Source organism: Elaeis guineensis, chromosome 4, assembly GCF_000442705.2.
Source record: "Elaeis guineensis isolate ETL-2024a chromosome 4, EG11, whole genome shotgun sequence".
Classification (NCBI taxonomy): domain Eukaryota; kingdom Viridiplantae; phylum Streptophyta; class Magnoliopsida; order Arecales; family Arecaceae; genus Elaeis; species Elaeis guineensis.
This window is the reverse complement of record NC_025996.2, coordinates 92,153,147-92,276,226: the sequence shown is the minus strand read 5'-3', so window position 1 is coordinate 92,276,226 and position 123,080 is coordinate 92,153,147. Positions and strand designations below refer to the sequence as shown.

Genomic DNA, 123,080 nt, shown 5'->3' with positions numbered 1-123,080 from the left:
AATTTTTAAATGAAAAGGCCGATCTGCAGGCATTAAATACGCGTTGGAAAGTGGTTGGACAAAAATACCTCTCTCATATTATGATATTTAAGGTCATGTTATGGCATCCTGAACTATATTATTTCATAATTTTTTTAAAAAAATAAAAATATTTTTATTATATAAATTTTTTAAATAAAAATTTAATTTATAATTAAAAAATAATGATTATATAGGTCAATCAAAAAAAATAATACACTCCACGTTGGGTTTGATTTTTTACGCCACGTGCCATGCACAAAGAATTTCTCTTCTGCCCTCACCTTGGGAGCCCATGGCTGGCTCAATTTGTGAGCCCACATGGCAGCTTTGCGCCGACATGGAACCTACTTTTTGTGGCATTTAATGGTTGAGGAGTGGCTTCGTTTCCGAAGAAAATGTCCGGTTAAGAGCTGGAAAGTGGTAAGAGATGTGTATTTTATCCTACAGACACCTCCTCATATGCTTTATTCTCAGGACCGGACAACGGTAGTGCCCGTTGCACCGAAGAAGGATTCACCTTCCTTCGCATGAATCCACCATTGGATCATATCAGAGTCATTTCGAGATCTGTGCAGTAGATGAATGAAAGTGTTTGGATTGCTTTGGGAGATGTGCATAATACAATCTAATGGTCGATAGTACGAAAGAAGATCAATCATTCTTTTATGCGGAAGATATAATCCAAATCCCTCAAGACTCCTCTCCATTTTAATTGTCGGCATGGTACGGAATACTTGGGAGGCAAGACTTGAAAAGGCAATGAAATGCTTGGAACAAAGTTGGGGGAAGGGATTACTTATATCTACCGCCATGTAGCATTAGTTCAAGAGCTGCCTACCTAGTCGTCCTCGATCGCGTTAACTCTAGAATGGAATCCAAAGATGCAGACCTAGCTAGTAGTAAGTGACAAAACTCTCCCAAAGATTAAAAGCTTTTTTATCCTAGAATAAAAAGGTAGAATCAGTATAGGTGGATTTTGTGGTGCGTGACAACAATACGATGATGCTAGATGATCTGTTCAAGGTTCTAAACAAGCTGAGCCAGCCTGAACTCTCCACTGTTAGAGCAACATGGAAGGGGAATGAATCAGTTAAGACTTAGCTCAAGCTGAGTACTTAAATAAGCATTTCTTGGGGACAGGCCTGTGGCTGGTCCCAGCCCGAGTTAAAATGATCAAGTCTGCTAAAAATTTACTTGTAAGATGGAGGCACCTTCCAGACCTTAAATGAATCCAAAAAGCCAGAAACAGTTCCCTTGTTCCACATCCCTGGAGTGTGGAAGAAGGATTCCAAAACCAAAGGCACTCAGGAGAGAACAAAAGCAACCAAAAGAAAGAAAACGCAAACATATATAAAAGAATAAAGAACAATCACCCCCGGCCATCATCTCATTATCCATACCACGGAGCCACCTCATCTCATACAGCCTGTAACCACCTCATTAACTTTAACTTTTATACATCGCATCCAACTCTTTCTATATATAAAACCATTCCCACTCCAATTCTTTCACAACTCCCTCACCACCACCCTCGCCGCCACCATGCCCGGCCCTGAAACCGGCAGCAACCCGGCCCGGCTGTACCCGCGCTCCCGACCTCCCAATCTCCTGCGATGCATCGCCATCACCGCCATCGTCTTCCTCATTCTCGTCGGCCTCGCCATCCTCATCTTCTGGCTCGTCGTCCGACCATCCAAGCTCGAGTACTCGGTGGACGACGCCAGCGTCCATGGCTTCAACCTCACCGGCGCCAATGAGCTGAACGCAAGCTTCAACCTCACCCTACGTGCCGACAACCACAACCACCGGGTCGGGGTGTACTACGACACCTTCGACGTTGAGGTGTGGATCTCCGACCAGAGGGTGGCCTTCACCGAGGTGGCGCCGTTCTACCAGGGCCACCGGAACGTGACGACCATCGAGGTCGATCCTATGGCCAGGTCGGTGCCGCTGTTGACGTCGGTGGCGGATAATATTAAGCACGACCGGACGGCGGGGGTGGTGGAGATGGAGGTGAGGGTGAGAGCGAGAATTAGGTTCAAGGTGGGGCTGGCCAAGACGAGGCACTACGTGATGACCGTCGACTGCTCGCCGGTGGTGGTGCATTTCGCGCGGTCGACTCGGTTTGTGAGGACTTACTGTGATGTTGATATCTGAGTGCTTGCGGGGGTTTTGAGGGTCGTGCATGGCATGGAGTTTCAATTAATTGGTGGTGAGAGAAAGGGTTAATTATTGGGATTGATTGTTATTTGGGTAGAAAATTTCTTCTTTTTTTTATCTTTTTCTTTAATTTTGGATTGAACGATTAGTTTTTTTTATCGTGTTTGTTGCTTATATGTTTTATAACGTGTTTGTAATGATTGCATGTCTTTTTTTCTCTCAAATCTTTTGTACATCAATGATGTTGGCATGATTTACTAAGAGACCAAGGTGAAATTTTATTGATGGCTATAATGCGATCAATTAACCGTGTTAAGGTGTATGGTTCGTTAGAGGGAATTGTATGTTTAGTGGGCTTTGAATTATTGGCTCGAGAGACAAGGCATCTCGATAATTTCCATCTCCATTTCTTTAGCTTTGATGTGCTATTCATTTACCTACATCTTCATCTACTATTATTATATACTCATATATAAGTTTGGATTGTATTCTTTGTGCGAAATAATTATCTATTTTTTTTGTGATATCAACTATTGGATTGTGGTCTACATGTATAGATCTTAAAGCATACTAAACTCATTAATTTCTCTATCTACACTAATTTCAAAGCAACTATTGCATAATTCAATAGTAGATTTGTACAAAAAAAGCAGAATTTTTTTTTTTTTTTGGCACGAAAGATGTAACTCTTATCCCTCACACGTACAATGAGTAAATTCTAGTTTTGTATAGATTATCCCTGGATATGTAGTGACCATTTATTGCTATCCTCTTGTAAACTCTAACAACTTCGTGTGTACGCCTCCGATCACTGACAACATAACAATGGTCTTGTTCGGATACTATTTAAATGCAACCGAACGTAGGTTAGATTTGATGCCCAGAGATAGCTATAGTCCAAATCTGATGCCATTGTTAGCCTGGCACATGGCATGCAGGAAGACCAATTTCAAACAATTTAAATTCTAGGCGAATCAAGATTAGGAAGACTATTACTTTGTGTGATTCAGAGGATTCAGACAAGAAATATTCTTTATAGCTCTTTCTATGATGTTCGAGCCCAATCCCAATAGAATCATGCCTCCTCTATAGAAACAAGTCCAAAAAATCCAAGTAGGCATCCTCATTTTAGATTACAAGTACCTCTACTCTACTTCGCTGCCATGTATTTTAGAACCTTCTTCAACTCTCTTGTTCCATTAGAGTCCTATCTGACTTAGACATTGAAAGATCCCTCGCTCGATCAATCTTTGACTCTCTATTCTCTCTCTCTCTCTCCTTTTTTTTTTTTTTTTTTTAATATAAGTCAGAAGAATTACCATCATATCTTCATCCATATCAAGCCATTCTTCCATCATATCTTCATCCATATCAAGTCGGGTTTTGACAGCTACAACAGCCCTTTTGGTTCAAGAAATGGAAAATTAGAGTTTTACCAAAATACTAACTTTGCCTCTGGCAGTTAATCAAAAAGCAAAATAAAGCAAATGGTTTATTCTCATTCTAGGTATGCTCTGAGGTACACAAAGAGGCCGTGTGCTGGGGCCTCAGCGGCAGAATCTTAAAATACTTTTCCGTAGAAAAGAAAAGCTAAATATTCCCTGCTATCATTTGCTTGATGAGCTTTTCATTACGAATATGGTTCTGCATTTGAAAGAGGTGCTTTCCCTGCATTCCTCCTCGCGCCTAATCCATGGCTTGCTTCAGGTCTTTTCTTGTCCGACCTATCCCTATCGGAGGGCTCTTAGAGCTTGCAAGGCCAGCCCAATCAACCCCAAATGCGCCTGAAAAAAGTTTGTACATTAATTTCATGGGTCAGGCTGATACCAATTACGGGCTTAGATTGAGTATAGGCTATTGATATCAAAGTCTGGCTTGGACAAATAAGAAACCCACTCTAAAGTTGGATTGAGTTCCGGATAAATGTTTCAGATTGTGCCCAACTAAATCCATTTTTGAAACCTGCCCATCAGGTCCCAAGCTGGCTATGGCCTGAGGAAAGCCAGGCTTGCCCGTGGCTAGCAAATTCCAACTGCAGATCCGAAGCCTATAAAAACCGTACTTTCAAATTATTGGACATTTCACATTTCAAAAAAAATATATATATATATTGGACATTTCTTACCATAATATAATCTTCTTCCAACGCATGAGTTCCATAATTGGTAAGTCCGGTTTACGGCTCTAATTCTATTGCCTTAGTCTTCAGAATAATTTAAACCCGAGTCCTTTAGTCCCAGGTTAGCTGGGGTTTAAAGTCGGAGGCTCAGCGTCGGCTATAAACACCGCATCCAGGCTCCGGAAAATGATTAAATATTCTGCTTATGATGGTCGACACTATGAAAGTAACCTTTAATGTTTAATGGAGGTAGTAAGGCTTGGTTATGAAAATTTAATGTCCAATAACTAATAAATTTATTTTAGAATATTAGGAGTGGCAATGCTTAGCTTTAACTTTGATTTACCTTACTGTCAATGATTTAGATTTTTTATTTATTTAATAAACAAATCGGGTTTGAGTTGACAAATTTTTGATTTATTTTATACCCAACCCAATCTATACGGTCCGGTGTGATCCGATTGTGCGCCACCTCTACTTATGATGGCAGACAAATCAAGATGGTAAGGCTCCGTCTTGATTCATGGTATATCACAAAACAAGCCAAATTAGGAGGTAGGCAGTCAAATTAATCCCTTGCGAGTCACATCTAGGTGTCAGGCGAATAAACCTTGATTGCATGTTACACAAAGATAGCTGTAGGTCAATGGTTTCTTTTTTATCCATGATTCCAAATGATCCTATTTTGAAGGAGACCCATCAATATATAATTACACAAGCCCCGATTCATCCCGTTCATTCACAAAAGCGCTTTCATTAACATGAACATATTTATCTCCTAGTAAAAAAGCAACCAAAATGCTTTCAGTTGCACTTTGGTTTTATATAGGAGTTTCGCTATATATATTATATGAGGTAAGGATGATAACATTTTATTCTTACGCATTAAGACTTAATTCTTCCTTATTCTGGAATTATACCATACTTATTCCATTAACAATTAAAAAATTTATACCATACTTTTCATTTCGGTTTCCAAACTTTAAAGAACAAACGAGAAATCTCAGATGGTATCCGATATTGCATCGGGTGATATTTTCGAGATGTATTGATTCATTTTAAACGAGACTCCAAGGGTCGAAGTCAAGTGATTCATCTCTACATGTTCTTGCTACATTCTTGTTGCTAGGAGGGGGACCGAGGTAGTTGAGGAGGGATATGAGTTGAGCGTGGCAACTTTTAATCTTTTGTCTCTAGCCCGGGTGGCTGATTCCATAAACACCTCGTAGATCTGTCGGCCTTGGGATTCTTTTTAACAACCATAAAGAAAAAAGAACATGGAGATCCTGTGGGTTTGAAGAAATGGCATAGTTTCTCTTGGGAGGAAACAGTGTAGGTTCTTTAATTTGTCCACTTTAGTTTTCCCCACCACGAAGTTGCTTTTTGCCTCTAGGTTCCACACAACCACCAATTCAGGAGATGAGTGCCTTGTTATATACTGTTTCTTGGCTCTCCTCTAGTAGTGATTGAGTAAGATATGTTAGTGATATCATTTGATATGCTACCATCATTCATGACAATTTATTAGTTTTAAATTCATCAGTTCTTGGTCAAAGTGACGCAAATTATCGAGAGGGCTTTCACATGCCATAACCTGATGGCAGGAGCTGAACCAGGATGAACCATTAAATCAATTTTGTTTCTTTCCTTGCAAGCTCTTCAAGGACTGTTATCGGTCGAGAAGTCCGGGGACATGGGAATAACAGACAATAGGCCCATTTAGAACCATTCAGAATCAACTTTGTTACTACTTCCAAAATTAATTGAAAAGTAGCTTTACCCATTAGAGCCTCCCCTTCCATCCCTTGGGGTTTATAAACCAAGTGCACCGCACTCATTTGGTTGTTAAATTTCATTCTAAGAAACCAACGGTGCGTTTGGTTCATAATCGGAATCAAAATCAAAATAGATTAAAATGGAAATCAGAATAATCATATTCTTTGACATATCTAATTTATGATCGAAATTTGAATCAAAATGAGATTTAAATACTAGAGGAGAGTAGATATTAAATTATAGAGACTTGGGGTAATTTTATTTTTCTCTGGAATCATAATAGGAATAAGGCTCCTCAAAATCAAATAATTAGATGGAGAGTTACTCATTCCTATTCTCATTTTCATTTTGGAGTCCAACTCTCCACAACTAAATATGCCTCTGTAAATTACTCCATTGGACATCTCCACTTAAAGGCTTTAAATACAATTTTCATTGCAAAGCAGCTCAACTTCCAAAGATTTTTAAGGATGTAGGATTGCAAAATTGTATGTAATATGGTGGTTCTATCAACAAAGGATAAAAATCTCCATTGCCAACCCCCTGGTTTGTTATGAATCTTTTGAAACAAATAAAAATAGAGTAGGTGAGAGGAGAATTAAATAGGGGGACAACTAAATAAGGTCAAACTAAGTATCATCTATCGAGGATTTTTTTTTTTTTTTCCTATGAGATTCGGATGGGCCAACTCCAGAAATATTCCAGATTTGTGTTAATATAGCTTAGTCCAATATGATTTGGATGGTTATATTGTCCCAAGCTATGAATCCTTTGGGATTTTGAGCCCAACTATCCAAAGAGACCCTAAGATTTTTATTTTTTTTTTTAAGTTTAGTGGCTGCTTTGACTAAAGTTCTAGAATTGGTTAGGACGTGAGATGTATCAAAATTATCTTTAGAACTTTATATTATATCTTCTACCTTCATAAACCCATTTTTTAGAACAAAAATCATACGAAGTAGGCACTAGAGAAAAATTTATGGAGCAGGTTTCATAGCTTGTCATGTTTCTCTTAACATCGATCTTAAAAAGTAAATATAAAACTATCAATAAAGTCATCAATGCCATGATTTAAAAAAAAAAGATATTTTTTCACTTCTTCATTTTCATCATATGTTTTTACTGATACATACTGTTGGGTATAAAATATCCACAGCCGAAGTCCTCAGTGAAATCGACTACATGACAACTTCGCCCGGGCTCCGTCACCGAGAACTCCAACAGCTTCAGCCACAAGCAGACTCCGCCCGGACTCCTACGGGAGCCGGGCTCCGCCGCCGACATCGACTACAGGACAGCTCCACCCGGACTCCTACGGGAGCCGGGCTCCGTCCTCAGCATCAACCGCTGGTAGGCCTCGTCCGGACTCCTACGGGAGCCGGACCTCCCCTCTGACTTTAATTGCAGGGAGACTTCGCCCGGACTCTTATGGGAGCCGGGCTTCATCCTCGACGCCAACAACTTCAGCCGCAAGCAGACTCCGTCCGGACTCCTACGGGAGCCGGGCTCCGCCGCCGACATCGACTACAGGACAGCTCTGCCCGGACTCCTACGGGAGCCGAGCTCCGTCCTCAGCATCAACCGCTGGTAGGCCTCGTCCGGACTCCTACGGGAGCCGGACCTCCCCTCTGACTTTAATTGCAGGGAGACTTCGCCCGGACTCTTATGGGAGCCGGGCTTCATCCTCGACGCCAACAACTTCAGCCGCAAGCGGACTCCGCCCGGACTCCTACGAGAGCCGGGCTCCGCCGCCGACATCGACTACAGGACAGCTCCGCCCGAACTCCTACGGGAGCCGGGCTCAGTCCTCAGCATCAACCGCTGGTAGGCCTCGTCCGGACTCCTACGGGAGCCGGACCTCCCCTCTGACTTTAATTGCAGGGAGACTTCGCCCGGACTCTTATGGGAGCCAGGCTTCATCCTCGACGCCAACAACTTCAGCCGCAAGCAGACTCCGCCCAGACTCCTACGGGAGCCGGGCTCCGCCGCTGACATCGACTACAGGACAGCTCCACCCGGACTCCTACGGGAGCCGGGCTCCGTCCTCAGCGTCAACTGCTGGTAAGCCCCGTCCGGACTCCTACGGGAGCCGGACTTCGCCTTTAACCTTGACTGCAGGAAAACTTCGCCCGGACTCCTACGGGAGCCGAGCTTCGTCTTCGACTCCAACGGCTGCAAGGCAGACTACGATCGGACTCCTACGGGAGCCGGACGGACTCCTACGGGAGCCGGACTCCGTCGATAAATTCAGCAGCGAGCAGACTCCGCCCGGACTCCCACGAGAGCCGGGCTCCGTCCTCAACGTTAACTGCTGGTAAGCCTTGACCGAACTCCTACGGGAGCCGGACTCCGCCGATAACTTCAGCAGCGAGCAAACTCCGCCCGGATTCCCATGGGAGCCGGGCTCCGTCCTCAACGTTAACTGCTGGTAAGCCTTGACCGAACTCTGACGGAAGCCGGACTTTGCCTTTGACCTTGATTGCAGGAAGACTTCGCCCAAACTTCTGTGAGAGTCGGGCTCCATCCTCGATTCCAACGGCTGCAGACAGTCTTCGTCCGGACCTCTATGGTGGCCGGACTCTGACCACTGCCGAACTTCAGCCGACAGATCAGCACTCCCAGGCCACAATCGCGGCCACGATTCTGCTACATTTCCTACGGCGGATTCTGCGCAGCTCCACCACTCCCTGACAGGCCGCAATAACGACCGCAGCACTGCTCCACTCCCTATGACGGATCCCGCGCGGCTCCATTACTACCTGACCAGCCACGATAAACGACCACGATCCTGCTCCACCTCCTGCAACGGATACTGCGCGATTCTCCCATCCACTGGCAAGTCACGACGACAAACGCCGCCCCACTTCATGCGGCAGACTCCACGTGGCACGCCCCAGCGATAGCCACGGGTCCGTTCCACTACGCTTTGCAGCAAACTCCGTCTGACCCTGGGCAGTCCACTGCCAGACGGTTACAAACGTCGCCATCAATCCGTTGCTTCCTCTGCCTATAAAAGGGGGACCCAGATACGTTATTCGATAAGCTCATTTCTTATCTCAAAACTCTGCTAAATTCTCCGTTCGAGCACTCCATTCTTGTTGAGGCAGAGAACTGACTTGAGCATCGGAGGGTCTTGCCGGAGTAACCCCACCTCCGGTTTAGACTTCCTTTGCAGGTCCCGGCGGTGACCGCGACTTCCCCGACTCCAGCTTCTCCGACGCAAGCAAATTTTTGCATCAACAGGATTGGCACTAGAAGGAGGGCAAAAAAAAAAAGCAGTACCTCCTTTTTCAACCCCTTCCTTTAAGAAACAAGGGTTCGTCCTGACATGAGCAAAGTCGAAGGCCCGGTTCTTTTAGACCGGATGGGGGAGAAGCCTTACAGTGCCCTAACGCGCCCCCACAGCCAGGCTGGTAACGAGGGGAGAACCTCACACCGGCTCGAGCAAAATGGAAGGCCCGGACTCCTACGGGAGTCGGGTTCCGTTCACGATGCAAAGGAAGACTTCGCCCGGACTCCTACGGGAGCTGGGTTCCGCCTACAAGGAAGACTTCACCCGGACTCCTACGGGAGCCGGGTTCCGCCCGTGAGGAAGACTTCACCCGGACTCCTACGGGAGCCGGGTTCCGCCCGCAAGGAAGACTTCACCCGGACTCCTACGGGAGCCGGATTCCGCCTGCAACCCGGACTCCTACGGGAGCCGGATTCCGCCTGCAACCCGGACTCCTACGGGAGCCGGATTCCGCCTGCAAGGAAGACTTCACCCGAACTCCTACGGGAGCCGGGTTCCGCCCGCAAGGAAGACTTCACCCGGACTCCTACGGGAGCCGGATTCTGCCTGCAAGGAAGACTTCACCCGAACTCCTACGGGAGCTGGGTTCCGTCCGCAAGGAAGACTTCATCCGGACTCCTACGGGAGCGGGTTCCGCCGCGAGGAAGACTTCACCCGGACTCCTACGGGAGCTGGATTCCGCCTGCAAGGAAGACTTCACCCGAACTCCTACGGGAGCCGGGTTCCACCCGCGAGGAAGACTTCACCCGGACTCCTACGGGAGCCGGGTTCCGCCCGCAAGGAAGACTTCACCCGGACTCCTACGGGGGCCGGGTTCTGCCCGCAAGGAAGACTTCGCCCGGACTCCTACGGGAGTCGGATTTCGCCTACAAGGAAGACTTCAGCCGGACTCCTACGAGAGTCGAGCTCCATCCACGACTTCTGCAGCAAGGGTTAATGGTGGCGAAACCTGGCCGGCTAACAAGATCAGATGAAAGGAAAAAGCCCCCTCCCAACGATGTCAACATCAGGCAAGTCAGATGGCAAGAAAGGTTCGGCAGACAGCGATATTAGTGCAGCGCGCGGACGAGGTAACGTAAAACGCTCTTTTTATTCTATTTTCGATATACACACTACAAAGCCAGGAAGGCCAAGGAAAGGAGGGCAAAACGACAAAAAGAAAGTAACTACATGATAAGACAGAAAGGCAAAAAGAGCTCTAAGGAGGCCCTGCTCCCTCCGACCTAGAGTTATCTATTCCATCCCTCAACCAGAACTGCCTCAGATTCTCTATTTCTCCTTCTAGCTCTTCCCTCTTCCGTAGCGCGTCCTGGAGCGCCCGACGAAATTGCTGGCTCTCAGCCTCCGCTTCTTGACGCCTCTTCCTCAAAACTTCGGACTCCGCCTCCGCGTCTGCGACGGCCCGCCGCTCAAGTGCCAGTTGGATCTTCACTTGTTGCAGCTCGGCTGTCTTCTCCCCGAGGGAGACAGAAATCCCTTCAACAGTGCCTCTCAGGGCTTGGAGCTCTTCAGAATCTTGGGCGGAAGTAAGCTGCGCTCTGTTAGCCAGCTGCCTCTGGAGACGAACGACTTCGTCGGCCGCCGTCCGGAATCTCCCTTTATACTCTTCCACCTGCCGGCGCCAGCTGGCCCGCTGCACGTCGTGGCTCATCTCGACGTCTTGAAGCTGCTTCTGAAGGTCGGAGACCTTCTGCGACCACTTCTGTTCATCATCGACCCGGGCCAAGAGCCGGGATGAATTTCCTTCCAGCTGGCCGATCTTCCTCTTCGCAACTGACAGTTCCACCTTAAGGACGCTGATCCTGGCTTCTTGAGCCCAAATACGGTCGCTGGTGCTCTTCTTGCACTCATCGAGTTCCTTTGCGAAGTTCGCCTTCCTCCGGCTGTAATTCATGATCGCCTTCACATAGAGACTCCGAAAGTGGGCGGCCTCAGCGGCGGCTTCAGAATGGCCTTCTCTCGATTTGCGGAGTTCGCCTTCCGTCTTCTTCAACTTCTTCGTCAGGTGAAGGACCTCCTTTTTCAACGCTGGATTATCGATTTCAGCGGGACCCCCAGGGGCAAGGGGAGTGCTTCTGCAGGGCACTGCCATCGGAAGGCAAAAGCATCAGGGAATGACTCATTGCAAGGAGAAAAGCAGAAAGAAGGAGGAGGGGGAAGGAGAAGCCATCCACAACAAGAAATTCGACTTTATTGATTGAATAATTGTGAAGACAAACAGAAAGAAAATATTGCGACAAAATAAGGGCACAAGATCAGAGGTCTCAGACTTCAGGGGCGGGAGGTGGAGAACTCGGCGCGGGGGGTGCGACCGCAGTGGCGGCAGATGAGGGACCGGCCTCGTCTTCGGACTCCTCAAGGAAGCCGAGGTCGAGCTCGGGAAATTTGCTGGCCACCTTCTCTTGGCAGAGCTCGAACCCCTTGGTGAACGCCTCCTGGCCGAACTGGACATTCAGGTCCCTCATCTCCGCGGAGGCCTTGAATTCCTCCACCGCAAGGGCCCTGGCCTCCGAGACCAGGACCGGAGTTTGCTCGATCAAGTGGGCGACCTCGGCCTCCGCCTTCCTCGCCGACTCCTCCAAGATCTGCCTCTCCTCCTCCCGGGCTTGCTTCTCTCTTTCCAGGGCCTCCTGGAGGGCGGCTACTTCAGCCGACTTCGCTTGGAGGCGGGCAACCTCGGCTTGGCAGCGTTCCTCCGCCTGGAGGATGTCCCTCCTCATGCGGCTCACCGCCTCGATATAGGCGAAGAGCTGGTGCCCAATCTGCAAGGACGGATAGAGAATTACGACAGAGGCCGAGTGACCGTGTAAATAAAGATCCGTTTACCTCGAGGAAGGACCCCAAAGAGTCCCAAGCCCGCTGCTCAGGATCGACGCGGTCGATCCTCCCCACGACGTCGGACAGGATGCAGCCGTCAATCAACCGCCTGATCAAGTCCCTATCGTTGAAGGGATTCTCCGATCCCTCCTCGGAGTAGACGGACTCATCTACAGCAGCTCGGTGGCTACTCGTCCTGCGAGCCACCGATTTCCTCCTCCTCCCCGCGGCGGGCGCCTCCGTGGAGCGAACCCCCAGAGCGGGGGCCCCAGTCGGTGGGCTCCTCGAGGAGGCTCGGGGAGCCACTGGCTCGGCATCTGAGGGAATGTCGATGGCCGGGGCCGCCTGGACGGGCGCAGCCAAGCTCGTCTCCTCCACCCTGACCCTCTTCGCCGATCCGGAGGCCGTCGCGCCCTTTCTCTTCTGAGCTCTCATGCCCCTGGCGAGCATCCGCATTGCTTCGGCATCCATTCTTGAAAAAAAAAAAAAAGAAAGAGAAGAAAAAGGGGAAAAAGAAGCAACACCGATCAATCAAGAGTCAAAAAAAAAAAAAGAAAAAAAAAAGAAAGAAAAAGAAGAGAGGGGGAAGGAAAAAGAGGTAAAGAGAAGAAGAGGAGAAAGGCAAGAAAAGATAAGATGAATACTCGCTGGATCCTGGGGGCTCAGGCCGATGTTGAAAAGAAGCTGCTCCCTCAGAAGATTAGGAAGGGAAGGAGCGGGATAAGTTAGAAGCTTCTGGGCGGCCTGGAGGTCGTCCTCCCCCAGGCTGGGAGCCCGGCGGACAGAATCCCTCAGAGAGCCCCAAGGGGGCAGGCCCAGTTCCAGGGTTGGGCAGTGGACGAAGAGGTATTTTCCCTTCCAATTGTGGATCGAAGAAGGGGCGCCTTTCAGCAACCCCTTCTTACCGAACTGGGGGGAGAAGTACCATCAGTCTTTCGTCGAAGGATGGCGTTTGAAGGTATAAAAATACCTAAACAAGGAGAGAGACGGCTGAACCTCGACTACGTGGCAGAGGGAGAGAAATCCTATCAAAAATCTAAAGAAATTCGGGGCCACGGAAGCGAGGGAGATGTCCAAGAAGCGGAAGAGGGCAGCGACAAAGGAAGGAAGCGGAAGCCGGAGTCCGGCACGGAACGCTTCCTGATACAAACAAAAGCGACCGGGAGGGGGAGTGCTGGCCCGATCAGAGGGGCCAGGTAGCTCCAGGTCGTACTCTGGAGGAACTCCATACTGAACCCTTATCAGAAGGAGTTCCTCCGAAGTCGAGGAACATGGAATAACGCCCGGTGCGAAAATCGGGTGAAGCCCAGCCCCAGACGCGGGTTCGTCCACAGAGACAGGGACCTGGGGGTTTGAAGCAGAAGAACTCTCGGAACTGCTGGGAGCAGAAGAGCCAGAGGACATTTTGAGTAGTTTCGAAGGGGAGATCTAAAGGACCCTAAAAAGACGGACCGAAAGGGGAACGAGAGGCCGAAGACTAACTCAGAGGGATGCACAAAAGTAATGACGAGAAAAGAAGCCCCTGGGTGGTGAGAGGAAGGTTGGCACTAACCTATATTATTCTGAGGGACGAAAAACGGGAGGCGCCTACAGCTCGAGAAGACGCTCACTGAAGCAGGGCTCTCGAAGAGAAGACAGACACTAGTGAGAACTCAGGAACGGAGTAGGACGCCTAAAGGTGGGAGGACGGGTTTAAATAGATCCTGGGATCCGGCGCCATAATGATCGCGAATCCCCCAGGCCAGTCCGCATCCGACACGTGTCCCACTCCCCCTGACAGACGGCTAAAAGCGGCTGACGGTTGGCAGGATCATAATTGTACCGTACCTAGGCCAGTGTACCTATGAAAATTTCGAAGCGTCCCCTCATACCGCTCCAATTCGAAAAGACTCCGGCACGCGCACATTTAATGCCAAAATATCTGGAGGCGGCAGTGCGCAGGATTCGAAGGAACGGTTTCGGCTGTGCCCATCTCTCTCTCTGTACTTCCTTCGTTTGAAATTCAAACTCGGAAGTAGGGAGACTGGTGTTGGGTATAAAATACCCACAGCCGAAGTCTTCAGTGGAATCGACTACATGACAACTTCGCCCGGGCTCCTACGGGAGCCGGGCTCCGTCACCGAGAACTCCAACAGCTTCAGCCGCAAGCAGACTCCGCCCGGACTCCTACGAGAGCCGGGCTCCGCCGCCGACATCGACTACAGGACAGCTCCACCCGGACTCCTATGGGAGCCGGGCTCCGTCCTCAGCATCAACCGCTGGTAGGCCTCGTCCGGACTCCTACGGGAGCCGGACCTCCCCTCTGACTTTAATTGCAGGGAGACTTCGCCCGGACTCTTATGGGAGCCGGACTTCATCCTCGACGCCAACAACTTCAGCCGCAAGCAAACTCCGCCCGGACTCCTACGGGAGCCGGGCTCCGCCGCCGACATCGACTACAGGACAGCTCCGCCCGGACTCCTACGGGAGCCGGGCTCCGTCCTCAGCATCAACCGCTGGTAGGCCTCGTCCGGACTCCTACGGGAGCCGGACCTCCCCTCTGACTTTAATTGCAGGGAGACTTCGCCCGGACTCTTATGGGAGCCGGGCTTCATCCTCGACGCCAACAACTTCAGCCGTAAGCGGACTTCGCCCGGACTCCTACGGGAGCCGGGCTCCGCCGCCGACATCGACTACAGGACAGCTTCGCCCGGACTCCTACGGGAGCCGGGCTCCGTCCTCAGCATCAACCGCTGGTAGGCCTCGTCCGGACTCCTACGGGAGCCGGACCTCCCCTCTGACTTTAATTGCAGGGAGACTTCGCCCGGACTCTTATGGGAGCCGGGCTTCATCCTCGACGCCAACAACTTCAGCCGCAAGCAGACTCCGCCCAGACTCCTACGGGAGCCGGGCTCCGCCGCCGACATCGACTACAGGACAGCTCCACCCGGACTCCTACGGGAGCCGGGCTCCGTCCTCAGCGTCAACTGCTGGTAAGCCCCGTCCGGACTCCTACGGGAGCCGGACTTCGCCTTTAACCTTGACTGCAGGAAAACTTCGCCCGGACTCCTACGGGAGCCGAGCTTCGTCCTCGACTCCAACGGCTGCAAGGCAGACTGCGACCGGACTCCTACGGGAGCTGGACGGACTCCTACGGGAGCCGGACTCCGTCGATAACTTCAGCAGCGAGCAGACTCCGCCCGGACTCCCACGGGAGCCGGCTCTGTCCTCAACGTTAACTGCTGGTAAGCCTTGACCGAACTCCTACGGGAGTCGGACTCCGCCGATAACTTCAGCAGCGAGCAGACTCCGCCCGGACTCCCACGGGAGCCGGGCTCCGTCCTCAACGTTAACTGCTGGTAAGCCTTGACCGAACTCCGACGGGAGCCGAACTTCGCCTTTGACCTTGATTGCAGGAAGACTTCGCCCGAACTCCTGTGAGAGCCGGGCTCCGTCCTCGATTCCAACGGCTGCAGACAGTCTTCGTCCGGACCTCTACGGTGGCCGGACTCTGACCACTGCCGAACTTCAGCCGACAGATCAGCACTCCCAGGCCACAATCGCGGCCACGATTCTGCTACATTTTCTGCGGCGGATTCCGCGCAGCTCCACCACTCCCTGACAGGCCGCAGTAACGATCGCAGCACTGCTCCACTCCCTATGACGGATCCCGTGCGGCTCCATTACTAACTGACCAGCCACGATAAACGGCCACGATCCTGCTCCACCTCCTGCAACGGATACTGCGCGATTCTCCCATCCACTGGTAAGTCACGACGACAAACGCCGCCCCACTTCATGCGGTAGACTCCACGTGGCACGCCCCAGCGATAGCCACGAGTCCGTTCCACTACGCTTCGCAGCAAACTCCGCCTGACCCTGGGCAGTCCACTGCCAGACGGTTACAAACGTCGCCATCAATCCGTTGCTTCCTCCGTCTATAAAAGGGGGACCCAGATACGTTATTCGATAAGCTCATTTCTTATCTCAAAACTCTGCTAAATTCTCCGTTCGAGCACTCCATTCTTGTTGAGGCAGAGAACTGACTTGAGCGTCGGAGGGTCTTGCCGGAGCAACCCCACCTCCGGTTTAGACTTCCTTTGCAGGTCCCGGCGGCGACCGCGACTTCTCCGACTCCAGCTTCTCCGGCGCAAGCAGATTTTTGCATCAACACATACTATATCATCATATGATAAATACTAAATAAATTAATTATCAAGTTAGTTAATATACATCTTCAAATAAATTGATACATAGTTTCCAGAATATGAAGTTCACTAATATATAGTATACGATCAGATGATACAAACTTAGCAAATTAGTCATCTAGTAATTCAATACATATCTTCAAGCAAATTAATATATAATTTTTAGAATATTATATTTATTAGTATAAACTACATAGTCTGGTGATACACACTAATCAATTTTTTGATATATTGCAAGCTTTTTTAATATATATCCAGTAATGCTTTAATATATATCTCTAAATAAAAAAATATATTTTAGAATTATGTATCTATTTATCTGGAGGTATGTATTGGATCATTACTAGATATATATCAAAAAAACTTATAGTATATACTAGAAAGTCGATGAGTATATATTATTATACCAAATAGTATATATTGGTGAACATAATGTTCTAAAAATCATGTATCAATTTACTTGAAGGTGTATATCAAATTATTAGATGACTAATTTACTAATATGTATTATCTAATTATATACTGTGTATCGATAAATTTCATATTCTGAAAACTATATATCGATTTATTTAGATATGTGTATTGGATCACTACTAGATATACATCAAAGAACTTGCAGTATGCATTAGAAAATCAATTTGTGTAATTGTATGTATCACTATACCATGTAGTGTGTACTAATACAATATTTTAGAAACTATATATCAATTTATTTGAAAGTGTGTATTAGGTGGTTAGATAATTAATTTATTATGGACGTATTATCTGACCATATATTATATATTAGTGAACTTCATATTTTAAAAATCATGTATTGATTTATTTGAAAATGTGTATTGACTTGCTTAATGATCAATTTGTTTGATGCATATCACTTAGCCATATAGTATGTATTGATAAAAAGTATACTATCAAAATAAAGCAAGAGAATATCATGCTCTTCATTTTTAATTACGAGACTAACTACTCCGTTAGTAAAAATTTTTGACTTTTAAATTTTTTCTTTAATATTAATATTAGGAGAAACAGGCAAATGATGAAACTCACCTCATAATTTTTCCCTCTAATGCTTGTCTCACATGATTTTTGTTCAATTTTTGTCGTCTGAAAAGCTGAAATATTCCATATGTTGCCACTATTATTCACATCACAGGTCCCAAGAGCGCGTCTATCCAAGTGCAAAATGAATATGGGTCTACTTTTTAGAGAGAACCATGTTTGGTTTTGCATTTCTATCAAGGATCCTATGTTCTAAAACTTAGTTATGAGTTTTAGTATGTAAATTAAAAATTATCAACTACAACAAGATATCTCTTACCTTTACTTTTATCTTTTCTTTTCAAGAATACAATATGCCGATTTTTCATTATACTTTATATTTTTGTAATAATCCTTGAACGCTGCCTTCTATGCATTTCTTGATGAGAGCTATGCTGGTAAAAACTTTTTATGCTGTTGTTTTCCTCCTCTTTTTCGATGTATCATATGCCTTGCCTCTATCAGTACATGATATATTCATCATGGAATTCTATTCTTACCTAATTTAAGTGATGATTTACCTTTTCTAATTATAAATTGCTATCATTGCCCAACTCCAAGTCAAACTCCTTGCTCATGCTAGCCAATAGTCTCAATGATATTTTATCCTTCAGCAATCATTAACTAACTGTTGCACCCTTGTAATACCATACTTTTTTCTTTAACTCTATCTAAAGATATTATGATGCTATGATAGGAGTCATGAATTGTTGGAATAGCATGGATCTATGATGCCTTGTTATATAACAAAATAGAAAGCATGTTAAGATCCTATAAATAATTATAAATATAATACGGTTGTAGCGTTCATTAATTACAACAACTAAGGTAAAAATTCGTCTCCCCATATATAGTGGAGTACGTATTTTGTGAAGTGAAAATCCTGGAGCCCCTCTCTATCCTTGTGGACAAATAGCCCACATGATGGGAGCATAAAGTGCAAAAATGTTTAGAGTGCACTATGCTTGCTTCCTTTGAATTGGTATCATGAAACGTACCAGCTAATGAAGCAAACTGGTTTTGCCAGTCACCTGAGTGACTTTTTGACTTATTTTTCTGAGTTACGGAAAAGAAGTGGGAACTTAAACTATTTTGGACTTGACACGTACATAATCCCCTGTTTTGAGGTACAAATACAAATTTCTTACAATTGTACGACGTGGCTCCTATTGAGACAATTAGTGCATGAGTACGAAGCAGGAGAATAAGCATTCAACCATTTTTTTTAAAAAAAAAATTGGGTTTGGAAACTCTTGTTCATGTGTTGGGGACCGTGGTAACATGTCCAAACATGGAGAGGGAATTTTGGGACGAAAATTCTTGCCCTCTTCTGAATCTATGTACAATCTATGTACCGCATCTTGTCTTTTTTAGGCTTCTGCGAAGGTTTGACAGGCTACCAAAATGTGTTTATAATCCCAATGAGAACCATGACCATTGATCTTGCTGATGTGTTTAAGCCAGCCTCTCCAACAAGTGTGCTACCAATCAAAAAGATTTTTTTTTCTTATCAAGTGTGCTACTAATCAAAAAGAATTTTTTTCTTGATAGTAAAAGAAATCTATTAAATGCTCTAGAGCAAAAACATCCGAGCGTGTTCACCCGGACAGGATCTTGGAAGAAATTATTCAGACAAAAATAAGGAATATACCACTTTAAATCCTTCAATAATAAATCATACTCCATGTAAAAACTTTCCCCATATGTAGAGTCCTATATGAGCCATATTTTGCATGGTACTACAACTATCTTATAAATAAAAAAAAAAAAATGCAAAGCTATAATTTCTTGAAGAAGTAGTTGCATTCATCTTCTATCTTGCAAGTTCTAATTTATGCCAATCTCACACCCTTGATCATGTAGCACCCAAGGCAGAACAGGTTATCTTTGTTGATTACTATAAAAGAAATGCCCCATTTTAACTTCTTGAATTGTTCACAAATGTGCATGCACGATCCTTAATGACTTCTTGTGCCATGCCATTCTTTTTTCTAGGCATAATTATGCCTGAACTACGACATAGTATTGTCCGCTAGCTGTGAAAAAGTTGGTCACAAAAGGCCACTTCCAAAGGGAACCAAGGGTGAAAATATCAAACCTATAATGGTACCCGTGACCGATCTCAAGAAAGCAAGCTTTTGCTTTTGCCCTTTCCACCGTCTTCATTAGGCTAATCAGTGATTTGTTTTGTTTTAAACACCAAGTCTCCATTGGATTAGCAGTAGATTTAGATCAAACAAATTGGGATTAAAGAGTCGGTGCTCCATGTAGCGAAACACCGCCGATAACAGGAATCCCTTTTCCAATGCAAATCGGCTTCTAAGGGCCATTCTTCAAATTCCACCCGTTCGCTCTTTACAAGGGCAAAAAAAGCTGGTCCCACCTTGTCCGTGAATTAATTTTGGACAACTGTGCGTTTCAGATTGGCTGCTGGTTTTCTTTGGTACAACGGGTACTGCACGGATGCTCGTTCAGCATGGAAACAAATGCCTGCTCCCATGCGTCCGCGGCCCATCTAAAGCTGCCAGCTGGTTTGTTCGGTGAATACTACGATGCCCAGATGTATTACCATCTTTTATAAGTTCCACATCTTTTTTTTTTTTTTTTAATTAACCTTTTACTTTATTTCTATGCCATTAATCCTAGAGCTCAGGTTGCATCTACTTTATCAGCTTTGGAAGCTCATCACCTTTTCTTTCCATCTAATACAGATATTATATTTTAAAAATTATATTAAATATCATCCAAACATTCACACTACAAAAGAAGGTTTTTGGGACAGTTACAACATGTATCTTTGATCTTATTAGCTTATCTTTCTACTGTCAAAGCTGTAATGAAAATAAAATAGTAAAATTTACAAAGCTCATAATTATTAATGTGGTAACTCCATGATCAATTAATTAAGCGGCTTATCACTATTATATAAAACATTCCTACTATTTGAGGACTTCACAGTTTCATAGGTCCACAAGAAAATTTTGTTGAGATTTTGATATAATAGATCCAGTATCAGCCGGACAGCTAATTGAAATCTGTGATATTGCACAATAAAAAAAAGGCATATTTATTGATGGGATGAATGTGACGGATTGGCAATTGCCACGTGTCTGGAATCCGTGGAAGGGGGAATTTGGTAACGGCATCGGGGCCGCATGACGGTCAGTAGGTGCGTTAGCATAGTCTTCCTCCTCCCCCGCCTTTATATCGCCTGACTTTATAACTGAGAAAACGCCAAAACACCTTAAAAGGCCACCAAAAAGAAGTAAAATAATCTCTCTCTCTCTCTGCTCTAACCTCCCAACAAGGGAAGAGAGGATGGAATCTTTCGGTCTCGTGGATCTTTCTTTTAGCGGGGTGGCTCATTGATCCGCCCTCGTAGGAGCCGGAGAAGAACGCGAGAAGAGAGGAGAGGAAGGGGGGGGGGTGGGGGGTTGAAGATGTTCAAGTTGCACAGGCACAAGTCCGATCGATTGGGAGACAGGATCGAGTTCAAATTATCCAATTTCCAGGCATTCCAGGTGTTCTAATTGTTTGTGTATTTATTATCTTTTCTCCTTTTTTTTTTTTTTCGATTTGATTAGACGCTAAATCGTTAATTATGTGGATTATTTCGTCTTTTCTTGCCCTTTTGTTCTTCTTGGAACTGGGGCGGATTTATTAGAGTCAGTGGATGAATGAAGTAAATGAGTTTTGGTTTCTGGGATGCAGATTTGTGTGCCAAATTTGATCTTTTGGGTGCGGCATTAATTGCCCTTTGATCTCTCTCTTCGATATTTTTTTCCCTTTGTCAGCCACTGAAAATAGAATCTATTTTAAATAAGGGATCCTTTTGGTGAAAATGGAGGGATAGGTTTTATCTTTTCAAGAACATTCATTCTGCTGATATTCTTCTTTTGGCAATTAGAGTGATGAGTCCATTGTTTTAGGCAAGGTGGAATCTTGAATATTATCTTCTTGAAACGTGGGACTCTGCCTTTAAGCTCTCTTGACCTGAGGCAATTTGGAGAATTTGTCTATGTTATTGGCGTGGAGATTGGAGGATTTTTAAGGTTCATGCATCAATGTGGGCATGGAAGAAGCAGAATGCAGTGCAATAACGTTCTATCACAGACCCATATAACCCAACAATGTAGCATGCAACAATTTTTCTCAAATATATGCAAACAAGTGGATAATCAGTTAATGCAACTTTAGGAACCTCAGTTACATGGATGTACTTGTACGGTTGCACTGGTTTTGCTCACGTAGAATACTTGCCAGGTTTTCTCATGTGCCTCTCGCACCAAGAGCTAGATAGGAGAGAAGAGAAGAGTGCATAAGAGAGAAAAGGTAGAGGATTAGGAGTAGAGCTTATGGATGGTGGGGATTGCTTCCCTGTTATGTGAGGGTGTGAGGGAAGCGCCCCCTAGGCATTCTCCTGCTTATCTAAGGAGAGGTGTAGTCTTTCCCTTAGCATAAGCTAAGCTTACTAGCATGCTCTTCTTTGATAGGATTAGAACTTTTCCCCTTGAATTTAGGGCCAAGTAAAATTAGTGCAATTTCTTTACCATGCTCCAGGGCCTAATGTGTTGAGTCTAGGCCTACATACAATATCTAGTGTCTCCTCTAAGTGACAACATGGATTTCTGCCCTTTCAGGTATGCCAAAACACAATATAAGCTAACAGACGCCACATATGGGATGATTTATTTATTTTATGGAAGGGTTACTAGGTGTAAGATCAAGTAAGATTAATTAAGTGGACTTATAAGTCATGACATCTCTTGTGAACCAAACAGCTAAGTTTTTAGTGATATGGCGAAAAATGTCACGATAAACTACTCTAAAACAGAATCTCATGAGATACATGGCCCTACATGTGATGGTTCAACTATTTGTACTTTGCCTCTCTACCCTATCAGAAACTTGTACTAGTCTTCTGGATATAAAAAAAATTTGACATTATTTAACCCATATTTTCCAAAATAGGAGCATTTGGCTAATGAGGGTCGCTTGATGGATAAATCTTGGTGATTTAACCCATAATTAATACGCTTACTATATTAGGTTCTTATTTGATTAGACATTAAAAAGATAGATAATTTATATTTATTCTATGAAAATATGCTTTGCTGGAATATGAAAATGAATTCTGATTGAAAAGTTGATGATTGAGGGATGCCGGCATGGCATTTTTTTTCATTGTATTGAATGTTTTATTATAGAATAGTAGAGGGAAAGATGATAGATGACAATAAGTCTAATACAGCTAGAAGGGAGGATGTTATCTCATGGTTTGCTGTACTTGTAGGAAACTCTACAAAATAATAATGGCTGAAACTGAAAGTGTTGCATATTTAAAGTCTGGAAAATAACTTGCATGTGTGACAAAGAATAAATATAATATGATATGTAAAAATATCATAAATATATAAATATAAATAATATGATATAACCTAATGAGCTAGCTCTTGGTCCGAAAACAAGCGAGTTGAGCCCAGCTTGTTTAAACTCTAAGCTTGGAAAATCAGCTCAAGCTCATCTCATCTACCAAAAAAGCGAGCTATGCTTGAGCTGAAATTTGAGCCGAACATGAGCTGGCTTGTGAACAGCTTGCTCGTTTGCCAGCCCTAGGTGCTGGTGGCGATGAGATTTTTAAGATAGCAAGGGTAGACAAGAAAGCTGTTAAATGACGATTATGCATGGTACCAAATTGGATAAAATAGTCCTTTCATGATCTGCAATTTAAAAACATGGGTTATTAGCTCCAATTGTCTGCAATAAAATTCTTGCAGTATGATATAGCGAACTGATTTCATGGTATAAACTATAAAGTATTAAATGCCTTGACACAATCTCCAATAAGAATACTATCCCATTTTGAATTTAGCACATGAAAACTTCATCAAAATAAAAAAGAAGTCCTAAGTTGACCTTTTTAATAGTTATAGATATTCAATTTATATGCTCTTCTTATTATACCACATTACTTTTTCTGTTTCATGTCATATCTAAGGTTCATCCATGATCTAATTGTTCAGGTGTGTATGATCTTTTATAAAAGTTATCAATGACAATATCAATTGCTAACTATATTTAAATTGCAATACCAGAGCTACTCAGGAACATTAGCTTTTATCCTCTGAACTCAGTCGATCTTTAAGGTTGTCACATTCATTATTATCAGTGAAGATTTGAACTTATAACTAGGTTCTCGTGGCAGACATGTTTTCTATATATATACTTGATGCTGGTGTGTTTGTGTACTGTTCGAGATCTCTTATTTTTGCTGCAGGAGAATATTGTAAGTGTAGTGCATTGTCTTCATTGAAACATAGGAATCCTAGAATCACGTCATGAAACTCTTAGCTTAATCTGTCACGGAGTATACCTAAAATACTGATCATTGCTGCTTAGTATCATGAGCTTTTGTCCTCTGAACTCATTTGAACTTTGAACTTTGAACTTGCCTTCATGATTAACAGTGAAGATCTGAGACTAGATTAAATTCTCTTTAGTTTTTATGTCTTTTACATATACATTTGATGCTGGGTTTTTTAGCTTTCTACTGTTATGCATCTCTTTTCTTAGAAAGTACTGAAGGACAATGTTGTAGTAACACGCTTCATTGCATTGTTTTTATTGAAACATGTGAACATCAGTCTTTGAGCACATCATGGCAATAAATTGGCCTAGTGGAAGACATTAGCTCGATTTATCACCGGACACGTCTAAATTACTGGCTGCCCAAAAACGTTAACTTCTATTCTTCAAACTCACCAGATTTTAAAATTGCCATGTTCATGATTCTCAATTAAGATTTGGAATTGTATTTATGTTCTTCTAGCTTATAACTTTTAAAAACATATTTACTGCTTATGTGGTTATTTACTAGTGCACAATGCTCTTATCTTTGTGAATGCTGCAGGAGAATGTTGTGGTAACACTGCACTTGTCATTATTGAAACAAGAATCTAGAATCATTCTTTTAGAGCGGTTTTGCTAATAAAATTTCATTGATGAAAAACTTTGCAATTTGATTTTTTTTGTGTTATGAGCTACTTGTACTTCCATTCATTTAATTATCATATTTTAAATTCCTTATTTAGTTTTTGTTTATACAGGTTCCTAAAGGATGGGACAGGCTTTTTCTTTCTATTATCTCTCTGGGGACTGGAAAAACAATTGCCAAGTCCAGCAAAACAACAGTGCATGGGGGAACTTGTCAATGGACTGAGAGTATTTCAGAATCTATATTTGTTTCTCAAAATGGTGCATCAAAAGAACTTGAGGAATGCCAATTTAAAATTGTGGTTTCCATGGTCTGATTCTCATCCTTGACTACGAATCAAATACATATGCATATATATATATATATATATATATATATATATATATATATATATATATATATATATATACACACACATACATAAATACATATATGAATGTATATATGTGTGTTTATGTCCCTAAAAATGTGTGTGTATGTGCGTGTTTATCAAATAACCATTCAGAGCCAATTTTCATTGGCTGTACGTTGATGAAGTCACTGCTTTGTGTATGTGCGTGTTTATCAAATAACCATTCAGAGCCAATTTTCATTGGCTGTACGTTGATGAAGTCACTGCTTTGGTTGTTCTCTTGATGCAGGGATCAGCTAGAACTGGTTTTCTTGGAGAGGTTACCTTGAATCTAACAGATTATCTAAGTTCAAGAGATTCTGGGCCTCTTTCATTGCCATTGAAAAAGTGCAACTATGGCACACTTTTACAGGTGAATGTTATTCACTTCAGTCTGGTCCTCTGATTCGCATTCTGTACCTGCTCGTATGTATACTTCATTGCTGTGAGTCTATTTTGAGTTTTGACATCCCTATTCCAAAAAAGGATGCTCCTTTTTTTGTTGCAATTTCATTTAACTGATATATGTGTTTAAATTGAAAATTAATTATAAAAAAACTATTGCACATCCTGAATTATGACAAAGTTACCTTCTAATAATGGCCAAGGAGTTTGATGTGGTCTAGAAGTCAAACAAGTTGTACTAAGAAGTGGTTAAATTTCATTTTAAGTACAAAATCTCCTGAAGTTTGGAAGTAGAATGCAAATTTGTTATATAATGGAAAGTATTTATTTAAGATTGACATTTTTTTCTTAAATAATTTTAGATAGATGGTTGGTTTTGCATGCTTGATCTGCTATTCTACCGAGAAGATTTGGTGAGATGGATGAATACATGCTTGTTACATGAACTTGGGTTCATATGTTGGTTGTGGGTGTGGGTCCAAGTGTTGGAACATTATAATAAGAGATTTCTTCTTACGGGACCATGTCCAAATGTTATAGTAATGTCCATTGTTATGTTTGGGATATGGGTACTCTAGGTTAAAACAAAGTATCTGGATAACATATAATAAATGTATTCAGTGAAGTGGTGATTTTTGTTGGGAGCTACATATATATACGTGTACATCAGGGAGTGGTTATCACTAGCGATAGGAGCAAGCAATGGAATTGAGAGGAAACATGGATGGTTGCTATTTTTGATCTGATGAATGGACTCCCTCCTTCTCACATTAAACCTTGCATCAAATACAACCTAGCTCATTGTTGCCAATTTCATCATCATTGACAGATCCAAGGTTTGCTGAACCAATACTGGGCTTATACTAGCTAGTGACTAGTTCAATATGGTACCGATGCATATCATACCAAGCCGAGGTGTACTAGAAATGAAAGATCGGGTGAAGAGGAGGGAAGAGTGAGAAATCCTAATCCTAATCGTAGGAGGAGGAGAACTGAGAGAGAGAGAGAGAGAGAGAGATGGGTGTAGTGATCATTGATGACCAGAGAGGGGGAAAATCTAATCCTAACTCTAGAAGGAGAACCAGGGGACATAGACAAGATGGAAGGGAGAAAGAGGGATGGGGAGAGTGGGGAGAGGGAGAAGGAAAAGGAGGGAGAGAGAGAGAGATGGACATATTGAGGGTGAGGCATCAGTGTCAGCATCAATTGAGGACCCAAAAATGTATTGGATTGAGGGAGGCGGTGTCATTGTCGATCAAACAAGAGAAAGTCCGAACTGTCATTCGATGGAGAGAGCATCAGCATTGATCGATGTAGATTGTTGGAGATGAGAGATTGCTGGAAAGAGAGAGATCATAGAGAGAGAAAAGAATCAAGAGAGAGGGAGCACTAGAGAGAAGCCTCTTGAACCTCTCGATGGTTTAATATATATAAAAAAGAAAGAGAAAAAGGGGACTGCATTGACCAGCTGAACCATGCACATAACTAGTCAGTCTGGTTTGGTATTGCCTCATACCCCTCGGTTCAGCATGGCTTGGTGGTCCTTGGTTCACATCAACACTCTCAAATATAAGCAAATATAGCATATGAACATCTTCTATAACATACTTCTTACCACTTCCTAAGATCCCTTTGATGTTACATCTGGACAAGTGATAGTCTAGTATGTGATCTTCTAATATTCTTAAATTTAATAAATACTTAAAGCTGTTACAATTTTCGATAAATTTTTTCTGTTATATGTCCTAGTATCTTACTTTTTTCTATTGCCAATTCAGAAACTTGGATAAACATCCACCTCAAGCTAATATCTGTGTCCATACAACACTGTTTATTTCATCGCTCTATATATTCCTTTGATATGTGAAATCATCTTGATTGCTTTTCCTGGAAATGGTTTTGACTGATACTTTTTATGCATTTTTATCTGCAGCTCAGGATCCAATGTGCCACCCCAAAATCTAAATCCAGGTTTCGTACTTTTCGGTTGTGAATGGAGATTCTAGAGCCTGCATAACAACAATGATTCATATCATTGTCTGAATTGTGCAGGGATGGAAAATCTTGGAGAGAAGCATCACATCTTGAAGATCTAAATGCTAACGATGATGACATGGACAACAAATCAGATGGATCCGATAATATGTTTAATAGAAGTGTGGTATCTTCAACCAGCAATAATTTGGGCACTAATCCAGACGAACCTGGAAATAGGGTGTGATTCTCTTGCTCAAGATTATTATTGATGCTTGCTTGAAAAGAAAAAAAAAATAACCTGCATGCTTAGATTCATATGGTGAACTACATGATTGTGCAAACACTTATACATGGTTGCCTGATGTTAGATATACTGATTTTTTTTTTTCATGCACTGGTACTAATTTATGTATTTTCTAGATGCACTGCATGTGTGATGCACACGTATCAAGGGCTTCCTTTAGCGTATAATTGCATTTTTTAGCTGCCCATCTATTAATAATAATGTTTGATGTAGTTCTGAGTTTTCATAGTTGTTCCTTTTGGAGTATTCTTATACGATCAGATTACTTGGGCCAACATAAATCTGTTATTAGATCTTTGTTTGCTATCAGAGTGGAGAGCTACTATATCTGCGTGTTAGGTCCTGAATTTACTTCTAGGCATGTTGTGTGCATGTGTTGTCATAAACTTACATCCCCCTTTTCTCATATAGGTATGTCTTCCTTTATCTATCTACATTGGGTGGGTAGGACTATTCCATTTTCAACCAGGGAAAAAAAAAACTATGCAGCTGAGCAAATCCACTTAAAAAGTCCCATTTTCTGATCCATTTCTACTACTCCTCCTCTTCATCAAGTTGACATTTTTCACATCCTAACCTCCACAAGTAACAACAACAGCTACAGTGGTCAATACTAATGCCAAGCTTGTCTATATTTTTTTTTTTTCATTTTTTTCTTGTTTAGATCAATCTTCATTTTCTTCTCCTTCCTTTAATTTTTTAACATTTTTCCTCTACTTCTAACTCTTTTTCTTGTGACCATTTTTTCCCCTTTTCCCCCTAATTTTTCCTGTTTATTCTTCTTTGGTTGCGGCCTTGCGGCTTGCTGGCTACTGCTTCCTGCCCTTCTCCTCCTTTTTTCTAGGTATTGGTTTTGTTCTGTAACCTATTGGCTGCTATAATGGATGCAATGTGGTTGCTACTCTCTTTGTATGGCTTTTGATCTTTCAACTTCTAAGTATGAAAAATAGGTTCCATGATGCCCATGTCAGTAAAAAATAGCATATATATGATATATGTTCATGATCTGTTTGTGAATATGATCATGATATTTACAGTAAAACTTAGAAAGCTTTCCTCCCTGGGTATCCACCTAAGCACCTAGGCCGCCACCTAGCCTGTCTTGGGGGGGTGCCACCATTTGGCTTCATCTAGGCAGTTTGACAACCTTGCAAACATATCACCCATGGAACTCCCTGCCTTAACATCACTATCTCAACTCACCAATGGAGATAACAGTAAACAGAAAAAAAAATGCAGCAAGGAGTATAAACACCAATTCTAGAACAACTAAGACTGAGGACAAGCATGCTCTGGACAATTATTCACATTCTCGCAAAATAACAATCAAATAATGGCATGCTGATTTCTTCATGACAAGACAACAAGCACATAATTCACTGATTTCTAGCAGGCCAAGAGCATTTTACCACAATGTTTGTCCCAATATTGCATCTTGATACTACAATATGCCTCAATAAAAATCAACTCATACAATCATTGTCAGCTATCAACAGCCCTCTTCCATGGCATCATGTGATACATGTTGGGTTATGATCAATTGACAAGACACATGGGATCACACAGATCCCATGCATTATGAGGAAACCATTGAAGCACAATCAGGATCGAACTTGTTGCAACCAGCACAATCAAGATATATATCCAACAGCTATCCTTGAAATTGTGCAACCAGGAAACATCATGCCTTAACTGGGCTCTATAACATGTTATGGTATCAAAACAGCAAGTAAAAGAAGACATAAAAAGATGATGAGGGAGAAGAGAAGCGGGGAAAGGAGGAAAGAAGACAAAGAAGGCAGAGAGGAGGGATAAGAAGGAATGCTGCAGAGTACAAAATTCACCATGTGGTATCTATCTTTTATTGTAAAGGTATGCTAGTCACTAGTTAGGTCAAAGAAGAGATATATGGCCTTAACAAGTGATTGGTCAAATATTGCATAAGTTTGGGCCTTAATGGACTCCAATAAAGGACCAGTAACAACAAAATGAATAAAATAAAAGCAGCCCCATAATATAATAACAGCAGATTACTAAATAAAACTTTTTATTGATCAACATATATTGTTGGTAATTGGATGTTTTATTAATTTATACAAGTATAGCGTATTGGTATCTTGGTTTTCCTACTGAAAAAAGCTGTGCAATGTCTATACTTGTTGGAAAGAGGAGGGTATAGACAAGGTTTTAAATCTCTTGGGATGGGTTGTCCCGGTTTTTCCATGAAATGGGATGCGCTGCCGTCCCACTCCGTTCTGACACTTGGGATAGAGGATGTCCCAAGGTATCCCGACCGGGATGCTGGAATGGTAGCAGGACGCCCTGTCCCGACACATGGAATGGAACCCCGTCCCAGTGTCTCACGGGGACCTGAATCCTTGGGTATGGATGAGAAAACATGACTATAAGACTAACACATAACCCTCTGTTTTGCATGGCTATCTAAATGAACTAGCATCCCATTCCTAGCCAGTTCAGTTTGATCTGGATTTTCCAGCATGCTTTTCTTGTATAAGCACATTTGGGAACTTAAACCCTTTATGATTGGTGGAGCACATATTCCCCAATGAGCCTTAAGCCTTTGAATCCTGATTGTCTCAAGCATCTGACATCTTCAAATAAAATGGTGGGAAGTAAGGTCAACAAGGAGGTGAAATGGGGTAACGAAGGGGGGGGGGGGGGGGGGGGCGCTGTGTGGGGGGGTTGGGGGATGGAATGAGTTCTTAATAAAAAGCTAAAGATTTATTTCTCAAAGCTCAGGTTTGTGGAGGCATGCAAGCTGGTAGGGTCAGATTGGATTTTGGAATAATCAAGACCTGATGTATTTGAATTTGTTCAAACCTTTGAATCAATGCCTCATTCTCTTTTATGTGGTTTGGGTTGGATTTGGTTAAAAAAGAATTATTCTTGTGTTCTATCAGGTTTTTTGGTTAAATTGGACTGATGATACTTCAAAATAAGCATAGAGACATGTATAGGTTTCAGGACTCTATTATGTCACTAAACATATGATGTGACAACACATTTCATTTAAGATTAATAAGTGAGAAAATTTAAAGTTACCATTAACAACACAAGTAAATTAGACAACACAAAGGTTATGAATAACATAACTTTAGTCTCTTATACTTGAGGAGGGTTAGGATGGGTGGGAATATATGCTCCTAGGAATTTCATGTCGGTTCAGGTTCAGATCAGGTCCCATGTGACCTATTTACTATCCACATTTGAAGAGGGTCAAAATTTTTGATCCAAAACTCCACAGGATGATGGTTTCGATGTGATCAGGTCAATTTATGTCAGCTTCAGATATGTAGCGTATCTGTCTGCTTGCTGTAGGAATATATGTAAGCTTTGTACATTGTGGAATCTCAGGTCCGCTCTTGTAGATGGAGCTTGGATTTTAAATTTTCTAAGGGCATGTTTGCAGATTGGGCTGAAAATCATATAAGATTCATGGATTGAACTGTCCATTTAAGCATGGACCAATACCACCCAGCTCAAATCCTGCAGTTCAAAGGCTAGGATCTGGGTTGGGTTTAACATGCTCTATGAAAATGCAAGATAGATGGGCCAACAGGTCTGATTCCTACAGGATTTTCAGCCTAATTCTGTAGGAATGTCTAAACAGGCCCTAAATGATTTAATCACTCCTTCAGATGTGCTATTTTTTGGATAGACATCGGATGGTCTTGCTTGCTTTCCATGCATAGCATGTTATAGTAACTAAGCAGCCCCCTCTTGTTCAATGGGTTATGTCATTTAATTAAATGTGTAATTTATTCCTCTCAGCATGTGTTGCGTGCCTTATCTTGTTAACAGATGTTATCTGAATCCTGTGTGACTTTTTGTGTATATTGACAATGACTGGGAATATTTTTTGCATACTGAAAAGGATATGGATTTGTTTGCAGCCTGTCATTATGTTTTGATTTGGTCATGAGCTACTCTTTACTACAGGCATTGACATGTTTAGGCTTCTTTTTTTTTTTTCCTTGTGTTTATTGATGTTGCTTGTTTTCTTCAGGACAGAAGTTTCTCAGCATCAGGGTCCCATCGGAGTTCCGACTCGGGAGATAGTTGCATAGGAAAAGCAACTTTTTCTCCCAGAGACAGCTCAAATGGGGGAGTATACATGGGAAGACAAGATTCAACTGACTCTCATGTTAGTTCAACATATAGTGCAGGCCCTGGTGATGACATTTCTAAGTCAAATCAGTCATCCTTCAATTCTAGAGCCTCAGGATCCTCCTTTAATACAAACCAGTGGCAAGAGGCTGCAGCACAAACATCCACGAATGGTCTTTCTCCGTTATCAGTAAGACCCTCTGATTCTGCAAAAGATCTCCTTGAAGCTGCTGAAGAAACCATTGAGGAACTTCGTGACGAGGCTAAGATGTGGGAGAGACATTCTCGAAAGTTAAAGCTTGATATTGAGATATTAAAGAAGGAATGTTCTGACAAATCCAAACATCACGGAGAACTTGAAATGGAGCTTTCAGCTGCATACACAGAACGTGATTCCCTGAGACAAGAGGTTGAACATTTGAAATCATCATTAGATGAGTTAATGACAAAACAAACAAATACTGATACTAGCTCTGCCAAAATTGAAAGTATGATCCATGTGCAAAAGGAACTGGAAGATGAATTGAAGTTTCAGAAAGAATCCAATGCCAATCTAACACTGCAGCTCAAGAAAATGCAAGATTCAAATGTTGAGCTTGTCTCTATTCTTCAGGAATTGGAAGAGATCTCAGAAAAACAGAGATTGGAGATAGAAACCCTAACAGAACAAAATCATGTAAGTGAACTTGATGGGGATCTGATGAGTCCAGCAACGTCTGATACTGACACAGAATGGAGGAGAAGGCTATCTCTAAAAGAGGAAGAAATCATTAAGTTAGAAAAGAAGCTGTCTGATGTTCTGAATGCTCAACACGGTGAAATGGTTTCTACTGAAAGTCATTCTGACCTGATAAAGGAAATTGAAGTTTTAAAAGCTAAAGTGCAGGAGCTAGAGAAAGACTGTGCGGAACTTACAGATGAGAACCTAGAACTCATATTTAAGGTGAAGGACTTGAGCAAGGACATCAAAGAAGGGAAGGATTCTCCTGGTTCTAAGTCCCCTGAGTCTCAGGATCATAATTCACCTGACAATACTGAGTTACTTAAATCACATATACATCATCTGGAGGGGGAGCCCAAGAGGAAGGAAATGTCAACTGAAGGATATATGGTTGAGCCATCAGCAACCATGATCAATGACCTCAAGAAAAGTTGTGCTGATCTTGAGTTTGAACTACAACAATATAAGGATCAAGCATGTGATCTTGAGATAAAGCTTCAGAAAAGCCAAGCGGAAATAGAAGAAAAAAACTTAGAGTTAACCGAGCTCCAACAAAAACTTGAAAACTTCCAACATGCTGACTTGGGGAGTTTTGACGTAGTTACTGAAAGAAGAGAAACGGAATCATGGAGCACATCAGAAATGCCAAGATTATTTTCTGAAATGAATAATCAACTTCATATTGCTCTCTCTCATGTAAGGGACCTATGCTGTGATGGTAACTCTGTTGCAAATAGAGAGTATGATAGTGATTCTGATTTTAAGGTTCCTATCACCACAGATACAATTACTGTAAAGGAGCAGGCAGGGGTTTTGACAAATAAGTTACTTGAGTTGAATGCGCTATTAAGCGGCTGCAAGTCTGTGTTTCAACATGCAGACATAATGGTTGAGAAGGGTGGTGTTGATGGAACTGAAGTAAAAGAGCAGAAAAATAACAGTTTGTTAGAACAAGAAATTGAAAACCTGAAGGCAGAAATGCAATCCAGAAGCAAGAGCATTAGTGAAGAGTTAGAGGAAAGCAACTCTAAGATAGAGGAGTTCAAGGCTGGAATGTTGTTAAAAGAACAGGAAATTGATATTCTGAAACATTCCAAAAGGGAACTAGAAGATCTGATTTCTAATCTTCAAAAAGATAAAAGTCAATTAGAAGAAGATTTGGCAATTGCACATAGAGAAAACAGTATAACCTCTAAATCCTTGGAAGATGTGCATCATGATCTTTTGGAGCTTACTAGCACCATTGATTCTCATATGTCTGCTAATAAGATACTAGAAAGGAAGTCAATTGAACTTGAAAGTTGCAAAAATGAACTAGAGTTGAATATATCTGAGATGGAACAAGAGAACGTACAATTATCAGAACGTATATCTGGCCTAGAAGCTCAATTAAGACATTTAACAAATGAAAAGGAGTCAAAAAGACTTGAACTAGAAGATTCAAGGTCTCTTATAATGGATCTTAAGGATGAAATTGAAAAAAAGCAAGCTGAAATGGAAACACAAAAAGTGGAACTGAAACAAAAACTACAAGAATCACAAATACGGTTGTTAGATGCACAAGAGGAAGCAGAGGTTTTAAGGAGATCACATTCAAAATTACAATCTACAGTTGAGAGTCTTATTGAGGAGTGCAACTCTCTGCAGAAGTTAACTGAAGACTTAAGGAGACAAAAACTAGGGTTGCACGAACGCATTACCCATCTGGAGATTGAATTGGATGAATCACAAACAAAGAGTTCTGATTTTTGTAAAAGAGTTGAGTTCTTGGAGGTAAAACTTTCTTCCCTGCAAAAGGATATTGCTTCAAAAGAGACATCACTGCTGTCAGAACTTGAAAGTATTTTCCAAGAGCACAAGGAACATGCAGAGGGCTTAAGACAGGCACATATCATGTTAAATAAGATTCAATCAGAAAAGACAGTTGAAGTAGAGAATCTTGAGAGAGAGATTGCACACCTCACTGCACAGGCGTCCTCAACTCATGATGAACAAGAAAGAGCGGCATTAGATGCAGTACACGAAGTCTCCAGCCTGCGATCAAATAAAGCTAAACTGGAATGTAGTCTTCAGGAGGTCAACGAGAAGGTTAAGCTCTATGAGACGGAGCTACAAACACTGCGACAGGAGTCTAAAAATAAGGTGCAAGGGTTAGTTGATCTGCTTAATGCTTCGAAACAGAGTGAGGAAATGTTGATGACCGACATCAAGCATACGAAGAGACTAATGGAGGATGTCAAGTCTAGTGAAGAGAAATTCAAAAGAATGGCAAATGAACTGGAATTAAAGCTTAAAGCTTCTGACTATGAAAAACAACAAACAATGGAAGAGATTTCCAGATTAAAGGTTCAGCTGCAAAAAATATCTCATCTTCAGGATGAAATCTTGGTTTTTAAAAGTTCTCTGGATGAGGCAAAATTTGAAAAGGGAAAAGTTGAAGAGTTGCTGCAGTCAGTAACTGAAGAATGTGAAGAATTGAAAACAGAGAAAGTTTCATTAAAGGAGAAAGTGGCAAATATGCAGAAGGCCTTTTATGATGGCGAAGATGACAGACGCAGTAGAATTGCCTTAGAAGAAAAGCTTCTGAGACTGGAAAGTGATCTGACTGCTAAAGAAGCATCATATGCTTATGAAGCAGAGTTGAAGAATGAACTTAATCGGATCAGGAGAACAAACAGCGAGTATCAAAGAAAAATACAATCACTTGAGCAGGAAAAAGATGAGTTAATGAGGGAAGCTCAACTAATCGAGAGGGAAGTGATGACAAAAAGTGATCAATGTCGGGATGGCAGAATTTCAAGTGAGGTATGCCATCTGAATGCAGATCTGAAATTTCTTACTTTCATCCAAAAGTTCAATTTTTCTAAGAGCTTTTCTTATGTAATTTTCTGTTCCTAATTCTTCAAGTATAAATGAGCTTTTCATATGTATGCTGACCAAACAGTCTGACATTTATTACAGAGTGCGATAGAGAGGCATACTAGTGAACACCATGAAATGGAGAGGCAAGCACAAAATTCTCAAAATCGTGACAAGCATTTCCATGCTGGTGAAGAAAAGATATTGGTACAAGTTCTATTCCATTCTTTATGGATAAAAATGCACATTGTCAAAAGTATTTAGAGTGCAAATGCATCCATATTTTTATGTGTCATATGCTAGTTTTGAACAAATATTTTTCTCAGGATCTAATATTGACCAATGTAGAAATTCAGGAAAACCATATAGGCCTTATAGCTGAATGAAATCAAACTACTGTTGGATATTAGTATTTATAGTTGTAGATGTATTATGAATGTTCCTACCTGAGTTCCTTAACAACTTTATGGCATGCAACAAATTAGATTTGTATGTCTGTTTAAAAATATTTTGATCTTTGTTAAAGAAGTGGAAATTTAGGCAATTCATGGATCTATCTGGAAATATCTTCACTGATTTCTTTGATAGTTTTCTTTCTTGTTGATTTAGGAATATCACAACTTTGTAATTGTTTGTAGTTATCCAATAATTGTTAGCTCTTAGATGAAGTTAATGTTAATGAGAAAAATCATCATATCCAACAAGCGAGGGGACAACTATATGTCTATATTATGTTTTTTTTTGGTTAAAAAAAAAAAAGAGGAAAGAGAAAATCTCTACTGGTGTTTAAAACATCAACATGAACTAAATAATTAAGAACTAAAGCAAAGAATGTTTTTGTAAATTGCCCCTTATATTTATTTACATATAGAGACACCCCTTTTTATTTACAAATCAAGCTATTTCATGTATTTCTGCATGCAATATAAGGAGTCAACTATCTGCTAACAGAGAAGGAAAAGCTGTTATTATGGGTGTCTGGATGGAGTTTTATGACAAAAATACCTTCCATACATTAAAATTAGCTCAGTTCCCTTCTTCGCCCTTTCTCATCGTTGCAAAAGCCAGTGGACAAGATGAAGAAAATGAAGATGGGTTTGAGGGCATTGGTGGAGTAGGTAGTAGAAAGAACACGATGGAGTAGGTAGCAACAAGGATGCATTGGACACAGAGTGGAGGCCATTGAGGCCTACCTAGCTGATGGAGAGGGTGCTGCGGATGGGGAACCAGGTAAGGGAGAAATGGAGGGTGGCAATCAATATGAGTGGAGTAGAGAACATGCTTGCAAATGCAAGAAATGGCAGGGACAAAGTGGAGGAGGTGGGAAATGGATTTGAGGTAGCCAAGGTTGGTGAGGTGGGGTTTGTGGTGAGGGTGAGGGAAGGAGAGCGAGATATAGGAGAGGAAGTCAAACTTGGCATCGATGAGATGGAGAAGAGGAAAGCTAAAGGGGAGGGCTTGGAGGGAGTAAGGGAGTGGAGGAGGTGGTTGTAGAGGGTAAAATAGCAAGTGAGAGTTTGCTGAACACCATCATTGCTAACATCCTCCACCTCCACCTCGATGACCCCGCCACCCTTTACGAACCCTCCTTCCTCAACATACACCCCCACTCCACCCTCCACTTTTCCCGCTACTTCACCTCCTTCCTCTCCAACCAATCCCTACTTACAGCAACTCCCGCTTCTCCATCTCGTCTCAACCTTATCGTCCACTTAGCAGTCATTATCACCACTGCTAGCTACTCTTGACGCCCTTTTAACCTCCACCTCTCTGTCCTTCACCTCCTCTACACCCTCTACTTCTCTGATGCATCCTCATCGCCACTGATGCTCTTCAAATACACAGCTTGATCTTGTTAGCGATCCATAGCCATTTGAAAGTTGTCACCATGAAGGCCTTCAAGTGAGGGTTCTTGATGGAGGAGGCATCACTGCAATCAAAACAAAAAAGATGGTGCAGAAATTGCAACAAAGAGAGAGGAAATTAGGGAGGTTTTCAACCTCACAGTTAACCTGAGGGCTATCCTATCATTTGCCAACTATAGTTGCTTTAACCGTAGGCTACCCAATAGAAAAGTTTAAACTGAAAATTTAAACTGAAAAGTCAGAATTCCTGATTTAATATTTTGTGTTATCAAAGAAAATATTTTTCTTAAAACACTTTTGGGAGGATTTTGTAATAAGTGATGCTTTTTTTTTACCTTGAACTATTATTCATATCCAAATTTTCTTTCATGATAGATATTTAAGGCTTCTTTGCAGATGGATTTTAGTATTCATAAAATCCAACAATTTTAGAGTCTATGAGCATTCTAATTCCTTCCTACTTGCTTTCTCATCTCAATCAACTTGCCTCCTGTTGGAGTTACTCTTGGATATATTAAAACAATATCCAAACGGATATCCAAACAGCTTCCTATGGTATAATGAACATCACTGTGCCCTCATTCAAATTCATGATGAGTCCAAAATGACTTTCCAACCAATCATTACAATTTGTGTATCTTATTGTAAGCTAGACCAAGTGTCAAGTGATCTGGATATTTTTCACCATCATTTAAAATATACAATTTGCCTCTTCATTGAAAATGTTCATCTTGTGACAACTTGTTTTGATAATGTTGGATAATGCAAATCAGGATAAGGGGTGTGAATTCTTGAATTGGAAGGCCTACTAGGTAATTTATCATTAGTAATAACTAAGATATGCCTTGAATGTATGATAACCATCCCCCTCATTTAATATCAAAGCAACTATATTTTGTTTAAGTTGACGGCTAGGGATGACAAAAAGGATTAGCCATCTACTGAAAATCTATCTTAATCCTACTCTCATCTTGGCTTTGTTAACCATACGAAATAAATCAACATCAAAATACAAGGATCTGAAGCTCATGTATACAAGCCCAGACCAGTTGACTAACATAAGTGGGGCCTAGACCAGTCCGGGTTAGTATTGGGCAATATAAATTACGAAGCCTTTTAAACTTTTTTTTGTGATGTTTTCCACCATTTGAAAGTGGAAACAATTTGGAGGCACGCAAACTAATAACAAACAGATAGATTAGTAAATACGAACTCATGTACATGCAATATCTTAAGAAAATGGAAAAAGAAGACAGTTTCTTACATGATATTCATGTAAATTAGGAATTATTCCCTATTTGAGTTTAATAAAATAACTCAAAATTACAAATCTCTTAAGCATAAAGAGTTGTTTCTCAGCTTCAGTTCAAATTCCAAATTTTTATGCTTGGGCTTTTAAATGCTAAGATATTTCTCAAATCTTAAAGGCTGACAATTTTTTTTGTCTAAATTGTGTTAAAACTAAAATTTCAAATCTTAAAGGCTCACAACTTTTCTTGTCTAAATTGTGTTAAAATGAAAATTTAAGTTTTGGCCAAAACCAGTCCATTTTGGCCAAAACAGTTTGGTTTTGGCTGAGATCGACCGAAATTTTAACCTGAAGTTTTGGGTTTTAATTAATTTCAGCAGTTTGGTCAATTGCAGTCAAACTGACAGGTTTGGTCCAGTTATTTTCTGCAACTTTGCCTAATTTTTGCCAAAATTGACTGACTTGCCATGCATGCCTTTTTAAGTTTTATTTTGATTTTTACAGCTATATTGGGGTCACGTCTTCATTTTAAGTAGACAGGCTATATAACTGGTCTTGAATAGAATTTTATTCAAAAGAGGTGATAGATAATAAATTTAACTCTTGAGGGGCTGAAGCCTCTAAAAAGACCCTTAATACAATACTTTATGATGAACAAAAATACATGCATTTGACTAAATAGCCACTTAACCACAAAAATATTTAGCAAGCCCAAATTCAATATATTTATGAGTTTACTCAAATATAAATATATAATATAATAGATTTTTGAACAACTAATGTTCAAGAAGCAAATTAGACATACATAAGCATATATATTTCACCTAAATGCAAAATTGACCTCATCATAAAATTGCAAAAACTACAAAATTAAGGACCTATGTAACACAAAATAGTCTAAAATTTTGGTAAATCATATTCCTTTGTTTCTTTTTTTCTTTACCTTTTTTTTTTTGAATTTTCTTATTTTTCACCGAATCTTTGAAACTTAGAGCGAAATTTCAAAATTGCTGAAAACATCCAAGACCTGCTCAAAATCAAAATTGAATTCTGAGTTTTCAGACCTTGGCTAAAACCGAAATTCCAGTAAGAAAATATTATATGTTAGTCTCCAAAGCATCTTGGCTGAAAGGACATGAGAAGACAGTTAACAATTCAACTTAAATATTCATATTCAAGTGTCATACACATGCACACAATGCAATGTATATTCCTCTATCTACATGATGGGATATTACACATCTACAAGCCTGCGAGGCACTTGACGTGGCATTGAGGTGAGACTAGATTTCTATTTTACAAACAGGGTCATTGTTGTCCAATAATATCTGTGTTCATTGATCTAACCAATGCTAATAATAGAGTCTTTCATCCTCCATGCATGATAATCTTTAATATAATTCATTAAATTATTGATTTTCCAGTAATCTAGTTACATTTTCTATTGTTCACATGCATGGACATAGTTTATCAATATAGTTTCAATTACAAGTTATGAAATTATATAGCAAATTAGAAATTAGGAAAAAAAATCAGCATACATTGAGTAGGATGACTAGGGCATAATAAGTATAATTATTGTGTTTATGCAAAAGCATATATCTACATCAAATGATTTGGAAATAAAATAAATGACCAAAATGTAAGACCTTTGCTGTAACAACCCAAGGCCTCACTATAAAAGGTCCCATAAAGATATTGATTTGGGTCCTTCCACCTGCTTTAGTACCTTAGACCTCTCCAATGCACACCCATTGTCAAACTAAAAACTCACCTGCATGTGTTCTCAAATTCACATTTTTCATATGTTAAACAATGCACTAATGGAAGTGAGATTTGAACTAGGTTTTTTCGACTAGGTGGTTTGATGGACTAAGCACCATAATTGCTTTCAAATTATATGAAACAAAATCAAGGAGGATGGCTTCTACCTATTCGTATGTCAAGGGAATTGCCAAGTGTTGAACTATTATTGAAAAATCCAATTCCACTCACTTATCCCTGGTTGAGGTAAGAGAAATAGGGGATTTTTTGGGACTCCTTTAGGAAATCATACAAAGAATAGGTTAACATGGAGTATATGGATTAGCTTGCCTCTAGCTCTCCTTATGCCCAAATAAATTACACCAACATGCAAGGTGTAGTATAGTTTATTCTGGGTTAACTGGAAAAGATAAAAAAGCTCTATTGACTTATTGCTTTACCCTCAGAATGAATGGCTGCTTTTCGAGCATTTGGCTGGTGGTTGGACCAAAGAGGTCTCATTTTACCCACAAACAAACAGTCTTAGTGTCTCATGTTGGATTTTGGCAATATTTAAAAAGCATTCTGGGACTTCACATGCAAAACTAGTATGATGGAACCTTTACATCAAATAGTTGAGATGATCAAAGGTGATGTGGATGGAGATGATGAAATCATCGTGTTTAGTTACACCATGGTGATCCTATATGGTGGTGATTTCAAATCACCCTCATTCCTCAGATCACCCCCGAACCTAGTGATGGGATTCTATCCTCGAGGTCGAAATTCAAGATCATCTCCAGATAGTGATCTTGGGCTAAAATATATGGACAAAAATATCCCTCAGTCTATCCAAAAAAATCGGTATATCAATATACCGTTAATATATTATATCAATATTATATATATGATATTATATTATGTGTGATATTATATATTATATTTAGGATATATATTACATTATAATATATGGTTAATCATATTATTGTCATATTATGATTCAATGATAATAAATTAAAATAAAAATATCTTATTATAAATTATATTTATATAATAAAAAAATTAATATATTACTTCTATTTGCATTATTTTTCTAATCAAAAAATATTTGTATTAGTAAATAATATATTATAAGTATAAATAAAAATATTAATTCTATAATAACAATTAATATATTTTTATAGAATCTATTAATTATTAATATATTAATAAATATAAAAATATTTTATTTATAATATATTGTATATGGTTAATAAATATATTTTTATGGAATATATTATGGATAATTTTGGTATTATATAATTGATGATCTTGGATTCCTATAGAATACCAAACAAGTTACTTGTGGGTATTTAAGGATCTTTAATCACTAGATCATAGCCTAACAAATGCAGTGGTCTTAAATCATTGGTGATTAGATCACCACAGGATTCGAATTAGTGGTGATGTTAGATCACCTCGGTGATCCCATTTGGATCACCAAACGCTACTTAAAAGATCTAGCGATGAAAGAGGATACAAACATCTTCTTCATCAATAGATTAATGAAGTGGTGTTATAATCTTCGTAGTACTATCAATATAGATGTATGACAAATACCCAAAAAGAATAGCTTGCAAATCACATGTAATTCATTAGTCTATGCATACTGGCAAATATGACTGCAACATGATAATCTTTCTCATTTTGGCTCTTTTTCTATCTTACTCTTGGACACACACAAAATCTGTAGGACTTTGTTTCCTGTGTTGAAGTTAGCTGGCACTACGCCAATGTTCCATTACAGATGATATTTTATATTCTTCTAGTACTCTAGGACACTAGCATCATATAGCATCCAAATTTGCGAGTAAGCATTTAGTTGCCATGCCTTTATGTTTCAGTTTCAAATCCATGTACTAATAGATTTTATTCTTCTACAAGTGATGGATTTAATTTCATAGCTTTGTTATTTATATATTTCGAGCTTGACCCGAGGGTATCCTTAAATGGCAAAAGTTCTAATGTAACTCACTCAAGGATATCATATATCACAAATGCTTAATTTCTTTTTCATGGCTTATATTCAACTATTTTGATTGTAATATTCATTCATGCCTTCGGTAATGAATATTGAATAAGATTCCATCTGCTACTTCTTTCTTCAACTTCAGTGCCTTTTTGGGTTTCCAGATTGTTGTCCAATGAACATGTAAAATTTGTATTATAAACTAACTATCTCAAAGAGCAATGGTAGGAAAACATCTGCTTCTTTTTTATTGTCTTAATGTTATTTGATGTCTTTCAGATTTAAATAATTATGTTTTTGGCTTTTTTTCTTGGGTGCTTTAGGGGGAAAATGAGCTTCAGGATCATACAGAAATGCCACAAGTCAGCAAAGAAGTGGACCTTGAATCGAAAGTCCACTTACTTGAACATAAGCTTGCTGAAGCTTTGGAAACAAATAACATGTATAAAGTGCAACTTCAGAGGTAATAGGATTCATATTTATATTTGTTTATGTTCCATAGCCTTGTTAAGAAAATTTGTTTTCATTAAGACCTTTTATATCAATTAACATAAATTATATAATTGACCATAGATTTTAGAAATAAACCATATAGGAAACTCAGGGAAAAATGTAAGTCTCAATTAGCTATTATTAATTATATGCCAAATTGTCGTTCCCTTTTAGACAATTGCAATAGAATACATTGTAGCATGGCAGCTAACTATAGGACAGGTCTCACAACGTTTGCCATTTCATATCATGGTAATCTTAACTTTTGCATGAATCAACCTCCAAGTCCCATTAGAATTAAGGTAGCTTGTTCTCCAAACGAATGCCTTATGGAAAATAAACATTTGTGCTGCTCGTGATCTATCAACAAAATGCCTTGCAAACAGAAAATATGCACAAAACTAGCAACATCACTCAACATTCTTACTGATTGAGAAGTCAATCGTGCATGCAAAAAGGGTCATTGAATTTCTTGCTTGCAAAAATGAATATTGAAATGTGAAATGCGAAATTTATTTAGAGAATGATGAGCTTTGGGAAGGTTTCCGTGCCTCTTGTTGTGACACTTTAGGTAAAGAGTCAGGGTAGATCCCTTTATTCACCTTCCAGTTTTCAGCTTATGATGGTCTTCTAGTGAAAAGACAAGTTCTAGGCAATTTCATAGGATAATTTAATGAAAGGATGCTGAAATAAACAAAAGTTCTGGATGCTATTAGTCTTGATTACTAATCATAGCAAGCTGCCATATGATGAAATCCTTGTCCAGCTTTTTCCATTGAGATTCACCACATATAAAACATGAGGCAACATGTGACATTCTTTAAACATAACACATACTAGTGAGAAGTTGACATTGCTAGCTTTAAGGTTTTGTGCTTATTCTGTTACTAGTTCAGGATGCACTTGCAATTCCTGCTTAGATTGTGCTGCTTCACTTTCCTTACCCTGGGATTTATGAAAAAGGATAGGGAAGATTTTGGAGTCTAGACCTGTGGATCACATGTTTTTGAGTCAGCATTCATAGGATTTGCAACGAACAGTATATGTAGTTTTTAGCCATTTTTGAACAGCTCTAACAATTGCTTTGCTCCAAATCATAAGGACAACAAGATACGCACATGGTATTCCTGAAGAATGTCATTTGAATACTTAGTCGTTGATGTTTGAAAAATCTTTATATGATTTATCAACTTTTCCACCTTAATGATGATATCTACACATGTAGGCGTTGTTTGTTACCCTATCATTAGAACTGGAGGTCTCTAGGCAGTTTTCTCCACAATTAACAGCACGAGGTATCAAATTTGATAAGAGTAAGGCCCATTTACCCATTACTTTTCCTATGTCATATTTTTTTTGTAGATTTATTGATGAGGAGGGAAAAAATCAAACTGAAGTTCTTAACAAAACTACAAGCAATAATGACACAAAGATCAGTGACAATGACAAGATAACATCCTTAGAGGCAGAGTTAAAGGATATGCAAGAACGATACCTCCAAATGAGCCTCCAGTATGCTGAGGTGGAGGCTCAGCGTGAAGAACTAGTTATGAAGCTCAAATCTATGAAAAAGGAGAAGAGGTGGTTCTCCTGAACTGGAAGGCCTCACCAGGTCACTTTTCCTTCCACAAGGACACGTAGTTTTCTTTCTTTCACTTGTATAAATTTATTGCTATGTCATTCATAACCTTGGTCAATTACCATTTTTTCGGTAATGTCTTGTATGAAAATTTTATATAATGTAAGCAAGCATCATGGTGTCTAACTTATGATGGCATTGAGGAATTAGAGAAGTATATAGCTTATCCACCGAGTTTATCACATTTCTGAATCGAGTCCATAAGAGACTGTATATATGGATTAACCTCCTTATCTAGTAGGACTGTTCGTTGGAAATATATATGGAGATCAGAATGCCTGGTTGGTTCTCACGGATCTTATATAAGGCCTTCTTGTTGCAAAACTTTTAGATTTTGCAGAGATGCATGACTGAAACCAGAGTAATTCTTCCAAGGCCTATCCAACAAGTTGGAATCTGAGCGGTAAATAAGGCTTTTGAAAGCTCGGTAACTTCGGGGCTCCACATATTCATCGGTAAGCAAAGGTGGCTTTTGGTTTGCCTAACACGCATGCAACAGTTGGTGGTAAGAGTAAGCTTTCTGGAGTAAATAAGTGGAAGGAGATATGTAATTAGGAAGAGGACACAAATCTGGAGGTTGCGTGCAGTCATTATTGACATACTTCAATTACAGGACTCTCGGCTCTACACATGTCTCGCTGTGTTTGTCTATTTTGTGCTTACCTGTTGCTTTTAAAAAAGGGGTACGCTTCGTGCTGGATTAAATGGACTCAGAGCGGTTTACTGGTTCTCTTTATTAACTATCAACTGTGGATTTGGGAGCTCTACACCTTCTTCTCCTGGCGACGCAGATGTATTTGGAGTTTCTTAGTCTCAATATCTACCATGTAGCTGTGTTGGACAGCTGCTTGAAACAGCTGTATCATATGCAATTCCTCATGATAAACTTAGCATTCATAAAGCCTATACGTCCAATTACTTCATCTTTCACTTCAGCTGCAACTGGATCTCATGTTCTCAGCATCCTGGAGGGCTATCAGGTTGCCACTCATCCTAGAGTTCCTTCAGCTTCTATTTGTTTTATGCATGATATTCCCTTTGACAGCAGGCTTTTGGGCCTTCTTGCATTGTGTTTTACAGATATTTGCTTTACTGTTTCAAATCTCCAGCTTTTATGTATGTTTCCATAACAAGGTTCCTACAGGAAGTCTCGGGACCATCTTATACTTGATGTTTGCTGCACTCTGGCCCATGGATGATTATGCATCATTCTTCTTGCTTCTTTCAAGAACATCATCTAAGCTTGATACTCTCTATAAGCAGCATCCTATATTTTAACAGGGCTCAATCTGACTACTGGCATTCTTCTTCACAGTGCTGTTCCCATCTGCAACGCATTACTGTATCATCTCTTGCTTGCTTAATGCCATGTGACCCGTGTTTTTGTAATTCTGCTGAACCTTCTATCACTTTCACTGCTGGTGTCTCTCTAGTGTTACTCCTATCCATCTCTTCCTGCTTCTGTTTCTATGCACGAAGTTTTTTTTTTTTTTTTGTTGTTATACTCATATGTAATTAGCTGTACTCTGTTACTCATTTGTTATTTCATTAATACATAGCCGATGATTCATCTGTTTACCAAAAAAAACAAAAATAAGATATTGCCTATTCTGAGCCCGTTTGGATCATCTGATGATGTCTCTGGGTTGGTCAGTGTTTAGTTTCAGTCTATAATTTGCAAACAAAAGCTCACAAAAGATGCAAACTATGCTTAACATAACCTGAAAAAAATGTTACGTGCCAACTTTCAAGTTGACAAATGCATTACAATTTATTCTTTCAGAAAAATAATGGCAATATGGCTGGTCCACCTTGTTGAAGTTGATATTGTACACATCTCTACTTTCTCCACCCTCGCAAAGCTATCCCCATCTGATGGGATTATCATTTGTATGCTCTTTTTAGGCTACGGTACTGCATAATATATTATTCATTAGCCATAGGATGGGCTCTGTGGGTGGAAAATGGATCAGTAACTCTAATCCAGGACCCATCAGTGTTAGACCTGTTGGAAAAAAAGACACGTTCTGCCTTAAGTTATTCATCCTTATCTTGGCTTTAGACACCAAATCATACATGTTGCATATGAGAGCGACTTTGGTTGGCGGCATAGAACCAATGCAACTCGTACTCGAACCTATGTATGCCTAGCTGCCGATGATGTCTCCGACCCAACTACAATTAGGCTACATCGATGTGACCAAGTCTTGGCAGTAGGATTCTTCACTTCTACTTGTCCTTGTGAGACTATTCGAATAGGATTATTTCATAATCAGCTCGGGTTGGGGTCCCCTGATTTGAGCTAATTATAACCAGATTAGCTACAGGTTGAATGATTCCCGGCCGTATCTATACTACGAATGACAATTGTAGCCGACCTATTGGATATTAGATCCAATCTGATTCGAGATGGATATGGGTTCTAGATAAAATAACAGAAGTGGATTCAAGTCGAGTGCAAATAATGATATGCCCCATTTTGAATCTAACCCGATATAATCTTAATTTAAATTTTTTTTGATGAGTTTTTTATTTGATCCGATCTGATCCAATCCAACCTCTCTTATTTTCTGATCTAATCTGACCCGCACTACTACTTGATCTGGCCGATGCCATTCATACACCATCCCTAATTTGTACACCCAGAATAATCACGCTGAATTTGTATTGGCTTATTTGGACCCAATTGTAATATGTTCAGTTAGAGTTAGAGGTATTTGACTAATTCATCTTAATTCAATGCATAACCAGCCGGTTTGTGGGACGCTGGTTCGCCAGATAAACAGTATGTTGCCTTTCATCGGCTATTTTTAAACCCTATGTTTGTCTAATCTTTTCCTTTCTTGATTGTTGTAAGAATAATATTAGGTCCTACTTAAGTCTTTTGATATGCTTAATTTAAGAATGCTCTGGAAACGTATAATCCAAATTATATTTAGGTTATTATCTAAATATAATTTTGATTGTAAGTTTGTAGAGCGTTTCTAAATTGTAGAACTTGGTATTTTTCCTATAATAATCAAGAGGAGAGAAGATTAAATGGAAAAGGATTAAGAAAATAGCTCAAAAGATACGCTGGTCTCAAATGGTTGGCCGAGAACGGCGTGTGGTGACGCCAGCAAATTTGTATTTAATCAAATCATATCTCTTAACCATTGGCCTAAATATAGTCACCGACTCCCTATATCTCTTGAAATCAAAGAATAGATTTTATTTTTTTAATTTCATTTATCATTTTACCCAAACACCCATGTGGCACCTCAGCATCCCACACATCAAGGTCAATCCTCTTGAGTCCTTTCCTCGGACATACCAATAAGCACGCAGCAGTTCAGCCACATAGTCAAACATGCACCTCAGTGCCTCTGCCTAGCAACACTGTTGTATTGAACACAGATGACACCCTCAAGTGCTCATAAGCAATCCGACCCCTCGAATCAACTGCAATGCATATGCGCACCTCCGTGCCATAATATAGACTCTTCCCAAAAGTGCTTCACAGCTCAACACTTTTGTGTCAACTCTAAGATTTTGCCTGCTCATCCCAGATGTCTTGCTCCTCAACATACTCTCGTGCCATGATATAATCACTGTGTCACTGATCCACAATCCATCAAGCTGTCCTTCAGTACTACACATACCAAATCCACATAGCACGATCATGCAATGCCACTACTATGCATGAGGCTCGGGCAAACCTACCTCTAGTGCCGCCTAGCTAAACTACTAGCTGACACGCCCTGCAGCTCCTCAAAGCTACAGCTGATCGTACACATCTGAGTCCTCCGGGGTTCTACTATCCAAGCTTCCTCCACAAACTCTTGTGCCACGATCTCGATCTTGCATCCTTGATATGCCTTTCTATCCCTGGCCATATCGTTTGACAATATCCATGGCCTGCTACACATTAAGCACTACCACGATATCGACATCCAAGTTTGTTCCATCAAGTAAATATCTTTGACCGGATGATAAATACATCAAGCCATCCTCTCCTCGGTATGACCCTCTTGGCCATCCAAGATCCTTGGCCCAGCTCGAAGGCACATATTTCGATCGATATATCATAAGCCTTTCTTGTTCTCCACGATCGATCGATTTTCGTAGATCGACATCACCTTGTGATACTTATGAGACTTGTCTGTTTGGGTAGGCCACACCCTTGTCCGACTAGCCCTTTATCGTCTCTTCGCTCCACTATAGAGATCAAAAATACATAGAGTAGTCTAGACAAATCCCTCAAGGATAAAACCTCGAGATATCTCCTCCCCGCACAATGTGGCCAGCTCGTCCAATCAACATTACCCCGAATACCTCAACATGAAATTATTCGGGCATGGCACCACTATTGCCTATACAACTGTGCCACGACGGACCCGTCTCCTACGGGTTTGGGGAGTCGGGCATGCGGCCAAAGCTCCGCGCCCCTCCTCAAACCAAGAGGAATTCTTGAGTATCCACATATATCTTGGCAGACCACCACCATTCCAAATATCACGTGTCCCAAGCCCCCCGATATCATGCCACAGCTATGCCTCTCCTTCGCGAACCATTGCTTCCTCACTATCCTAGCAAGGCATCCCCAAATCTCACCCCGGGATTTCCAAATGATCGAGTAGTATTGCAAATTTTGACTATGCCAAATCCTTCGCAGCACCGTGCTACGCCCATGCCGGCACCCCCTGCGACATGCCTGTGGATAAGCCTGTGACAATTCTCCCCCACTCAAGTTGTCGACGCCCTCGTCGACGTCCAAGCCACTACTTGAACATTAGTCACCATAACCAAATTTCATTGCAGTCACTGTAAATATGGTTCCTCAAGTCAGAGACCCACGATCTTAATGTCCTCGATCCTTTCTCCACCATTGAGAATCCATCATCTACATCACACTGACTCTTCTACAGAACCAAACTGCTACACAATCCAACACCAACCTCTACTTTTATCCTCCTCTAATGATCTTCTGACCTTCAATCACATGACATTCCTCGGACTCTTCCAAGGATTAACTCTCGATTGCCCCAATCTAAGAGCGGCCATTGCATTTTCTAAGCTTGCTGTAGTCCACTGACCATCAACTTAACTGAAAACTTTGTGGCACTCCTTGAACTCTTCCAAAATTTTACTCTCGATTTTCTCGATCTAAGAGCTGCCATTGCCTCCACCAAAGCAAAATTCATTGCTAGTAACACAAAATGGCACTCCTTGGACTAAGTCCAAGGCTTAACTCCTGCCCATCAAAGTCTCGGACTATGTGCCTTGGAGCTAGGCCAAGGATCTTGGATGGCCAAGAGGGTCATGCCGAGGAGAAGATGGCTTGATGCATTTATCATTCGATCGAAGATATTTACTTGATGGAATAGACTTGGATGCTGATATCGTGGCAGTGCTCAATGTGCGAGCAGGCCATGGATATTATCAAGCGATATGGCTAGGGATGGAAAGGCATATCAAGGATGCAAGACCGGGATCGTGGCACAAGAGTTTGTGGGGGAAGCTTGGATAGTAGAATCCCAGAGGACTCAGATGTGTACGATCAGTTGTAGCTTTGAGGAGCTGCAGGGTGTGTCAGCTGATAGTTTAGCTGGACAACACTAGAGGTAGGTTTGCACGAGCCTCATGCATAGTAGTGGCGTTGCATGGTCGTGCTGTGTAGATTTGGTATGTGTAGTACTGAAGGGTAGCTTGATAGATTGTGGATCAGTGACACAGTGGTTATGTCATGGAACGAGGGTATGTTGAGGATCAAGACATCTGGGATGAGCAGTGCTTGGCTTGAGGGGCAAAGTCTTAGAGTTGATACAGAGGTGTTATGGCACGGAGGTGTGCATATGCATTGTAGTTGTTTCGAAGAATCGGATTGCTTATGGGCACTTGTGAAGCGAAAATTCAGTGCAGGGGCAAAATGATAATTTTAAAACTTTTTCAAAATTACTATTTTACAGTATAATTATTAATTAATCTCATTAATTAATACTAATTAACCCTACACTAAGATCTAAATATGATACAACAGCATGCATTTAAATTTAAAATTCAAATTTGAAATAGTAAACTTTTTACCGTACTGTGTTCAGAACACATCACCTTTTGTGGGTAGTTGATCACCTCAATCTGATCACCGTCGGGGGCTCTAATTATCATGTCGCAGCCACACTAGTGTCTGGCCTCTGTAGATCGTCCACACGAAGCTCCCGTCTGATCGGCTCCACACGAATACTAGTTCGTGATTTCACCTTTTTGATGGCTGATGTTGATCGAACTCCTTCGATCGATGTGTGCCAACTCCTCGGATGCTCCAGATTGTCTGCACGATTGGTTGAGAGGCTGATGGATCTCTCCCTAAAATTTGGTGGACTCACGACACTCGTGGCACACCAATCTCACTTCCCGAACCCTAGGTAGAAACCCTAGGGTACACACCAAAAACCCTGCGCCCAATTTTCTTTCTTTTTCTCTCGAAAGGTTTTAGACCTTCACCTCACGCACAAGGCTTTCTCACGCCCCACTTTCTTTCTCAGAATTTTTCTACGCACGCCCCACCTCCCTATCTCTTTTAAAACAGTTCAAAACGTGTCTTATCCACGTGAGAGGATAAAGACAAGTGGTTACACATTTGAATTCAAATCAAATTTGAATTCAAATGAAAACCAACTCATCTCTATCCACTTGTGGCGTGAGAAGAGAAAGGCGTGGACTCTTTGTGTGTGGAAAGGTTTCACGAGAAACTCTTTCTCGTGTGAATTATGTGGTGCACAAAATAGATAAGCTTGAAGGCAAAAGAGATAAGTTATCCATTCAAATTCAAACACGCTTTGAATTTGAATGGTTAACTAATCAGCTTTATCCATCCATATGGTGCACAAAAGTGGGCATGAGAAGGGCTTTGCGTGAGAAAAAATTCATGAGAAATTTCTTCTCATGAATTCAAATGGACGCAGAGATTTAAGGTGGTGCAGGGATTCAAATTCGAATGGTGGTTTGATCTTAATTGAACCAACCTAATCAAAATAGGTTAAGCACAATTAGACTAAATTAAATCCACCTTAATTAGGCTTAATTAGGCTCAATAAAATTCTAATCAAATCAGAAATTGACTAAGCCCAACCCCTGATCAAATCAGGGACCAAACCATCTCGACGATTAGGTCAACTCTTAACCTAATCGGGTCAAACCCAACTAAATTCAATTCAATTGGACTTGATCCAAAAATAATTACTCAATCAAATTGAGTTAATTAGTGATCAAATCACTAATAAAACCCCTCATAATTATTGAGTCCAAATCTGATGGGCAATTGGGTATCAAAGTCCATCAATATGAAACCTTGATCGAAGAGTTTAAATTTAAAATTTAAAATTTGAAATTCAAAATTTTGACCCCGGTACCCAAAATGTGTGGAACTCATGATCAGAGAATCTTAATTCTCAATCATAGAGTCTCAGACACATAAGACTCATAATCAGCCATCATATCAGAAAGGAACCTCTAATGTGTGAGACCCCGCAGGTTCGAACCTAAGCTGGTAGCACAGAAATCAATTCCTGTACTAATCGAAGTGACCATCTAGCAATGGTACCCGACGATCGGATAGGTCGAATAGTCGCAATCGCAACATTCAGAACCTACGTGAATATGGTTACCGTATAATTCATCCCTTTTGACCCCTGTGTTTAGGATGACTCAGGGTTAAACTGTCAACCCTGATTAGATCATCCGAATCGTGCTCAACTCAATCAGTCCTGTGACTCCTCACTAGGACTACCCTGGTCAAGATTTTGCTAAATTGAAACACGACTGTACACAGCTCCTAAACTGGAGTGGTCAATCCCATCTTGACACACGCACCGACAAGTCCAGTACTTGACTACACCCAGCAGCCTTCCATCACTGAATTAGAAATTCAGGTAGTCCAGTGCCTGTGCAGTGAGTTGCTTGCAAGTCACCGTGGCAGTCTCAGATCGGAGGGACATTTATACCCATATCCCATCGGAGCAAATCTTGACAGCAGAAATAGCTCTGGAGTCGGTCATGTTCAGTGCAGATGTACCATTACATCTCACCTGTATGCCATACCAGTGTCTCCACACTCTTTGGTTATGAGGACAACCAACCCATATGGCACACAACGACCTATGCTCGATAAATATTGTCGTCCTTGGTAACAACGTATCATTTGATCACGAACAGGTTTAAGGATTAAGCGACAAATCCTCCTTTGTCGAGTCTAAATAGTCCTAAGGACTTCACCACAACACAGGAGTTCATTAGAAGATGAAACATTTGTGATGAAAAAATACCAAAATAACTTTTATTTATTTATAATTCATGTACTAATACAAAAAGAATACAACCGTCAACAGGCTGACGATTGGCTTTGGGACACTATTCCCAACAATCTCCCACTTGGCCTAAGCCAATCGGTAGTATCTAATACCCATCTTCGACTTGTAGTCGTTGAACTCCTTCACCGCAATGGCTTTAGTGAATGGGTTGGCCAGGTTCTCCTTTCCATCGATCTTCTGAAGGTCGACGTCACCTCGATCCATGATCTCCCGGATGAGATGGTAGCGGCACAGAATATGCTTCGTCCGCTGGTGTGCCTTTGGTTCCTTCGCCTGAGCAATGGCTCCAGAGTGTCACAGTAGAGCAAAACTGGACCAACAAGGGAGGGTGCTACTCCGAGCTCGGTGATGAATTTCCTCAGTCACACCGCTTCTTTGGCAGCATCTGATGCAGCAATATACTCTGCCTCGCATACTGAATCAGCCATAGTGTGCTGCTTGGAACTCTTCCAGCAGACAGCCCCACCATTAAGGGTAAAAATAAATCCTGACATACTCTTGCTGTCATCGCGATCAGACTGGAAACTAGAGTCTGTAAACCCTATAAGTCTCAAGTCCGATTCACCATATACAAGCCACTGGTCCTTAGTATTTCTTAAATACTTCAGGATGGTTTTAACAACCTTCCAGTGATTCTCCCCTGGATCAGATTGGTATCTACTCACTACCCCTAGTGAGTATGCCACATCTGGTCGTGTACATGTCATGGCGTACATGATAGATCCACTGCCGAAGCATATGGAATCCTACCCATACGCTCTCTCTCTTGAGGTGTTGTCGGACAATCCCTTTTCGAGAGAGAAATTTATGGCCTATCGGTAGATAGCCTTTCTTGAAATTCTCCATGCTGAACTTTTCAGCATAGTATCAATGTACGTGGACTGAGATAAGCCAAGCTACCTTTTGGATCTATCCCTATAGATCCTCATCCCTAGGATGTAGGAAGCTTCTCCCAGATCCTTCATGGAGAACTGTGACGATAGCCAGATCTTTATTCCCTGTAATGCAGGGGCATCATTCCCGATTAAGAGAATGTCATCCACATACAATACAAGAAATACTACTACTGGACCATTAGTCCACTTATAAATGCAGGGCTCTTCTCCGTTCTTAACGAAGCCATACGTTTTGATCGTCCTATCAAAACGTATGTTCCAACTCCGAGATGCCTACTTAAGTCCATAAATGGACCTTTGTAGCTTGCATACCTTAGACTCATCTGTGGATGTGAACCCTTCAGGTTGTATCATATACACCTCTTCGTCCAGCTCTCCGTTTAGGAAAGCTGTCTGCACATCCATCTGCCAGATTTCATAATCTAGATGGGCAGCTATCGCAAGCATAATCCGAATGGATTTGAGCATTGCCACAGGAGAAAATGTCTCGTCATAGTCTATACCATAACGTTGACGATATCCCTTGGCAATCAGATGGGCTTTATAGGTCTCCACCTTTCCGTCTGCGCCCCTCTTCCTCTTGAAGATCCACTTACACCCTATGGGTTTCACTCCTTCGGGTGAGTCAACCAATGTCCACACATCGTTGATCTTCATGGACTCCATTTCGGATTTCATGGCCTCTAGCCATTTCTCAGAGTCAGGTCTCTGCATTGCATCAATGTAGGTGATCGGATCCTCATCGTTTTCATCAAGTTCGACAGGATTGCCATCTCGGACGAAGAAACCATAGTATCTGTCTGGTTGATGTGGTACTCTACCAGACCGCCTTAAGGGTGCATAATCAATGGGCTCCGGATCTGACTAATCAAATCCGGTTAGGTTCAGTAACATGTGTCAGTTTTTTCACCTGTCGAACTTCATCAAGTTCGACCTTAGAGGCAACAGTTCCTTCACTAAGGAACTCCTTTTCTAAAAAGATTGCCTTAAGGCTGACAAACACCTTTTGCTCATCAGCAAGGTAGAAATAATACCCTTTGGTCTCTTTTGGATACCATATAAAATTACACTTGTCAAACCTAGGTCCAAGCTTGTCTGTAATTAAACGTTTAACATAAGTCGGACACCCCCAAACCCTAAGGTGCGAGAGTACTGGCTTACGTCCTATCCATATCTCATATGGCGTTTTGGCTACAGACTTACTCGAAACTCTATTTAGAAGGTAACAAGCCGATTCGAGCGCATATCCCCAGAGGAAGATCGGCAGACCAGCAAACCCCATCATGGATCGAACCATGTCAATAAGGTCCGATTCCTCCTTTCAGACACACCATTATGCTGTGGTGTTCCAGGAGGAGTCCACTGAGAGAGAATTCCTATTCTCCCTAGATACGTCAGAAACTCATTGGAAAGGTATTCACCTCCTCGATCAGATCGAAGAATTTTAATACACTTCCCAGTTTATTTTTCTACCTCATTTCGGAATAGTTTGAACATTTCAAACAACTCCGACTTATGCTTCATTAAGTAGACATACCCATACCTCGATAGGTCGTCTGTGAAGGTTATGAAGTAGAAATATCCACCTCTTGCACTTGAGCTCATAGGTCCACATACATCAGAATGTACCAGACCCAAGAGTTCACTGGCTCGCTCACCTTTTTCAGTAAAAGGTGACTTGATCATCTTTCCAAGAAGACAAGACTCACAGGTTGGAAGTGATTTACAATCACCAAGTTCAAGAATTCCTTCTTGAGCCAACCTGTTTATCCTGTTCTTATTGATATGACCTATCCTACAGTGCCAATGGTAGACTTCTGACACATTATCTATTCTAGGGACGTTTACCAAAGTTTTGAACCACATTAACAGGCTGTGATAGTAAGTAAATTCATTATTTAATTGTCCAACAAACATTGTAACACCATTCAAAATGATATTGCAAATATTTTTTTTATTAAAAAATCATAACCGTACATGGCCAAAAGGCCTACAGAAATAATATTTAATAAAAAGCTTGGACAATAGTGACATTCACTCAGAATTACATTACGAGAATTGATTACAAGACTCATGATTCCTAAAGCTAGAACTGGAACTTTGCTTCCATCTCCAACGTTCAGAACCTCTCGCCTTCATCAAATCTCCTACTGACCTGCAGACCCTGCATCGAATTACAAATATGATAAGGGCTTCCGGTATCAATACCCAGCAGTAGTATCACAAATGGAAAAGTTGCAAGGAGTTATCATATAATTACCTTGCTTCTTCTTCGGCCTGTTCGGTCCAGGGAGGCAATGTATTGAGGACAGTTCCTCTTCCAATGCCCTGCTTCTTGCAAAAGAAGCACTTCGCCTGGCTCTGGTCGGGCTTGCGCTTCTTGGTCTGACCCTGTGCAACCGTCCCAGATGAGGCTGCACCTTCTTGTTCTTCTTCTTCTTGTTCTTCTTCCCCTTCCCAAAGGGTGACGACGAGAAGAAGACCCTCCACTACATTCACCGACTCCTTATGGAGCTGGTGATCCTTCTCAAAGTTCTGCAGCAACCCCAACAACCCGTGGTAGTTTACTGCAGGCTTGTCATTCGAAAATGAGTAAAGAATGGGAGGAAACTTGGACAAGGAATTAAGGATCGCATCCTTACCGACTGCTCGTGCAGAGGAAAACCCAATTTGCTTAGGCGCTCAATCATCTCGATCATTACAGTACATGATCAGTGACTGAGGCCCCATCCCTCATCCGAGCATTGAAAATGGCACAACTAGTTTTGTGCCTTTCAACGTCGTCAGGCGTGCCAAAAGAGTCGTTCAACATTTGAAGCATCTCCTGTGGCTGGGCGTTCTCAAACCTCGGCTGAACTCGTCATTCATTGCTGCCAGCATAATACATCGAACGGTGGTGCGGTCATTGAGCCACTTCTGGTAAGTGTCTCGGATCGCCTTACTAGCGTTCGGAGCTGGCTCCTCAGGTGCTAGATCCGTTACTACATAAAGGATCCGCTCATGCTCAAGGACGATTTTCAATTTTCGATACCAGCTATCGAAATTAGGTCCCATGAGCTTGTCATTATCTAATAATGACCGGAGCGACAGGGTAGTGGCCATAGCTGTATAAAGGAAAACCAGACCTCTATTAGTACATAAATTAATACTAAAGACTTGGACTTTAGTCTAAAGTTTTTCCCAATATTTTTACGAACTGGTAGCCTCAACCTCCAATTCGAGGAATTACTTTAATTCCTTAATGGGTACTAGAATCCACACAGACTACACACGAGCCCAACTTTGGTTGGTCAACCCATGTGCATCTATGGGTAGGTTCTTAACCAGTTGTTTCTCTAAACAACTTCTAGTAATTGATTTTGCCCCAGAACCTAATCAGTAGGCTTTGGCCTCCACTGAAAAGATCTGGTTAGGTCCAACCATTAACATGACTTAATTTGGTGAATCAGATCAACAAATGATCAGGCCCGACTTTGGCCGGCCAACCTAACCACCATCAAAAGACTCAACCAAATTATCATATTATGAATGATAATTCTATTAGCCAATGAGCACCAGCCTTTGGGCCTCCAATGATCATTGAACTAATGGACTCATTATCACTCACTTAATGGGAGGCATTAACTTAGTTATCATTATAACTTAATCATTTTAGGGACCTAATAATTTTTGAGGATTTTATTAAAAGATAGTAGAGAAGAAATCATCCAGCCAATTTCAATCCTTCCACTGACTTCACCAAGTCAGATTAAAAAAGATTTAATTAAAGCTGGCATTAAGAGCACCTAAATCAATCACACTGATTTACCTAATGACATGGGTGAGCTCTAATCACCAAGTGATCTAATCAAAATCTAACTTACCAGATTGGCCAGGTAAGTGAGATCAGTGGTGGGGATTTGCCATTAACTCGTCAATGATCGAATCAATGCGAGTAGCTCCCGCTTAAGAACCATTGGTCAAAACTGCCGAACTTACCTTAGACACAAACCGGTTCATTAGTTTTAATTTTGATCAACTTAGTAAATAGGGCTCCACTGCGTAGCCATGAATTAAGTCCATCTTGGTCTAGTTAAAGACATGGACCCATTCAACTACAACTATTGAAGTTGAGTCTAGAGTATCCTTGACCTAATCTAATTCAACTTTTGATTAGATTTGACCAATTACTCCATTTAGTCCATTTTTAAGCTAACCTTAGGACTAACCCAATTATGGACCTAATTCATCTAACCCATTGACCCACAATTTATGTAATTGTCTTAGGTCTTAATTCACAATTCTAGACCTACTAGACAACACTTAATTCTTTTAATTAAGTACTTGGGCTGATGGGTCAGGGTTTGGCATTTTGAAAATAATTTTCAAATTTTGAAAGATTTTATTTTCTGTTCACCAAATGTGTTGACTCATTTCACAAACGGGCCAGCACAATTCATAAATAGCAATCCTATTGCTCATTTCATAACAGAAAATAACTCAAAATAAATCATGAATTTTCTTTTAGATCTAATCTAACACATTCATGATAAATTTTATAATTAAGTCCTTTCGCTGCTTCATCGACGTGGGATATAATTGCATCGGCACCCCTACCGCCATAGGAGACCCCATCGAATGGGAAGAGAGGGCCTTTAAACCCTACTTTTCTCCTATGACCGGACGGCCATGGCAACCAACCCAATTAGATTACTTGCTACTTGGATCAAGTATATCTAAATATACCAATTTCAAAATTTAAATTTCGAATTTCCAATCTTTGAATTTTAAATTTTGAATTTTGAATTTCAAATTTCAAATTTCGAATTTTAAATTTGAGATTTCAACCAAATTTCAAATTTCGAATTTCCAATCTTTGAATTTTAAATTTTGAATTTCAAATTTCGAATTTCAAATTTCAAATTTGAAATTTCAAACAAATTTCAAATTTCGAATTTGAAATTTGAACTTATAGACTACACCTTAATCTACGCATGCATATGTATATCATATTCTAGAACCATGCTCTGATACCATTTGAAGCGAAAATTCAGTGCAGGGGCAAAATGGTAATTTTAATTTTTTCAAAATTACTATTTTACAGCGAAATTATTAATTAATCTCATTAATTAATACTAATTAACCCTACACTAGGATCTAAATATGATACAACAGCATGTATTTAAATTTGAAATTCAAATTTGAAACAGTAAACTTTTTACTGTACTGTGTTCAAAACACATCACCTTTTGCAGGTAGTCGCTCACCGCAATCTGATCACCGTCGGGGGCTCTGATCGTCACGTCGCAGCCACACTAGTGTCTGGCCTCTGCGGATCGTCCACACGAAGCTCCCATCTGATCGGCTCCTCACGAATGCTAGTTCGTGATTTACCCTTTTGATGGCTGATGTTGATCGAACTCCTTCGATCGATGTGTGCCGACTCCTCGGACGCTCCGGATCGTCTGAACGATTGGTTGAGAGGCTGATGGATCTCTCCCTGAAATTTAGACTCACGACACTCGTGGCACACCAATCTCACTTCCCGAACCCTAGGTAGAAACCCTAGGGTACACACCAAAAATCCTGCGCCCAATTTTCTTTCTTTTCTTTCTTTTTCTCTCGGAAGGTTTTGGACCTTCACCTCACGCACAAGGCTTCCTCACGCCCCACTTTCTTTCTCAGAATTTTTCTACGCACGCCCCAGCTCCCTTTCTCTTTTAAAACAGTTTAAAACGTGTCTTATCCGCGTGAGAGGACAAAGACAAGTGGTTACACATTTGAATTCAAATCAAATTTGAATTCAAATGAAAACCAACTCATCCCTATCCACTTGTGGCGTGAGAAGAGAAGGGCGTGGACTCTTTGTGCGTGGAAAGGTTTCACGAGAAACTCTTTCTCGTGTGAATTATGTGGCGCACAAGATGGATAAGCTTGAAGGCAAAAGAGATAAGTTATCCATTCAAATTCAAATACGCTTTGAATTTGAATGGTTAACTAATCAGCTTTATCCATCCATATGGTGCACAAAAGTGGGCGTGAGAAGGCTTTGCGTGAGAAAAAATTCACGAGAAATTTCTTCTCATGAATTCAAATGAGCGCAGAGATTTAAGGTGGTGCAGGGATTCAAATTCAAATGGTGGTTTGATCTTAATTGAACCAACCTAATCAAAATAGGTTAAGCACAATTAGACTAAATTAAACCCAACTTAATTAGGCTTAATTAGGCTCAATAAAATCCTAATCAAATCAGAAATTGACTAAGCCCAACCCCTATCAAATCAGGGACCAAACCATCTGAGGATTAGGTCAACTCTTAACCTAATCGGGTCTAACCCAACTGAATCCAATTCAATTGGACTTGATCCAAAAATAATTACTCAATCAAATTGAGTTAATTAGCATCAAATCACTAATAAAACCTCTCATAATTATTGAGTCCAAATCCGATGGGCAATTAGGCATCAGAGACCATCGATATGAAACCCTGATCAAAGAGTTCAAATTTCAAATTCAAAATTTAAATTCAAAATTTTGACCCCGATACCCAAAATGTGTGGAACTCATGATCAGAGAATCCTAATTCTCAATCATAGAGTTCCAGACACATAAGACTCATAATTAGCCATCAGATCAGAAAGAACCTCTAATGTGTGTGACCCCGCAGGTTCGAACCTAAGCCAGTAGCACAAGAACCAATTCCTGTACTAATCGAAGTGACCATCTAGCAATGGTACCCGACGTTCGGATAGATCGAATAGTTGCAATCGCAACACTCAGAACCTACGTGAATATGGTTACTGTATAATTCATCCCTTTTGCTGTTTAGGACGACTCAGGGTTAAACTATCAACCCTGATGAGATCATCCGAATCGTGCTCAACTCAATTAGTCCTGTGACTCCTCACTAGGACTATCCTAGCCAAGATTTTGCTAAATTGAAACACGACTGTACACAGCTCCTAAACTGGAGTGGTCAATCCCATCTTGACACACGCACCGACAAGTCAAGTACTTGACTACACCCAGCAGCCTTCCGTCACTGAATTAGAAATTCAGATAGTCCAGTGCCTAAGTGCAGTGAGTTGCTTGCAAGTCACCATGGCGGTCTCAGGTCGAAGGGACATTTATACCCATATCCCATCGGAGCAAATTTTGATAGCAGAAATAGCTCCGGAGTCGGTCACATTCAATGCAGATGTACCATTACATCTCACCTGTATGCCATACCAGTGTCTCTACACTCTTGGTTATGAGGACAACCAATCCATATGGCACACAACGACCTATGCTCGATAAACGTTGTCGTCCTTGGTAACAACGTATCATTTGGTCGCAAATAGGTTTAAGGACTAAGCGACAAATCCTCCTTTGTCGAGTCTAAATAGTCCTAAGGACTTCACCACAACACAGGAGTTCATTAGAAGATGAATCATTTGTGATGAAAAAAAATACCAAAATAACTTTTATTTATTTATAATTCATGTACTAATACAAAAGGAGCACAACCGTCAACAGGCTGACGATTGGCTTTGGGACACTATTTCCAATATCGATACGGTACAGTAATATCGATACACTTTGATATGACGTATCGATACGAGACCGATATGGTACGGACAATACAGGACGATACGGCATTCCATGATTTGGACTATTGGATGCGGGTATTCATCAATCCTATCTTTCTTAATTATTCGTACCCTTTTTAATTGTTGGACTTAATCCTGTATAGGGTTGTGGATGTCTGATCATAAGATACCATGATATGAACTATGAATCGAAGATTTGAAAAAAAATTTATGGGATCATGTGGATTTATTGGAATGCATATGAGGTAAGTAATGCTTCACTTTTTCTAGATTTATCGACAAATTATAATATATTTTTCTGACATGATTTGTGACATGATGCATGAATTGGATGAATGATATTTTATTATGAAAAATATCTTATTTTGAAATATTATGATGAAACATGATTGAACATATTAATTTCGTTATGCATTATATTGATTGATTTCGATACCACATGATTATGTATTTTTTTATCGAACTAGAATAAGAGATATGATTTATGAAGAATTTTGATATAAGAATGATATGAATTAACAACCTAATTATGTAAAGGATCCTGCCAATGGGGCAAATATGTTGGCAATTAATTTATCCTGAGGACTTATGTCATCGGCAAACCAGTGACAAACCGCCAGCAGACCAACGGTTCTGAAGGACTTTGCTACCAGATGATTCGTAGCTCACCACCAGATGATACCGGTGTTATGACCCTATTACAGAGAAAATGTGGTCATAGCTCATGATTGATAAGAAAGGAACTTGAGAATGAAAGAAATTGAATTTTTGAAAAAAATTGAATTTTAAAAAAAATTGAATTTGTCATAAACTATATTGCGTAATTGAAATTGATTTCGAATTGATGAACTCTATATACTTATATTCTATAAATGATTATTTATTTTATTGCATTGTCTGATGAAATCTACTTGAAGTGATCACTGCTTGCTGGGCTGTCTAGCTCATTACCTCTCTCTTTTATTTTTCAGATTCAGATTCTAAATTACAAACATAGGTACTATTTTGGGAGTGAGCTAGAAGCGAGAGACAACAGCATAGATTCATTGTTATAGTTTTACAGGATTGTTATTTGAGGTATAACTGATGTAAGATCTATTGAATATTGTTGAATTTATTGAAATATTAAAGTTGAAATTTAGATTGTTAAGTTTTGGATTTAAATTATTAATTAATTATTCCACTGTTGCTTTATAATAATATGATAAGATGCCTTGCATACTTGTGGGGAGAGTTCTCTATACGTATGCGGCGGTCGCCATGACCTCTGACTCGTGATCTCGGATCAGGAGCGTGACATTAGTCTTGATGTAGTTGCTTAGTGATTCGAGCTAGCCCATGCCCTTAGGGTTGGTCATAACAGTTATGACTAATTAGGATTAAAGAGATTAAAAATCTCCTCAATAATATTAAGTCGAGGTATCTTCCCTAAGTCGAGGTATCTTCCACCGCTGTAAAGTGCCATGCCCTCTCCGATGTTGACTATTCTCAGCTGATCACAATAGTTCAGTTACATCAAAGGAGAAGCAACCACTCTATTGGCATGAGATGCTGCAGGGTAGAGATGGGATTGGACCCAATAATTGTCAGGTGAGGGTCCCAATGATGGCTTCATTCGCACTCAATGGAGGGTCTGACTTAACCAGGAAATGAGATCAATAATTGTCAGGTGAAGTTTCAGGACTTAGAGACCAAGTCCGCTGCAATTTGCTTGAGAAGCATTGGACAAGAGTTGTCCACCTATTGGTTGACACGTTTGCCAATAATTGTCAGGTGGGGTAACGTGCCAGTCGGTGGCACCATAGTATCCACTAGGAACCTTAACTCACGAAGATTTCTGCTCTCTAACTCGAGTATTGGGATCGAAAAAATAGTGGGAGCAAATTTATTTTAAAAGTTTTTAGAATAAATTTAAAATCAAGTACAAATATTTAACTAGAATCTCTACTCCATGATAGAATTAAAAAATCAGCCTTCAATCCTCACAAACTTAAAATCAATTGACTAATCGATCAAATTATAAAGATTAGCTCAGGAACCTAAAATAGTTTTAAGTTTCTAGAAGTTGAGCTAACTAGGATGTCTCTAAGTTACCAAACCGTCCGACATTTACCAACGGACAATCAGTTCATGATCATTGTTTGACAATGATCAAAGACTTGAATGAGCTTGAGAAGATCAGTATGTCCAAACACAAGAAATTATAAATGGATTTGATCCTACAATTTCTTACTAGTTCATATGGGCAGTTTATAGCAAACTACCACATGAATAAAATTGATTGCATCTTGGTTGAGTTAGTGACTACTGATGGGACCTTGAAGAGTTCAAGGGAAAGAGTTCCTATGTATTTGGAGAACCTAGAGAAAAGGATAAGGGACATGCCTTCAAAAGGTTTGTTGGATTGCTCGATATTAGTATTTGAGTAGACGGTGAGTGCCGTAGGATCTGAGAGATCCAGTGATAAGATAAACTCAATATATGTCGTATGTTAGGTTTGATTATATGGAGAGGACAATAAATAAATTGGAAAGGTATAAGCTAGGCTCATCGACTCTTGAGTCATTTCCGATTTATGGGTTCTGTCTTCAAGGATAGATGACCAAACTAATCCTCTGTGGAACATGGGATAAGGACCACTAATATACTTGTCCGATACATTTTGATGTATGCAGCCCATTTGATGAGTTGGGCAAGGAGTGATTCTCTTTACTTTATTACGTATATTGGTGACTGTACATAGTATAAGTATGTGTGAGACAAATCTGAAATCTTGAAAAGTTCAAAGAATTCAGATGTGAAGTAAAAAAATAAATTGAAAAACCCTTAAGGTTCTTCAATGAGATCGAAAAGTGTATGCTTTAGTGAGAGTTTCTAACCTATCTTAAGAAAATGGCATAATCTCATAATGGATTTTTCTTGGTGCATCTCAATTTGACGGGGTGTTGAGAGTAGGAATTAGACTCTATTCGATATAGTCCGATCTATGATGAGCTTCACTGATCTTTTTTATTTTTTTTAGGAATATGCTTAACTTAATAAATAAGTTTCCTCTAAGTCATGCCGTATGAGATGTGGCATGTTAAGGAAGTCCGGCCCATGTCAAGTCTTAGCATATGGACCAAGTTAGAGATTAGATCCATGAGACTCGTTTAAAAGAATCCTAAAGAGTTTTAGGAATACTAATTTCTTAAGGATCACAATGTGATTGTGGCCCGATATACTATGTTCTTGGAGAAATAGTTTGTCCAAGATGGGATAGTGAAAGAAAAATTGAGCTCAAAGAGAAAATCTCTTAAGAGCAACAAGTTATATAACCTATTCATGTTAAGCCAGTACATGTAGTCCCTCTATCTTATAATCTCCGATCCTACTCAAAGATACTTAGGTATTTTGACAGAGGATATAGAAGAAGTGTTCCTCGTGGGAGATAAGGAACATGAATTTGATGTGATCAAATAGTTTGATGTGATCAAATGTTCCTTGAGGAAAATATGTATTTATAAGAAAGTCAATGGAAGTATTGTCATGATCTTCGTATATACATGGATGACATCCTCCTGATTAGAAAAGTTATTCCTATGCTGACATTGGTTTAAAAAAATTTTGGTTGTCTAAACAAATTCTCCATAAAAGACCTCGAAAAGCATCCAATAAAAATTTACTAGATAGATCTAGGTCTATGAGATAGACCTAAGGGGATGCTAAATCTTTCATAGAAAATGTACATAGAGGAGGTGCTGCAAGGGTTCAGCATGGATAACTCCTAAAAGGGTTTCTACCCTTCAAGTATGAGACTGATCTCTCCGAGAAGATGTATTCTAATACATTTGAAGAGATTCAACACATGAGCTAGATCTCTTATGCTTCGGCTAAAGGGAGTCTCATGTATATCTTGCTATGCATACAAACTGGTATAGCTCTTGCAGTGAGTGTCACGAGCACATATCGATTGAATCCAAGTTGAGAATACTGGATAGCTATGAAAAATATTTCTAAGTACTTGGAAAGCACTTAGGATATGCTCATGGTCTTTAGGAGGAGAAGAAAAATTGAGGATAAAAGGATTCACAATTCAGACTTTAAGTCTGATGTTGATGGTAGACAGTCTACATTAGAATGTATTTCCTTATGCAATGTGATTCGGTAAATTAGAAGAGTTCCAAATAACCGATCATTGCAGATTTTAGAAGCCAAGTATATTGCTGCTTATGAGGTAGCTAAGAGGGTATTCTGGTTTATTGCAGAACTAGGTGTAATGTCATGAGATGCATAACACTGTTTTTAGGCAACAATGGCACCATAGCTTTAGTTAAAGAGCCAAGGTCCAACCAAAGTTCTTAGCACATAAGAGCAATGATTCGCGACTATTCCGAGAAGTAAAACTTCGAGGATCAGAATAGATCCCATGGAAATGTGGTGGACCCACTGACTAAATGATTTAGCCAACCAGGACTAAAGCATATCTTAAGAAGATGGGGCTCAGATTTATGGCAGATTGGCTTTAGTACAAGTGAGAGATTGTTAGATGTATGCTCCAGAAGCCAATCAGACCGACACATCAATTCTTTCTAGGACATAATTTTATACTTGATCTAATTAAATAGGATAGTTAATTTCATTCATATAGTGTGTTCATGAATCATCCAGAAAATTAATAAGATGATGACACATTCTGAATAATTGAGAATTTGAGGCATATGTCATTGATAGTTAATTCTCAAATTGCTCCCAATCGAAGGATTATCATGGAGATGGTGAATGATTCGATAAAATTGGGGTGCGGATCACTTCTCTTAGGATAGACGAGTCTTGAATTTATAGTGTAGGGACATTGGAGCGAGAGTGCAGGTGTTTGTTAGAGAACAAAGATACTGAGCGTGACTGACACGAGAAGTCACTTGGATGTCTACTCACTCGTCAATAACTTTTTCGATGCTATAGTAGTGTGACTAGTTCTTAGACCACGGTGCCTCGACTGTTCACAATGAAATTGTTATAGTTTGACTGCACCATAACTCGATCTTCTAGCCATATGGAGTCTTAAGGTGTATGTTGGCTGCAGTAGATTCATTGTAAGAATAGGATGTGCATCTAAATGAGATCTATCGATCTTAGTAGTTAAGGAGTAGTATTATGTGATTTATGAAATTGAGTTCGAAAGACCTTGGCTAGGACAGTGTGAATGATCGAAAGAAGTTTCCATCAGGTTTCACAAATGAACTCAAGTCAAATAAATCTTACATATGACAGATGATGGGATTTGACAAATTTTTCATAACCTTCATCTTGTTGGGACTCACAATAGAAGAACTAAATCACACGGTAACTTCACCTAGAGATTCATTCTTCTATTCTATTGGGTTGCTACTACATGCTGCTAGACGTCACTGGTGGATTATAGGATCAACGAGAATTATTTTGATGGTCAATAATTCTCCATCAAAATAATTCTCGATTGATGAGTTGGAATTGTTCTAATCCATTGAAAAAAATTTCAATGATATTTTAATGAAATCAAAATGTTTTACTACCAAATAGAATAAAACCTACGGGATCACACATAAAAAAGTCTTGATTGATCGGATCGTTGAATCGCAATTTCAAATCACAAATCATAAGTGATCTTAGTTATCAATTTGATTGATGATTAGACTAAAATATAAAAGTTACATTGAGAATTTACTAAGAGTAAGTTATAGGACTAAATTGTAATTGTTGCATATTATTTGATTTGATCAAATATTGGGATTGGGTCCTAATCAAATTAAATCAGATTTAATTTGATTAGATTTGGTTTGAGTTTGACTCAAACTAGGTTTCATAAGTCTAATAAGATTAAACCTAATTATTACTTGACCCATATCTAGTTAGATTAGGTTTTGACCTCATGTTTGAATTGGACAAGGATTGGATCCTTATCCAAAAGCCACATAAGGCCTCACGCCCTAAGGTGTTAAGCGTGGAAAAGGTTTTCACGTGAAAACTTGGCATGGAGTTTTAGTTTGATGCACAAAAAGAGGAGGGGTGGCATGAGAGTAGAGTCCTCTAATTGGACTCCTAACAAATCCTAGTTTAAATAGGGGATAAGTGGGACGCCCAAAGTGTTGAGGCATTGAATTTGTTGGGCGTTTGAAAGGAGATGGCGTGAGAAAGATAAAATCAACTAGGGAGGATGCCCTATGATTTTGTGCGTGGATTTGATGTGGGCGTTGGGAGGAGTTTAACATGGAAGAAAATAGGTGGGACGCCCCCTTCTTTCAATCCTTTCTTTCTTACAACCAAGTTGTTGGTTGTTGAAGATAACTCTCCCTCTCTCTCTCTCTTGTCCAAAGGTTGGACACATCTCCTGTTATAGCCCAAACCAAGCCCACTAAAGCCCATTAAACAAAAAAAAAAAAAAGAAAACAGAGCAGGAAGACTCCCGATCAGAGTCTTCCTCTTCTCCGATCAAGAATCGGAGTCCTAGGGCCATTGAAAGACCCTAGGACGAGCTCTATAAGAACCCTTCCCCTCTCCTCTATGGGTAGACCCTTCCGTCGTCGTCGATTGCCGGAGATTTTTCTCCGATTTTCCCGTTTGAAGCCGTGACTCCTCGACCCGTGTTCGCCGTGATTTCTCGCCGGTGGTGGTCACCGGAGGTTGTGGTAAGGTCTCCCTCCTCTCCCTCTCTTCTCTCCCTTCTTTCTCGTGCCTGTGTGCACGATGGTCGGCGACGGGTGTCGCCGGATTTAGTTGGAGAAAGAAACCCCCCTGTAAGCCGCCTCTTTCCTTTGATTTTCCGGCGCCGACGGTCACGCCGACCGCCGGCCCTGGTCTCTCCGAACCCGGGAGAGTCGGCCGTTGCCGCCGGCCACCTCCGGCCATAAGATGGCCGTGATCGGCCGATCAAGGCAGGGGACCTCTAGGTCCCCTGTTTCGGCCCAATGAAAGCCCGGGAAGAAAAGAAGAAGAAGAAGAAGGAAAAGAAAAAAAAAAGAAAAGAAAAAAAAAAAGAAAAAAAAGAAAAGAAAAAGAAGAAAAAGAAAAGGAAAAAGGAAAAAAAAAAAAAAGAAAGAAGAAAAATAAAATAATAATAATATAATAATAATAAATAGGATTTTCTCTTCTCTCTCTTCCATGGAGAAAAAGAAAAAAAAAAAAAAGAGAGAAAGAAAGAAAAGAAGAAAGAGAAAAATAAAATTAATTAATAAATAATGAGATAAATAATAAAATATGAGAAAGAGAGTTTCTCTCTCTTCCCTCTCTCTCTTCAGCTTGAATTAGTATTTTTCTCTCTCTAGAATTGGATTTTCTCTCTCTACTTTCTCTCTCTAGAATTCTCTCTCTAGATTATCTCTCCTAAGATTTCTAGAATTTTGAGAAGAATGATGATGAATTTAAATGATCCTCGTGATGGATTTTTGATCCGTGATCGTCGGACGGTACACCGACATCCACTTTGATCAGATCAAGTATTTTTAGATTTTATTTCTCATGATCTTATTTAATTATCCACATGATAATTTTAACATGATTTGATATGATCAATCAGAATTTGTTGAATCATATTGTCTGAAGAATTCAAGATGGATTTTCTCTCTCTAGAATTTTCTCTCTCTAGAATTTTCTCTCTCTAAAATATTCTCTCTCTTGATTGATTCTCTCTCTAAAAAAAAAAAGTTAGTGAATGAAGAAATTTCTTTTAATAAGTCTGATCTGATTCTAATGAAGAATCCTGATCCATGATTGTCAGACAACGTACTGGCACCCACTCTAATCAGACCATGAATCTTTAGATTTGATCATCCATGATTCCGATCTAGCCATGACTTGATTTGATCACATTGATTTCACCAATCGAGATATTGGACCCATCGTAATATTGGATTGTGTCACCTGATCAATTCGAATTGTACCTCATGAATTCTCTCTCCTCTGATTTTCTCTCTCCACTTGATTTTATGAAATCGATGAAGAAACCTTGGTCCTATCACTTCGAATCCGATTTGATCTGATAGTCAAACTTTGGATCGTTTAGGTCTTAATTAGATTTTGATTAGATGAAATTAGATGATCGGACCCAATCTAAACCGTTGAAATATAGAATTCGTATTCTTTCTAATTATTCAAATTTATTCTGTATAGGATTGTGGATGTTTGATCATGGGATATCGCGATATGATCTACGAACAGAATTTTTGGAAGAAAATTTATAGAATTTTATGGATTTATTGGAATGCGTTCGAGGTAAGTAATGTTTCACCTTTTCTAGATTCATCGGCAAATTATAGTGTATTCTTCTGACATGATTTGTGAAACGATACATGAATTGGATGAATGATATTTTTGTTATGAAAATATCTTATTTGAAATGTTATGATGAAGCATGATTGAATATATTGATTTCATTATATTGATTGATTTCGATACTACATGATTATATGTTTTATTATCGAAATTAGAATATGAAACATGATTTATGAAGAATTATGATATAAGAAATAATAAGAATTGACAACCTGACTGTGTTGAGGACCCCGCCAACGGGGGCATATACGTTGGCAATTGACTGTCCTGAGGATTTATGTCGCCAGTAAGACCAGCGACATGTCGCCAGATAGACCAGCGACAAAACCGCCAGTTAGACCAGCGGTTCCAAAGGACTTGGCTGCCAGATGATTCGCAGCCCACCGCAAGCAGATACGCGGTATTATGACCCTGCCACAGGGATAATGTGGTCATAGCTCATGGTTGACGAAAAAGAAATTGAAGAACAAAAGAAATTGAAATCCCGAAAGAAACTTGAAATTTCGAAAAAGAAATAAATTTGGCATGAATTATATTGCATAATTGAAATTGATTTCGAATTGATGAACTCTATATGCTTATTTTCTATAAATGATTATTTACTTATATGCCTGATGAAATCTGTTGAGAAGTGATCGTTGCTTACTGGGCTGTCTAGCTCATTACCTCTTATTTTACTGTTTTTACAGATGTTGAGGAATTAAGATGATACAAGATATGAATGGAAGAGTGATCAGAAGCAGAATCATTATACTTTTATTTAGGTTGAAAGTCTTATTGAATTTGGTGTAAGACCTATGAATCATTGTTGAATTTATTAAGAATTGAAATTTAAAAATTTAGATCGTTATATTTTGGATTTAAATTATTGACTAATTATTCCGCTGTTGTTTTAGGATAGTATGATAAGATGCCTTGCATGCTTATGGGAAGAGTTTTCTATGAGTATGCGGCGGTTGCCATGACCCTCGATTCACAATCTCGGGTCGGGGGCGTGACATCTCCTTCACCCTCTCCTCTATGGATGTCCAAAGGTTGGACATAAAATCAGATTTGCTATGATTTTTCCTCTCTTTTGGTCCATGAGATGGACAAGTCCCCTTCTCTCTCTCCTCCAAAGATATTCAAGAGTTGGACATGATTAAAATCAGATTTGATCTGATTTTTACCTCTTCCTATTGGTCCATGAGATGGACAAAGGTTCTCCTCTCCCTTTCCTTAGATCTAGTCTAAGGATTGGACCAGATGGAAGAAGAAAGAGATTAGATCTCTTTTCTTCAATAGATCTTTGATTTTCTCTTAAGAAGAGAAAAATGAAAAAAAAAATCAGATGTGATATGATTTCATCATCCTCCTATAGATCTGATTGATTCTCTTGAGAAGAGAATCAAAAGATCAAGCCGATTCAACAATCCAGGGAGCGATCTCTACAAGGGAGCTAGCATCCTGGTGAGATCGAGTTCTCCTGATCAAATCAGTCTCGGTGGTATCCATAGAGACAGATGCGTGTGCGACTCTGCAAGAACCTCACCAGATTACCACGGACCATTGGAATGCAGTGAAGATCTACTCGCGCAGAGGTAAAGATCTAACTCTGAATCAATTTTATTTTTCAGCATCTTAATTTCAGCATGTGAACGTTCCTGGCATATGTAGATTAGATCTATATTTTATGCATGTTAGATTTAAAATTATTTTAAATCTAGGTCAAATTCAAATTCTGCTGTGTTTATGATTTTTAAAAGTTAAAAATTTGCATGTTCTAATCTCTACATGCATATCTCGGATGTGCGAGATCCTTCAAATAAAGTACCATGCTTCTTAGATCACACACAAGCTGAACATGTAATTTCAAATAATAGGTAACTGTGGATACCATTCACATTAATATGAGAAAAGAAAAAAATATGCCTGTTTTCATGTGCATGCATTCATGTTTCCACAAATTCATAAGTACATAAATAGAGGAAAATAAAGAAAGATAGGTGCAGAGAACAACTGCATCCATACGAGAATAAACCTGTGAAGCCCATAGTAATTGCCATTCTCCCTCTATAGTTTCTGATTCACATATTGCCTCTTTCTGATTTAAAGATACAAGTTCATTGATCACCTGTTAACGTAGGCATGAATGGTTAGATCAACATGATAGGGAAAACTCTATATGGAAGTTGCAGTGTCTGATGTTCAAGTCCCTTAGGTTGTACCTCTGTTACTCCTGTCCCACTAGATATGGCCGATAGCAACCTTTGTCTTGGTTCAGTTTCCTTTTGCAGCACAAATGTGGTACCCTGCACTATATGTTATTGGAATTTCTAATAAAATGGATGGAAATATGACCAGTTCATGACATGTACTTGTTCATCGAGGAAACAAAAATAAATGAATAAGCCTCTTGTGACAGAATAATAAATAGGGAAGTATGACATATTATCACAAGGCTACCTTGCTCCCTCTTGAAATACGTATATTTCCATTATGGGATAAATATGTAGTGTCCAACCAACCCTTTGCTTCATCTCCAAGAAGCCTAAATGGCACAGGGTATGGAACTTTGAAAGGTAAAAATTTAAAGGAGAATGCTGCCCGGTCAAACTGGAAAAGGATGCGTCTTCCATCTTTGGTTGTTGCTGCGGCCTGGACAAACATGCCACATAATGTAAAGTCAATACAAAAGCACTTCTGAAGAGTGATGTATTTGCGACAATCAATACTTATGGTAACTTTCTTCCAGCTAACTGCTAAGGAACTGTGGTATAAGCACATTTAACTGACTAAATACTTGAATATTCTTTAAATACGAAGGGAAGGCAAGAATTATATGATCTCTGGTTGGGGAGTAAGTGAACTCATTGTCAAAATGTTCTTTATTTGTTTTTCTTTTGGGTACAGTAAAATTTTCTTTATTTTGTTAAACCAATCATGGGTGAAGCAAAATTAACAGTTATCTTCATATCTAATATATTAAATGTACAGAGTGTTGAGAATTTTCCCATGGATATCATGCAGAAGATTAGAACACAAAATCATTCAAAGAAATCAAAAAAGAAAAAACAGAATCATTCTTTCAGATCTCTAAGTAATCATTGATGATTGCAGTTGGAGTGTCCTGCAGAAAAAGAAATCAATGCCTGTCTCTACTTTATGCGTCTTTCCTCAATGGGATAGGTCTACCTAGGGATATAGAGATCTTGATGCCCTAGGATTTCTCTATAAGCGGGATATATATAGGAGTAGAGTGGGACCTAATCCAGTTAGTAATGCTAATGAGTCTACCCATTACAGAGCCTATTAACTGCATCAGGCCTATATTGATATTTGACACATCACATGACTAAGACAATAGGACCCAAAATAATAATATGATCATACGTAATCATGGGCTCCTTAACCGTTCATTCATACAATAACTTAGCCCATATTTCGTAATAAATAAGAGTAAAAAATCAGTCCATAATCAATGAAAGCTATCTTATTAGAATTTCCAACATTCTCCCACATAAGCAATATTGATTAAGAACCCTTTTTTATTTATTTAAGAAAATATATTTTTATATATATAGTTCGAAAATGACTCCCAAACTAAGTGCACCTCATGTGGCCACATATGCAAATGTCTTGAATAAATAACATCTTTAATCAAATTCTGATCCGCTAAAATCACTAATATCGAATTACAGTAGTCTTCATACCATAAATTGATATAAAACCCCTTTATGATTATAAATGTTAGTAATGTCATCAACATTGATTTCAATGATGTAGTGCATGTAGTGTAAACTTTATACTCATGTGATCAAAACATACAAAGCTGCTCATCAGTCCGCTTTATGGTTTCAAATGAAATCCCTTTATACTTTCCAATGAAAGCTACAACAATTTTAAGCTTATGTCATAATTTTATTATTTGTCTCCAGACAAGTCATTTATGTCTCAACACAAATCATAATATCAACGATATCAATTACAATATAAATAATATTTTTATGCTTAAGTGGCACCTTTATGCTTAAGACTTTCATACAAATAATACCTTTATGTTTAAGCGACACCTTTATACTTGGGACTTTCATTTAAATAGTATTTATAAAAAATCATATATGCACAAATGTTGTCGTAATATTTTAACATGAAAATAGGGAAAAAGATGCTGCAAAACAATGCTCCCACTAACCAAGCACATCAAAAGGTTCCACTAAACCCATATTTTCACATATTTAATAAACGGATTGGATCTAAGTAATTTGATCCATGGATCCGCCGGCATTGTATTAGTTTTTATGTGCTCAATTATTATATCCTCTTTTTAATCAAAGCTTTAACTGCCAAATATTTTATCTCTATATGGATAAAGGCGATGGACACTTTTATTGTTCTTTGAAAAGAACATAGCTGCACTATTATCATAGTAAATCTAAAATGGTTTTAAGATAGAATCAACAATCATAAGCTCTAGGATAAGCCCTTCAACCAAATAGGTAGCTCGTAACAGACCACAAACTCTGCCTACATAGCCAAAAATGCCACAAGAGTCTATTCTATACCCTTTTTCTAAGAAATAGCTCCTTCAACCATCATAAAATATAATAGAAATGTATTTCATATCATCCCCACAACTAATGGAATTCAGAATCACAATATCCAGTCACCTCAGATGATTAGACTTTCCCTTTGCTCTTTCTTTTTGGCATACTCATACCTGCTTTCAATTGCTAAAGTCAGCATTTATTTGATTTTCTATACATACCTCATAACCATTTTAGCTATTATCTGAACGCTTTATATTTGGATTTGCCATATATCTATCAATTACACTTACAATATATGCTCTATCCAATCTAATGCAAATTTGTACATACATTAAACTATATACAGTAGTTGAATAAAGCACATTCTTCACAGATTTTTTTTCTAAATCATTTTTATGACACTGGTTTCCATTGAATTTATCTTCTTTGATCACATGTATATCTTCAGGTTTGCAATTATGCATACTAAATCCATTCAATATACAATCAATGTGAGCTCTCTGAGACAACCCTAATCTATCACAGATTATTCATGTGAATCTTCATAACAAGTATAAATAAAGCTTTCCTAGAATCCTTCACATCAAAGATCTTAAATAGCATAGTTTAGTCTTATGCAACAACATAGTCACTACTAGTAAACAAAACAACATCCATATATAGGACAGAAGATAAAATTACTCCCACTGACCTTAAGATATATATATTGATTCACTTTATTATCTATAAATCCAAGAGAATCCACAATGTCATCAAACTTAAGATATTATTTTCTCGATGACTGATAAAGGCCATAAATATATCTCTTAGGTCTGTATACCATATGTTCTTTTCCACTCCCAACAAAATTTTATGGTTGATTTATATAAAATTCTTTATGAAGACCACCATTTAGAAAAGCTATCTTAACATTCATCTGATGAAGCTCTAAGTCAAAATGGGCTGCCAGTGCCATTATTACACTTAAAGAATCCTTATAAGAGACCGAAGAAAAGTCTCATTGTAATCTATACCCCTTTTCTATGTATCCTACGTAACATGTCGGACATTGAAGTATTTAATATTACCATTATAGTCTTTCTTAATTTTAAATACCCACTTACACCTTATAGGCTTAGATCTAGGGTTTGCTGTACCAGTATCAGATGGCGTGCCGGTACTGGACCGATATGGTACAATACCGGTACTGTACCGTACCGACACACGATATGCCATGGCATACCGGTCCGATATCGGTACAATTTTTTTTCGATTTTCAAATTTTTTTTTGGGTTTTTGAAGTTAATAATTGATAAATACAACCTCAAAATGATATTATATTGCATATTATTGACATATTTGGGTTCAATTTGGAGTTAGATTGCGGTACAAAGACTCTTGATTCAAAATTTCAAACATATATTTATTTACATTATATTTTAACTATATCATCTTAAAATTAAAAATATATATATAAAATACGCATTAAAATATATCTAATTATTTAAGTACAAAATGCAATAACTGATATACAAACCTTAAGATGTATTCTGTATTTAATTTCTTGTCGAGTATCTGTGACACTCGTAGATGTCTGGATCATCAACATAATCTGAATGGACATCAGTCCAACCCTCTAGCCAAGCTGCATCGTACTCTCGAATATTCATCATCCCATAAGGCATCCTCTCTGGATTGTAAGACATCTCAGACCTCTCGCTAAAACTCTGGCTCTGAGAAGTATCCTCGGAATGATGGTACGGTTGTAGAGAAGTCCATCCAAATATGCCCGTAGCAAAATCTGATTATAAAGATGCTCCAGACTGCATAGGATAGTAACCCTAGAAGATGATGCCTCGGATGCACCATATGCATATGGATCATAAGGTGACTGTGGATAATAGGATCCATAATGCGAGGATGATCCAGATACATCCATGGACCCTACTCCACGTGCAAGAACGTCTGCAACTGCATCATGTGCTGGACGACCTCTAGGAGCCCGTCGTCTATATGAAATCGGCTCCCACGATCTCTACCGACTCATCCACCATGATCCCTATCCTGTGTGACATGCGTAAACTGAGACTCACCAGTGAATCGAATATCCTGTGGCTATCTCATAAACGATGATCTCCTGTCCTCTAGTTCCTCCCTGATCATCAGATCCATGGCTACTACTACCAGTATCATCATCACTCTCTTTGATGTCCATATCTGAATCAGATAGCTCCTGTACTCTCGAGAGCGGTGCACGTACAACTGTCTTTTCCTTCTCCCCTTGTGTCCTTCTGTGACTGAGTTTTCTGTGATTAGAGATGGATACTTCTTGCTGGCTGTCGGGAGGATCGTCTATACATCTCTCGCTCGAATCTCTGGGAAGATGTATCGAACACGAGTCATGTGATGAATGAGTCCCTTGTGTCCCCTCAGGCTGTGGCGATCAACTGAAATCCTATGTGGAATATTTTTTTCTGCCATTATCCTGGATCCACCCTGATCTCCCTCGCCACCACACTGGTGGTCGTGGAGGGGACCCTAGCTCATCAAGCTCTGGCTCATGCTGCTGATCTGCAAGCCATCCGATGATCGGATCGTTATCCTCATCAGCATAATCATCCAGCGTTGAATCAGTGTACTTCAACTGAACTTCCTCCTGAATATATTTTAGCCTCAACCTCAGATTGTAGTGAACATATACAAGATCGTCGAGGCATTTGTGTCAGACGATTTCTCTATTTGCTGTGGATAAGGACGAAAGTGGACCAATTACGCTCACAGCCACTAGCAGAGACCGTCTGAGAAAAAATACAAACAGCCATATATTTTAAATTTTCTACTGACGTTCCAAAATGAATCCACCATTCAGCTACAAAAGTAAAATTACATATCAAATTTGATGATATTATTAAGCAAAATTACATATCAATCTATATTACTCATTATTGATATGTAATTTACCTGGATTCATCTATTTTTTACTTACGACAGCTGATGGGACTCCAAAACTGTCTGATCTCTCTCTAAACTGTTTCGTCTGAAACAAAATATATTTATTATTTATAAATATATCAGATCGAATTCAGTTGAATAATTACATCTGTTTTAAAGTAGCATACCTCTTGTAGACACAACGACGCGATTTCTAGATCGGACACCATCTTATATATGACATTACGAAGAGCAGCAAGAAGCTCGTGTCCATATCTATCCCCAAATAGTATACTGAAATCTCAAATTCAAGTAATAAGCTGCAGATAAATTTCAAGACTGATTAAGCACACTTTTATTTCATGCTTCGAAAAAATATTTTAAAACATTCTTGAATCCAAACTTACCAGCTAGATGCAAATCTTTGCCCATCTGATAGTCCCAACGATGCTCGATGATGTTAATGAATTCTTGAACATACTTGAGATCATTCTTACTGATCTATTTCTTTGCCCTCTCCATCATGTAATATAGGAAACCCATCTGGGGGTATCTCTCGCTGTCCATGGCACGAAGCACCTCATATAAAGGCTTGATAGCCTTCACTACCTTCTCAGCCCGCTGTCAAAATGACTGACTCATCACCAAGTTCTCCACATAACTTCCATCAGTGCCAGCCCTCGCATATCTGCTCTCCTGCCACTCGGTACTGACAAACATCTAACGTAGGACTGCTTTCTTCCGAAGAAGACTATCAAGTGCTATATAGTTGATAGCAAACCATGTGATATCCCTCCCAGTATACGTCCGTATCAATGAAAGAACCCATGTGTGGTTGTAGATGAATCTAATAATGGTCTGAGCAATCTCCACTACCTGCTGCACCCTGCGAATCTTTTCGATATCCATCAATATAAGATCAATGCAATGTGCAGCACGAGGTCCAATATATCTGCGGTCGCTGCTCCATCAGCAACTCTCCGGCAGCCTTATATTGTGGTTCGTTATCTGTGATGACCTGCACGACATGCTGCTCATCCACTGAATCAATCACCTCCTCCATCAGACCAAAATATATGTGGCATCGTATATTTTATCTGAAGCATCAATTGATTTGTGAAAAAATATTTTTTCATCACAGTATGTCAAAAAATTAATGATGCTCCGCCTAGTAGGACCTGTCCAACCATCACACATCACTGTCAGACAGTATTTAGGCCATTTATTTTTGTAAGAAGCAATCCATCTCTGCAGATCCTCCTTGTTGCTGTCAGGAAGCTGACCATAGATGTTCTTAGATCCTGGAGGATCTACACCCTAACCGGTAGCCTTTTAGCAAATTGATAGTAAGGATTGACTTCTGCATTTGCTGGAATATGGCCGAAATAAATCATGATCCAATAGCTCGCCACATATCCTTCTTATCTTTTTTCAGCATACTGTCAATTCTCTGCTGCTTTGAATCCTTACTGGACAAAGTATGTGGATCCAAATCCTGAATGCTGGCTCCTACCAGAATATCTCTGGAGGACCTCCTACTGTCAAAAGCTCCCAACAAAGAAGACACTGCGTCTGCTTCTCTACCACCAGGCTCTCTGACTGAGATAGTCCTCCTTAACTCGAATTCTCCCCCACCAGTCACTGATCCAGATCCTGATTCATAGCATGATGTCCGAATCGCTTTCTGTACCTGGCCATCTCCTGCTGATACTGATCCGCCAAGCTCGCCTGAATGGCAGTCTCAATCTGTGCCTTCTCATCATCTGGAGCAGAAGCCTCCTCTGACTCTCTAGAGTGATAAGGTGGCTCTGCAGTTCAACCAAGGTTGGCAGAACCAGTACCGATGGCTGGATCGGCCGATCGGTGGTACGGTACGGCACGCCTCTGTTCCGTTCGAACCGAGGCGAACCGACGAAGGAAAACACGGACGAACCGGGGAAGAAAAGAGAGAAAGAGAGAGAAATAGAGAGAGAGGGAGGAAAATCCACCAGAGGGGCCGTCGGAGGACAGCCATGACTGTCGGGCGGCGAAGGGCTCCCGCGGCTCCGCACGGGGAACAGGGCGATCCGCCCCTGTTTCTCCGGGCTTTTTTTAAAAAGCTTTCAAGTGAAGCCGCAATCCTTCACTTGAAAGCTTTTTAAAAAAAAGCCCCGAGAAACAGGACGGATCGCCCCTGTTCCCCGCCGGAGCCGGGGAGCCCTTTCCGCGCCCGACGGCCACGGCTGCCCTCCGACGCCCTCCGTGGATTCTCCTCCCTCTTTTTCTTCCTTCCTCTCTCTATTTCTCTTTTCTCTTTTTCTTCTCCGGCACTGGCATGTGCCGTTTTGCATGCTGGAACCGTCTCGATTCTCCGTCGGGATGGTTCGGCATGCCCCATACCGGGCGGTTCAATCCGGTACGACAATCTTTGAGTTCGACGGTCTACTTCGATCTTTTTCTGCTTTGTCCTTCGCTACTTTTGAATCAGCAAAGTACTTTTCATTAATTGTCGGACCTCTTGTGGATATTTCTGACACAGACACATCAGGATAACCACCAACTAGATGCTGCTTTAATCTAGTCACCCCTCCTCTTGAACTCTGTGGCACCATTTGCATCTCCAATGATGCCGAGCTAAGAGTATCTCGCCATGATCCCAACCGATGTCATGCTTTGGATCTTTCTTCTTACTCATTTCTGCAGGTATAACAAAATACTAATTATTTTGAATTAACTGTAATATAACACTAATTACATATATTTTTTATTTGATAATATTTTTTACTATTTAAATATCTACAAAAAGAATTTCAAAAAACTCTCAAGTTAGATTCAAATATTTCAATTGTTTTGAATCATTCTAAACATTATTCTCAATTTCAAAACTAACTCTAATTTTTTATTTTTTTATTTTTTTAATAATTTTTATATAAATAAATATATACTATAAAATAGCTGATTAATTAAAGTGAACGAAGTCATGCTCTAAATTTTTTTCTTATAAATATATGCAAGTATAACAAAACACGATAGTTTAATGATAATTAAAATAATTATATATAATTTTAAAATAATTTTAATAATTATTTTAAAACTTATAAATTCAAAATAAATATGTTATATGCTTCAAATAATATTTTTAAATTAACTAAAATATAACACTATTTTTTTATATTTTTTATTTTATAATTAATTTTTTAATTTAAATAATTAAAAAAATAATTTTTAATTTCAAATATTTGAAAAAAACTTAAATGATTTTTAATTTCAAATATTAATAAAACTTAATTTTTAAAAAATTAAGTTTTTATTAATTTTTAAATGAATAAAAATATAAAAAAATTTAAAAAATATATAATTAATGAAAATTAATAATTTTGATGTCATCATGTACATCTTCCAAAGATCTATCACATATAATTAAATCATATCAAAATCATAAAATTTTGACATGATTTTCTCTTATTTTCATTCTTTCTCATTCTTATCCTATTTTTAACAACAAAAATAAAAAAAATAAATATTTACTAAACAAATAACATATTATCTTACCTCCTACAAAGATCAGCCTCTCTTCGAACCACTTCTGCAATTTGACGGAGTTTTTTTTTTTTTTTAATTTTTCGGAGGTCTCAACAGTTTCGTTGAGACCTTCATACGCTTCGGGAGTTCTCTGAGACTTCTCAGAGAACTCTAACGCCTCTCAGCCATTTAAAAACTCCCCGACCCACCCCCTCCCTCCTCCCCATTTTTTCCACGTGGGGGTGTTGGCACGATTCTGTTCATGCCGAACCGACCATACCGTCCGGTTTTGGCGGTATGGACGCGAACCAGACTGAACCGGGCGGTTCGGTGCGGTTCGGGAGGATTTTTCGAAAAAAAAGTCCGAACCGGATCAGTAAGGCGCCGATCCGGCTCGGTATGCCACGTACCGGGCGGTTCGGCCTGGTTCGGCGAACCATGCTTAGATCCTTTAGGTAATTCCCTAAACTCCGTACTTTATTTTTAACCATAGACTATATTACATCACACATAGCTTCAAGCTACTTAGCTAACTAGGAACATGCAATAGTTTAATCATATAAAATAGAATTAACTATATGACTGATATTATAGTTATTTACATCTAAATAAATCAAATAGTCATTCGAAATGATAGATTTTCTTTTTCTTTTATGTGATTTCTTTATTGGTACTTTATTAATTGGCTATGGAGTGCTATAATCGGTTCATATATATGATATTGCTCTTCCACTGTCTTTCTAACAGGATGAAATATGATATTTTCTTGGACAATTGAAATAACAATGACTTTTCTTTCTTTTAATATCATATCTCTAACATGAGAGCATCCGCAATCATCCATATTAAACTCTAGAAACCCAACATGATTGGACCACCAATCTTTGTAGGCATAGAATCTAAACCCTTTAGAATTATCTGGATAGCTAATTAAATAATAGTAGTTCTAATCCAAACTTTTATTGACAGATTATAAATCGTAGCCTTTGTAGGACAGCCCTAAACAAGAAAAGGAATAATATTGGGCTTCCTACAAACCCACAAGTCAAAAGGTGTCTTGAAACTACCTTAATGAGAACTCTATTCAAGATATAGATGATGCTCTTTAGACCTCACCCTAGAGATATCATGATAAATTGCACCTACTTATCATACTTCTAAGTTCTAACCATATCCTTAATAGTGCGATCATATCTTTTAGCTACACCATTTTGCTCAGGACAAGGTTGGCGGACTCAGTATCGGAGTCCGTACTGGCCAGCTAATGGTATGGATCGATACAAGTCCGTATGGGATCAAATCAACGTGAATCGACATAGAGGGGAAGGGAACCGGGAGGAGGACAAGAGAGGGGAGGGGGAGGGGAAGGAAGGGGAGAGAAAGAAAATGAGGGAGGGGAATCCATCAGAGAGGTTGTTGGTGGGCCTTGGTTGGCCACTAGATGGTGCAATTGTGGCCTCTAGCACCACGAGTGTGAAAGAGGGGCGGTTGATTTTTTTAAAAAAACTCCGATTATCTTCACTGAAGTGAAGCCGGCACACCCATTGCCGGCTTCACTTAAGTGAAGCTGTTAAGTGAAGCCGGCACACCTATTGCCGACTTCACACCCATTGGCGGCTTCACTTAAGTGAAGCTGGCATATCCATTGCTGGCTTTATAGTTAAGTGAAGCCAGCACATCCATTGCTGGCTTTATAGTCTCCAAGATTTTTTTAAAAAAATTAAGTGAAGCCAGCACATCCATTACCGGCTTCTGTGCCAGCTTCACTATTCCCTAGATTTTTTAAAAAATCCTCAAACAATGAAGTCGGCAACCCATTGCCGGCTTCACTATTCACCTTTATTTAAAAAAAAAGCCAATGAGTGAACAAGGACAATCGCCCTTGTTCTGTGGCCGTGGCTCCGTCCAAATGTTTTCTATCATCCGGTGGCTACGATGGCCACCTGATGCCCTCTGACAATCTCTCCACCAACTGTGCCTCCCTCTAGTACCGTCGCTCCTCCCTTTCTCTCTTTCTCACTTGATTAAATGCCCAATCGCGCAACGTCAAGCCATGGAGACCTCTGTGGGCCACCACTGACCTTCGATGGCATCATTCCCTTCTCCCTCTCCTCTCTCTTCCTTTCTTTCCCTCTCCCTCTAGTGTGCCATTTTGCTTGGCTGAACCGTCCCAATTTGCTATCGGGATGGCTCGGAATGCCTTGAACCATCCAATTTGGGATGGTTTGCGATCCTTGGCTCGGGAGTTTCATGTATGGTATATTGAGCAACTATCTCGCACTCCTACAAGTATTTGGCAAATGGTCCCATTTGTTGGCCAAATTCACCATATCGACCATAATATTCACCATAATGATCAAATCTCACCATCTCACTGTAATATCCCAGCCATGAAAATAATCAAAACACTGCACAGATTTTAAAGTAGCACAAAAACCAAAAAAAGAGACAATTTGAAAGAAGACTCGGTGAAATAGTCTTCTTGTTCTCAAACGACTCCTGATCAGTGTCGAAATCCACCATCGGGAAGTGGAACTCCTCCCCTCTGACCCTATATAAAGAGAAGGGGGTTTCCCTCTTCCTCCCATCAAGAATTGAGGACAAATCCGAGGAAGATCACCGGAGTTTTCCCTCTTCTTCCTCTCCTTGAGCTTGCCGGATTTCAGCCCAAAAGCCGTCTGAGAAGCTAGGTAAGACCCATATCTTTTTGAGTTTGTCTTTTCCCTCTTCCTCACCCTTGATAGCCTTAATTCTGACCGCATCACCAGATTACCTTAAGAAACCCCCACCTTTATTTTTCCCATACCCGGCCCCTTCCTTTTGTTGCCTTTTCTAGCGTCGGTAGTCACTGTCGACATCAACCTGGTTTCCCTAGGCTGCACCATAGCAGCCCTAGTTGTTGTTGCCGGTTGTAGCCTCCAATTCGACAAATAGGGAGAGACCACACGGTCCCCTATTTTGCCTAAAAGAGCCACAAGAAGAAAGAATGAGAAGAAAAAAGAAAAGAGGGATTCTCTCTCTCCCTTCTCTCTTCCTAGACATCCACTTTATCTCTCTAGAAAGTCCAACTTTCTCTCTCTAGAAAGAAAATCCCACTTTCTCTCTTTAAAGGTTTCTCTTTTGTAAGGTTTTTTCGGATTCTTAGAAAGGCCCTCTAATGTCTTTGATAGATCCTGATGAGGGATCTTGATCGTTGACTGTCGAATAGCCAACCCTATGAGAATTTAGATTTTTATTTCAAAAAAAATCATAATTAAATATTTTGGATATTAGGTTTCAAAAAAAAAATTTAGAAAACTTGTTAAGATGGCTCCACATTGGATAAAGAGAGTTGCTCGAGGTGTTGTTAGAGAGACATCGAACCAACAGGAGGGTGGTACTCCCCAATCGATTAGTGGCACCCCCCAACATGAGGGTGTCGTTGATCTGACCGGGACTACTTCGATAGTACAGCAAGAACTGGACATGGCTCGATTAATGCAAACTCTAGTAGGGGTGATACAGAGGCAGCAGCAACTGCTTGAACAGCAACAAACGCATCGAGATATACCACAACAGCATGGCCATGGAGAGCAGCTGGTGTAGTAAACAACATCATGGAATTTAAAAAGCTTGCTCCACCAGCCTTCAAGGGGACTATTGAACCTTTGGAAGCTGATAGTTAGATTATGGAGATGGAAAAGACGTTCGTTGTTCAAGAGTGCCGCAATGATGAAAAGATTCGATATGTAGCTTATTTATTACAAGGTAAAGCATTTAATTGGTATCAAAGATTGCAACATAAATATGAGCAAGGAAAGCGGCTTACTTTGGAGAGTTTCAGAAAGGCGTTTTATGATCAGTATTTTTTTCAAAGTATAAGGATTCAAAAAAAAATAAGAATTTATTTATCTGAACAAAGAACTATGACAGTTGTAGAATATAAAGCTAAGCTTCGGAGCTTACCAAGTTTATTCTGAGGTTGGTTGAGGATGAGCACGATTGAGTGCATAAATTTGCGATGGAACCAAGGATAGAGATTAAAAAACTAGTGCCATATGAATTAACTATTTATGTAGATGTGGTGAATAAAGCATTAATCATTGAAAGGAAGTCAATGACGAATATATAGAAAGAGAAAGAAATCAAAGAAAAAAATAGATTGAATGATTCTCAAGGATAAAGTAATAAAAATACTAGGAGTTTGAATAAAAGATCAGCAAGTGACAACTTTGGGTCATCTAATAGTGTTAGATGTTCTAGATGTGGTAAAGCTCATGCGGATAGTGAATGTTGTTGGAATATCAGTGCTTGCTTAGATGTGGTAAAATAGGTCACAAAATAGCTGAGTGCCCATAGAGAATTGAAGTCAGTCTATTCCAATAGCTGAACAAAATAAAGATGGAAATTTGAAATTCCGAACCCAAGGAAGAGTTTATGCTCTTATGCAACAAGATGTACAGACTTCTGATACAGTGGTCGGGGATCCCGAGAGAGGCTATCAAAACTAACTAGACAGATCGATTGATTTTGTTCATGAGATAAGTAATGATCGACCTTCTCTAGATTTTTCATTTATATAATATTATTTTGAAAATCGAATAAATTGTTAATTATGGATTTACTAATATCATGAAAATATATTTTGAATGAAAATTAATATAGAATTTGTCATAATTGTTTAATGATTTGAAATCATGTGCATATTTTGATTTGATTATGAAAATGTATTACTCTATAAAAAAATTTTGATATGAATCGATTTTGAACTCTCAGTCTGGCTATATTCTGAACCCTGCCAATTGGGATTTGTGCATTGGCACTCTAAGCTCATGATTCTATTTTCGATCGACCATAGGATATAAGTGTGGTATTCCGGCACCACCACAGATATAAATATGATATTTCGGTCCGGCCATAGAGTATAAGTGTGGTATTCTGACCCTACCACAGGATATAAGTATGGTCATAGTTAAAGACTGATGAGTTAAGTGAAATTTATTTTGAATCAAATTTTTTGATATATTTGATTTTCGAAATCCAATATATAATTATGTATATGAATATTTGAAAGATGCTGACATTACTGAATTCATATTTTGACAATGAATTGGATTATGTTTATGCACTGATTAATGATAAACTATATTTTGATAATTATAATTTATATTATCACATGAATTATCTAGTCAAGATAATCATTGCTTATTGGACTGTCTAGCTCATTATTCTATTTTACTATTTTTATAGATTCAAAGATCTAGCCTAACTCGAGAATTTAATATGGGAGAGTGAATTAAAGAAAGACTTTGATATTTTATTTTAGATTAAGATTTATTGAGATTTCATTGCAAGACTATGAAATTTTATTTTGTAAGATATTTAATTAAGTTATTTGAAATAAAGTTGAATAATAATTTATGTGAATTTTCTTTCACTGTGATCATTATATCATGATGAAATGCCTTGCATGCTTGTAGGGAGAGTTCTTTATGAGTGTGCAACAGTTGCCATGACCCCTGGTCCATGATCTTGAGTCGAGGGCGTGACAATTCATCTTCCCATGTTGCCTTTTAACCTCAGTATTCAAGTACTTTAGACTTTTCCTTAAGAAGGTAGACAATCCATATTCAAAAAAGTCATCAATGAAAATAATGAAATATCTACTACCGTAAATAAAGAGAATTAGGGGTTCACTTATGTCGATATAAATGAGTTCTAAAAGTTCATTACTACATGTAGACTTGCTTTTAATTTTGGTAAATTTGCCTGTAAGACGGTCAACACAAGATGAATATACTAAAGCCAAGTGAAGACATAATTTATTATCAATCAACCTTTGAAATATCTCTTTACAAATGTGACCCAATCACTTATACTATAATGTAGAGAATTAGCCCTTGGCCAACTATCTTTTAAGAGAATATAATTTATATATATTGTTCTCCTCTAGCTAAATCTTATGCTTGAAATATTTAAATCTCTTATGACTTTTTCTCTTTATAGAGGAAGCACTTGTGACCTTTCTTCCTCTAAAAGAAGCACTTAAAATAGTGGCTTATGGGCCTTTAGAATTTTGATTTCTTATCCCAAGATTGTGAGTCTAACTATCCCTTTTTTGGAAACATTATCCCCCTTTTATTATTATTATTATTATTATTATTATTATGTGTGGGACCCTTAATATGTGACTGAAGCAATTTTACCTAAATAATGCTAATTTAAAAAAAAATACAAAAATAATGTTCTTTCCAAGATATTTATCAAAATACTGTCTAAAACAAAGTCATCCTATCATAGGCGACTTTATATGCTAACTCACCACCATTCACACCATGTGGAAGGTGGAGTCAGTAACTAGTAAGTCGCTCTAAAATAGAGTGACTCTATAATCTCATCTAAGCACTTAAGTCGTCTTATATAGATTTGTGCTTTTAAACTCAAAAAAACTTCTCATCCTCCACTCCCTTCTCCCCTTCTCATCACTGCTGGCATTAACAATCAACACTATTCTTCTTATCCCATGGGAGTCCCCATGCCTTTGGACCATTGAGGGAAGCCGCCGAGGCCTCCTTGATTGAGACAGGGAGGGCGAACGAGAAGGATGAGAGGGGGGAGTAGAGGAGTGGGGAAGGCGACAGGGATGGTTGGATCGTGGGGGCTTATGGTTGGAAAAAGCATAAAGTTGCTCTACGATACGATGACTTATAGAGTCGCTCTATTTTAGGGTAGAGCGACTTATAGAGTCATTCTATTTTAGGACGACTTACTAATTGCTGACTCCACCTTCCGTATGTTTTGAATGGTGGTGAGTCAACACATAAAGTTGCCCTATCATGGGGTGATTTTGTTTTGGATAGTATTTTGGTAAATATTTTGAAAAGAGTATTATTTTCATAATTTTTTTTAAATTAGCATTATTTAGGTAAAATAGCCTGTGACTGATACACCATATTAGCACTTTAATCCCTTTCTCTAAGGTATTAAAAACTCTTGAATGAAATAGAAATAAGTTCATTCACATTCCATTTAACTCTATATGATGTGAGAAAATTAAGAGCTTGATGAACAAAAAAAGTATTAGGGATAAGGATGTCAAGCTACTAAGCTTAGGTGCAATACTCTCTAGTTTCATAATGTAAGCCCTAACACCATCATCATCATATCTTATATTGATTAATTTATCCATTAGCTATCTAGCTCTGTCTTATCAGATTCTACATACCTCTTACTAATGAAGTTAAAAAATTGTGTCGAGTCACCATTGTTAAGTATAGCATCTCGAGTGGTATCAGAATGGACCACTTCATGATTTTCAGGCCAAGATGATTCATTCTCTATCACTTCTCATAGGTAGTTCTATTCTAAAGTACTCTCGCTATTATCCTAAGATAGAGGATCATCATATAATGTAACATCCAAATCCATCAATCAAACCCAGCACTAGCTTAATATCACATTTCAATATCTTATAGTTTATTCCAATCAAAGTCTCAATGGGAACATTAATGTTATTCAATGAAAAGTGCTAATTGCTAAACAATTTTTATGCAGTAAATTAAAAGTTAAAATAAGCAATGTATATGTTTGAGAACCTTTATAAGCATTATGTTAATGAGAGCTCTTGATGCAATGCTACAAACTTTCTTTGGAAAGAAAGTAATCTACATAAAATATCTCTCTACAACATATAATGTTATTCAATACAGAGATGTTAACTACTAAACATCCTTTATATAGTTAATCAATAGACATATATGGGTAATATATATGCTTGCAAATCTTTATAAGGATTATTTCAATAAGAGCCCTTGGTTCAATGACGCAAACTTCTTTTTGGAGGAAAATGACCAACATAAGGTATCTCTCTTCAATATCTAGTGAAATCAATCAGTATGATATCATCAACTTTCGAAGATCCATCTACTTTGGTAGAATGAATCTCTGGACCATGCACACTTACCAGTCACAAAATATTCCACTTCACAATTATAACATAATAAACCCCCTTCGAGGATATGATTGTATGCAATAATTTTGTAATGCTTCTCAATCCCTTTAAAGTATCATATAGAAGAATTTTACAAACATCAGTGAATGGGCCACTTTAGTGGTTAACATCCAATGAAGTCCATAAATCTTCAATCAAGGATCAATCAGCCATGCCCATGAATCCATCTATTCAACTTAATGCACACATAGCAAACAATTTATCAAAAATTAACATGTCTAATCCCCTAAAATACCAAATAGAGGAATCTTATAAATGTCAATGAATTGGCCACTTTAGTGATTACTATCCATTGAAACCCACAACTCTCTAAATTCGAGATCAACACAAAAATATATCATTATTGAAACCAACTGTAAGAGTACAAAATTTGTAATAGCATATTTAAGAATCATTATACAATTAAACTGTATTGTAGGAAATCTAGGGATCAAGGTATGCTGAACCGGTACCGCCGACCGTTTCGGCCGGCTAGCGGTATGGTTCGGTATGGTTTCATACCGTACCGAACCGACGACCCGAACCGGAAGAAAAAAAGAAAGAAATAGAGAGAAATAGAGAGAGAAAGAGGAAGAAAAAAAAAAGAGGGGAAGGAGCCGGCGGGGCCGCCGGACGGCCTCCGACTGGCCGCCGTGCCGTGGAGGACGCAGTTCACGCGCGCGGTGCCGCAGGTGGAAACAGGGGCACCGCCCCTGTTTCGCAAATTTTTTTAAAAAACATGGTTTAAGTGAAGTCGGCAAACGATTTGCCGGCTTCACGATTTTTGTTTTTTTTTTTAAATTCTTAAGTCGGCAACCCAGTTGTCGACTTCATAAGTTTAAAACAAAAAAAAGAAAAAATCGAAACAAACGTCGTCTGTTTCGAAAAAGAAGGGGATGGAGCCGCGAAGGGGCTCCGCCCGCTCGATCGCCCTCAGGCCATCGGCATCGGCTCGTCGGCCACTGGGAGCCTCGCAACGGAGGCACCATCCGTCCGGTAGGTTCCCGCCCCACTTCCGAGCGCTCTCTCTCTTTTTTGCTCTTTTGATAGCCCTATCGGGCGATACGAGGCTCGGAAGCCCTCCGACGGCCGCAGCTGGCCACCGCCGGCCTCCGACGGCTCCCACCTCCCTCCCTCCCTCCCCTCTCTCTCTCTTTCTCACTTTTCGTTCTTTTTTCTTCGGTACCGCCAGTGTACCGATTTTATCGGCTGAATCATGTCAGTTCCCGCCAGTCCGATACGAGATGGGGTGTACCGGCCGATTCGGCACGGTATGGCAAACCTTGGTAGGGATCATAACATAATTATCATATCATAATTATGTAATAAACTTTAGAACACAGACTAAATAAGAGTACAAAGTACAAACACTTCAATATATAGTAAAGTCTCATTCCAAAGACTAAAGTAAATTTTCTGAGGACTGTTATTAGAAATAAAATTCTTCAGGACAATACAATAATATAGGATCTTTATGTGATAACTTTCACCACAGGGACTAAATTATAAATTTTAAGCACTGATATCAACTAATGTACCCTACAGGGACTAAGATGCAAAAATCCCACATGACTTAGCAAATCAGGTTCGAATTTCAGGTTGAAACCCAAAACACAAAACCTGGTAAGCCCTTCTTCCTCCTCATGATTAATCTAAGAAAAAAGAGGGCCAAACCGGTGCCTCTATTACCAACTTCCAGCCCGATGGCTGGCGATGAGCCTCAATAGGCAGATCGTCAGCCTCTCTCCATCCATTTCCTCTGGTCATCAATCTCTCTCCACTACCCACCACCAATAGAGATGGGAGCCAGCAGTTCCGATTTGTTTTTTTTTTTTATTTGATCTTCATGGAAACAGACTGCAAAAGGGATGGCGAGCTGCATCAAGCACCGCCACCTGCCCAGACGGCCACCGGTGGTCAACACAAGGTAGGACACGGTGCAGGAACTGTCACCCCTTTCCTTGTTTTTTTTGTTTGATCTCTCTTTAAATCGACACCATGGGAAAATCCAAGCTTTGATACCAATTATTAGAAATTTTCCAATGGATATCATATAAAAGATTAGAACACAAAATCATTCAAAGAAATCAAAATAAAATCAGAATCCTACCTTGAGATCCCTAAGCAGCCATTGATGATTGTTGTTGCAGTGTTATGCAAAAGAAGAAATCAATGGCGGGGTATATCCTCCTTTCTGTCTCCACTTTATGTATGTCTCCTCAATAGGATAGGCTTGTCCTAGGAATGTAGAGATCTTGATACCCTAGGATTTCTTTACAGATGGATATATATAGGAGTAGAGTGGAGACCTAGCCCAGTTAGTAATGCTAATGGGTCCATCTATAACAAAACCCATTAACCGAGTTAGACGACAACTTAGTCTATATTTCATAATAACAATAGGGCCCAAAATAATAATATGATTATAGATAAGCATGGGCTCCATAACCATTCATTCAGATGACAACTTAGCTTGTATTGCATAATAAATTAGAGTAAGAAATCAATCTATAATCAATGAAAGCTCACCTTATGAGAATTTTCAACACATAGGTCTATTCTGTACAAGTGTACATAAATGCAACATATATGAATGATACATTATACTTCAGTTGATGGTGTGCATCATCAAGTTTAATGGTCCACTATATATTTTTCTACGAATGTGAAATGGTGACAAGGATTTGAGAGAGAAGGTTGCATGCATTACGGTTCAGTATACAAAGAATAAAGAATAGACTGGGACAACTTATACAAGACTATCAAGTAAAGTAGATTATATGCAAGTCTGTCTCTAGATAGAATACTTTCATATATTTTTGTTATTTAAAGATATATATAATTAGATTAACTTTTACGTGATGATCAAAATGTTGAATGATATAGATGACAAAATGAACAAATGATAAAGATATGGTGTTTAAAGTTGAAACAACTGAACTAGGAATAACAAATATAGAAATAAGTCCGTCAGTCAAAAATTTAGTATTGAGGGAAAGCCATTTAGATTGGTCCCGCCTTGCATGATGTATGCTAGGGATAAAAGCAGAGAGAATGGTCATCAAAGAAAACTAAAGCAGATGTAACAAAAAGGGAGATGTGGAATGGCCCTACATTGGAACCTAGAGTGAGGTAGGAATTGTAACCAAACTAGATAGTCGTATTGAAAGTTGTTATTTGTATTTATTGTTAAAGATTGCCAACAATTTCTCAATTAATGAAATAGTTTAAAAAGTTTAAGAATATTTGCAAGTCACTCCAATCAAAACCAAGTATAGGGCTTAGTATAATGGTTAGAGATTGAGCTTTTTTAAAATAATGAAAATTGTGAACAAAATAATATGAATTCAAAACACAGTCTTCCATATTAAAGGTAAGAATTAATTACATCAATCAAGGTTCACTGTCTCGAAATCGGATCCCGTACTGATGCCATCCCATTACAATATCGGTTCACCGTTTGGTACAGTATGCCAGTGTCAATATGGTACGGTATGCCGTACAGGTATGGTATGCCCTTGTGCCACTCGGTATGGAGAGGTACAGCAAACACTGAAATCAATCTTGCCCATGATCCAGTCCTTAATGTTCTGATAACATGTGATTGATGATTCTTGTACTCTCCATCAAAAGTAGTAAATTCGAACTCAAATTTGTTGATTTGAATTCAAACTTGGTCTGCTACACTTCCACTTGAATTAGGCCTAGGGGAAATCTACAGGCTCAGTTTGATCCTTAATTCTCAAAGAAAGAAGAAGCCAAAGCAAGGTTTGTCATATTAGTGGATGCCATACTATATTAGGCATTATCGTTGATGCTATTGGTATGGGGTCCGGTCCAAGATGATGATCCTCAAGCCAAAGATTTGGCAAAAGAAAGGTGGTTAGAGAGAATGATGCAAGTAGAAGAAGCATGCCATCTCACGGCATGACCTTAGGTCACAAAACAATAATGCACCATACCTAGAGACTAGTAATCTAGAGCTAAAACATGTAAAAGCACCGATGCTCTAAGAAAAAAATTATCATGCACGCATCAAAAATTATGTTGGAAAAAGATTTAAGACTGGGCACTTACTCCTTAATTACAAGCAAATACTCCTGGGCTACCATTGTGTCCCTTCTTTATCAACTACATAAAGGAGAAGAAAGATGGTACCTCGTGATCTATATAAAACAAACAATGAGGCAAACATATTACTAAAAATCCTATAGATAAAATATTTGCATTATAACTCATGTAATGTATGCCTTAGGCATATTTACCCTTCAAAAATCACTATTTGCATATATGCTCTTTAATCCACCCTGCCTCTTACATCCCTCCAATGAGATTTTTGGTTGATGGTATTAACAAATAACCATTTCACAGATAAAATGACTATTATGTTTATGCTAATACACCCAAAAATTTAACACTCATTATTTTAGTAAAAAGCTATATCTTTGCATAATTTTTTTAAAGGAAATTCATGCAAAAGGGCAATACGATCATTTTACAATTAAAAAGGTTTTTTATTGACACCATTAGCCAAGATCTAATGGGAGGAGCATCCCCATAATGTTGGGTTTCAGTCGGGCAGCGGAACATGATTTTCAATTTTTTTTAGTAAACATGCTTTTAACTCTTAAAAGCAACAAAACGAAACTCAATCCCAAGAAGACCTTGCTGATTTCAATCAAACATAACATGCATAATATTCAGGTAAGAATTATACCTTCAAGCTGACGATGATCTGATGCAAGTATGATCTCCATGAGACACCCACGTGGATGTCCTCTAGTGATAGTCCACACAGGATCGATCACAGACTTTCCCAATCTGCTACTACATTGAAGACTACTTCATAAGATTCAGCAGACTTTCCTTCTCAAGGATGAAGCATACAACAACTTGATACTTTCCAAATCTCCACAAAGATCACCTCTAAATCTTTTCTCAAAAGATTGGCACGCCTGTTCTGATTTGGATATCAACATTTGGATATGTCAATCTCTTAGAAAGGCAGACAATCTGCTTTCCTAATTGATTTCTTTCCTCTTTTATTTTTCTTTCTTTCCTTTTCTTTTTTTTCTCTGATTTTTTTCCTTTCTTTTCCTCTTCAAAACCCACACCTAACTCCCCTCAATTTTGTACGCCAACCCATAGAGCGCCCCCTTATTTATAACATACGAAGGGGTGTGGAACCAACCTTTAGCGCCACACTTTCTCACGTGAGAAAATAAATGGTAAGGCGTGGAAGAGACTTAAAGTAGGACTCTTCCTTTCTGTGCACACTCCCCAAGGCCCATCAGATGGCGCGTGGAATAAATGACAAGGTTTTTAAGAGGAGTAGACCAGAAGAACTCTTCCTTCTGAGCACATAAATGAGGCATTAATAATGGCGTGGAGGCACGGAGGTGGTTGGATTCACATGAATCACTTTCATGTGAAGTGGTTTAGAAGCCTAAGAGTCTTTTGGTGTGAGTCATATCAGATTAGGTCAAGACTTCAGGTTCTAGGTTAGCTCAAACAACTTTGGGCTAAGCTTGATTGAGAATTGGGTTAATTCATGTGCTAGCATGTCAATTAAACCCATAAGATTTTAATAAATCTAATTGGATTAGTCCATGATCAAATTTCTAAGTGTGTGACCCATTGGGTTCCACATCTAGCCAGCAATAGACTTAGGCTCATGACCAAACTCAGTTAAAAATAGGTCAGCCTAAATGTACCAATTAATTAGAACTCCTAATTAATTACTGAATTAAACTCTTTAATTCTTGCAAGTCTACAAGTCAAGATTGATGTCTAACAACATATTATGACTACCTAAAAGATATGAAATTTGGTAGAAATACCAAAAATAGCCTTTAGTGATGAGTTACCATGCAATTCAATCATTCGATCATATAACATTCCAGATAAGCTATGGGCGTGGAATCATGTCAAACCCAAATACTTATCCATATGTATCTTGATCTAAAGGTGATGACTCAGTTGATGATATATTAGAAACTCTTTTAATTATCATCCTGCTTTGTCCAAAGACTTCTTGAGTCATTATCCTATGAGATCACATAGGATGTTCTCTCCCCTTATTAGGAGTGATCAATCTTTGTTGACCACTACAATCTTCTTGCACACTTCACCATACCCAGAACATCCCACACAAGCCTTAGAGAGTCATGTTAGAATATAAACCAAAATATAGATTCATGTACATAAGGTACCATAGTGATCTCAGGTCTAAGGATCACTTGCACGACTCCTACTAGAGAACAATCAGTTGACATGCATATAAGACTCCATCAAATGTTCTCTCATTGGGTTAATTCAGTGAACTCATTATCAATTAGCACCTACATCCTTATATTAGTATTACTACACAAGTGATTGTAAGATTAACTATCCTCTCCGTTGAGCATACATAGGATATACTAATCTTACCAGTATCATTGATCCCTGAATCAATGATCCTATAATTGAGAATATTTTAGATTAGGGTTATCAATGATTTAGATCTTACTGGTATGATCTCATCATGGTCCTAAAACTATTGTCCTAATCTATGAGATTCATTACAATCTTAATCAAATATCAAGATACAGCATATAATGAAACAAAATATCTAATTTTATTAATAATTAATGTCAAATACATGAGTTAGAAAGATAGAATATAGAAAATATCCCATCGTATTACATTCGTGATTAGCTTGTAGGGCATAATTCTTTCACACAAAAACAAGATAAATAGAATAGACAAGTAGTGATTTTGAAGGCATAAAATGCAACAAGCAATATTTGCAAAGGTATTGTTAAAAAATCATTTTTTAAATGTCCTGAACTTGTTGAACTATGGCCCTATTTGGCATGCCTATAAGTAGTAAAGCTTTGGTAATACCTAGATCCCAGCCCAAAATTTTAACAACCCAAAGAAAAGGAAAAAAAAAAAAAGAAAAACCAGCACATGCTGAAAAATACAATGGAAAGGACTCCTTTGAAGTTCTCTTCCCGTCTAATTCTCAGCCAATAGGATCCTAATCCAACCAGGAATTGTGTTGTTTTTTATCTCAAATTCCCTCCATTGATGTCTATTTAAAGGCCAAATCCCCTCACTCCCTCACCAAAATCGCTGCTGTTCACCACCCTTTTATCCCTCTTTTCTCCTTGATTGCTAGCAGTTTAAACTCACTTCGACTGCTAAAACTCAAACTTGTCTTCATCATTGATAAGGTAAATCACTTAGATCGTCTTCCTCCCAATCTCTTTGGTTCCCAAAGCTTGGATTTTAGTCGATTATTGCTGGAAATTTTCCTGAAAAATCTGATTGCATTTCCCATGTTCTCCCATGAATTATCCTTGATTTCCGATGTTGATTGTCGTCATTGATCGCCGGACCGACAACCCTTGGTTGTGTCACCATGATCTTCCCTTTCGGCTATGGGCACCGCTGGCTAGGGGACCTCGCCTACTTTGGGAACAAGGGAATCAAAGGGTCTCCTCATCGCCAAAGAAGAGAGGAAGAAGGAAGAAGGGAAAAAGAGAAAAGAGAAAGAAAAATTAAAAAAAAAAAAAGAAAAAAAAAATTCTTTCTCTTCCTCCTCTCTTTCCTCTTTAGTCTCTTTCTCTCTATATTTTCTCTCCCTAATTCCTCTCTCCAAAATTCTCTCTAGATAGTTTCTCTCTTCACGTATTTCTTTCTCTATGATTGATCCAGTAAAAGATTTTCTTTCAATAATTTTGATAAAACTCTAGCGAAGAGAGTCCTAATTCATGATCGCCGGACAGTGTCGACATCCACCTTGACCAGACCCGATACCATTAGATTTGATCATCCATAATTTTTATTGAACCATCTGTACACTAGTTTAATCATGATTTGATTAAATCACCTTGATCAGACCGATTGAGATGTCGGATAGTGTTGCCTGATCAGTCATGCTCCATGTTGTCAATTTCTCTCTCCTTTGATTTTCTCTCTATTTGATTTATGAATCCAATAATAGGTCCTAGCTCTATCGCTTTTGATCCGAGTTGACCTAGTAGACAGATTTTGAATCATTTTGTAGGTCAGACAATACATGCCCACACCATCTGAGCCTTTATCAAGCATCTTAAGATATAGTCCTTGTTGATCTCTATCAAATTATTATATTTTAAGTGATCCTGATTAGATGAAGCTACTTGATCAAATGGACCCTTGATTGTCAATCGGTGTACTAACCTCCACTTTGACTTTTGTTAGGCATTAATAACTTTGATCACCATTGATCTCTGTTGGACTATCTATTTCTTATTCTAATCATGATCAAATAAAATTATCTTGATTCGACCAACCAAGATGTTGAATGCTACCACTTTTGACAACCTTGTGAGGGTGTCGAAACTTAGGATTTTATTAGTTGTAGCTTAAAACTGATAGACAAATATATTTTGAATAATAGATTCTAAAGAATACTCTTAGGATTGATTGAATTTATCTGTTCACTATTTTGCCAAGTAATGAACTATCCTTTCGAGATATTTCATAATTTATTTTAAAATAATTAATTAGTCTTTAATTTATTTGTAATTTATGAAACAATATTTTGAATGGAAGCAATTTGAAAATTTGAGATTTTTGGAATATTATGGTTTATTATGGATTATGCATTTGTTGAATGAAGTTATGATATATATGTTATCCTACAAAAGTGCTTTAATACGTATCGGATTTGAGCTCTCAACCTAACTATGTTCGGTGGATCCTGTCAATAGGGGTTAAATGTTGGTACTCAATGGACCCCACCAATGAGTTAAATGTTGGTGTTCAATGGACCCCATCAATATGGGTTAAATCTTAGCATCAGTGGGCCCTACCAACAAAGGTTAAATATTGGTACTCAGTGGACCCCACCAATGAGGGTTAAACATCGGTATTCAGTAGATCTTATCAATGGGGGTTATGCATTGACACTGATTATTGAGCTCTGGCCTCCCCACAGGATACAAGTGCAGTCCTAATTAAGACTATTGCATTATATGTGATTTGTTTCGAAATAGATTTATGATTATGTATGTATATGAATATTTGAAATGATTTGATTTGTATTATTAGGATGGAATATGTTTTTATGTTTATTCATTGCATCTGTTTTCGAACATCATATATTATGATAATATTTGAAATGTCTAATTGAGATATTTATTACTTATTAGACTATCGAGCTCATTATATTTTCTTTCTTTTCAGATTCAGATTCTTAATTACGAGTATAGGTACTAATTTGGAAGTCAGCTTAGAAGCAAGAGTCAATGGTATCAATGGAGTTTAGATATAGATTTATTATTATATTTTATAAGATTATTATTTGAGATTTAATTGATGTAAGATCTTTAGAATATTGTTGAGATTTTATGAGATTAAACTTGATTTTAGTTAATTAAATTTTGGACTTAATTTGTTATTAATTCTTTTATGATGAATTGATATCATGTTTGGAATATCTTGCACACTTGTGGAGAGAGTTCTTTATGAATATGTGATAGTTGCCATTATCTTTAGATTTGCAATCTCGGGTTGGGGGCGTGATAGTTTTTGTCAGTAGAGCTTCATCAGTAGAGCTTTTAATAAAAAGCTTTTGGGTCTTTGGTAATTACATTTATGAAGTGCTATAAAATTTTAATATTTATTCAGTAACCAAATTCAGAAAATGCTTTTAATATTAGAAAATGATAACAAAGGTTATAATATAGTGCTTTCAATTATCTAACCCATAATTTTGTTATCATAATTATTTTTAATTTAAAAATTTTATATTTTTGATATTTTGATCGAAATAATATAATGCATAATAAATTTTATATTTATTAAAAATATATTTTTATTATATTATTATATTATAAAATTAATAATACTATATTATAATAATATGGTAGTACTATTTTATTATAATATAATATGATTATATTTTTACCATATTTGTTATTATTGTGCTATCATCATATTCTACTACAAATCTATTGTTATAAAGTATTGTTAATCTACAATATTTTATATTTTAATTAAAAATAAAATAAATAATATAATTAATAATACAATTATTTTTTGTTGTGATTATAAAAAAGAATATCATAATAGCAATTGGGATAGTTTTTTATTCTAATAACAATATAAAAGTTTGTCATTGCTTGCCCAAATACAAAATGATAATAAATTATTCATATATCCATATAACAACAATGTTCACCAACATTTCTTCGTACCAACATTTCAAGAAACAATATCTTAAATAAACAAGTCAACGGGCCAACAACTCAAAAAATATTGCCATACAATCACATCATTATTCAATATTTGACTTTGTTCTATACTCCTTTTTCTTGTGATTCATCAATCTCTAAACAATCATGGACATTTGGAAGACCATAGAGGATAAGTGGTTGCTCTACTGGGGCCCACCCATTACTGATGGACATTTGGAAGACCATAAAGAACTTGGCGGGTTTTGAAGCAACCCATTTGTATTGGGAAGCGAATGATGCTACAAATTGGATAGCTTTATATGTAGCTTGTCACTTAGTGGATGTTATCTGGGAGAGTATGTCTTCAACCCCTACCCAGCTTGGGGATATTTTGTACTCCAATCTCTTAAGATGTATCTACTCTAGGGTGATATAACTAACCCATCTCAGTTCTCACCCCCACCCCCACCACCAAAAAAAACAATCAAGGAGTAGATCCTCATCATCACCATGAGGTTAAAATTCAAAATCCTTAATTGCATGACCTTGGCAATAAAAAGATAGAAAATTAAATGATTATGGCAATAAAAAAATATTTTAAATTAATTTTTAAAAATTTTGTTGTGGGGACTCGAACCTAGGTCTCTTATATGAGCTTTTTCCCTCTCAAATATAAAACAACTCCCTAACACACTAGAAGTAAAGGTTTTGCACAAAAACTCCAAATTGGAGCTTTTATAGAGTTGTTGCCCAAAAGCTAGGTCTCCAAATTGGAGCTTTCCCTCCAAAAAGTGCTTTTACGACCTTCAAAAGCAATGCTGGCTAGGCCTAAGCCCTTGGGGCTTACCGAGGTCCAAATAAGGCTTGTCTTAATATTCAACCATAACAAGAAGGCATGGTCATGCCTATTAATCCAGGTGGTTGCTCCATATTGGTTCACTGAATCGATGGAACCAGCCATTTCAAAGCATGCTAAATCATACTAGCAGTGGACCGAGATGGTTCTACCATTCAAAACCAGACACTGGCGAGGGGGACGGGAGGGAGGAGAAAGAGAAGAAGAGAGAGAGAGGAGAAGGGGGAAGGAAGAAGAGAAAAAGGCTGGGGAGGCTGTCGGAGTGGGCCGAGGTTGTCAGAGAGCCACAGAAGCCTTTAGTGACCGAAGGAGCGGCTCCACCCTTCTCCAGATCAAAACAGGAGCAATTGCTCTTGTTTCAATTTTTTTATTTTGCCGACTCATAATGAATCCAGCAACCTTATTGCCAACTTCACTATGAGTCAGTGAAAAAAAATATAATTCGATCGAAACAAGAGTAGTTAATCGAAATAGGGGCAAATCGCCCCTGTTTTAGTCCGGAAGATATTGGGACGCACTGATTAGTTTAAGCCAAAAACAACTAAAGATGCATGATATGTATTATTTGTATCAAGCACACATTGGTTTATAGCTTGGTACTCGAAGGTTTTGCATCATCAAAAAGGGAGAGATTTTGAACCAAGTTTTGATTTTGATGATACAAAACACTTGAGTACAAATGGCTGTAGATCTCTTAAGATACTTAAAATGACCTATTGAATTGAAGAAGAAAACCTCTCAAAACACCTAAGTCAAAAAAGTTTTCAAGACATTTTTCACAAGTTTTGGATTAAGGAGTCAATCTTAGAAATCAGTCATCGACCCTTGAACATCCACAGGTCCAAATAGAAGACCGGCATTTTTGGAGGTTTCAGAAGTCAACCCCAACATATTGGAGTAAACTAGTACTTTCCACAAGTCGACCCTAGGTTTGTAGGAGTCGATCCTTGAACAGTCTTGGCCAAGGATAAAAAGAATGGAAAAACAGTCCCTCGGAGAATCGACCCTAGCTCTAGCAAGAGTCGACTCTAGAACAACTGTAAAAATGTTAGAAAATCGGATTGACAGCATGTGTAGATTTCAAAACTTTGAAAACAAGCAGCAAAAAATAAAACGGATTAAATCCTTTAACCCCACATGCTATAAATCAAATCTAAACCTACTCAAGCCAGGAGAAAGCACATATCATCAATCTGGAATTTAGAAAAAATTTATGAGATCAGATCTCATTACCTTTGCGCGGATAGAAATTCACCACTATTGATGATCTGGATTCGTAGAAGTTGAGCCGCACACGTGTCCGACCTCTATGGATATCCATCAGGATCGATCTCAAACTTTTTCTTTTGTATGAGATTCTTCTTCTCAAGAAGAACCTTGGCCTTGAAAACTTTGATCAACTCCTTTGATCTTAACTATGAGATCAACTCTTGATCTGCAGCTTCTTCTTCTTCTCCTCGATCTTGATCTCAAGTCACCAAAACTTCTTCTAGCATGTGGAAGAGAGAGCACCCAACTTTTGGACGTGAAAAGGAAGAAAATGATGAGAGGAGGATGGAGATGGAGAGAGGGAGAATTTTATTGATAAAAAATTATTCTATGAAATCTAGAGACCACCTTTATATATAGACACTGCCCTGATACATATCAGGAATCCTATAACTTAAAAAGGTAGATTCTTATCTCATAAGAATCCTCTACCTTTTAAATCTGATTTATGCAAATAAAACAGATATAAATGGTAGTTAATCAGTCCTTTTAAGTATGTACAACAGCATCTATGGAATACATGTCAGGTGGTTGGGGCGCCAACTCTTAACGCCCCACAAAGGATCTCTAACCAAAAGAGATGGGGCATGCACCCCACTCTCTCTCTCCACGCCATGACACATAAAAGGGGTGGCCCCTCTAGGATATGGCACCCAATAATTTTCAAAAAAAAAAAGATGCACCACATATTCTTCCATCTATTCCATATGCATACTTAGAGATAATTAGAGATAAAGAAAGATAATGTTAGAATAATTATGCCAACTAATTGACTTAATCAAACTATCTTGGGTTCACAATTAAGAGCCCAATTAAACCCAAATGAATTTAGATTAGGTTCAAGGCTATAGACTTGATTAAATCAAAGTCCCGAGAAGAATTAGGTTTAACCGTGTGCTAGCATGGTTCTCATAAACCTAATAGGATTTCAATAAATCCTAGCTCAATTGAAACTTCATAAGTCCAATCGATAAATTCAAAATTAAATCCTTAATGTGTGATCCCATAGGTTTCATTCTATCTGATAGTGAGATATATTGTGATCTCTATCACAATATCATCGAAACTCTTTTCGATTGATTGGAATATTTTCAATTCTACCCTTCGAGGGCCATCGATCATCAAGATGACATCGATGAGTCTTACAATCCACCAGTGATACCTAGCAGTATATAGTGGCAATCCAGTAGAATGAAAGTACGAACCTGTAGGTGCAGTTATCGTATGATTCAGTCCTTCTATCGTGAGTCCCGACTTGACGGAGATCATGGAGAGCTCGTCAGACCCCATCATCAGTCATATGCTAGATTGACTCGAGTCGAGTTCATTTATGAATCCAGTGAAAACTCTTTTTCAATATTCACACTTGCTTTGGCCAAAGACTTTCTGAACTCAGTCTCACAAATTGCATAGGACTTTTCCTTTTCTACCAAGGTCGATAGATCTCATCTAGGTGCATCCTACTCCAAACAGCGAACCTGAACCTACTGAAGCCAACATACACAGCAAGGACCCAAATGGCTAGGGACCAAGAAAACGTGCAGTCAAACACAGTAGCCTCGCTGCAAATAACCAATGACACCGCAGGTCAAAGGACCACTCCACCACTGCAACATCGAGAAGACCACTAACGAATGAGTAGACATCCATGCGGTTCTCGTGTTGGTCACGCTCAGTGCAAATTGTTCTCTAACAACCACTTGCACCTTCACCCCAGTGTCTCTACACCGCAGACCTGAGACTCATCTACCCATAAGAGAGGTGAACTATGCACCGACTTAAATAGATTGATCACTGTCCTCCGTGACGATCCTTTGATCGGGAGTATTTAAAAATTAACCACTAATTAATGTATGTCTCAAATTCTTAACTCTTTAAAAATATACAAAAGTCATCTTTGTTAATTTCTAGAACAAATCATAGACACATAAACATGCTTGAAAAGAAAAAGCCCTTTATTGATAAAAAAAATTATAAGTACAAGTATAGGCCCAAGAATTACATAATGTATCAGCCAACAATTGGCTTCTAGAGCATAAATCCAACAAACTCCCACTTGATCTAAAGCCAATTGGCCATATACCTAAGACCCATCTTCTCAAAGTGAGCTTCGATCTTCGGCTGGCTGAGAGGCTTGGTCAATGGGTCTGCCACATTCAACGCGGAGTCGACTCTCTGCACCTCGACGAACTTCTTCTCGAGATATTCGCGCATGATGTGAAACCACTGATCTGTGTTTGGACTTCTGGTGAGTTCTGAGCTCCTTAGCGATTATCGCAGTACTGTGCAATGTCATATGATGGCATCACACCCAGCTTCGCAACGAACTTCTTGAACCAAAAGGCTTCCTTAGCAGCTTCAGAGACGGCGACGTACTCGACTTCCATAGTCGAATCTGCAATGATCGGCTACTTGGAACTCTTCCAGCTAACCGCACCATCATTACACAAGAAGATACATCCTGATGTAGACTTTCTATCATCAACATCAACCATAAAGTTTGAATCAGTGTATTCCTCAACTTTCAGCTTCGACCCTCCATCAAAGACCAATATCAAATCCTTAGTCTTTCTCAAGTACTTAAGGATGTTTTTAATAGCAATCCAGTATTCTTCACCTGGATTCGCTTGATATCTACTCGTGATACTCACGGCAAGTGCTATATCAGGACGTGTACATAACATGGCATACATGAGATTTTCTATTGCCGAAGCATAAAAGATCTTGCTCATGTACTGGATCTCCTCAGGTATGTCAGGCATATCTTCTTAGAGAGATGAATGCCATATCTAAGGAGCAAAAGACCCCTCTTGGAGTTTTCCATGTTGAGCCTCTTCAGCACCTTCTCTATGTACATATGCTGTGAGAGTCCTATCATTCTTTTGAATCTATCTCTATAGACCTTTATATCAAGAATGTAGAAAGCTTCTCCTAGATCTTTAATGGCGAACTCTTTCGACAACCATACTTTGACCGACATGAGTATGAGAATATCATTCCCAATCAGGAGGATGTCATCCACGTATAATACGAAGAATGTGACAACGCTCTCACTGACCATTTTGTACACGCACGATTCCTCCTTGTTTTTGATGAAATCAAACGTTTTGATCACATCATTGAAGCGAGTGTTCCAACTCTGAGATGCTTGCTTAAGTCCATATATGGACTTTTGCAGCTTGCAGACCTTGTGATCACTATCACTGGACGTAAAATCTAGAGGTTGCTCCATATAAATATCTTCCTCAAGATATCCATTTAAGAAGGCAGTCTTCACATCCATCTGTCAGATTTCATAATCATGAAAAACTGCTATGGCAAGCAGAGTACGAATAGATTTCAGCATGACTACGGACGAAAAGGTTTCATTATAGTCGATGCCTTCGTGTTGACTATAACCTTTCGCGACTAGCCTTGCTTTATAGGTCTCTATCTTACCATCCGACCCAATCTTTCTTTTATAAATCCATTTACACCCAATAGGTACAATACCTTCAAGCGAATCTACTAAGGACCAAACTTGGTTGGAATGCATGCATGGAGTCAATTTCTGACTTCATCGCATCCATCCATTTCTCGGAGTCTGCATCTAACATTGCCTCATCGTAGGTTTTGGGATCATTTCTTATGTCCCTATCTCCCACAAAGAACGCTTCTTCTAAATCCTCTATAAGAATACCTAAGTATCTTTCAGAAAGATGGGAGATCCTACTTGATTTACGAGGTGAAGGTATCACATCTACTGGCTCATTATTGGGTTCAGATTCTTGGACTGGATGCTCTTCAGAGACTTTCTCTTCGAGCTCAATCTTCTTCCCACTGCCTCCATCTTGGATAAACTTCTTTTCCAAGAAGGCATGTGGCTCACAATGACATTGTGATCCTCAGGAAGATAGAAGTAGTATCCCATGGTTTCTTTAGGATACTCTATAAAACGAGCCTTAAAAGATCTAGACTCTAACTTGTCCACCTGCTGTCGCTTAACATGGACTGGATATCCCAAATCTTGAGTACCCAAGAGTTGGATTCTTACCATGCCATAATTCATATGGTGTGGTAGGAATGGATTTAGAGGGAATCCGATTCAAGAGATGAATCACCAAAAGCAAAGCATGTCCCAGAGAAAATCAGGAAGGTCTGTGAAGCTCATCATGGACCGGACCATATCTAATAGGATCCGATTCCTCCTTTCGGATACCCCGTTGAGTTGAGGCATCTCTGGAAGTGTCCACTGTGAGACTATACCATTATCTTTGAGATAGGCCCGAAATTCTCCACTAAGGTATTCCCTCCTCGATCTGATCGAAGAACCTTTATAAAATTTCGATCTGTTTTCTACTTCATGTCTGAATTCTATAAACTTTTCAAAGGCTTCAGACTTTCAATGCATCAAGTACACAAATCCATACCGTGAATAATCATCAGTAAAGGTTATAAAGTAGATATAGCCACCTTTGACTTGTACATCAAATGGACCACACATATCAGTATGTACCAGGGCTAATATCTCAGTGGTCCTTTCCCCTTGTCCTACAAAGGGCAGCTTGACCATTTTTTTTTGAAGACATGATTCACAGACTGGATAAGACTCGAAAGTCAATGATCCAAGAAGACCATCTTTCTTCAGTTTGATGAGTCTGTCTTCTCCAATATGGCCTAGCCTAAGGTGCCACAGATACTTTTGGCTGATCCTATCTCTAGATCTCTTAGACCCTATGGCATTTACTATTTGCTCGTTAATGTTTCACTTGCATTCGTATGCAAATGGTAAAAACCATCAATCAAGAAAGCACATGCCACAAGTTTATTTCCAAAATAAATAGAACATGTCTTTATTGAAATGAAAATTATAATTATCCTGTGCCAGCACAAAGATAGAAATCAAATTTCTACTGGCTACAGGTACATAGAAACAGTCTTTTAAAAGCAAACTAAATCCTAACGGTAGTCGCAGAGGGTAGATCCCGATGACCATAGCAGCAACCCTTGCTCCATTGCCGACTCGGAGAGTGATCTCCCCTTCCTTCAACCCCGTAACTTCTTCAAGACCCTGCATTAAAGTGCACAAATAAGTACTTGAACCAGAATCAAGAACCCAACTAGAAGAAAAGGAAACCGTTAGATTAGTTTTAATAATGAGCAACTCAGACGTACCTTCAAAAGGTCCATCCTTCTTCCTGCTCTTGACAGTCGCCAGGTAGGCCGAACAGTGGCCTTCGACATTGCAATAGAAATATTTTTCTTTGTCGTCAGCCTTCTTTGAAACCTGTTTTTTGGGCTTGGCCTCATTTCTTCTGCTTCTTTACGAACTTTTTCTTCTTCTTGAAAGAAGACTTCTTTTTGGAGGAGGAACTGTGTCCCTTGAACTTTTCAAGGTGCTCTCTGCAGTCACCAGCATATTCAATAACTTTGGCAAAGTAGCACCAATCTTATTCATATGGTAGTTCATGATGAATTGCCCATATGGATCAGGAAGAAACTGGAGGATCAGATCCACCTGCAATTCCTTATCTATATTCATTCCGAACTTCTGAAGCTCTTCTATGTCCTTGATCATTGTCAAACAATGATCATTGACAGCCTGCCCATCATGCATCTTCGCTCTGAAAGTCTCCTGGAGATCTTAAAGCGAGCCGTGCGACTTTGTTCACCATACAACTCTTACAGGTGAACCAGTATCTCCTTGACAGTCCTCATATCTTCATCCTATTGCTGAAGATCATTGGACATGGATGCTAAGATATAGCATTTCGCCTTGTTATCTTCGTCCATCCACTTTTCAAGTGCTGCTCGTTGATCAGCGGATGGGCGAGCAAGTAACGTAGGTGCTTCCTGATCGAGGACATGGGTGAGTTTTTCGAAATTGAGAACAATTCTCAAATTCTGGAGTCAATCTTTGTAATTGGTGCCGGTCAACCTATTTGTATCAAAGATTCGGACCAAGAGGTTTGAACTCGACATGGTTATCTGCAGAGAGAACAGTTTCTAATTAGATTTTGTACTTATAAAAATATTTGTTTTAAAGACTTTAAAAACAAACAAAGGCTCCCACTATTTTCTCGAATCTCCCACACTCCTCGGGTGGAGAAACGAAAACCTATACGCGATCGATTTCAAGTGGGTACTGCAGTCCCATTAATCTATATACACCTCACCTAACAGTTAGTGGTTAGTACAGACCGATAAGCGAACAACACTTTGTCCATTGCTTCACGAAGCAAGATGCAGTGGGCTTGGTCTCTAAGTCCTGTGGCCTCACCTAACAATTATTGGCACATTCCTTAGTTAAGTCAGACCCATTGTTCACTAGCAGGCAAGCCGTCATTGGGACCCTCACCTAACAGTTATTGGGCCCAACCCCATCTCTACCCGGGACATCAAATGTCAATAGAGTGGTTGTACCTTTCCGATGCAACCGAACTACTGTAACTAGTCGAGAACGATTAACGCTAGAAAGACATCCGTATCTCTACAACGATGGAAGACCTCTAGACTTAATATTTAATGAGGAGATTTGGGTTTAGGTCTCTTCTAGATCAGCAGATCTGACATCCGACTGATTAAATCAGATCAGCACATCAATATGTCTAACCATCCTAGTTGGCATGGATAAACTCGAGTCAACTAACCTAACACGAAACTAAATCTCCCAAGATGGCCAGGTAAGTTAAAATGCGTGGGGTCCCCCATTGCTTTCCTTAGACACCAATCAAAATTGATCAGGTTAGATAACGGAACTAATTAAATAACCACTATCTAAATATTTGTCTTAGACACCAAATTGATCAATTAGAATCGATTAGATTAACCTATTGAGATGGACCCAAACCACTGAGCCAAATTTGGTCTTAAGTTAATCAACTCACATCAAAATATGAATCGATACAACCAACTACAACTAAAGTCAACTTTGAGCCCCTTTGATCTAATCGTAATCATCTATTGATTAGGTTCAATCAACTGCTTAAAATTGAAAATGGATTCTAGTCTGATCTAATCAATTAGATCCTAATTGTAGTTTGTGCACTTAGACCTGATTTGTTCAACCCATACCCACATGCAACAACATAATTTAGATTTAAAAACAATTTTAGATTATGTTTCATTGCATGCAGTTAATGGCTTATGATCTTGAAACTGTTTCAGATCTAAACCTAGTTTCATATATCGAATATATGTAGTTTCACATCTAAATCAAATATGCATCACATATACATTAATTTTAGATCTAAAACTAAATTTACACATATCAAATATGTATAAAATCAGATCTGAAATAATGATCAAAATATTTCGAAAATATCTTTTCAAAAACTGATTCACATCAAACTAGGATAACTTTTACAATACAGGGGTAAACCCTATATCAGGACTACCTTATTATATCAGTTTGATGTAAACTTTTAATCATTCTAATTTCAGATCTAAACACAAATTAAACATATCACATATGTTAATTTTCAGATCTAAAAGATTTGATTTGATTGTTTCGAAAATAGTTTTTCAAAATCGATCAATCTTGTGCTAGACAACCTTTGCAGTATAGAAGGTAAATCCTATACCAGAACAACCTTATATCAGCACAAAATTAATTTTAAATCATTAAAACTTTCAGATCTAATTTAAAAATCAGATCATATGTGTTTTCAAAACCAGTGGCTCTGATACCACATTAGAAAATCGGATAGGCAGTATGTGTAGATTTCAAAACTTTGAAAACAGACAGCGGAAAACAAAACGGTTAAACCCTTTAACCCACATACTAGAGATCAAATCTAAACCTACCCAAGTCCAGAAAAAAGTACATATCATCAATATGAAATTTAGAAAAAATTTATGAGATCAGATCTCATTACCTTTGCACGGGTAGAAATTTACCACTATTAATGATCTCGGATTCATAGAAGGTTGAGACGCACACATGTCCGATCTCTACGGATATCCACCGGGATCGATCTCGAATTTTTTCTTCTCGTATAAAATTTTTTTCTCAAGAAGAACCTTGGTCTTGAAGACTTTGATCAACTCCTTTGATTTTAACCACGAGATCAACTCCTTGATCTACAACCTTCTTCTTCTTCTCCTCGATCCTTGATCTCCAAGTCACCAGAACTTCTTCTAGACGTGTAGAAGAGAGAGCACCCAACTTTTGGACGTGGAAAAGAAGAAAATGATGAGAGGAGGCATGGAGATGGAGAGAGGGAGAGTTTTGTTGATCAAAAATTTATTCTACGAAACTTTAGAGACCACCCTTTATATATAAACACTGTCCTGACACATATTATGAATCCTATCAACTTAAAAAGGTAGATTCTTATCTCATAGGAATCCTCTACCTTTTAAATCTGATTTATGCCAAATAAAATTAGATATAAATGGTAGTTAATCAGCCCTTTTAAGTATGTACAACAGACATCTATGGAATACATGTCAGGTGGTTGGGGCACCAACTCTTGACGCCCCACAAAAGGATCTCTAACCAAAAGAGATGGGGCGTGGACCCCACTCTCTCTCCTCCATGCCATGACACATAAGAGGGGGTGGGCCCCTCTAGGATATGGCGCCCAATAATTTTCAAAAAAGAAAAAGATGCGCCACATATTCTTTCATCTATTCCACATACATACTTAGAGATAATTAGAAAATAAAGAAAAGATAATGTTATGATAATTATGCCAACTAATTGACTTAATCAAATCTTCTTGAGCTCACAATTAAGAGCTCAATTAAACCCAAATGAATTTAGGTTAGGTTCAAGGCTGTAGACTTGATTAAATCAAAGTTCCGAGAAGAATTAGGTTTAACCGTGTGCGAGCATGATTCTCATAAACCTAATAAGATTTCAATAAATCCTAATCCAATTGGAACTTCATAAGCCCAATTGGTAAATTCGAGATTAAATCCCTTAATATGTGACCCCATAGATTCAATTCTATCTGGTAGTGAGATATATTATGATCTCTATCACAATATCATCGAAACTCTTTTCGATGGATTGAAATATTTTCAATTCTACCCTTTGAGGGCCATAGATCATCAAGATGACGCCCGATGAGTCTCACAATCCACCAGTGACACCTAGCAGTATATAGTGGCAATCCAGTAGAATGAAAGTACGAATCCCTAAGTACAATTATTGTATGATTCAGTCTTTCTATCGTAAGTCCGACTTGACGGAGGTCATGGAGAGCTCGTCAGACCCCATCGTCAGTCATATGCTAGATTAACTCGACTCGAATTCATTTGTGAATCCCGTGAAAACTCTTTTTCAGTATTCACACTTGCTTTGGCCAAAGACTTTTTGAACTCAGTCTCACAAATCGTATAGGACTTCTCCTTTTCTACCAAAGTCGATAGATCCCATCTAAATGCATCCTATTCCAAACAGCGAACCTGAACCTACTGAAGCCAACATACACAGCAAGGATCCAAATGGCTAGAGACCAAGGGAACGTGCAGTCAAACCCAGTAGCCTCGCTGTGAATAGCCAATGACACCGTAAGTCAAAGGACCACTCACACCACTGCAGCATTGAGAAGACTACTAACGAGTGAGTAGACATCCATGTGGTTCGTGTTGGTCACGCTCAGTACAAGTTGTTCTCTAACAACCACCTGCACCTTCACTCCAGTATCTCTACACCACAGACCTGAAACTCATCTGCCATAAGGAGGTGAATCGTGCACCGATCTCAAATGGATTGATCACTATCCTCCGCGACGATCCATTAATCGAAAGTATTTAGAAATTAACCACTAATTAATGTATGTCTCAAATTCTTAACTCTTTAAGAATATACAAAATTATCTTTATTAATTTTATAATAAATCATAAACACATAAACATGATTGAAAAAAAAACTCTTTGTTGATAATAAAAAATTACAACTATAGGCTCAAGAATTACATAATGTGTCAGCCAACAATTGGCTTCTAGGACATAAATCCAACAGAAACAAGACAGGAGATAGGCAAAAACATAGTTCTTTAAGAGTTGACCCGAAGGCTAAATGAGTTGATCTCTGAAGAAGAGGAGTCGACCCCTCTACACTTGATAGCCTAATGACTAGTTTTTCTAAGAGATTCTAACAGGCAGAATTCTTCTCCAACAGCTAGTTTGCCTCTTCCAGCCAAAATTGAGTGTATTTAAGGCATGAATTTAATCGAGGAATATAAAGAAAGAGAGTTAAGACACTCAAGAGAGCGTTTCAGTTAAAAATAAAGAGTGCATTCATTTTTTGAGCAAAAAAGCAGTTAAAAGCTACTATTGCTTGAGCTACCAAAGAGAACCCATCAGCCATTAGTTAACTCCCTCTTAGTCATAAAGAAGTCAAAGCCTTCAAAGTGAATCTTCCATGACTTCTCTCACATCATCGAGCTACTTTTGTTTCTCAGCTTTGGCTCAATTTCTTTTTACATAATTGTATATCTTGTTGTTGTTACAAGTCTCTTGGGTTAACAACTTTTGGGATAGGCTAAGTCCAAGCTCGAAATTAGACGGTTTATGAAACTAAGTTTAGTGATGACTTAGTTGAGGAGGTTGTGATTGATTATCTGAGTTAAAATTCGATTAGTTGATTATGAGCCTGCTTAAAATAATCAAACTGCAATCAACTGGATTATAGTTGAAATTCCCCAACAAGGAATTTCAGAAAATGAACGTAGGTGCTAAATTTAGCACTGAGCTACTATAAAATTATTGTATTTATGATTGTGCATTGCTCCATTCTCTTGCTTTACATCTCTTAGTTTAATTATGCAGTTTCTTATTCAATACACTTCACTCTCATACAGTAAAACTCACATTAGTGCACATATTTGTTTCATTTTTTTAAAAAACAACCCAATTGACCCCCCTTTGGGTTGCTACATCTGGGCAATACTTTAGCATTTAGTCTGAGAGAAGTAATTTGAACTATGACATGGTTAAATGTCAAATAATTTATAACTTTATTTATGTTATACACTTGAAACTATATTTATAAATCTTCATGATCTATGGATATATGATTTTGGTATATGGTACTATGAAATATCTTATCTTGCAATAATTGTTATTTTCTCTAAATGAACTCATACAAAAACTAATGCTTGATCCAGTACGATAGTGTATGGTTTATTACTGAGTCGTGTAGGTTATATCTCTTTATTTTTCTTTTTCCAGATGAATAGGATCAATAAGAATGAAGAATGGTCTAGGATTGGTGTTCGTGTTAGCAAGCTTGGCAATTTTGTAGCAGAATTTTAATTCTTGAATTGACCATGAATTTGTAGTAGGTGGCTTTCTATGTTTTCATGTAATAAGTTTTGATATTTAAATTTGGATACAGTCACTCTGAACTAGCATTTATTCAATTGTTTAATAGATGATAGATTTTGACCTTTTATTTTATTTCAGATCATAATTGTTGGTTTTGTGTTTTTGTGGGCTGTATCCCTTGATAGTATGGCCATATTATGGGGCATGACAAACAACCATATTGTCTTTAGGCTGATACCAAGAACAAAATCTTTTCTCCCTATTCAAAAATGACATCAGAATAGAGAGGCTATCTGTCAATGATACAAGATACATGCAGAAACTCAGATGATTTATTTATAAGCAATGCGGTCATACCTCTACTTTTAGCTCACCAATTGCATCTGAGAATTTCACAATATTGGATACCCTTGGGTCATCTGTTCTAAGGTAAACCTCTTGAAAGATTTTGAAAAAGTCAACCCCCACAAATGTTCTCTGCAAAGAGGTCATGTAGAACATCAAGAGATAGGTAGGAAAAGGGTAAGATATTCAAAATTTGAATTCATAATTGGATAATCAAGCTAAAAGAATTACTAAGTCTTACATCTGATAAGAAGTCATGTAGAAGAAAAGACCAAGATTGCCTAATGTCACAGATGTTATGCATTAGTAGAACCATAAAGCTGGTACTCGAATCATATGAATCCTTTGAGAGAGATGTAAATCGCAATTGCAGGACATCATTATAAAATATAAGTAGCAAGGTTTAGAACAAACATATTCTTGATTATATATCATTGTTCTTCATTGGAAATTGTGGTAGATTGAAAGGAAAAAGCAAAGAGTGTATTAGTTGGAAAAAAACCCTTTCCTTGGGCTTTATCTAGTAATGATACTAACAATATGGCAATCTAGGCTGTGGCTGGGGTATGTTGTGGGACTAACATTTCCAGACCTTACTTGAATTGATCTGATTTGGTACCAAAGTTTTTCCTACACCTCAACTCTCATACATTTTGAGATGGATAATGAGCTTCTAGCCAACAAGAGTCCCGAGTGATAGGTGATAACATGTTAGCATATTTGTAGATAAGAGCACAGCATACTTTCAAATGAAAGTTTGCAAGAAATCACCCCGGCACCCCCCAACACCCCCCCCCCCCCAAACCCCTCCTCCACCCGAACCCCAACCACGACCCCTAATTTTCAGATTTGCAAAACAGTGACATTTTTTTCTGACTTCGCAAAAGAGGGTCTCTGACTTATTCTCTAAATTGTTTAAACCCTGCTCATGTGGCACCCTCTTTTCTCACTTGCCAACAAGAAGGTAGGAACAGCTGGGTTTATGAGTTATGGCTTTTGAAAAACCAAATCACCCAGTTCTAAAATACAAAAGGCAGCTGCCTACATATCCAATGGCTAAAAAGTGAAAAAGAAAGGACAGAAAGTTACCACTTTCCAGTTAAATATTGTCCCTCACTCTCTGTTTCTCTATTTTCCGCTCTTTCTCTGGTTATCCTTCCTTCAGTCTTACCTCTCTTACTCTTGTACTTAAGAAACCCTATGCTCTCAACTTTGAGCTTCTTTGTATGAAATAAGTCAGTGCAGTAGTCAAAGATAGAGCACATATCACCATAAGGAGGATCCATGATAGTAGTTATGATTGATCCTATTGTTACAGAAGAAGACTCCGTGCATCATGCAGAGGACCACGTTAGAGGCATGCATATTCCCCTTGTTTTGCACAGAACATGCCGGAAATTCTGCTTTTGATAATGCACATGATTCTCTTGCTTCCCTAATTTTATATTTCCTCATATACCCCAATATGACATTTTGTTGCACACCCTCAACATCAGCATCCTTGCACACCTTGATTTCTGATTCGTTGCATGCCTTCATTTTTGCCAACCTTGCACACCCCCTATTTGATGAGCTTTTGCACAATTCCTCTTTTAAGAGTCTTCACACACACACATTTTAACCAGTACTTCCATATAATGTACTAGTGCATTTTGCAATTCCTTTTAACATTTCCAAATTCAGGGTTCACTATGCACAACTATAGACATATCAACTTCTTGCTCATTTGTAGATTTGAGCTGCAAATGTACCCTTCATATTGCTCATCCCTCAATCATTCAATTCTTCCTTGTACATGTGCATCTTTCCAGTACAATTCCGCAACTGTCAAGTCCACTTGTGCAACATAAGTGCATAATTCTCTAGTGCACTACTGAAAAAGTTATATAATTATGCAATTCTCCAATGCAATCGTGCAACTCTCTAGTATAATGGCATAACTCTAGAGTGCATTTCTATATCTCTCTTTTATATTGGCATAATTTTATGGTATCACCGCATAATTTACTATTATAGATGTGCACATTACTTGTACAATTGTGCAAGCTCAATAATATTTATTTATTTTCCCTTGTCATCCATTCATGCCACCTCATCAAAGCAAGACTAGCAAGAAGGCCATGAGTTGCTTGGAGAAGCAAGTGGAGCAAAGAAAAGGTGGTGGAACTAGAGAACGGAAGACCTTCAAACAGGAACAAGGAGAAGAGAAAAGGAAAATCAATGGAAAGAATAAAAACCACAGGAAAAGCTATAACACTAGCATGTCACAACCAAAGGCAAACAATAGAAGGCTTATAAGGTCAAGAAGCAGCAGCCTATAAATCTCATTATAACTTGCATGGATATGTCAAAATGTTCTATAAAATTTTTGCAATGAACCCAACAAGGAAAGTGGTTTTGCAACCATAGTCCAAGGAGTTGCAAAGCATAGAGTATTTAGGTAGATTCTGAACTACCCAAGCATGACTTAATATTACATCCAATGGATTTCTTAGTGGGAATATCTGGAAACAAAACCAGATTTTCCTCAAGAACTGGGTCCTTTCACCTTCACTAGTGCCAGCCACGATGTTCAGAATACCACTATGAGACCAATCAGTGGAACTGACTGAGCTTGATGTTAAGCCTTGTATCACAATTTGCGTCTATCTCAAGAACTTCAAAGAACTGGTTCAGAAGATCATATGATCAACTATGGCAACGAAACTTGTTGAGCATGATGATCTAGAGTCCTTGGAGGATTTTGAAAAAAAATTCTTACCTTGTTTTTATCTTTTGTTGTGTGATGCAAAATAAGACTCCTAGCCAAGTGGACTTTCACACTTGATAAAAGACCAATAGAGCAATGGACAACACTACTAGCCAAGTATTGTCCACATTCCACAAGTTCCTCATCCATAGGATCCCTATCCATTTGTTTTAGGTACAGATAAGGAACCTTGCTCAATGGATAAGTAATATTGAATACTTAAATAGTTATAACTTTGTACTATATTATGTAACATTTTCTTTTGCTCAAAGTATTACTAGGTTAACAGACTCTGTATTTGTAAAAATATGGTCCTATGAGGTCATAATACTATAGGATCCTTTGGTGCCAGCTGTTTCACCTCATATCTACCTATGGATTGGGTTGATGCATATCCGCCAAGATAAACTACCCCCTTCCTCCCCACCCCCTACCCCTCCTAGTCTCCGCCAACTAAGACTGCAACCTTAGAAGGTGCAAAGGTGGACATCAATGCTATAGGCAACATTGCACAACAACATCATAAGCATGAAAAAAAAAATGGACAACAAGATTCCATGATGACTTCATAAAAGTTGTGCAAGTTTTGCCATAATGTAAACAAGAACAAATCTCAGCACTTGGATGAAAATATATGCTTAATCTCTGGAATATTTTTGCTCACCTTTGTGCATGGACAAACTTATGAAGTTGGGTTTAAGAATTGCATATGTTCATCTAAGAATGTATTTGTTTCTTTTTATACCAAAAGACATAGCCCTTCTAGTGGAATACCATTGAATGTGCACAAAAACATGCATACTGTTATTATTTAATTGACTAATCATGCAAGTATTGGTATGAAACCTCACAGTTTCACCAATCTTCTGCAAGGCATGATTCCATATAAAGTAATATAATGCTGCCATAGGCTGTCTCATCCAGAGTGCAATTGTCATCTTGTCACCATGGTCACCATCCATCAGCACTTTTAAGGCAAGAATTAAGAAGAATGAGTTAGAAGTTCTTTGAGATCATATTTGAACACCACATTCAACAAGCTTCATAGATGGAGGGAAAAGAATGCAGGGTGCAATGTGAAACTGAGGAGCTTGAAGCCAAAGCTTGCAGAGGCGATAAACAGGGCAACAGTGAGCCCCAAAACAACCAACACCCCTAGGAAGTCCACCAAATTAAAGTGAAAAAATAATCCCACATATATCCTCTACTATCCCAACATGATAGATGGATAAAGGTGGAGAAGTAGGCTTATCTGAACATTTGAAGATAGTAGATCTCCAAAAAGAGAGTGGAGTCAAGAGATGCATACAGGGTTGAAGAACCTGAGCTTCCAATATTGGGGGGTGTCTAATGCAAAAAAGTGAGGCACTAGTACTCCATACACTCACTGGATGAGGTTTAGTTTCCCTTCTTTTTCTCCAATGGAGATGAAGGCAACTTCCACCTACCCTTTTGAACTGTATAATGCAATTTTCAACATAGTGAACTATCAGTGCTTGCCAGCACATCACATCAGGGAGAAACAATGGCACGATGCAAGCGGGGGCAAAACAGTCTAGGAGAAGGCCAAGAGACACCTTTTGTAAAATTAGAATGATTTTCACTGTTTTGCAAAGTCAAAAATGTGGGATTAGATTCTTGTAATTTCTGATTTTTTGACTTCTAGGTAGCAAGGGTTGAAGTTCCTCCTGTACCCTAATGCCAACATGCAATATGCCTCATGGTGCTGGCATTGCCAGAAAGAGGTGATGCACCATGTGTTGTTACTGGTTAGCACTGAAGGAGATACCAGTACCTTTCTGGTATGGCAGGGTATGGCCAGTACAGGCGTACACACTGGCACTTAAATTCTTGCATAGAGGTCATGCAATCAAAGAATAAATAATCAAATTCTAACCACTATGAAAAGTATTTTTTAAGTTGAACAAGCTTTGCACCAAACTATGTGGATCAATGTTGTGAATCAAAGTATGATCTATGGAAGGTTAAGAGTGTTTGATTGCTGCTTTCCACCTGATGTGAACCCCTTCATTGATCTCAAATTTCTGGCCAAGCAGCTAGCATACTTAAAAGCCATAAAAATACCATTGCAGTATTATGGTAATAATAACATCAAAACTTTTAACTTTTAAGCATTGGATATGGAAAAATTCATACATGAAAGGACAGATCTTCCATGCAATTTTTCACTTTAACCACTTTTTTTTTGGTGAACAAAAGAACAAAAGAAAGAGAAAATACATTCAAGAACCTCTAGAATAACAAAAACCACTTCAATGAATGCTAATTTTACTTTCAGAAATTAAACAACAGTGAATTTGGAAAAAAATTAAACTTCCATAGGTATATATTATGCCATCTTACTTGTATTAGAGATGCTGTTCCAGGTCTTGTAGTGAAGATTAGTTGCCAGCAACCTTCAATCAAACTGGAGCTTGTCTGCATAAGATTCATATATATGTTGAGTTAAATGCTTTATATAAATAAAAGGAAAGGATATTACTCATTTATGGTCCCGGCAATCCAAAGTGCTAGGAGGAGCAAACATGGGGCAGACCTAAACTTTTTGGCATCTTTTTAGCAAAGTGAAGTCACCAAGCAGTTGCGTTTCTAGAGTATCTAGATTAATGATTTAGTTAATTTGCCGCTACGGAAAGAAAAGGTCACATCAAGCGACCACTATTAGGTCATATACTAATTACTGATATCTTGCTAAACAGCAGTTTTTGTGTCATCTTCTGCAATTTTTTCTTTTAGAGAAATCAAGGAACAAATATTTTATTACCTAAAGTTCTGTTATGTTGTGCAATGTTTATTTACTCTTGACATTTTAACACAAAAAAGCAATCTTCTTCAATTTTTGAAAAGATTTTGTTACCATGGATAATTTGAGGGAGAAAGAAAGGGGAATTATAAAAAGGGGAATGGAGAGGAGCAATAGAGGTGAGAGAGGGCGGGGAGGGCAGCGGACTTGGAAGAGGCAGTGACTAACCTCCAATAAGGGCACATCTGTTACGTTTATGATAACAAGGGCATTTTAGTCAGATAATAGATTTATAGTATTAGGCAATGGTCACACGCCACCACTCTGTTAATGAAGATGGATGGTAGGACCACTTTGAATCACTCTGAAAAGTCAAAAGATGCATTTCAAAATTTTTAAAGATGATGGGCATGGGGGAATTGCCCAAACTTGAGGGGGTGAAAATATTATTTTCTCTATATTATATATAATGATTGATGTGTAGACCTAATAGGAGATAAGTCTTATTGCAGACATGGATAAATTTAAGCCAGATAAGGATAACGCTGAGTAATCTTAAAATAGATGAGAATAACCCAATTTGATTGGGTTTTGATCATACACCTACATGATATCAACTATTTGTCATCAATGGACAACATAAGCATATTATAGCTCTAAATTAAACACAGAGACACATGCATATACACATATATGGATGCATGCATGTACATGTATGAGCATAGGTGTGACATGAATTTTGAACTCCATGCATGCTAACACCAAATTGTCATCAATAGACAACATAAGCATTTTATAACTTGAAATGAAAATTTTCCACTATCCAATAGTCGAAGCAAATTTCAACAGACAACTACCAAATCTTGATGCAAGAGCAGAGGAGATTCAAACTTAAAAAAAACAAGATTCAAACTTAACAAAAACAGCTCCCCATAGGTGCAAAAGCTCAAGAAGCTAATTATGCCTTTATGGCCTGGAATATCAGCCTCTGTCTGAACACTGGGCATCTTAAGCCCTGAGTACCTGAATTTTGCTTGGGCCCATGTTGGTTTGTTTGAAACTGCTAGAATTATCATAATTACTTCTGCTCCACTTAATTAGCATAAATGTCACAGCCAAGAGCCAACACTACATGAATAAAATCATAACAAGTAGAAATCAAACCTTTGTAGCATTTTACCTACATAGATCATTATATATAATCAAATCCAAATCAACTTCCTCGTAGCAATGTGCTTCAATCCAATAGAAGATCTTTTACATTAGAAAACAACCAACACATCAATAAGCATGTACATTTCTAGGACTATCTATTGTTGGGCATGCAAAGGTAATTGTGATGCCATTGTTATCCAGGAAAATCAAAGAGAACATATCAATAAACTTATAACAAAAACCAACTTTTCCATGCATTCACTGAATAGAGAGGCTCACAGGTTCAGGAACACCTTGCAGACTCTCCAGGGTTTGCACCGCACGCTCGACATCCTGTGAAAATTTACTACATTAAATTTAATGACATCGAAGACCATGACAAATAAAATCTCCAAGAAGAATGCAAGCTCGGAAGGTAAAACCCCAATAAGAAACGGAATCCAAACTGTCCAGTTGATTGAACTCAGCTGGAAATGCTCAAGAAATTGGGAAAGGAGACAGTAGAGAGGCAGTGCCTGGAGCTGCTGGGGAGAAGCGGCGCGGCCTCTACCCTGGATCCCGAGAAGGGCTTCGAGGAGAACAGCTTCGGGCTCAGTGAAGGAGAGCTGCTGCTCGCCTTCGAGCAGAGAAGACGAGATGGGACGAAGGGATGGTCTCCTCCGGTGGGGTTTTGGGAAGAGATTGCGGGGTCTTGAGGTTGACGGCGGGAACGAGGTGGGACAGCGGGAGGAGGGAAGAGGGAGACCGAGCATTGCAGCTCCGGCGGCCATCTCAGGGGACTTGTTTGGTTTTGTTCCTCCGGGTGTAGGGAATGAGCCTTGGGAAATGAAAGGGTCGGAGGGCAAAGCCCGGGAATGACACCGGCGGTTCCACGTGCAGCAAGCATGGTTCGGAACCGTTATCCGCTTTGGCCCGGGATCTGATGTTTGGTATAGAACATACCCAACACAGCTTGTTGACAATTTTTTTTTTTTTTTTTTGTATTTTTTGTTATAAGACTACAGGGGGTATCTGATTCGCTATTGAAATTAGAATTGGAATGAAAATCGAAATAGATTGAAATCGAAATCAAAATAGCCTAATTCTCCGAAGCATTTGGTTCATCACTGAAATCGAAATGGATGATTCTCATTGTTGTTGCTTGATTCATACAAAGATAAGAATCGGAGTCAACTCAAATTTTTATTCTTATTCTTAACTAAAATTTTAAAAATTAATATTAAATAAAAATTAAATATAATAATAATGATAAAATATTTTATTAAATAAAATATAAAATATAAATAATTTTATGAAAATAAAAAAAAGTGAAAGAAAAGAAGAAAAATAGAAAAAATAGAAAAGAAAATGAAAGGAAAAAAAAGAGAGGTGAAGGAAGGAAGGCATGCCCCCCCTCCCTCGCGATTTTTCTTCTCTGCCGTAGACCCCCTTCTCCCGCGACTGTGCCGCCCCCACCGCGGCCCCACCCCACCACTGTTTGCTCCGCACCCGACTTCGTGCGACCACCAAATCTCCTTCCCTCTTCTCTCTCAGCTTCGGTGCCACCAAAACCCCTCCCCTCCCTAGCTCTAGTGCCACCAACCCCTCTCGCCTCCCCTCTTTGGTCCCAAGCACCCTATCCCCGACCCCCTCCACCACCACCCCCCCCCCTCTCCTCCACTTCTTCTCTGTCCGACTTCGAAAACCTCATCCAAAACCCTAGCCCCCAACAATCTCTCCCCAGCCTTCCACTCGTCACCGCCTTCAACCCTGCTACTGTCACCAACCTTGGCCCTGCCTTCGACTTCCTCGACTGCATCGTTAATGGTGTCGGTGACACCGTCACTATTGTAGTCGACCCCACTATCCCTGTCGGAACACTATCCACCTCCTCCATCTCCAGCATCGCTGCCTCCATTGCCAAGCTAATCGCGACCCCCTCTGAAACTGCATCAGCATAGCCACCATGCGGGCCCTCGGTGTCTGCTCCATCAGCCTCTCCCTCCACCTCGAGAAGGGCCTCCCCTGCGTAGCGGCCTCAGCTCCAGCACTGCCAACAGCCGTAGCCGCCATCACATCAACGGCCTCTTCGGTGGTAGCCTCTCCCTCAACGAGCTCATCCTTATCGGGCTCCACCCCTCAACCGTGCTTCCACTCCTCTTCTGATCCCGTTGCAGGTCCTGTAGGAACCAGATCTAGGATTTCAGGGTTAGATCTTGAAACTTTTTCAAGATCAGACTGGGAAGACTAAAATAAATCAAAATTTATTTTTTAAAATTAGAGAATCTCTAGATCTGAGATTCTATTACATGATTATTATATAGCATTAAATCAGAAATTAAAATATATAGAGCATGAACTACATGTTGATCATATCAACATGTTTCTATACTACATCTAATGTATGTATTAAACAATAGATCAATCTATTACCTTGCAAGTTAGACGTTCTAACCTTACTGATCCGGGCTTGAGGATGATGTTGCAAACCGCACACGCATCCGATCTCTAGAAGTCGTCCACACGAGCCACAATCTCGATCAGAAGTCCTGCTTCAGAAATCACACAGTATGCTAGTACTGCGCTGATCCTTCTTTGATGGTTGATCAGGTGCCTCCTTCTTCTTGATTTGGACTCTTCCAAAGATGAGATGTAGGAGGAGAGTTTTAGATCTGAGACGCTCTCAGAAAACTCAAGATGAAGGAAGGGAAGAGATGAAACTAACAACCTTAGAAGAAGACCCTCTTCTTCTTCTCTTTACTCTCTCCTAGATACCCTGTCTTGTATCTATTATATCTCTATGACCCAAAGGTTTTTATCTCTGATTTTTGGATGCCCCAAAGGTCTCTCAAATCTCTATTTCTACAAAATTTTATAAAGAAACTCATTTTATAGAGAGAGATATGATAGAGTCCTTGTTTAGGTCAAATACCTAGTCAAGGCTTATCCAAACATGGCAAGATAAGGGCACCCAATCTTGGGCACCTCCTCCTTATTTTTGTGCATAGACCACCAGCAAAGGGTGCACAATGTGTGTCCTAAAAGTCACAAAAATTCAAAAAAATTGGATAAATTCGATGCAAAAAGAAAAGAGTTTTGAATTTCTAAAATTCTATCTTATAGAATTTGAAATCCAAACTTTTCCTACTTTGATTTGATCCACAACCACTTTCTATATATGAAAGAAAAGAGGAAACCTTTTGGACATAGAAAAGATCTGGGAGAGGGCTTTTATCACACAAAATAAGAGGGATTGGTGTGGAATAAGAGAGAGGGCGTGGGGGGGCTTATGTGGGCAAGGTGGAATCCTAGTCTTACTAGGATTCTATCTTATGACTTGTTTTAATTTATTTTTCAAATCAAATCAAATAAAATTAGATCAATCCAATTAAAATAGGTCTTAACTCAATTAAAAATTTAATTTAATCAGATTAAATTAGATTTAAATCTGATTTAATTTTCTAATCAAATTAGAAATTAGGTTGACCAAGTCCTAATTGAATAAGACTAGCTTTTTCCTTACACTTGGCTTATCCAATAAACTAATTGGACTTGATCCAATCAAGCCCAAACTAAATCTAATTAAATCATATTCAATTAGACTTAATCTCAGCCCATTGGCTTAATCAAATTAAGCCAATTAGCAATCAAATTGCTAATCGATCCTCCTGCAACACTTGCACTAGGTTAAATGTCAATAGTATTGATCATTTAATCCTAGAATGATTCTTAATCATTGATCAACCATCCGATCGGATCATGAACTCTAATGTGTGTGACCTCATAGGTCCGAACCTAAGTCAGTAGCACAGGAAAAATTTTTGTACTAATTGAAGTGACCATCTAGCAATGGTACCCGACGATCGATAGGTCGAATGTGTAGAACAACATCCTTAGAACCCATGCAGATATAGTTTTCATATAATTCATCCCCTTGATCAAAATGATCATAGGACACCTTAGAGTTCAACTATCAACTCTGATCAGGTTGTCTACATTGTATTTCAAAATATCAAATCTATCTGATGGATTACCTGGCCAAGGTTTTGCTAAGTTGAAATACAGCGACTCATTCTTCTCCAACTCTTGAAGTGGTCAATCCCATCTTGATCACACTCTGACTTGCAAGTACATGACTGTGCCAGAACCTTCCATCACTGAATTAGAAATTCAGTTAGTCCAGTACCAAAGCATAGTGAGTTGCTTGCAAGTCACTGAGGCGATCTCAGGTCTAAGGGACACTTATACCTATATCTCATCAGAGATATTCTCGACAGTAAAAAGCTCTGGAGTTAGTC

At 39.0% G+C, this 123,080-nt stretch overlaps 3 protein-coding genes across 9 annotated transcripts; 2 read left to right on the top strand and 1 right to left on the bottom strand.

Moving 5' to 3' along the window:
- The first annotated feature begins 1,509 nt into the window (after positions 1-1,509).
- Positions 1,510-2,527, top strand: LOC140856991 (NDR1/HIN1-like protein 1). The gene has a single exon (XM_073255190.1). It carries the CDS (start codon positions 1,564-1,566, stop codon positions 2,176-2,178), a length of 615 nt encoding a protein of 204 aa, XP_073111291.1. The 5' UTR covers positions 1,510-1,563; the 3' UTR covers positions 2,179-2,527.
- An 18,136-nt stretch (positions 2,528-20,663) lies between these two features.
- LOC105042917 (uncharacterized) lies at positions 20,664-45,665 on the top strand. 4 transcript variants are annotated; one of them, XR_012141011.1, is made up of 10 exons: positions 20,664-20,931; positions 24,517-24,714; positions 25,046-25,168; positions 27,134-27,171; positions 27,253-27,415; positions 31,509-35,135; positions 35,292-35,396; positions 42,378-42,517; positions 44,517-45,165; positions 45,266-45,665. XR_012141011.1 is itself a non-coding variant. In XM_073256713.1 (9 exons), the coding sequence occupies exons 1-9, from the start codon at positions 20,851-20,853 to the stop codon at positions 44,533-44,535; spliced, it is 4,494 nt and encodes a 1,497-aa protein (XP_073112814.1). In that variant the 5' UTR covers positions 20,664-20,850; the 3' UTR covers positions 44,536-45,665. The 4 variants fall into 4 exon arrangements, 2 of the variants coding, with proteins under 2 accessions (XP_073112814.1, XP_010918589.2); XR_012141012.1 differs by having other exon boundaries at positions 45,330-45,664; XM_073256713.1 differs by having other exon boundaries at positions 44,517-45,665.
- A 25,480-nt stretch (positions 45,666-71,145) lies between these two features.
- LOC105035253 (probable plastid-lipid-associated protein 12, chloroplastic) lies at positions 71,146-119,663 on the bottom strand. 4 transcript variants are annotated; one of them, XM_073256709.1, is made up of 8 exons: positions 119,319-119,659; positions 119,083-119,136; positions 118,672-118,776; positions 117,249-117,323; positions 112,148-112,267; positions 71,735-71,926; positions 71,497-71,580; positions 71,146-71,402 (listed from the first exon to the last, which is right to left on the bottom strand). In XM_073256709.1, the coding sequence occupies exons 1-8, from the start codon at positions 119,571-119,573 to the stop codon at positions 71,169-71,171; spliced, it is 1,119 nt and encodes a 372-aa protein (XP_073112810.1). In that variant the 5' UTR covers positions 119,574-119,659; the 3' UTR covers positions 71,146-71,168. The 4 variants fall into 4 exon arrangements, with proteins under 4 accessions (XP_073112810.1, XP_073112812.1, XP_073112811.1 ...); XM_073256712.1 differs by having other exon boundaries at positions 71,264-71,402; positions 71,497-71,585; XM_073256711.1 differs by lacking the exon at positions 112,148-112,267 and having other exon boundaries at positions 119,319-119,663.
- Between the last annotated feature and the right edge of the window lie 3,417 nt (positions 119,664-123,080).

Coding starts and splice junctions, on each gene's coding strand:
- LOC105035253 (XM_073256709.1), bottom strand. CDS start 119,573: ATGGCCGCCGGAGCTGCAATGCTCGGTCTCCCTCTTCCCTCCTCCCGC. Junction 118,777..119,082: donor TGCAAGGTGTTCCTGAACCT/GTGAGCCTCTCT, acceptor TTATTCATGTAG/TGTTGGCTCTTGGCTGTGAC. Junction 112,268..117,248: donor GAACAGCATCTCTAATACAA/GTAAGATGGCAT, acceptor ACCTCTTTGCAG/AGAACATTTGTGGGGGTTGA.
- LOC140856991 (XM_073255190.1), top strand. CDS start 1,564: ATGCCCGGCCCTGAAACCGGCAGCAACCCGGCCCGGCTGTACCCGCGC.
- LOC105042917 (XM_010920287.4), top strand. CDS start 20,851: ATGTTCAAGTTGCACAGGCACAAGTCCGATCGATTGGGAGACAGGATC. Junction 20,932..24,516: donor CCAATTTCCAGGCATTCCAG/GTGTTCTAATTG, acceptor TTGTTTATACAG/GTTCCTAAAGGATGGGACAG. Junction 24,715..25,045: donor TTAAAATTGTGGTTTCCATG/GTCTGATTCTCA, acceptor CTCTTGATGCAG/GGATCAGCTAGAACTGGTTT.